Source organism: Xiphophorus couchianus, chromosome 22 (assembly GCF_001444195.1).
Source record: "Xiphophorus couchianus chromosome 22, X_couchianus-1.0, whole genome shotgun sequence".
NCBI classification, from domain to species: domain Eukaryota; kingdom Metazoa; phylum Chordata; class Actinopteri; order Cyprinodontiformes; family Poeciliidae; genus Xiphophorus; species Xiphophorus couchianus.
This window is the reverse complement of record NC_040249.1, coordinates 24,650,211-24,765,168: the sequence shown is the minus strand read 5'-3', so window position 1 is coordinate 24,765,168 and position 114,958 is coordinate 24,650,211. Positions and strand designations below refer to the sequence as shown.

At 42.7% G+C, this 114,958-nt stretch overlaps 3 protein-coding genes and 1 long non-coding RNA gene across 27 annotated transcripts; 2 read left to right on the top strand and 2 right to left on the bottom strand.

Annotated features, from left to right (window-relative positions):
• Nucleotides 1–26,088: 26,088 nt before the first annotated feature.
• Nucleotides 26,089–66,961, bottom strand: hectd2 (HECT domain containing 2). 2 transcript variants are annotated; one of them, XM_028007038.1, is made up of 23 exons: nucleotides 66,919–66,961; nucleotides 65,948–66,000; nucleotides 59,309–59,450; nucleotides 56,238–56,379; nucleotides 56,056–56,158; nucleotides 55,892–55,981; nucleotides 55,323–55,387; nucleotides 55,148–55,193; nucleotides 52,915–53,024; nucleotides 51,920–52,068; nucleotides 51,722–51,845; nucleotides 49,908–50,004; nucleotides 49,721–49,828; nucleotides 47,930–48,062; nucleotides 45,924–46,012; nucleotides 42,829–42,893; nucleotides 42,649–42,742; nucleotides 40,019–40,093; nucleotides 37,773–37,860; nucleotides 35,355–35,461; nucleotides 32,506–32,621; nucleotides 32,106–32,249; nucleotides 26,089–29,257 (listed from the first exon to the last, which is right to left on the bottom strand). In XM_028007038.1, exons 1-23 carry the CDS (start codon nucleotides 66,944–66,946, stop codon nucleotides 29,137–29,139), a joined length of 2,289 nt encoding a protein of 762 aa, XP_027862839.1. In that variant the 5' UTR covers nucleotides 66,947–66,961; the 3' UTR covers nucleotides 26,089–29,136. The 2 variants fall into 2 exon arrangements, with proteins under 2 accessions (XP_027862839.1, XP_027862840.1); XM_028007039.1 differs by lacking the exon at nucleotides 66,919–66,961 and having other exon boundaries at nucleotides 65,948–66,591.
• An 8,242-nt stretch (nucleotides 66,962–75,203) lies between these two features.
• Nucleotides 75,204–103,894, top strand: LOC114138023 (protein NLRC3-like). Of its 21 annotated transcripts, none has more exons than XM_028007021.1 (10): nucleotides 75,204–75,289; nucleotides 75,537–75,571; nucleotides 75,828–76,109; nucleotides 78,184–79,933; nucleotides 82,319–82,498; nucleotides 82,804–82,806; nucleotides 83,487–83,657; nucleotides 84,831–85,004; nucleotides 90,650–90,651; nucleotides 94,704–94,886. In XM_028007021.1, the coding sequence occupies exons 2-10, from the start codon at nucleotides 75,544–75,546 to the stop codon at nucleotides 94,724–94,726; spliced, it is 2,613 nt and encodes an 870-aa protein (XP_027862822.1). In that variant the 5' UTR covers nucleotides 75,204–75,289; nucleotides 75,537–75,543; the 3' UTR covers nucleotides 94,727–94,886. The 21 variants fall into 21 exon arrangements, with proteins under 21 accessions (XP_027862822.1, XP_027862819.1, XP_027862816.1 ...); XM_028007018.1 differs by lacking the exons at nucleotides 90,650–90,651; nucleotides 94,704–94,886 and adding exons at nucleotides 88,932–89,075; nucleotides 89,540–89,978; XM_028007015.1 differs by lacking the exons at nucleotides 90,650–90,651; nucleotides 94,704–94,886 and adding exons at nucleotides 88,923–89,075; nucleotides 89,540–89,978.
• On the top strand, nucleotides 91,730–93,463 carry LOC114138089 (uncharacterized). The gene is made up of 3 exons (XR_003594157.1): nucleotides 91,730–91,818; nucleotides 92,739–92,825; nucleotides 92,915–93,463. It is a non-coding gene; the product is annotated as an uncharacterized LOC114138089 (long non-coding RNA).
• Nucleotides 96,606–105,972, bottom strand: pcgf5a (polycomb group ring finger 5a). 3 transcript variants are annotated; one of them, XM_028007090.1, is made up of 10 exons: nucleotides 105,610–105,972; nucleotides 103,467–103,507; nucleotides 102,089–102,614; nucleotides 101,540–101,636; nucleotides 101,400–101,455; nucleotides 100,848–100,907; nucleotides 100,617–100,774; nucleotides 100,439–100,537; nucleotides 99,673–99,762; nucleotides 96,606–96,932 (listed from the first exon to the last, which is right to left on the bottom strand). In XM_028007090.1, the coding sequence occupies exons 3-10, from the start codon at nucleotides 102,201–102,203 to the stop codon at nucleotides 96,885–96,887; spliced, it is 723 nt and encodes a 240-aa protein (XP_027862891.1). In that variant the 5' UTR covers nucleotides 102,204–102,614; nucleotides 103,467–103,507; nucleotides 105,610–105,972; the 3' UTR covers nucleotides 96,606–96,884. The 3 variants fall into 3 exon arrangements, with proteins under 3 accessions (XP_027862891.1, XP_027862890.1, XP_027862892.1); XM_028007089.1 differs by lacking the exon at nucleotides 103,467–103,507; XM_028007091.1 differs by lacking the exons at nucleotides 103,467–103,507; nucleotides 105,610–105,972 and adding an exon at nucleotides 104,794–105,591.
• Between the last annotated feature and the right edge of the window lie 8,986 nt (nucleotides 105,973–114,958).

Below are 114,958 nucleotides of genomic sequence, written 5' to 3'. Positions count from 1 at the left end.
TAAATAAGTTGTTATTGTGTCTTGTCTCTATGCTGTAACTGCGAAGTAATTTCCCTGCTGGGATGAATAAAGTACTTCTATTCTATTCTATTCTATTCTATAATAAGGTTTTAATGCAAAGGAAACAGAAATATGATAAATGTATTCATATTCTGATGTATTTACACATTATGATGTGTATATTTAGCTGTTGGGATGGACTCTCTCAGTGAGACTTGTATTGGCAAGTGGAGGGGTCAAAGGTCATCAGATAAAGCAGCTCCCTGATGGGAACATGATGGGATAAGTGGGGGCCGTGCGGTGTTGGCCGCTGGGCGTCAGGCATCGACCCAGTGGGTCGGGGTGTTAACTTATTGGACTTTCCATCAGCTGCTGCTGCTGATTTTAACACATTGATGTTTCAGGAAATTCACTCTGTAAAACTAGACAACAGACAACATGAATTTATTACGATTCTCTCATGTTTAGGATGTTTTTATCTTTACATTTAGATGGTTAATTTCCATGCTGTCCTTGTTCATCTCTCCTCTCTGATGGACAGACGGTTTTCTGCTCCTCTGCCATCAGCAGCGACCCGACAGGAGGAAACCACAGAACTCGTTTGGTGCTGAACGAGTTCAGACTGATTCTGCTCCAGTTTTATCAGAGCAGTTTGACCCAGAGAGTCTGAACTGACAACCTGCCGTCCCGCACATGTTCACGTGTGAAACTGTACATCTGGAGGCTCCAGAACCACAGGACCCGCTGTCCCCATGGCAACGGACACAACGCCGTACTAACACCTACAGCAAAGCCGCTCAGTCATGTTTACAGCTAAGATTTAATACAATCTGTGTTTAAATATGATCGTCACAGGGCAGCTGGGAGTCCAAAGAAACAATATTTCTGTCATATTATGACAGAAATATTATGACAGAAACAGAACAGTTTACATTTCTTTGTGTAAGTGTGACATAAATCTGACTGTCATCAGCGTAACAGATGATAAGCACCAGGATTCCTCAATATGGGGTCAAAGGAAGCAAATTTAAGGCAAATGAAGGGGCTAAATCTGCACCCTGTGGTACCCCACTGAGGGGTGACGGTTTATTAGGATGGAGCCAGTCTGATCTGTTCAGTTTGGTCATCTAAACGCCTGATGGGTGTAACAGAAGGTAAGTTGTTAATTAAAGAGACCTCCATTCAGTTTATGGATATGAATAATTTTAATTAAAAACTTAAAGTTCATTAACTTGGGGCTGCACAGTGGCACAGTTGGTAGCACTGTTGCATTGTAGCAAGAAGGTCCTGGGTTCGATTCCCGGCTCGGTATCTTTCTGCAAGGAGTTTGCATGTTCTCCCTGTGCATGGTGGGTTCTCTCCGGGTTCTCCGGCTTCCTCCCACAGTCCAAAAACATGACTGTTAGGTTAACTGGTCTTCTCTCTAGGTGTGGTTGGTTGTTTGTCCTGTCTGTCTCCCTGTTGCCCTGCGACAGTCTGGCGACCAGGGTGACCCCGCCTCTCACCCGAAACGTTAGCTGGAGAGGCACCAGCACCTCCCGACCCCACCAGGGACAAGGGTGTTAGAAAATGGATGGATGGATGGAAGTTCATTAACTTCCTCTCAGTAACAACTCCTCAGTTCTTTCCATACCAGTCAGACTCTGGCTGCAGCCCTTCAGAAGCAACACTTTCATCAGAGTGAAGCGTCCGTCGCTGCTGTAAACCGTCCCAGAGCTGCAGACGCTGCAGTCAGGAGGAAAAGTTAATGATGACAGAGGATTCCACGTCTCCATCCATTCCAATCACCTGATGGATCATCTAAAGCTTCCACATCGTCTGAGAAGATAATCCCTTCAGACTGAGATTATGACCTCCTGGGTGACCTTGGAGCCTTCACCCACTTCACTTTAATCCCACTTCTACTAGCTAACCTCATGTCAGTACAGCATGAAGCAGCTGAAACTCTCCATCAATATGAGGATGAACATACTGATGACTTTGGGACAAAGAATCCACTTCTGTCCAAGAAGACCACCAAGGACAGACCACAACTGTGCAGGAAGAACCACAAAGGGACAGAGGAAGACTGAATCCTCCATTGTTGTAGATGTTGAAGACCAGAACTCTTAAATTTTGGACCTTTGGTCAGAAAACCAGACCTGAACCCCAGAGATCAGTAATGAATAAACAGAAGAAATGAAACATCACCTTCAGCCTGGATCTGATCCACCAGTCCATGTTCACCATGATGGACAGAATTACAGACGTTAAGAAGAAGATCCAGACTGGACACACCAACTGGTCCCATCAGTTACTATGGAAACAGATAACACCCCATTACTCTCTGTCCAAATGGGTGGATTCAGTCATTAAGGTGGAACTACGCCCCTTTTAAAAGCATAACTCCACCCAGGTGGGCGGAGCTAAGAGACACAGAGGGGCGTGGCCAAGTGTGAGGATGAGTGGAGGGTAAAGTGGACTGTGGTCAGGAGGAGGGAGCACTGTTCCCAAATTAGCATCTATCTTGCTATATTTAGTGTCTTTTCAAATCCTGTAGAGACTTTTATTAAAAAATGTGACTAGCAACAAATCTAGTGAGGTTTGTTTTATTTTTCTGTGTTATTGAAGATTTTTATGGTAACATGTGAAACCAGCCGTTTCTGAACCACTGCGTTTGTGGTTCAGAAACGCCAACGCTGGGCGGCTGTGTGATGTAAAGCTAAACCATTGGAACCAATAGGAAAATTCAACTGCAGTAGCCACAGTTCAACCTAAAGAGGGCAGCACTGAGACGGTTTCAGGTAAAATATTGCAGATTTTAAAAAAATTACACAGAAATGTCAGGCAGAACCTTAGATAACCTATTTAGATTGTTTATCAGCAAAAAAGTTGCTTTTAGGTTTTACTACTCTTTATGGATGTAACAGGGCCAAAAATCTCCAATAAAACGCAAAATGAAGGAGAGCTTCATGCATTTTCAGGTTTAGCTAACTGTGAAGAGAAAACAGGAACAAAGACCTGGTTGTTTCTGTTCTCTGGCTGCAGCAGCCTGCAGGAGAGTTCTGGTGTTCTGGAGTGATTATACACACCATGGGCCCGATGTCTTCCGGGACCAGGCTATAAAACCTCTCTGGTATGAAACCTTTAAAGTTCTGTGGAAGTGTGAGGCAGGATCCAGAGACGAAGCTATGAGAGGCTTGTCCTGTGGTCCATTTCACCAAATATGGAAACGGAGAGATTTCCAGGTCTGCAGCTGTTTGACTGTCAGAACTGAGCCGGTCCAATGCTGCCTTTACAGGAACCAGAGCAGAACTTATTCCATGCTGTTGTTTCCTTCTGGAGAAACTGAAACCACAGAATCTCCTTCATGACAGAAACGATTCTCCACCGTCTCAGGATTCAGTCTGAGCTTTCTATCAGAGTTCAGCCGGCCTGCAGCTCAAACAGCAGCTCAGACCACACAGACCACACAGTTACATAATGCGGTAAAAAAGAATGTGTCATGGCGTCTTGTGTTTAATAAATGTCCTCGCTTCCATGCACCAACGTCAGCAGCTGTTTTCAGAGCCAATAAGCTCACAGAAGCAGTTTGGGAACGCTGGAAGCAGGAAGTAAGCCGGAGTCTCCAGAGAGGAGAAACTCTCAGTTATCACTGTTCACATGCTGGGCAGCAGCAGCAGCTAGCTTTGCTGAGCAACAGCTAGCTTTGCTGAGCAACAGCTAGCTTTGCTGAGCAACAGCTAGCTTCAATGAGCAACAGCTAGCTTCAATGAGCAACAGCTAGCTTCAATGAGCAACAGCTAGTTTCATTTTCAGAAATCTGGAAATTAGGTCGTATTCACACCAGCCCTGCTCAGTCCGCTTTAATCAAACTCTAATTTGTTTTCCTAGAAAGTCTGGTTTGTTTGGGGAAATGTGAATCAAACCAACTGAAAAGGTAACAAATGTTGGCATTTTGGTCCCAATCAAACCGAGTCTACTGGACTGTCAGGTGAGAAAACGTCCTTAGACTCAGCATAAACCCGACTGGTGCAGCTCTACCAAAACAGGAAAGGTTCAGTCTGATTTAATGCCTCCATCTCATCCAGCCTGCTCCAGGAAACATCCCAACACCACCAGCATGAACTCCAAGGTCAGACTGAACAGCAGCAGGTGCTAGCCAGCTGCTAGGAACCAGCAACATGCTGACAGTCACACACAGCAGTCTGCTGGGGGTCAAAGGTCCTGGCTGGGATCACCCAACCAGGCTGACACTTTCAGGTCCTCAGGTTTAGGTGATAAGAGCGAACACATCAGTCGGGATCAATGATCCTCGCTCTGCTATCGGCGGCCATCGATGCGGCAGCGCGGCGCAGTCAGAGGGTTTCTCCACAGCGCCTCCATCAGGTCGATAGGAGCTGCAGGCCTTTTTGATGATAAACACTGTTGGAGCTGCTCAGCATGCATCCCTGTAAACAGTGTTGCCAAAGACACAAGTGTTGCTGTTTGGGTTTTAGTTACGTCAGTTTGGGAATCCATCCTCCAGAGTCGCTTCAAAGGTCAGAGGCAAAATCACAAAAAGAGCAGCTTCTAGTTGGAGTCTGACTTGTCTCCATATGGAAACTAAATCATTCACACTCTGTTGCATAAACTTTATGCTGACTGACTTCATAAAGCTCCAGAAAGAAACTGAAAATTTGGTTCCTTTGTAGGTTTTGCTGTTTCAACCTGAACAGCAAAAGAAAAAATGAAGACATCTTTTTTTAGGACCAACAGAGTCACTGTTGGTGCTCAGTTTGAATAAATGTCCTATATTTTGCTTGTAATGTACTGTAAAAGAGAATTGTTGTCATATAAATATTTAAGTCAGAAGGTTTTTGAGAAGTGTTTTGGTTTGATCTGCAGAATTTCACAGGAGTCAACAGGTTCAGTGGAGTTCAGAATCAGAAATATGGAGATTTACAAGATAAAGTACAATTCAGCTAAATTACATCTGAGATTCTTGTGACTGTAATTGATGAAAACAACATAACCACAAAAAAAAAAACATCGAAAGGTCAAAGTTCAAGAGCAGAAACCTAGGATGGGATGTCAGACAGCCTGGGGGTCAGGAAAAGATAAAGAAGAGAGAACCAACAAGAAAACAAAACTCAGCTGATCATTGGGTCTCTGGCTCATTCTTCTTCTTCTTCTTTGTGTGACCTTTGACCTCTTTGATGAGAAGTTTCCAATCGAAACAAAGAAATCCCAGTTCTTTATGTAAGATTCAAACCAGTTAAGCACTGGACCGGAGAGTCCGACCCAACTCTCCAGTCGATTCCGTAAAATGACATGATCGACAGTGAGGTCCAACAGAACCAGAACCAGAACCAGAACCAGAACCAGCACTGTTGTTCTTCTACAGTCTTTACTTATATGGATTTCATTAACACTTTGACTAGGCCAGTCTCAGTTCTGTGGTAACCATGGAAACCAGACTGGAAGTAGTCAATGCGGTTGGTTATCGTTAGGAATTTATTTAACTGTCTAAACAGTTTTTTCAATAACTTTGCTGATGAACAGGAGGTCAGAGGTCAGAGGTCGGCCTGTAATTCTGCAGTAGTGATTTTAGCAGTGGTTCGATTACTGATGTTTTTAAAGCCTGGGGGAAAACGCCTGCCGAGAGCCATGAGTTACTATTTGGATCAGATCAGCAGCAACGACAGGCAGGACTTTGGTAAAGAAATGTTCTAGAGTTATAGATCTAGAACATCTACACAGCAGGAACTGGAGCTTCACTGACTTATTATTTCTTCTAGGGTTTTATAGCTAAGTAGTTGGAATTGGGTCATTTTTCCTGTATTTGTTTTGTTTGGGCTCAGCATTGGTTCTGACTTTATAGTGGATGTACAGATTAATCCTCTGATTTTATTAATTTTCTCTGAAAAGAAGCTGGAAAACTGGTTGCAGGCGGCAAAACATTGGAATTCAGGCGGTAACATCATAGGAGGGTTTGTGATTCTGTTAACTGTTGCAAATAAAGCTGGAGCATTGTTAATGTTTTTGTTTATGACATCTGCAAAGAAAGCCTCTCTTGCATGTTTTAGTGTTAAATGATAGTTACGTAGACTTTCTTTATAGATGTCACAATGAACGTGGAGTTGAGTTTTACGCCATTTTCGTTCTGCCCTACGGCAGAGTTGTCTTGCAGATCTAACTGTTTGTGTATTTCTCCATGGAGATTTCTTCCTGCCAGACACAACCTTCATTTTATTGGAATCAATAATATCTGAGACTTTAGACTGAAAATCTTTTACCAACTTATCTACATCATTACAGCTTAAGGGTGAGGAAGAAGAGTAGATTTGACGAACGATGACAAAATTCTGCGATAAAATGGGAGAGGATGACTGAAAAAGAGATAAGGTATCAGCAGCAGAGGATAACCTCAATCTGAAGCATTTCTAGAAGTTTGTGTTGTGGTTTTATCTACATGTGAACCATTTCAGAGGAGCAGGGGTCATAATGCAGCCAGCGCCTTAAATCTCATCCAGGAGGGATTTCTGTGACCTTTTAAAGAGAAATGTTCAGTGACGTTTGTTGACTTGATGGAATCACAAACCCAAACCAGTCAGGACCTTGTTGCAACTCCTCTGGATTTTATGATGGCTTCAACTCTTTAAGAAACATCTTTATTGTCTGTAAACCAATTCAAACATGTCATTTTTTCTAGTTTCCACAAAAGATTTCCAGCTGGACTGAGATCCAGCAACCTGCTGGTGGATGCAGGTGGATATTTAAAACATGCAGGCCAGTGTGCCTTGAGGACCAGGGTTAGGAAACACTGGATTAACCTGCATGAGTTTGATTGGAAGCAGATGAGTCAGCAGCTCTGCAGGTTTGTTCCTGATGCATTCTTTCATCAACCTCCATCTTTCTGTTGTGGTTTTGATGGTTCCTGATGTTCTGGTAGAAATTGCTCGACATTTCTCCCCATTCAGCTTCTTGAAGGAGCTTTAGGCTGTTTTTCCACCTGATGATCCGGTAGACTGTTTGATTTAGGACCACAGTTGAACATTTGTTCCATCTCCAGTTGCTGCTGCTCTCTTTCACAGAGCTGTGAGTCAAACCAACCGAACCCTCTGAGCGACCCGTTCCCCTCCTCACACCGAACACAACTTCCTTCTTCACAAAATCTAAATAAACATGGAGTGGCGTCAGAGTTTAGTGGCTGTAGGATTTCTCTTTTGTCTTCGATAAAACATCATGAGCCATTTCTCCTGCTAGCTCTAGAAACTTGTATTTGTTTTAATTTTATTTACCCATAATGCCCTGTGTTATAGTCCACTTCCTGTCTGTGGAGCAGTCTTCAGTCCACTTGGTTTTCAGAGTTTGTGTTTTGGTTCACATCTCCCCAAACAAACCGGATTTCTAGACAAACGAACTGGAGTTGGATTAAAACAGACAAACATGGCTGCTGCCAAGGCATCCTTGGTCCTGTCCCTAGTTAAAGCTAACAGCTATTACATCTGTTTAAAAGGTGGATGTTGAAGGTGTAATCTTTTTTTCTCTGCCTGTTCTGATAACAGAGACGTGTCAGTAGAGACACCATCATTTACTTTGTGTTTTTACCAGAGCCGTGATCATCTCTGGCTCTCAGTCAGTCCAGCTGCTGGTCTCTGAATCTCCTCATCAACTAATGAACCTCCACAACAACTTTCCTCCCTGCGTCTCTTCTGCTGTTTCATGTTACCTAATAGATATAAACCATGAGGCGATCATTCTCCGCTGTAATAAACTGTAATCAACACCAGCTGCTGCCTCTACATATTTTGGCGACACCATGGAGCGATTCTTGGAGCGGTTCTTGGAGCGGTTCTTGGCTCTGCCCTCACACCTCGCCATGCAGCGCTGCTGTTCCCGTCATTCCCGTCTTCCTGTGGCTGCAGCCAGGATCCTGAAATGTGATGCGGCCTGATCCGTCACGCCCGGTCCACGCCGTGGCAGCGTGATCAGCTGGAGAGCCTGGACGGCTGCCAGCAGAGCGGCTTAAGGCGGGCCGCTACATATTCACAGCTCTGACCTCAGGCCGACCTTGGTCCATCCAGCCGTGGATTCCAGCTGCTTTGCTTCAGACTCACAGTTTATTTTTACCACTGACCTGTTTAAACTGGAGCTGAACAATCACTCAGAGCTTTTGTTCTCTGCCTCTGGTTAAATCCGTCATGAGTTACAAAACGATATGAATCGTAACAGATGGAAGAGACGTAGATTAAAAATGACATTGAATTGATTCCAGGAGATTACGTAACATCCAAACGCAGCAGCCATGCAGACTGATGACCTGCAGTCTGATCATCAGAAATATACAGGAACAACTAAAAGATGAAAACCTTTAAAGGGAAACTTGTTTGTTTCAGTAAAACAACAAACTGGTCATAGAAGCAATTAGTTTGATGGTTTTCTGACTGACTGGTTTCAGTTCTACTGGGATTCCATCATGACCCTGCCACCGATTATCGGCTTGTTAGCAGGTTTCTGTGGCTCTGAGCAGGAACTGCTGATGAGCTGAATGTCTGACGGTCACCTGAACCCAGGCCGACCCCGGGGGTCAGCCGACCCTGGGGTCACATTTCTGATGTCAACATGGATAAAAGCAGCAGCAGCAACTAAAATGAAACTGGAGCTGCAGAATCAGAGGCTGCAGTGAAAGCCTCAAACTTAAAGATCAAATTAAACATACATTTTTATTTATTCACAGTTATTATAAAATGTTCCATTTTTTATCTAATACTATTTTATGTTATTATTTATGTATTATCTTTCTCATCTATATGTGTTTATCATATTTTTGTTACTGATATATCAGGTATTGTTTATTTGAAGTGTGGTTGTGATATTTTTTATTCAGCTATTATTAATGGATAATTTATGTATATATTTATTTTTCCTTCATTCATTGTAATTTCTGTTGTTTATTAGTTTACTTTTTTAAAGTGTTTAATTGGTTGAGGTTATTTTAATTAGTAATTTGTTGTTATTTTCATCTTTAGCTTTTTTACACTTTATCTCAGTTTCAAATTCTTGCATCTTATTTTTTGGTGTTAAACAGCAACGCTAAACAATGCTGCATTGATAAATACCTTACTGTTAGTTGTGTATTGTATTTTTGAATATTTCAGACGTTTCTTTAGCCTCCAGTGTTTTTGCTTCAGAAGCAGAACCTCTGATGGAGTAAAACATGAAAAGCTCCCAGACTGCAGAGCCTCTGATTCATACGCATGCCTGAGCTTCTTGTTGCTTCTGTTTGTTTCTGGGAGGAAACATAAATGACTCTTTGTTTGGTGGCTAACAGACTGGAACCGATCCATGTGAGTCGGGCCGACAGAGAGTCTTTCTGAAGAGACGGAGACAGAAAAGACTCATCAAATTAACACAATTTAAAAATCACCCCAAACAGCCACATATTATTTATTCTATTTTCATATCTTTTGAAGTAAACAAAGTCCTTCTTGTTTCCCTTTAGACACAGAAACGATTCGTTCCAGGGAACATTCTCCAGGACAGAATGAAGTTCCTGCAGCCGCAGTTCAACACGTTCACCTGGAACCGCTGAGGTGCGTTCACTGCTCTGCAGCTTTTACACTCACACTGGATGATTGAGCTGAAAAACGTCCCTGAGGTGAACAAAGGACCCAGGGATTCCTGGGTAGTTTATGTGTCTGCAGGCTTCCTGTTGATCTGAGGGTTTGTGAAATCCTTCGGTCCAGATTGGAAATAAAAATTTACACCTGATATCTAATAGGAGTGAATGAGAGTCTGGGTGTGTCTCTCTGCATCTGAGCTGATTTAACAGAAAACGGTACGTCCTACAGAGGAAGAGCAGAAATACCTGCAATAGATGTAAAAAATGTACAGAACCGAAGGGATGAAAGGAGTTTAAACACAAAAGTTCCTGAATATTTAACAGGGTTAGAATCCAGGGTGTGGCTTTAACACCGTCTGAGTTAAACTTTTTATCCAATCAAATTTAAACTTTTATTATATAACAAGGAGGAGCATCATTCACACCAGCCCAGTCCAGTCCGCTTCGATCCAACTCCAGTCCACGTTAATCCAACTCCAGTCCGTTTGTGTAGAAAGTCCGGTTCGTTTTGTGAGTGAAAGCTAATTGAATTCTGATGAAGACCAAAAAGGGGAAAACTGTGTCGCCTGCCTAAGTTTCAGTTGAAGTGAACTCTGATGTTTGAATGCATATGTGAACGCCAAGCGGACCAGAGACTGCTCCAGAGACCACAGGAAGTGGACTACAGCGAAGGGCATTCTGGGTAAATACGCGAAAAACAAAATAAAAATCCTCCAACTGCTAAAATCTGTTTCCATTTGGTAAAGAAGGAAGTTGCGCTGAGTTTCTTCTTCAGAAGTTTTTTTGTCATTTCCTTCAGAGGTTCTTGGTGCAGCGCCCCCACAGGCCAGGAGGGGAACAGGTTGGTTTGACTCAAAGCAGAGAGAAAGAGAACCACAGCAGCTGGAGGTGGAACAAGTCATCAATCAAACCGAGTCTCCTGCACATCAGGTGAAAACATCCTACAACAGTTCAGTTTTCAGTCTCCAGGGAAACGCTTCCCCATATTTTTGAATCTGGCACGCTGGATGATGATGTTATTTTTTGCAGCAAGGACAGAAAGACATAATTAAAGCAAACTCGCTTGATGATGAAATCTGAGGACACTGAACCTAAAATCTCCCAGATTCGTCTCCAGACATTGAACTGCAGTTTGTCATCCCGGTTCCAGATTCTCTGTTTTGCCCTGGTTGGGTAATTTAGGCATGTTTCACCCCAGCCTTCACTGTCCTGCTATGTTTAGCTCGTTCTCTGTCCTACATACATGTCCCTTCGCTGAGTCCCACATGAGCTGATTTTCCTTTTCTATTCTCAGTGCTGCTGCTTTGTTCAGTTTGTGTGTTTTCTGCAGGAGCTGATCACCACAGCTGGGTCAGCTACCTGCAGTTATGTAAGCTTGTGCTTAGACTAGGCCAGCCTGGACACAGGACAGCAGCGTCCAACATTGTGTTCTCCTACTGTGAGATAAACGGATCCAAACGCCTCGCGTTGTTCTGGGAGGAAAGCTGCAGGGCGTTTCTTCTGTTCTGAGGACGAAATGTTTGAAAAACTAAACGTCTCTGTAAACACCAGGAAACTCGTCTGACATGTCAGCGACTGAGATCATCAGGTATAGAAACGACATTTTAAGTCATTTATGACATACGTATGTTCACTGAGTATGGAGACAACAGAACAGGAGTGATGCCCAAGTCATTTCCTCAATCAGTTTCAGTCAATCTTTTATTTGTTGCTGTGAAAATGTAATTTGTTGTGTTGTTTTTATTTCTCTGGCTCCAAGGAAGGAAAAACATTTTATGAAAATAACCTATAAATCTTTATGTGGTGTGAATCTGGTTGTAGCTGCAGGTTTTAAAGTGTCAGATGAAACAAAGCAGCAGCTGCGTTGTGGTTCTGATTCTGCAGGCCCGACTGCACGGCGCTGAAAGTCACACAACACGGCGATGACATACAAGTCCTGGACAGAATGTCACAGGAAGCCGAACGAGGCAGAGCCGTCATGGAAACTAAATCCCAGAGGAACAGAGAACCAATCAGTTTAATGAGGCTCAACCAATAAAAATAATCCAGCTGATGTAGAGATGACTGTTGTGATTCTGCAGCATCCTGCAGGGCGTCCTCAGGCCTTCTTACATAATGCTCTGAAACATTTGTGCAGCAGAAATATGCTGGCCGTTGCTGGGGGAGGTGATCGGTTTGACAGCCGCTCAGTTCGCTCTGACAGCTGCTCGCACGTGAGAGCGGCGTGGAAAAGGTCAGCTGCTGGATTTAGAGGAGCTGATGGGAAAACGGAGGTGAAAGAGCAGAGAGGGGGGCTGGAAGCCGTTAGCAGTGAATATATTCAAAATACCAAGTGGAAATTAAATTAGAAAGACAATCAAGTAGAGCAGGAACTTCACTTTAAAATATAAGAAACATTTATTACATTAAAATGCCATATAATCCTGATTCAAACCTCCAGATTTTACTTTTAAGAAGCACGGATGGATGAATGGAAAGTTCCTGTTTCTGCAGGAAGGTTATAATGTTTCCACAGTAACACAGAGTCTAAATCTGTGGATTTTTATTTTAACAAAATCCTTCAGGACTCACAGGATCACAAAATAAAAACTGCAGCAGCAGCAGAGACTCCAGGCCTGACTGTCTGCAGGCAGCTCTCCTTCCTATAAAACATTTGTTCACATGTGAAGTGCCAAACTCTGACAGCCAGTAAAATCGGTTCTGATTGATGGACCGCATTCTGACACGCTCAGAGAACGCCTGCAGGCCAGCAGGTCCGGGTTTCCTCAGGTGACAGCCACCCGTCCTGCTGATCAACAACCAATCAGCTGGAGAAAAGAAGACCTGATCACAACCAACCAGCAGCATCCACTGTGAGGTGATGATGATGATGAGAGGAAGATCAATGTTTGGAAACATCCTGGTTCCCTCTGAGTGGAAGAGGAAACTTTCTCCTTCTGCTGAGGAAAACCTGCAGTGGATAAAGAGTTGATCAAAATGGAGCAACTTCACCCAACGGGGAACTGCTGGCTGATGATCCAGCAAGATGGACGACGGGGTCAAAAGGTCACCAGCTAACAACCTGTGAGAATCTAGAAGACCAGAATGTGTCACCGTCAGTTTCAGTATGAAGGTTCAAGATGGAAACCGATCATTCTCTGTTGGGTCTGATGCAAAAAACCTGGTTCTCACCATGGGTCAAAGGTCGCTTGTAAAGTTACACTGTCAAAAATTAACAGCTTCTATGTAGTTCAAACTAAATATTTAACTTAACTAAATAAACTAAACGGTAGCTAAATATTTAATTAATGTCTCTGATGAGTCCCTCAGAGAATCTTTCTCACTTCTCATCACTTCAATTAGAAAAATTTTCCCTAATTTAAAAAAGGTTATTAGTATCGTTTAAAACATCGACGACCAAAATCAGATTATGACTGGATTTTTTTTACACACAGTCAGATTACCGCCTCGCTGAGTCTCTGGATGTAACCTCCTCCACCTTCATCACTGACAGAATCAAACTGATACATCCGACTGTGTGTGAAACATGGAGGTCAGCCAGGTCAGTTGCTCAACACTCAGATCACCTGACTGATGGGAACCAGGAGGCGAATCCGGTTTACTCACCTTAACCAACCTCTGATGCAACACCGTGAAACCCAGCAGGAGGCAGAGAGTCTGTTCTCAGCCAGAACTCGTCCAGGTGAAGCTGAAATCCTTCAATCAGAACAAATTATAGATTATATGACTGAAACATCAAACATCTGTGGCTTTAGGATCTATGCAAAATGTCCCTCACCACATAGTTTTAATTATTATGCTTTAAAAAGTATCTAATTATGAGTTTTCTAGGTTCAAATGTTTCTGGGATCCTATTGATGTTAATGTTCACTTCCTTTTAAATTTCCTGTTTCTAGTTTTTAGGTTTAATTTTCTTTCAGAGCCTCAGATTAAACGTCTTTCAGTTGGATATTAAAACTAAAATGGTTTTAGATTCTTAAGATATAAATTGCAAACTCCTGTAGAAAACATTGCACTACTTTGAATCATATCTCACAACATATGAAGAGTTTTATTTTGGATCTAAAAGGTGTCCCTCAAGGCTCTGCTCTTCACTGCTTCACATTTAGATTAAATGTTCAATTAAGTGTTTGATTTGAAAAGTCAGACTGCAAACACAAAAAATGCATTAATGTGGTTTATCATCGATTGACAATAATTTAAAGATCAACTGTCTTGAAATTAAAACATCTTTGTCTCGGATTCTAATGAAACATGTGAAACTAATGCAACATAAATATCTACAGAAAAAAATGGCACAAAGAAAAGACACAAATATAAAAAAGATTAGGCAAATTCAGACAAGTCAGACAAATTAAATGGAGAGTAAATTATCACACAATAAACAAGAGCAAAGGTGGCTAAAGTAAGCCTAGCTTAAGCTAATGTCAGCTAACCAAGCTAACATGCACCTAATGAAGCTAAAGGAAATTATATGAAGAGATGAGGTTTACTAATCTATGAGTTATTAAAGGATAAAACAGGACAAGGGGAAATAAACTCAGATCAGAGTTAAAATCATAAAACAAACTGGTTTTACTAAACTCAATGTGAACTAAACTACAGCAGAAAAACTAGATTCAGTTTGCAAACATTAAACAGAGTTAAACTCATGTTGGCTAAACTCAACATTTTGCAGATGTTTGGTTTTTTTCCTGCATTTCAGAAACAAAGCTTGTATTTTAATATTATTGACAGAAGGAAACAATTTTCAAACTCATCAGGCTTTAAAAATGATTTTGTTGGAGCTAAAATCCTGTTTTCTGTTGGTATTCTAGATTTTCTTTTGGTGTCTTTGGTTTTTTAAATTTAATCCTGGATACAAAATTATTATCAAAATGATTTGAGTTTAGGAACATTTTTATGACTTGAACAATTATTAATAAGTCAGTTATACGTAGTTTAATCTTTGCTCTGAAAATAGTGGAAACAGAGAAAACTCAGCCGGTTTTAGTACCGGTATTTACATACAGTAAATCTGTATTTGATGCTATAAAATTATTAATTTTCTTCTTCCACTAAGGTTTCTAAAAATGAGTTTAATTAATTATTTTTAAAAACTATTAGGTGTTAAAATGATGACATAAAAACAACTGATGAAGCAATTAGTGCGACTTTTTTAGCACAAATATTTTTTCACTTGTTGCAAGTCTGCAGATTAACATCATAAATGACATTCATTCATTCATTCATTAGCAGTTTGTGACTAGCTGTTTAAGCTCTACCAGCTGTGCTGTGTCTCTGCACGGTGCCAAACATTTGACTCCAGTTCATGGAGCAGGTTGTTTATCTTTGCAATAATAAGTCAGAGTTTCACAAAGCTGCGTGTTGCAACGCTGAGCTGGCAGTGAGAAAAGGACGGAGACCTCAGATGTGTGTGTGCATCTGAGCAGACCCACACACACACTGTGCATTCACATGGACTTTAAAATCACAGAGTGTGAACAGCTGCTGGTACAAACAAGCACAAGGGGAAACAAGGTAACCCCGAAAGGAAGGGATGTAAGTTAGGACAAAACAGATAAAGAGACACGGCCCAGTTTCAGGATTTCACCCATAAAAGTTTTATTATACGGAAGAATTATATGTTACACAAAGATGTTAAATAATCGGTTGCCATGTCTCATTTGGACACGTTCTTTAAATGGCCAGTTTTTACTTTTTTATTGGCTCTTTAGGAATAATTCAGAGTAAAAGCTTCCAGCAGAAACACAGGTAGAAATGCAAACCAGAATTACATCAAAGACCTGAGAGGTTAAAGCTTTCAGTTCATGTTTTAAATAAAAATCTATTAAAACGTGATCGTGATGGTCGAACTCTGAGCTGATTCCACTCAAAACGTTCTGCAGCCCAAACCGGCTGTAACGTCACGCAAACAAAACCAGAACCCAGAAACACATTCCAACAAGTTGACCAGCAAAATGAACTAAAACTTTCATTTCTTACACAAGTAGCTTCAAAGTTGCTGAAAATACATTTAATAAACCCGAAAAACCCCAAACAATTTATCATCTTAATGAGTCAAGAAGCTGAACATGATCTGAATCTGAACTTTTCTGAGTTTTATAACCTCATATCTTTTTAAAATGATATTCTCAAGTCAAACCATAAATTATCCGTATTTAGATGCAAAGCTATTGTGTCATTTATGTATTTATTTACATTGGGAAACAAACTGTCCTGTTCTGCCACACGACCAACATGGTCAACAATAAACACGTGTTTCTAAATGCATCGGAGTTATTTCAGTTTAAAAGGTCGTCTAAAAACGTTTGGGGTCAAAAGGTTCGGTTCTCTTCAGAGGAAAAACGAACCCGAAGCGGACCGGACAATCCAGACAGTCTATCTGCTGGTCGGATGGGTCCAGAGTGGGAGAACCACAGGAAGAATGGAGAAATTAATCAGTTTGTTTCTGGGATTTATCATGATTGAAATGATCTGAAATAAACCAAATAATGAGGAGAAGTTTCAGACGTTTTTCCGATGCAGACCCGGCTGCAGGAAGACGTTTTGGGTCGAACTCAGATTCAGTCCACAGATAAAAGCTCCAGAGTTCATTTGAAACTGTGCTGATTCAGTCGGTCTTAATCTGGTTGATTTGGTTCAGATGGCGGAGCGACTCCTACATTCACATCTACAGAAATAAACCAGACCAAACATCAAAAACAAGCCAGAGTTCATCTGAGCCGGCTGAGGTGTGAAAACATCTGACGCTCTCAGGAAACTGCGACATGATTGTGACACTTCTAAGGAAATGAAGACTCATAATGTTTTCTCTGAATTTACACAATCTGAAGAAAATGATGTAACTTTGAAATGATCTAACACATAATGTCATCATTAGAGAAAGACCTCTCAGGTTTGGCAGGTAAAGGAGAATAAATTTCACAACATTAACAAATAAAATGTCAGAAAAGGGTGAAGAGGCGGAGGTTGACGTTAAAAAGGAAATTAAAGTCTGAGGAGGAAATCCAGAGTAATAAGTAATATTTCTGAGCTGCAGGTTGATGACTGGAAACTGGGCAGGTGAGTTCAGGAGCCGACGGGTTAAATCTGGATTATGAGCTTCTGTCTCTCAGGCTGCAGAAACTCCTTCAGTCAGAAGCCAAACATGAACGCTGCTACACTGACAGTTCTCCCAGAAATTTGCTTTGTTTCCCTGCAGGAAATAAACCTCAGCATTTCTCTGCAGAACCAGGACACAGAGTGAAAGATGTTACTGAAAAACTAAAGTTTGATCTCCATGAAATTAACACAAAGTGGGAAAAATGTAGCAAAGTTTGGAGCTCTGAAGATCAAATGTCTGACCAGAATTATTCCATTTCTGGACCAAATGGAATAATTACACAAGTCAGAGTGAAGGGAAGCGATCAGATTCTAGATCAGTCTGATGAAAACCTGCCACTTCCTGCCTCTGATGGCCGACATTTCCCACAGGTGGAAACATTTGGGATGCATGGGGCCTTCAGCAGAGTGGTCAGCTCTGCAGGCTGGCAGTGAAACGGGTCAGACTGTCCTGCTGCTGGGAGTGACACTAGAATTATTTATATCAACCATAAATAAATCATCTGTGATTATATAATGAAGGTAAATTCACCTACAGATTTCTATGAAACAGTAAATATTTCAGAATATGAAACTTGTATGATGGTTTGGGACCAGTCAAGTCTCAAGTCTTTCACCACAAGTCCTAGTCAAATCTCAGGCCTCTACAGGTTGACATAAACATTTTCTCATCATATCCTCATCATGTAGGTGTCCTCTGACTCCACATCACTGAAAGTCAGAAATCCTCACCTACATCAACAGTTAATTTTAATTTTGTAATGGTTATTAAAACATAATGGTCGACGCACATAGATTATTATTGAGCTTCAGAATGAACTGAACAGGAAGTGCTTTTATTTTGATATTTCAATCAGAAGTGACCCTCCAGTGGAGCAGCTAGCTTAGCCTTCTGGTTTCCTGCTGGAGGTTTTGAGACACAACGAGCCTCTGATGATGGCCTCATTGTGTGAACTCTGACCTCTGGTTGGAAAACGTTGTCTAACTCTGAAGGTAATCAGAAAGTCGCCAAAACGTTGCGCTAAAAGGGAAGAATGCCTCTGTTGTTGATGAACTTTGACCTTAACTTCCTGTTGGGGACAGTTTGTGTTTCAGAGGAGGAGGATAAACCCAGCGCAGGCGGTCCAGTGTTTACAGAGGAACACTGAGCATCAGGAAAACAACCTGAATATCAGAACGGCTGCATGAAACGGCCTCCACTGATCTGGAACGGAGCCTGAGATCTGCAGATGGACAGACGTCTCTGTGATCCAGGCTCTGGCTGACCCTGGTGGGTTTTAAGGTTTGTTTTATCAAGTCCCAACATCTCTGTTACATAAACGGCTTAAAGATTTATGACATGCATCAGATTATGAAGCGTTTTCCTGCAGGCTTGTCTGTTCTGACTGCAAATTAATGCACATTAAGGTATATCTTAATCCCAAGTATTTGCAGATTTTAGTCATTTTCAGGCGGCTGTTGTCTCTAACGAATACCAGGATCCACTTTAAAGCTCTGAAAACGGCAAGTTTACTTCTTAGTTTCTCTAGTTTTGAAAATAAAAATGCTTGTGGAAAAGTTCTGGAAAGTTCTGAAGCAATGCTGGAATGCAAATGGAAGCAAGTGTTGCATCATGTCTGGATGGTTCAATGATTTACTGACGTGAGACAAGCAGCCGCTTTAAAAAGACACTGGAACCTGAGAACGGCCAACTGCCCGTCCGCTGAAACTCAGCCTGGACCCACAACTCACTCCTTCCTCCAGGATCAGACTGAGAGACCATCACCCACTGAGACCCACTGAGATCCACTGAGACCCACTGAGATACACTGAGACCCACTGAGACCCACTGAGATCCACTGAGATCCACTGAGATACACTGAGACCCACTGAGACCCACTGAGATCCACTGAGATACACTGAGACCCACTGAGATCCACTGAGATACACTGAGACCCACTGAGACCCACTGAGACCCACTGAGACACACTGAGACCCACTGAGACCCACTGAGATCCACTGAGATACACTGAGACCCACTGAGACCCACTGAGATCCACTGAGATACACTGAGACCCACTGAGACCCACTGAGACCCACTGAGACCCCCCCACCACCGTTCTGTGCTGAATAAAACCACCTGACCTGCTACATGTCATGTGAACAAATTCATCATCAAGTTACAAACATACAGAAGTAAACAGACATTTGGATGCGTGACTCTTTGCCAGGCTCCTCCCCGTTTCTAGCTTTAGGCTCCTCCCCGTTTTTAGCTTTAGGCTCCGCCCCGTTTCTAGCTTTAGGCCCCGCCCCGTTTCTAACTTCAGGCCCCGCCCATTTCTTGCTTCAGCAGATTCTATATTTCATCATTTTCAGTTTAAACCTGCTGCTGCAGATTTTCTTCCTTTCAATAAAAAAAAACTAACATCCTGTCATTATCTGCATTTCCACTGAGTGAATGATTTTACAATTTGACATTTAGAAAATACATTTCCTTTATGGAAACTATTTAGAAAAAAAACTAAAAACCTTTGGCACTAGAATGCGGTGCTTCTTGGCCAAATTGAAATAGTTTGTTTTTTTTTGTTTTTTTTACAAAAGTGCAACGAAAACAGTTTTTCTGCATTACATGATCAACAAACAGAAGTTGCCACTGGTGTAAATCATGAAGAAGAAAATTAGAAATGCATCAAGTTATGAATATTATCTTCTGAGCAGGACAGAAACTGAGCAGATTCTGTTTCTTTTATTATTTTTATTCTGTTTCTGTTTGGAGGTTCTGGAAATGTAAATGCATAATGAAACATCCTTGGCTTCATTAAAAAGCGGCTTTCTCATTGTCCACACAATTCACAGATTGATCAAATATCAGCAATAAAGACAGAGGAGCAACTGTTGTTCCCCATCAATCTGGGAAGGGTTAAAGGCCAAATATGAAGCTGTTAAAAACTGTTGTTTTTAAGAGAAAAATGTCAATAAAAACCTTAAAGACAGCTGACAGCCTGTAAGGCACGGCGGTGGAGGGCTGATGATCTGGGCTGGATCTGCATCCACAGGACTCTCTGTTAACTTACTGCAGGTTTTTAAAGTTATTAAATTGCGTTTATTTTTTGGAAGGCAAACGATGAGGTGAGAGAAGTTTGCAGAGTTTACATGAACCTGAGCAGCTTTTGAACAAACCAAAGACACTCCAGACTTCACGACTGTTCCTGCAGGAACCAGTCCCAACCTGCTTCTGATCTGTTGACATAAACACAGAGACATCAGGCAGGTTTCAGTATCGTCTTGGTTTTTCTCCTCTGCTGCTCGACTTTCCCCTCAGTGAGGAAGAAGTCGTGATGAAGCTGAAATAGCTGCTTCTGTAACAGCAGCTTCCCGCTGCCAGCTTCTGTTTTTTGCTTGCTAACGTCTATAAATCTGTTGAGTCAAACCCTGATCCGCTCCAGCCTGCAGAGAGGTTCTGCTGAGCACAAAGAGCTTTTTCACAACTGGACCGAACAGCAGCGAGGGGCTCTCTGGCCAAACAAAACTTTATGAATTTCTCTTTTTAAACGTGAATGTGTGTTTTTGCAGCGCAGCAGATGAAGTGAGTGTGAGACAGAGGCTGTGTATGCTGGTGGACGTGACTGGAGTTATTTTGGCTCTCGCAGCTGTTTGTGAAGCCAGCAGCGAGGCGAACGTCGCCTCAGAGTTCGGCTGAGGACGGCTGCAGAGGGCGGGGCTCCAAAATCTGATCCAAAATTATTTCAGTTTCAAACCAACAGTCATCTCTGGAAGCCACAGATGGATCCGCCTCCCCAGCGCAGATAGGATCAGATTCATTTAAATATTGTTTCCAGAGGACAATGCTGCATGTTTACACCCAACATGGAAAAGGGATTAAAACCGACCAGAACCCAACCAGAACCCGACCTCATGTCTGGCGGGATTCATGTCACATAAAGACATAATTACAGATACCAACACTGAAGAATTTAATTAAACTTTTATGTTCATTTGAGTTTTTGGTTTGCTTCCTTTTCTACTGCAGTAAAAAACCAACATCTGATCAGATGCTTGGTGTTTGGTAGTGACTGGTATGTTAAAATGACAAAACAATGCAAGACTTTAACTCCTTGCGATCACATCGGATCCCCATTAACTCATGTTTCATGTTTCTGAATTTTTTTGTGCAACATAACTTCAGTTTACTTACAGAAAATTCATCATTTGTGAATTTTTCTGTAGATGTTTGAAGGAAAATCAGCTTTGGAAGCTGAAACACTAAAGCTCAATGCTACTAGAGACGCTATTGGCTGGAGTTTGTGAATAGCCAATTCTGGAGCACCTTACATCTTTCTTCATGCTGATTGGCTGAACCCAAAGAGAGCGGTTAGCTTCTGTGGTAGTGCTAAGATGGCTTTCTGTTAGTATTAATTTGGTGTTTGGATGATTAAAACACCAAATTTACCCTAAATTTAGAGAATTTAGGGTAAATTTACTCAAATTTCAAACCTACTTGAGAGGAAGTCTCAAGTATTCATGGTTTTTAACTGTTTACTGGTAGCTCTGGTGTGTAACCAGTAGGTCTGGTGTGTAACCACCAGGAAACAGCGGCTAAAGGAGCAAACCCAGTTCTGTTTGGAGCTTCACAGCTCAGTCAGACTTTACAGCAGAAACAAGTTAAAAAATCTCATGGAAAGTACCGACTGGTTTTGTTTTAAAGCTTTCAGAGTTTAATGTGGTGCCACTTCATGTAATAATGGTATATTCTGTGATTTAAACTTCACTTTGTTTTAACTGTTTGTCAGAACTTTACTGTGAATGTTGGTCATAACCACCGTTCACAGTTAGCTGTTAGCTTGGTAGGACAAAAACCAAAAAAAGAAGAAATCTCTAAAATCTCTTTTGTCATTCTGTCTTCTGATGTTGTTTAATTGGTTTTCCGAATAGAATACATAAAATTCAAATTAAAATGAACTATATTTAAGTTGGACTCATTTTATTTTGCTCTGCTGTGATTTCACTGTGATTTGGTTTGAGACGGATCCTCGGGTCCATCGTGACTAAAGAAGTCGGTCGGGTCAGAGCCGATGAATCTGACGCCTCATGATGCAGATGATGAAACTCTGAATGTTTGCAGGATGATGGCGGTCTGCCTGGCACGAGTCATGCTACATTGGGAAATGATGTGTGGTTGTTTTCACCTGGCGGAGCTGCAGGTGTGATGAAGGGCGTGTCTGGGGCAGAACAATGGAGGCCATTCAGCTGCAGCAGGAAGAGACGCAGGACTGGCGCCGAACGGTGATTCTGCCCCGAATCTGAAACGTAAAAATAATTAGAGACGAGTCAATAGTGAAGATAATCTCATTATATCATGTTTTTTTAATGCAAACATGCATTTATTGGTGTTAAAACCATAAATAGAGCCCATCTGCTGATCTGAAACATGTTACATAACTGAGTCAACTCTGTTGGACAAACACCAAAATCAGCGATCCATGAACCCTTTAATGATCTGTGTTTAATCTCTGTTCAAACAAAAGGAAATCCTGTAATCTGACCCTGAAAACATGAAGTGTTGCAGGTTTGAGTTAAATATTGTGATAAGTTGGCAGTAAAATGCATTTCTCTGGGTTTTTTGGTGTAAAGTGATCATTGCATACCAGGCTCTTCCCTCTGTGAGGCTCTGGCTCCACTGCTGGATAAAATGCTTTCTTCATGGGAAACACTGTTTCTCTGCACAGCTGCTGATCTGCTGTATAACGCATACGTGTTTCCAGAAAAGCATTAAAAGCACATTGATTCTCTTAAAAATATGAATTTTGCTGTTTGGAGCTTTCACAGAAATGAACCTTTAATCTGCTGTTTGCAGTTTAATCTGCTGTGAAGGAGAGGAACCCCTTCAGGGTTCCACCCGGCTCATGTTCGGACCTGAACTCCTCAGACCTGCAGACGTGACGGGACTGGAAGCTCCGCCCCCATAACTCACCTGATGAGAGGCTCCACTCTGGTTTTCACTTCAGGATGATGAAAGTTAGACTTTAACAGTCACATACCAGAAAACCAGCTCATGGAGAACACGAGTAAATTCTGTGACAAACATTTTAATCTGTGTTCATTTACATCCCTCCATTCTGTTCTGCTTATTTTTGGTCATTTTTCACATAAATTAGATCCATAACACAGAAACTAACCATCATCTGGACTCTTTGGGTCGGTTATGTAACTTTTGACTTTTCTCCTTGACCAACGCTGAGTTGCTGCTACCAGGAACAAACATCTGGTATCAGTAGAAGAGAAAACAAAGAGTGACTGAACTCCGGATTGGGTCAATGGCCAACAGAAGACAACAACACGTTGTGTTTTTAAAATATAAAAGTTCCCCTGGTTTCACCTTTCTTCAGGCCAACCTGCAGCTTGTTTGTCTCCAAATGACTGGGTTTGAAAAGGTTGGGCCCGGTTGGTCGGCTCCACTTTGGCCCTTCGATCAACTTTTGTTGATCATATCTGAGCAAAGTTGAAATGATGTGGAGGTAAAAGGTGATGGAAGAATATGAGAGGCTGGATTCAGATGAAAGGTGAAGAACTACGTGTTATTTTCTGTTGTTTCCATCCTGAATTATCTGGTTTTCATCTGAGATGCTCTGCAGCTTCAGCTTCAACCAGAACAGGAAACAGTTTTAGATAAAACTGAAAATGTTGGAGTTGCATTAACAGGCAGATGGACTGTTAAAGCAAAGACTAAACTGGATCTGGAACAAACCAAAAGCTGTTTTTAAAAGTTCTTATTGTGTTGTTTCTGGTGACTTTTATGACTTAATTTAATCTTTTATAATTTACCATCATGTTTCTAATAATTGCAAAACTTTTGAAAGTTTTCATTTAGGGTAAGAACTGGACTCCAATTAGTGGTGGAGTTCCTCAGGGCTTCATGTTAATCCCCATTTTAATTTCTGATCTATTGGAGCTGAAATTCATGGTTCTGTTGATGACATAGAGCTGTATCTCTGTCTATCCCAGCTAAAGGTCGTGTTTCTGTCCATACTGGATGGATCGTTCCCTAACTGAACCAAAACCAAATAGAAGGACTTTATGGTACCAGCACAGGAGCACCGTTCCCATCACCAGGTCCAGTTTTACGTTTTCCTTTAGTACACAACCCTAAAACATCACTAAAGAAATACAAAACAAAAATCATCCAAATCTGAAGTAATCTGTGAGTAAGTCAGTGATGAACAGGTTTCTAGTAAAGCGCTAACAGGGAAACTAACTTTTTGTTCATCACTTTTGCTAATTTTGAAAATGTTTAGCACATTCAGCATTCACTCAGTTAATTTATCTAATTGTTTTATAAACTTTCTGTGGAATAAAGTGGGAGAATGACTACATCTATTGTATATATTATCTCCAGCTGCAGATATTCCCAGAAACAGCAGAACGTCAAGTTTATCTGCAGTGAATGTGTTTAACCTTAAGAATGAGGTTCAATGATTAACCGAACTTCCAACTCTGACCCTGACCCCAACTCTGACCCTGACCGACTCTGACCCCAACTGTGACCCAGACTCTGACCCCAACTCTGACTTTGACCCCAACTGTGACTCTGACCCCGACTGTGACACAGACCCCAAATCTGACCCCAACACTGACCCAGACTCTGACTTTGACCCCGTTTCTGACCCCGACTGACTCTGGCATTACAGATTCAGCAGGTCTGTTTCTGTTCTGTTTCTGTTGTTTCTGTGTTTCTAGGTGAAATAAAGAGGAATAAATCAGAGGAACGATTTGGTCTGACTGGGAGAAACGAGAAGAAAATCAAACCACTCTGGAAATTTCCACAAATAGGTCAGAAAAAGTTATTTTTGAGAGAAGGCCGTTCAATATGACGGCTGGATAAAAGAATGAAAGGCCTGTGGCTGAATGAAAGGCCTCTGTGTCGCTCAGCAGAGCCAGCCGGAGGCCTCTGGCTCAACACCCAGCAACTATTGTGTGATTATTTTAGAAAATGAATGGTCTGAAATCTGCCAAGTCAGCCTGTCTGCGCGCTGATTGAAGGCATAATGGTGGCCTGTTGGTGGGTTAATGACTGACAAAGGGCTGCTGGCTGTGGCCTACATCTTTGGTTTGTTTAACCGGAGATAAGACCTGACCTGAACCGGACACCTACAGAGGATGTGGGGAGAAAAAGGAGAGCCTGAACACAAAACTTCAAGAACAAGAAGATTTCAGCAGAGACGTCCAACATACCAACATACTTCGACTTCCTTTGGTTAAACTCCGCAGGAATATGGAACCTCCTTAAAAATGTAGGAGGAAAAGCTCTAGATGAAACCTGATGTGACTCAGAGACATTTCTTAAAGATGTGAATGAATTGGACTAGGAGAAATGTGCCGAGCAGCAGAACCACACTGACTGGCACCTCAAGCTTTAAATTTACAATAAGATGTGATGCTTTAAAGTTTATATGTATTAAAATCAGTATATTAGTCGTTCTTTAGCTTATCATTGGGACCAACCGACGTTTACTTCCATCTTGTTGCCCTTTGTGTTTCTGGATGGGGGATGACCTTGGGCTTTTTGGTTGTCTCTGATTGTGAAGCTGAGAATCGACTCCTGCCCTCGACCCGCCTCTCCGGCTGATTCTGTCTGCCTTTGGGAAACCAAACTTTCCCTGGACTGGATTTGTCTGTTTAATGGCTGTTCTCTGTCCTGAACCTGGCGATGCGGACCAGGAATCCCCTCGTTCCCTGTGACCCAGAGCGTCCACCATCTTGATACGATGAGGCCGGCCCCTCCATCCCACCGAGTTTCTGATGACATGAAATATGAACGCAGAGTCTGTCTAACAAGCTACAGAACTGGGGTTATAGGTGGTAAATAAAACATTGTAGCACATTTCAAGATAGAGATATAAAATACTTCAGTAACCAAAATAAACACAAAATGAATTTAAGCAAAAGCAGATTTAAAAAGACATGTTTAATGGAAGCCACTGATTCCGCTGACCTGAGAGTCGGAGGAAAAGGTTCCATCACTTCAACATCAGGGCCCTGATGGGGCCCGCATGAGGCCCCGGGGGGGTGAAGGGAGGTAAAACTGCTGAGATGTAAAGTGGACAATATGTTTGCTGCAAAGGAACAGAGCTACCAACCGGGTCACTGTTCAGAACCAGCAATACACAACAAGAAAGACTTTAAAAAATAAAAGCAGCATTTATTAAAAATCTTGTGCCACCGTCCCTTTAATTAGTGTCCACTACTTTACTAAAGTTTAAAAAATGCATCTGTAGGATGTAAATTAATTTCACCATTCAACCTTATAATCGATTTTCTTATCAGCCTCAATGAGACTTTCAGAATAAAACGTCTGACTCGGTCTCTTTCCAGTATCTGACGTTTCACCACCGGCTCAAACAAATGAAGACACGTTCAGCAGCCGCTTTTATCAGGAGGCGTGAGCCTTCGTTTGGGTTTATTGCAAATATCTGTGGAGTCACATCATTGTACTTTACACAGCAACAAAAGCCACAGCGGGTTTACAAACCGGGTCATGCACGGGTCAGCTGCTCCTCCTCCGATCCGTCCTCGTTTAATTTAAACGCCTGACCAGAGAAAATAATTACATCTCAACAAACCCGAGAACCAGTTTGAACTATTTTCAAACGGATCTTCTACCGGGTCTTCACTCCTCCACTGTATAGCCTGACACAGTTTGGTCCATTTGACATGCAACAGAACCGAGACAAAGTCAAACACATTTCTGAAACCAGCCTTTAACCAGCGGCCCGGTTCTGGGGTTCTGGCCCGGTCCGTCTCTAAGCAGAGCAGCTCCAGCCCCATCATTACATAACATAAAGGATCCATTGTTGGCTGAGTGAATGAGTGACCCAGATTACTGCCATGTAAATTTGGACGGTGCAGCCAGAGAAGTTTCTCCACCGTTGCCTGGATACGTCAGTTTGCTATTTGGGACTTTGGACCAGACAGTACCGTAGATCTAGAACCAACACTAAAAAAGACGGGTTTGGTGGTAGAATCAGCTGAACGTTCTGGGCTGCAGACGTGTGGAGAAGCATCTGAAGTCAGGAGAAGCTGCTTCTGGGGCTCTGAAGTGAAAACTGAATGTTGAGCGAGGATCTTTTCCAGACCACAGCCTGTCAGGGAGCCGCTGAACCAGAGACCCAGATTAGAGCCGGGCCAGTGGCAGGAACAGATCCACCACCGCTGGTCACTGGAGTTCATCCTGCCGGACTCGACGCTTTCAGCCACCAGTGATAACCAACTGGATTTAACTAACTGCTAGTCATTAACTAATCATAATTCTATAAAATGAGATCAGTGGTGTGTGTTTGATGTTCTGATGTTTCACATCTAAACTTTAACACAGAAAGTAAACGTGTAGATGTAGTTTGGGATTTTAGATCCAGTCGTTCAGTTACTGGACTAGAAGACGGTAAACTGGGAATCTTGTGTTGATCATTTCAATCAATCAGAGAATTTATTGAGTTTTATTAGAATAATTTCTGGATTATTGGTTAATATCGGACTCTGGTGTTATTGTGACTGATTTGAAGGCTGTCCAATATTTAGATGTGTCATCAAAGCTCAGGATTTTTTCAAGTTATGCATCCAATGTTGCATTTCAACTCCCAACTTTAATGTTTCCCATCAGAAACCAACGTCTACATCCAACATGGCCGCTTCACAGAGATAAACATAGTTTTAACTGGTTTTCTTTTTAATTCAATCTAATAAAATAATTAACATCCCTGATTTTCCAACCTGAAACTGGAAGACGAATCATTTCTAGATCCAAGGTTTTGATCTCCGAGGTAAACCGAACCCAACCAGGTGAAGCTTTAGAGAAATGGGTCAGTAGGTTGGGTTGTCGGTAGAACTGGTCTGAGCATCAAGCAGAGCGATCAATAAGTGGAAGGTGTTACTGGGAAAGGTGTGGATAAAGTGACATCGATCTGGAGGCGGTGCAGTTGGACCCGAACTGGACGTCCTGTAGTAATAATTTAAAAGCACCAAACACACAAACACAGCAGCCAGTCTGGAAGACGATTCCTCTACCAGCCGGTCTGCAGGCTCCTGAACGTCACACCGACAAAACACTGCAAAGCAACACTTCTGCTGCAGCCTCTGTTCAATCAAACTGGCCGCAATGTCACAGGAAACAAGGCACAAGCTACGTCTCATAATATACAAAAGCATTCTTCAGAGTAAAGCGTTCAGTCGTAACAGTGTGCTGCAAACAAAGCAAATAAAAAACATTTCTGGAAATCATAAAGTGTCAGACGTTAACACCGTTATGTCCAACAAGCTAGCTTACGTACATGAGCTTTACCTTCAGTTAAACCTCAACAGCTCGATTCTCCTGATTAATCCGTTTATAACCAACAGTGTGCGAATAAACAGGAGCAGAAAAAAATATCCTTGATTCAAATCAATACCTGAGAAACAATAAAATGGAGCCTCTGCTGTTAATGTTGCAGCAGAAATGGGAGCTTTTTGCAAAAAGCAAAACATGTTGCATGATAACTCCAACTGGAAAACACGGTGACTCTAACATAAATAATAATTAGCCTTCCTGGATGGCGGCCATATTTAAATATATGGGATCAGGTGTGCAGATCATAAAATGAAAGTTTAGGAGTTTATTCAGATGATTTAGTTTAAGTTCATCATCTGGAACTGGAGGCATTTATACTTTATGCCAAAAAGATTCTCAACTGTCTTTGTTTCTGTTCTGAAAAACTGATCACGGTTTGTAAATCAATAGATTTAGAATCAAAATAGTTGATTTCATGTTCAAATCCAGACTGGCAGCCATTACAGGAGGATGTTGTTCAGTTTAGTCTTCAGGCGTTTCTGTTTGCTTCCTGCAAAATCAACCTGCCTGATGCTGGAGGCTCCACCGTTTTCACCCACTGATGATTGGACTTTTCTGACTTCAACAAGAACTCAGTGTGTTACAACATTAAAAAGGAAATTTTTAACGTTATTTTCACTGATCAGAGACTAGTCAGACTTATATTCCAGATAACATCAACAATACTGTGCAAAAGTTTTATCAATAAAACAAAACTTTAAAGCTGCAAAAGGTTTTACCATCGGTCTAAAACAGGAACGGATAGTAAACGGCATCAGGTTTGTTCTCTTGTTCACTTGGCAGGCAGAGTTTCCCAGACTGAAGAGTCTGTTCAGCTCTGCAGTGAGGAAATAAACATTTAAACTGCGTAAAGCTTTTGCACAGTGCTGCAGATCAATTGGTTTGTGTTTATCGGGTTGTTAAAGCAGAACCAACAGAGCTGATGTGGAAATGAAGCGGTTTGTTGAGCCGTTGTTCAGCTGTTGGGTTAAAGCTCCGGTCTGATCTGCCTATCAGGAGACAATGGGACCTGCTCAGTTCCTGATCCACAGAGATCCACAGAGATCCACGCAGTGTGACAGTCTCTGTTGGTGATCTGTCTGCAGGCCCTTCACTCCAGGCCGAAGCCTTCGGCGTTGGAGATGGCGATGGTGAGTTTGTGTTTGAGCTCCTTCCGCGTTCGATACGTAGGCAAACAGATCTGGTTGAAGCAGGTGTGAGAGATGGGCAGCCTGAGGAGACAGAGAGGAAGTCCAACGTTAGCAAACAGCCTGACATCAACGAGTTAGAGAGCTGCTCCTCTTTCAGCAGAATAAACTTTAACTCTTCTGCCTTCAGAACCACCAGGAACTTTTGCTTTTTCTACAAAGTCGATAGAAACCAGATTCCAAATTCAGATTAAACCATGTCTGAGGAAGAGGAGGGTACGGCTCTTAGCATTAGCATTAATTCTGCTAATGCTAACACACTATATCAACAAGGTATATAGTGGAAGCTAATGCTAAACCACTAAATCCAACCATGTATCATGACAACATGATACATGGTGTAAGCGTTGTCCCCCAGCACACACTCCATCCTCCATGTTGGGGTTCCTGCTCCCTCCTGACCTGGGAACGCCTCTGGGTCAGTTCCCTCTGAACCCGGCCCAGAACAAGCAGAACCTTAACCCGAGCTACTTTCACTCAGAGGTTTTTACGGGCCAGATAATCCAGAGGATCCAGAGGAACCTTAAGATGCAGATTAGGAGCTTAAGAGGAAAAACAGGAAAATCCAGCAAGACATGAAGGAGGCATTTTAATTAAGCTCAGCGGATTCATGGCAGCATATTCTGGCTACTGGGCTCACTCTGATTTTCTATAGCTCTGACACAAAGACCGGCAGTCTGTAAACACGACCCACACACACACACACACACACACACACACCCCGGTTTAAGTGCTGTGGGAGCCGGTGAGAGCTAAGCTGGTAAATGTGTTGAGTTCATGAGAGTGCATGTATGGATTTCACATTTGCCAGAGAAACGGAGCGTTCAGGTAGAAGAAGCAACTGCTGCTGCTCAGCAACCTGGGAAGGGTTATAACCAGGACCGGGACTTTAACGCTTTCATTTCCATTACTTATCCAGATAAATTTTATCACACTGAAATTATTTATTGTATTTTTTTAAATTCCATATTATTCCCACATTACTGTTACACCAGAACCAGAATCACAAACTAAAACGGGGAAATTTTCATGACCAGTAAATTAAACATACTGATAAAAAGCAAGATGAAGAAGAAGAAAGAAGAATTTCTGCTTCAGGAACAAATAGGATTAAAAATAATAAATTTGTTTGTTGCTGAGCTCGTCTGTCTGTTTATTCAGTGATTTAGCAGCAAAAATGTTTTTGCATTGAAAATGATTTTTATCGATAGTTTCATATGAAAACCTGATTAATTCATTACAGATCCTGCAGTCAACTCCACTAGACATTTTAATGTTTGACTATAATAAACCAGGTTAGGAGAAAACCAAAAGCCTTTGGCCAACTGTTCAGTATGGCGGTGGACGGATGGTGATGTGGGCTCAGGTTGGAGCTACAGGACCTGAAAATGATCCACCTGATCAGGCAGAAGCATCTTTTTGACGTGTTTGTGATTAAAAAAATTCAGATGTCAACAAGTTGAAGAGTTTCTGAAGATGAGGAAGGATGAAGAGAAAAACAGGAAGAGGCTGAACTTTCCTCCAAAACAGCAACAGCAGCAGCAACAGCAGCAGCAGCAACAGCAGCAACAGCAGCAACAGCAACAGCAGCAGCAGCAACAGCAGCAACAGCAGCAACAGCAGCAGCAGCAACAGCAACAGCAACGGCAACAGCAACAGCAGCAACAGCAACAGCAGCAACAGCAACAGCAGCAACAGCAGCAGCAGCAACAGCAGCAACAGCAACAGCAGCAACAGCAGCAGCAGCAACAGCAGCAGCAGCAGCAGCAACAGCAGCAACAGCAACAGCGGCAGCAACGGCAACAGCAGCAGTGGCAACAGCAGCAGCAACAGCAACAGCAGCAACAGCAACGGCAGCAGCAGCAGCAACAGCAACAGCGGCAGCAACGGCAACAGCAGCAGTGGCAACAGCAGCAGCAACAGCAACAGCAGCAACAGCAACGGCAACAGCAGCAGTGGCAACAGCAGCAGCAACAGCAACAGCAGCAACAGCAACGGCAGCAGCAGCAGCAGCAGCAGCAGTGGCAACAGCAGCAGCAACAGCAACAGCAGCAACAGCAACGGCAGCAGCAGCAGCAGCAGCAGCAGCAGCAGCAGCATGAGGGTGAGCGAGTTCACGACTTGAACTCGGTGAACGTAGTTTTCTTTAGATCTGACACAATGGCCTCCATTCTGGGGTCACGTTATCTGGGAGCCCCTTGAGGGCTCGACCCATATGGGTGTGTGTGTGTGTGTGTGTGTGTAAGAGGATTCCTCCAGCAGCGTTATCTGTATATGTGCAGCTATAGGAACATGACCTGGGCCTGTTGTTTGACCATATAGAGGCCCAGCTGCTCATGTGTGTGTGAAAGGAGGGCTATTTGCCAGAGCAGCGTGGTTTCTCCCACACACACACACACACACACACACACACACACACACACACACAGGGTGTTTCAGAGTCTAAGACACAGCTGAGATTAAAGCTGCTGGGCCCCAGACCATTCACTGAGCTTCAATGCTGTGGAAAGTTTGTCCATGGGAAAACATGCAGCCCAGCTGCCACATGACACCTCATAGTAAACAACCAGCTAAGCTACGAAGCTAAAAGCTATGAAGCTAAGACATGAAGAGAAGCTAACAGGTCACAATTTTAATAAACTAAAAGATGAGCTGAAGACGTTTGAGGTTGTTTTGTGTCTGAAGGGTTTAGTTTTTATTATCTTGTGCCGAAAGGTTTACATTCGTTATGGAGGAGCATGAAGGTTCTCTGGTTTTTGAAGTTTTATCCCATGGATTGATGAAGGGACACATTGATGGACATGTGGACACATTGATGGACATGTGGACACATTGATGGACAGATGGACGGTTGGACGTCCCATGAACCCACCAGTCTGTCGGAACGTCGATCTTACAGATCTTGAAGTTGAGGTCGGCCATTCCTCCAACGGGAACGCGGTCGCTGCCGGTGGCGAAGTGCAGCAGTTTCTTCTGCAGCTCCGGAGGGAACGCCAGAACCACGTCCCAGAAGAACCTGGAGGAAAACCAGCACACCTTGCTTACTGGGAGCACTGGGAACCAGGTTCTGGTCCTCAAAGTGCTGACTAAGCTCAGAGTCAGACAGGCTGCTCGGCGTTCTGACCCGTTTCAGCTCGTTTTCCTGTCTGAAACGAAGCGGGTCAGATTCTGGACCGCCCCACGTCTTACAGCGAGCCGAACAACTGAAACCAACAAATCATTTCAAAGGGAAAGGCCAGAGTCCGGTGGGTTCTGGTCCGGTCCAGGTTTACCTCACAGTGGCGTCCATCTTGCTGTAGCCTTCGTACTGAGCTGCTTTCTGCAGAGCGCTCATGTCCAGCTCCGGGCTGCCGCACACCAGCATCTCCACCTCCTCCGGCCGCAGCAGCTGGAGCAACAAACAGCACATATGAAAACATGAAGACATGAAAACATGAAAATGTTTCATCTGGGAAAGTTCCTCTAGTGGAGACAAAAACACCGACCATGTTCAGACATTTACACTCTTCCTGTAGAGACGAAGCTGCAGGTTTTAGGGCTGAAACGAAGGATTACTTTATTATTCTGATCATTAAATGATCAAATCTGATTTAAAGTATCTCACATTTTAACCTTCTTATTCAATATTATAAATACACTAAAAGATACTAAACAATTTAATTCCTTTTTAAGTTATGGAATAATATTTACTGCCTAAAAGTCAACAACATTTCTATAGTGAACGTTTCAAGGATTCATCTGCAGCTAAAAAATATTTCTGCTGATTGTTTTGGATTAACTGGCTGATAACTGGATGTAAAAGCTGCTCAGTAGGAAAAGTTTTACAGAATCTGAACCAGGTGGAGATAAAACTGCCACTAGAGGGATTCTGGGTAAAACAGATTTTACATCTTAAATATCTTTTTATTATCTTAAATACAAATATGTTTATATATTGTTTACACCTTTGGTTTAATTGCTGCTCTGAGAATGTTGAATGGCCTTTTTTGATTAATTGATTAATTTTTGATTAAGAATTGCTTCGTCAACAGGATTTGAACTTGCAACTCCACAGTGACAACAAGCTGCAACATTCGCCGCTGCGCTAAAATTCCCAGAAAGATCAAACTCAGTTCAGGTGTAGCAACCGCTTAGCAACGAGGAACAGGAAGTACGGCATCATCAGAGTCGCTCAACAGGAAGGGAGTGAAAACAACCGAGTCGTCAAACTGAAACTTCCTGTCATAAAGGCAGAATGATGAGAGAAAATGAGTCAGATGTGGATCAGAACCACCAGATTACAGAGAATCAGGAAGAGGAAGATGCTGCTGATGATGAGTTAATGAGTAAAGGCTGAAAACTCCGACACGCCCACCGACCTGCCTCATCACATCCTGGAGCCGCAGGACGTGACCGACAGCACGGAGGAGAAAAACTGAGCCGGAACCGGCAGAATCTGGGTCAGAGTACGGCAGAACTTTGGATAAAACTCATTTTTATTATTTTACATCAGATATGAGATTTTATGGTTCTTTAGTTTCAGATTTCTGCCTTGAAGTGTCTCTTTCTGAACATTTAATCTTAGTGTGGAAGAAGTTTGTCCTTGTCCGCTGCAGCCAAGGTCATGGGAAGTAGGTCTGGTTCCTCGGCGCCCCCCTATGGCCGCCAGAGGAAGTGCACATATAATAACTTAGCTGCTCTTGGATTCAATTTTCATTTGGAAAACTGGAGTCAGATCCTGGTTTTCAGTTGGCTGATACCTGAGAGCTTTACGTTAGAATAATTCCTACATAAAACTGAATAAAAATAATAAATATTACAGCCAAACATCACCAACTCCATTCAGCTTTAGCTACTGTGCTAAATTATTTCTATGCCCCTAAATCAGCGCTTCTCAATTCCAGTCCTCAGGCCCCCCTGCTCTGCATGTTTTAGATGAGCCTCTATTCCAGAACAGCTGATTCAAATGATTGCATGACCATCAAGTGCTGCAGAAACCTGTTGATTCAATCCAGGTGTGTAGCAGAAGGGAAACACCTAAAACATGCAGGGCAGGGGGGCCTGAGGACCGGAATTGAGAAACGCTGCTCTAAACCAATCAGTATTTTCTCCTAATTAGTTAGAATAAACACAAATGTTAGTCAAACTTTCAGTTAAAGCAAAAGATTATCAAGAACTAATCATTAACACAATCTATAATCTATAACGTATATCCACACACTAAGAAAAGAATGAAAAGATCTCCAGCTGCCCTGCTGAAACTTTCTGTCTCTGAGTTTTTCTGACCCACATTCTGCCTCTCACTGTGTCCACTGCAGAGAAGCAGAAATATGGTGATGCTGGTGACCTTTAACCCTGAACTACAAACAGAGTCGGACAACAAACTCTAATCATCAGCAGTTCAGTTGACCAATAAAATAATTTATTTCCTGTGTTGCTGCACAGGAAGTGATCAGCTCTGACAGGAAGAAGACAGTTCTTCAGTTTAAAGGTGAAACGATGAGAAACAGACTAATGTCACCAGGATGAGACTGAGGTCATTAAATTAGACGTTTGACTCACTTCCTGTTCTTTACCGTTAAGGTTACTATATTTAAGGTCTGAGACAATCATTAGAAAACATCTTTACATCAGATAAAATAATTTGGAAAACCACCAGAAAGCTTCTAATTGCTACTGCGATTCCCACAATCCTCTGCTGCATCACTGTCACATGACCAACCTGCTTCGATACCAACGTTACTGCTGCTGTTTACATACACTGAATAAAAAGACACAACACTGAGTGAAGTTAAATCAAACTTTTCTTGTTTACACTTATTAGAATTACCAAAATTATTTCTATTTGTTAAATGCCAGAAAACTTGGCGAGAAATTTTTTGTAATTCAAGAAATGACGATTCAGCAGATTAATTACAAAAAAAAGGATATTCAGGCCTCAATTAGCATATAAAGACTGTTGGAAATAATTATGATAATAATTTAATATTTAATAGTCATGATGTAACCTGAACAGCCTTAATTAGAATTAGAAAGTGTCAGAAAAGATTTGTGCGCCCAGCTGTTTCATTGGCCTTCAGTGTATGTGTACACACACACACACACACACACACCTACACACACACACGCCCTCTGAACTCACCATGAGAGCGTCGGAGGCGCACACGCTGTGGAAGCCGTGGTAGAAGGCAGCAAACTGTTTGTAAATGGATTTATTCAGCAGGAAGTCGATGTAGAGCTGGACGTACTCTGTGGAAAGAGAGCGGAGGGATTTTCATTATTCCATTACCAGGTTCCACCTTCAACCCTGCAGCAGCCGCTTCTCTGGGCGACGCTGGCAGAAAGTTACATCTGAGCACTAACAAGAGCCGCTGGATGGAAAATGAGTTCATGGTTCTGAACAATAGAGGCTTTGACAGCAGCCAGGTCCGTGTTTCTGCCAGTGAGAAGAAACGGAGAGCTGGACGTAAAACATGAAGATGTAACTCATATTTCTAACTCAGTTTAAACCAGAGAACCTTTCTTTATTACTGTGTGTAAAAAAAAGAAATATCTCAGCAATATTTAACAAATCGCCAGGTTTGAAGCTGCAGACCTGGTGGACCTTTGAGAAGGTTCTGGTCTCTGTTGAGTAAAATCATCAAACCCTAGAGACAGACTGCATGTCATCAGAAAGATATGCTAACAGCTACATTATTGTGTTATATGCAGAAAGATGAGGCTTTCCTTCTAACATAAAGTGTCCTGATCACTCAGGTGACTGGAGGAATGGGAGAGCTTAAGTTGGCACTGGAGTAACAGTACCGGTCAGAACCAGACCAGAAACTGCAAATCTAAGAATCTGCCAGAACCTTTGTGCTTTGATTTACAGTTTGTGTCACTAGAGCTCATTCCCAATTCAGTGAATTACAGACAGACTGGCCTCGCCACGTTGTAGTTTTAAATCACTATGTAGGGTGTTGGTTTGATAGGTCTCTAGACAATTACCACTTCCTGCTCCTCGTTGGATAAATCAATAACTTATGCACTTTAAATTTCTCATTTTAAGATCCTAAGTTTAAATTTGGAGCACCAGTTTTTAGGATCTGAAGTTTCTGGAAACAGACTGAAGCATGGCTGCGGTCCAGTGATCCAGGGCTTCCCTGAGTGTGTTTTCATCTTAATCCTCTGTAGGCGGTTTGCCATCCTTGTTGTCGCCATGGTGATAAGCTGCAGTGGCGTGTTGTGCGCTCTCTTCTTCACCCCTCATGCGCTTGTTGTTTTGGATGATTGACTCCGCCTCCACACACATGCATTCTGCATTTCCGTCTCTTATTCTCAGGAATTAATATTTACAGAATGCCAGAAATAAAACTTCGGACGGGGACGGCACAAAATGGATTTTTCGCTTGAAAACAAAAAGTGTCTAACATTTCAACATTCCTGAAAGTCCCAAACACTGGAAATAGTCACCAGTCCTCATGAAATGCTAATGCTAACTTTGCTAGCATTAGCAAAGTTAGCATTCTGTATTAAGGCAGAAATTTAAATATGTGCTCATTTACCAAATGGTAGCAATAGCATTAGAATGGTAAAAATAATCTGAAAAGTCTGGTGAGTAACTGGTAGCATTTTTCATACCAATCTAGAATATGTAACTCTAGGTCTAGTTGTTAGCATGACAACATTCATGTGTTAGCAGTTTGATGTTAGCATCCTCCTTTTAGCAGTTACAGTAGACATTTTCCCAGTGAAGTGATCTCTGAAATCCTTGAGGACAAACCCACCTTCAGTAGGTAGAATGTTTGAACTTGGGCATTATCTGAAAATCCCAAACGTTAGCTGACAACATCAGCACTAGCTTGCTAACATTAGCATTAATGTTGTAATGATAAATCTGGTATTGAGCTAACAGGGACCAACATAACACTCCATATTTAATAAATCACTGAAATCATTGTGTTAAGCATTTTTAATGAGCCTGAAATTCCCAATCATTAGCTGCGGACAATAGCATGCTAACCTCACCAGTATTGGTTAACATTTTCCCAATGACCTCACAAATACAGCTCAGATTAAACCAATGGGTAGCTTACAATGTGAGAAATGTTGGAAGTTAGTTTGTTTTCTTTAATTTTCATTACGTTTTGAGGCTCAAAGTTTAGATTAAGATCTTAGCATTAGCATTGTAATTTTAGTGCTACTATAACCAGTTGGTTCAGACTGCAGGACATAGTAGTTTATTTTAGCTCATGTGGTAAGCTAACTCTGTAAGCTACTTTAACCTTACCAACCAATGGCTATTAAAACTCATATTTAGAAGTTCGAACACATATACATTTCTGACCCATTACTTGGAAACGGTGAACAAATACATCATAAACTCCTCAAACAAGGTAGAGGATTCTGGAAGCTGAATTCATAGACTAATCTAATTAGAAACCATATTTACATTCAGTTTAAATAAATGCATCTTCAGTGGAATTAGTTTATTAAAGGTTAAATACTCTGTTGGATCCAGAGGTAAACTGGTGGTTTGTGTTATTTACAGCAGAACTGTTCTGGTTTTGCTCAGACTCACCCTTCCTGTTCTGCTTGGTGACGGAGATTTTATCTCCTCCGGGTTTCAGGTTGTAGGATTTGACAACGCCCATCTCCTCTTGGAACACCTGCAAGCAATAAAAACTGTTCAGTTTGACCAAATAACTGAATCCATATCGATTTAATCAGCTTGATCAACTTCGTTTAACTTAATTTATGATGGCAGCGTTCAGACCGTTTAGAGATGACCTTGTAACCCTTCCCAGATTGATGGGCATTGCTGAGGTTTTTTCATTTTGATGTTCTTCTAACACAGACTAAAAAATCTAAATCTAAGATCTTAATGTTATATAACCAGAATATTATATAGTGAAGTAAGGTAAAGATTTCCATCAGAGCAACAGAAGCGTTGGCTCACACTCTCCTGTCTGGTTTCCTGAGCTCTTTGTGCAGGTGAGTTTCTGACTGAAGAGGATTTAACACCATGTTGACCTCACATGTCGACAAGTATCCAGGAGGTCATCAAGGTTCATCCGGGTTACAGAAACATACAGCAATTTTCATTATGTTTACTTAAGAATCTGAAAAGCTCTGAGGCACATCGGACCATTTCCTGAGTTTTTATTCTTTTTAACTTTGGCTGAAGTTTTATTCTGATCTGAGTCCAGCTCTGGCAGAACTTGGATTACAAAATGTTTCAAATTTGAAACGGTACAACTTTTCCACGGTTCCACATTTATGTCACTAAATTGGAAAATGAATAAGCTTTATTTGCGTTCTGTGGATCAGGATTGTGTTTTTGCTGTGGGATCTGGATTTAAAAAGTTAGCTTAGGTTATTAAGTTTTGAGAAGAAGTGAAATGAGTTTAAACACTGACATAAATGGAAAAGGCAGACCCACGTCAGACTCTGAGTTCTGCAGGTCGGTGGAAACAGCGGTGCAACTGTTAGTAGCCGTCCATCACACTGGGGGCTAAAATAACACCTCAGCTCAGGGCTTCACATATTCTGTCTTCCCACATGTGCTCCATATTTATCCCCACTGCAGCATCAGTGACTCCATTATATGTGACGCTGCTCAGTAGCAGGTCTTGTTCTTAATGTGTGCTGCTCTCGTGATTTAGAGGAGCTCTGCAGTGCGGCTGCGACCCAGTGGGATTCAGACACAGACTTGAAACCGTGCGGCGGGAAACCAAACAAAACCTGGCTGAGGTCAGGTGTATTTCAGTGATTTTACCTGCACAGGTAGGGATGGATGTGGTTGGACCCTGGGGGGGGGGGGTCACTGCAGATCAGGAGGTAAAAGGATCATACTGTCCCAGTTTAGACCCGGTAGAACCAAAATCTAAACCTTTGTCAAACTAAATTAAATCATTGTGTAGAGGAAATATTGATCGGGGGGGTTGATTTTTCTGGATGAGTTGCTGATGCCACTGTGAAATTTATAAAATGCTTCACATCAGTAAGGCTGTTTCTCCTCCTGATAGTCCGTTAGACCCGGTCCAATTGGGGCCAGAACTTCAACATCTGCTCCACCTCCAGCTGCTGTGGTTCTCTGAGTCAAACCAACCTGTTCCCCTCCTGGCCTGTGGGGGCGCTGCACCAAGAACCACTGAAGGAAATGACACAAAAACCTCTGAAGACGCTGAGAGCAACTTCCTTCTTCACCACATGGAAACAAGATGGAGGCGTCAGATTTTAGTGGTTGGAGGATTTCTCTTTATCTTTGGCTAAAGACCAGGAGACATTTCTGCTGCTAACGCTAGGCTAACACATTTGTTTTGGTTGCATTTACCCAGAATGCCCTGTGCGATAGTCCACTTCCTGCTTTTTGGAGCAGTCTCTGGTCCGATTGTCGTTCACATATGCATTCAAACCAAACCAGAGCTCTGTCTAAATTTGACCGTCCTCCAGAGATCCCCTACCAGATTAAAGTCTGGACTCAGTCTGGTAAAACGACTTTATCACATCCAGTCAGGCGAAACATGCTGGTCAAATTAAAAGATTACTTTGAATCTAAATCTGCCAGCTGTATGAATAGTCTTGGGCTTTAACTGTAACACAACTTTCCATTGATAATTTGTTATTCATACTTGTGACATGAGCGAGTTTCTAGTATCACAGCTTTTAAAAGTTGGTTTAATCTTTGCATTACTGAGAAGTTGAGTCATATTTAGTAATCCTTTCCAGTTTTACTAAAAACAGAAGTGATTCAGTTTAAGTCAAGCCTTTGTCATTTTGGGTGTTTTTTCCAGCTCGATATTAGAAGCTTTAATGGCTGTTCACCTGGAAGGTGAGGTAGAAATCCTCCTCCACGTTTCCCTCGTAGCTCAGCAGCTCCGCCAACCCGTGAGCCAAATCCTGCAGACACACGGATGGAAACTCCTCATTTCGCGAGTCAAGTTTCACACTTTTTCATGCATTAGTGGGGAAACCACACATTCCCACCTTTACTTTTCAGGTATGCAAACAACAACATTCTTTAAGTGACAAAGAGCCTGAGGTACTGCGCGGCTGCCTCAGCTTCAGGCTGAGCTTATGTCACAGTTAGAGTCAGAGCGCCCTAAAGCAAGACAGCAAACTTTTCAAATTGTAACAATCTGTTGTTACTCTTTATCTTACAAATGTAAGACTTTTTGAGAAAAAATAGCTAAATCTCATTTTGCTGAAGGACGTCTGGGTTAGTCTTCAGTAGAGGACCGGAAACCTTTGGTACTGAAAGGTGAAAACTGATATCCTCCAGTTATTTAACTACTTGGTCTATTACAGCCTCCACAGTGTGTGGGTGTGTGTGTGGGGTGTGTGTGTGGGGGGTGTGTGTGGGAGTGTGTGTGTGTGTGTGTGTGTGTGTGTGTGTGTGTGTGTGTGTGGGGTGTGTGTGGGTGTGTGTGGGAGTGTGTGTGTGTGTGTGTGTGTGTGTGTGTGTGTGTGTGTGTGTGTGTGGGTGGGCGTGGTGACTGGCAGAGTTTTGACCTTCCCAGTCAGGAAGGTTTTGGATGCGTTGCAGCCTGTGGATCAGGTATCTGTGAGCGACTGTTTGGAGACACTTCACCATCTTTCTCTCACTGAATTCTTACATCAGTCGGATTGTGTTCGGTTCGGTTTGGTCCGGTCCGGTCCGTCAGGACTCCCAATCTCTGCTGCAGAACATGGGAAGCAGCTGCTTATAGGCAGCTCATTAAGGACTAGAAATATTTAAATGTTCAGGCCTGGGTCCAATAAATGTCAACACAAAGTGTCAAAAATTCAACATGAAAGGTTAATTCAGAATGCTATCTCCCTTTTAAACAGATAATGGTTTTGGTCAAATATCTTCGAATTGATGCATGACTCTACTTTTTAAACGCGGTCAGCCAGATTGAGGTCAGGCGACTGGCCACTAAATAATTGGCTGATGACCAAAACCAGACGCTTTCCTGCCTGACTGACGATAACTTGGAGAGCTGCTAATGGGACCGCAGCTAAACAATCAGCTCACTCTGGCTACAAGCTAGCTATGAACAAGACTCAAAGTTAGCTATTTATAATATCAGAGAAGCATTTCACAATGCAGTAAGAGGGAACAAAAAGGATTTAGGAGGTTCCTAAAATGGACACTGAGTTATCTACGCAGGTATGCCTTATATTTAGACAGGCTAACGCTGTAACAGGTCAAACTGAAAGGCCAATTTACTTTAGGAGAAAGACAGGCCTCACGGGAGAACAGACATTTTAATTTGTATCTGTCATGGAACGTCTTTGATTTGGAAGTTATATCAGCCTGATAGCTTAGCAAAGTGGGCTCCAGTTTGTATGTTGGTAACAGAGCTAACTGTGCTGACAGGATGCGCAGTGTTAGCCATCCTAACAGAGCTAACTATGATGAAAAGGCTGATTTGCTTAACCATTTGAAGTCATGCTAGCAAAGCAACATGTGCTAACACCGTTAACCATCCTGACAGAGCTAATGAGTTGCAAGGGAAAGCTGGAAAACAAGTCAACAGTGATGACAAAATGAATTATTATAATAAAGAAAAAGGTTTTAACCACTAACCATCCTTACAGAGCTAACTGTACTAACAGAGCTAACTGTACTAACAGAGCTAACTGTACTAACAGAGCTAACTGTACTAACCACACAAGCAGAACAAAACGTGCTAAAAGACATAGATGTGCCAGAGCTAACTGGGCTAACAGTTAATTATGGTAACAAATAAAATATTAACATGTGGAAATCTAATAAAGTTAAGCAAGTTTACAAAGCTAATATGAACTAATTTAGGTAACCAAGCTAACAGAATGTGTTGGTGTGTGTGTGTTTAGTCAGTTTTTCATTTTTCCTCTTTTAACCCATATCATATCAAAGCACAGATCGTATCATAATAGACGGCCAAACAAACCCAAAATAGTTGTGGTGACCCAGGTTGTGTTATTCACAGGCATGTTTGTTTGGTCATTTTCTAACTCAAATGTTTTCCATTTCACTTTGACACTTAAAACTATACATAATCTACGTTTCTTTAAGTTCAATAAGAGACTGATCATTCTAAAGTTGTGAAAAATGACACAAGTTTCAAAATTAAAAACAAAAACAATAAGGAATTAGTTTAAAAAGTTATTTAAGCTAGATATGAGTATTTTTAAGCTGTGCACCATTTTATATGCATGTGCAAAGAGACATGTGGAGAAACAGAAGAATAAATGCTGATCTGCACTTTTGTTTAATCAGCAACACATTAAGCAGAACTGAGTCCAAGTGAAGATAATCTGAACTGGATGGATTCAAAAGTCTGACTCTGTCTCCCTCTGGTGGCCAACTAAAAAATTTTTACTTTTTCTTATCTAAATGTTAGATATTAAGAAACAAAACTCAAATTTATTTATTTTAATCTGAATACTTTGGTGACAAATAAGTTTATCAGTTTATTGATCCTTACAGGCATGACCTGCTGCAGGTCATCCAAGGTGGCCGTTGCCGTGCCAACAAAAGCATTAGGATCAGATGGTACAGTGGGCGGAGTGAGCAGCTTCCTGCAGGAAAGCAGAGGAGTATTATTCAATCTGGCAGTCGGTGCAGTAAACAAGGTGAACTTGAGAAAAGAGGGAAGTGTTGTTACCTGTAGCAGTAGAGAGGGAAGTGGATGTCGAGAGCAATGCTGTTGTAAACCGCTAAGCCCATCAGCTGATAACACAGCGTTAAAGACGGAAACACACTGCATGTGCAAACATGAGATAAATAGGTCTGCTGCATGTAGACGACTCAAAATATACACCTAGAAGGTTTAGAAGCTGCTGGACTAAAACCAGAAATGATATTTAACTTTCTGTTGAGTTCAGAAACTATTTTCTATCATAACAAGGTGCTAGAAAGGCCTTTATGGACTAAACACTGTCATTACTCAGCAAACAGCTAAAGCCAAATGGAGAAGCTGGAGAGGCACCTGCCCTACCCTGCAAGGATAAACAGGTAGACATGATGAACGGGCGGATGGTATTCTTCTTCTAACTGCATTTCACGCAGACAGACATGAAGTGGACTGGAGTATCTCAGTGCTTCTCTGTGGGAGTAGCTGAGGCTCTTTCTGTGGTCCACAGTGTGAGAACCAGCCCTGTATACCAATGATTCGTCCACCTGCAGATTTTCCTCTCCTGCTTCAGTCTGAAGGGCGGCGGCCCAAAACATACACTCTCAAACCGCTCCCAGCTGCCACATGTGGTCACCATGTGTGCTGAGGTTCTGTGAGTAGGCTCAGGTTCTGTGTGTTTGAACTGAGTGGCGCTGATTGCAAGAAGGTGACACACACACTCACACACACAGAGGTAGCAAAGGAAAGATAAACACACACTGTAGATTTACCACAACCATTATGGTCATTATAGCCAGAATGATGTGGGTCAGACGGGCTGACTGAAGGCTTAGCTGCTCATACATCTTCCTGAAAGAACCTCTGGTCATACATCTTCCACAACGCTTAGTGAAAAGTCTTCTACAACGTCTGTTCAATCGTCTTCTACAACGTCTGGCCAGTCGTCTTCTACAACCTCTGGCCAATCGTCTTTTACAACCTCTGGCCAATCGTCTTCTACAACGTCTGGCCAATCATCTTCTACAACCTCTGGCCAATCGTCTTCTACAACCTCTGGCCAATCATCTTCTACAACTTCTGGCCAATCGTCTTCTACAACGTCTGGCCAGTCGTCTTCTACAACCTCTGGCCAATCATCTTCTACAACCTCTGGCCAATCATCTTCTACAACATCTGGTCAGTCGTCTTCTACAACCTCTGGCCAATCATCTTCTACAACCTCTGGCCAATCATCTTCTACAACATCTGGTCAGTCGTCTTCTACAACCTCTGGCCAATCGTCTTCTACAACGTCTGGCCAGTCGTCTTCTACAACCTCTGGCCAATCGTCTTCTACAACCTCTGGCCAATCGTCTTCTACAACCTCTGGCCAATCGTCTTCTACAACATCTGGCCAATCGTCTTCTACAACCTCTGGCCAATCATCTTCTACAACGTCTGTTCAATCGTCTTCTACAATCTCTACTCTGACTTTATAGAACAAGAATAAAACTGCAGTCTCTCTCTCTCCCTCCTTTTCTTTCTGTTCCTCTTCCTGTCAGCGCTCTCTCTGTGTTTCACATCACCTCTCTGGTTTTATGCCTTCGTCCTTCTTTTTACCAGACAGGTTCTTTTTTACTGGACCAAAATCAAGACAAGCCTGTTAAAAAGCTTCATCAAGTCACAGACTGCAGGTACTTAAACACATTTAGGGTTACTACAGTTAAAGTCAGTACCATCCGTTCCAGTCATGCACTTTCTCGTGGGCCTGCTGGTAACTGGATAGATGGAAAAATCAATGGGCCACAAAAACAGAAATCATTAATATTTCAATAAATGAAAAAAAAAATATTTTTGCTCTAGATGTTTGTTGAAAAAACTGCAACTGAAGGATAACTTTAGGCAGCAGACTGAAGACAGATGGAAATGTAGAACTGTGTCCAGTCCAAGGTTCTGATTGGACTTCAAGAATTCATCGGAGGTGACCAACAGTTTCCACAAAAGTTTTTATTCAAGGCTTAAATTCTTCTCTCCGTTTCTGGATGATGAAAAGAGTCATGCTGTGGGCTCCAACTGCACTCCAGAAAAGTTGTTCATTTCCATGGCAACCATTGATGCAACTTTTTTGAATCTGTCACAGGTGTTTTGACCTTCATAGCGTAACTTTCTGTTTGAGGCTAAAACTCCTGGATGGGTTTAAACTTTCCAAGCAAAGTTCGCAGTTCTTTTTCAGAATAGATTGGATTAAACCTGACAGAAGTTAGGAGGCATTTCAGCATCTAAACAGATTTTCTTTTCAGTTTGTCAGCTCTTTATTTTAGCTGTCATCGGGATCAGAAACAATCTGCAGCTCATTTGAACTTTCTGTTTTTTCTCCTCGACATATTTGATCCATCTATTCCACCTCACACTACACCATCACATCACTTTCTGTCTCCTCCAGAGTTTGTTTCAGGAGACACTGCCTCTTGTCTCGGCTCCGCCAGGCTCGGCCCTCCAGAGCCTTTCTAATGACTGAACAGAAACAAAACGTGATAAATTAGCCTTTAGAACAAACACACATGCGGAACATGCAGGAACACCCAGAAGCAAACAGCCCCTCCTCTTCCTCCTGCCAGACTCAAACCAAACACCCGTCTGGTCCGGGTCCCTCTCACCCCTGCTGCTTCACACTAAACCCAAACCAAAACCCTCCAGGTTTCAGCCTTCCATGCAATGAGGGTCTAATACCAGAGCGATGAAGGTGTTAACAGGTTTATGTGTGCGACCACGAGTGATTTAACTGCTCACAGAGAGCTGGGCAGGAACAGGCAGCTATTAGGTTATATAACCTTTTGACAGCTCCCAGCTGGCCTTTCACCGCGCCTGAAGAGCTGGATCGCTCTGGTTTCCTACACACACGAAGGTAACACCACCACAACGCAACATGCACACATGCATGTTCTCCATTATTCAGATGTGAAGGAGATGTTCCAAACCGAACTCCGTCCCGGTTCTGAACATTCGTCAGTCATTACGTCAGTCTGGGCTGCCATGTTATTTGTTGCTAGCAGAGTGCGACACCTCCAGGATGGATGGAGTCAATAAAGAAGACAAAATAACAACACAAACATAAAAACCCAGATTTCTCTGTTATAGAAGGATACAGTCCCGACCATCTGGAACTCAGAGTAGTTGTCGCTCTTCCAACTGCTGAACCAGTGGCAGCGCGAGTCCTTCATGAAGGAAAACATCCCTGGAGCAGAAAGAATTCCCGTTAGAGCTGGACGGAATAAGACGGAATAAAACATCACAATTAAAATAACCTCCTGTTGCAGCAGATTCATTCATTAGCTTCTGATTGGCTGACTAACGTCCAAACTAATCTGCCTCTGACTGGTCGGGACGACGCCGGTCTGAGCCAAGAGGAGGGAAACATCTGGACCAGAGCTTCACATCTCTGAACCCCAGAAACTGAAGCTGCTCCATGCATAGAGGAGCCTGTGTGTGTTTTCATTCACCTGTCTGTGCAGCTGTGTGTGTGTGTGTGTGTGTGTGTGTGTGTGTGGGTGTGTGTGTGTGTGTGTGTGTGTGTGTGTGTGTGTGAGGCAGAGTCGGGGCTTCCTCTGCTCGGCTAATGAGGGGAACACAGCTCTCATTGACTGTCTTTGCTCTGGGCTGACGTCTCTCTGGCAGCAGAAACACAGACGACCGCAGAGACGCAGCGATGATGGAAAGAACAACTTGACCAGCGGAGTGTGAGAGAGAAAGAGAAAAAGAGAGAGAGACAGGAATAACACCAGGAAGGATGAAAGGCGCAGATGCTCTGACTAACGTTTGTTTGGTTTAACTGAAAAGATTCACAAGCAAGAAAAGAAACATCTGGCTGGAAATCCAGAGAACTTAAATCATCTTCTCAGATTTATAAAATCTGTTGCTCTACAGCAAACCTTCAAGTTCAGATGAAGCTATTCTTTCAGGAAGAAAGATTTTAAATGAGACATCAACTAGGGCCTCTGCATTATCTACATCAGGGGTCTCAAACTCCAGTCCTCGAGGGCCACAGTCCTGCAGTTTTTAGATGTGCCACAGGTACAAAACACTGGGATGAAATGACTTAATGACCTCCTCCTGGTGTAGATCAGTTCTCCCAGCCTTGCTAATGACCTAATTATTCTGTTCAGGTGTGGTGCAGCAGAGGCACATCTAAAAGTTGCAGGACTGCGGCCCTCGAGGACTGGAGTTTGAGACCACTGATCTACATGGTCCAGAGTCCTGGTCCTTCAACTCTATAGCGCCACCCACAGGAAGAAGAAATTGGAACGAAGGAATGAGAAACAAAGTCTCTGACATCTATTCATCTGGCCGAGATGTTCACAAGTCCTTTATTCCAAGTCCAAATCAACTCTCAAGTCTTGTAACCTGTGTTGATACCACTCCATGTAGCTGGCCCTTTAAGAGCTTAATTATTCTAAACCGAGTTCTGAGGTCGGGTTCTGATCCAGAATCATCTCTGGGTGTGAATGACAGAACAGGAAGACGAGAGGAACAAAGAAGGAGAGGAGAAAACCTGATCTGTAGGATCTGAAGGAGTTTGAGTTTAGAGATCAATGTCCAAGTTTCCAGAACCAACACTGTCTGCTTTCTTCAGCGTTCTGACACTTATTCCTCTGACCCAAAAACTCTCAGCTCAAATCCACCGAGGCCGCCGGCTAATAAAAGTGTTCTTTCCATTTTTAGCCAATAAAAATGTTATTTTTTTCCACTTGCTTTCAGTAAGGAGCAGTTTCTCTTTCCGTTGACTTTGCATCAGCGAGGATTTACCTTCCAGATTCCCAGCTGCTCCCTGGAAACCAGCGTTTTCTTCAGAGAAGGTTGGATCTTGTGGACCCAACCTTCACTGATGACCCACTCTGGTCTTCTTGAGATTTGTTGTCTTCTGTTTCTCCAGCTGCCTTTTTAAAGCTTTAGATGTGGGGAGTTTGTTTAGACCTTAAAGACTCTTTATGATCTCTATATCTTTACGACACAAAGTTTTATCGTTCTGGAAGATCCACCGATCATCACCATTTCCTGGACTGATGGAAGAGAATGTTTTTGGACTCTACTGATACAAGGTTAGCTGTAGCTTAAAGCTGACCTTCAGAAATGTGCTTTCTGTATGGAATCTCACCATAGTCGGTGTGGAAGATCTGACGAACCAGCAGCAGGAACCACTCCTTCGTCAGACCGCCCATGTCAAGCCCCGCCTCCCCGACAAACGTCACCCGCAGCTTCTTCTTCAGGTCGCACCGTTTCCTCATCAACTGCACAGAGACACAAACAAAGTTTAAAACTAATGTTTTCCATGCTGCTTCGGTGTGATATTTTATCACAGAGCTGTCTGGGAAGAACAGAGCCATGTGTGCCGAACATGACGGATTACGTTTGGTGTGAACCTCACACCGAGGAGGAAAGACTTCAGATTTACGATCAGGATAGGCTGAAGGGAGAGCTGCAGACATTCCTGCTAATCTTCAGGCTCTTTATATTCACAGACCTCTCCCATCCACTGTTCCCACAACACTAATTATCCTTTTCCCCTCACTGGAGCATAACGAAAACAGGCTTTTCTGCTGGTCTTCTCACCCTCACACATCCTGAAACTCCAGCTAACGTCACCTGCTTCAGGGTGATCCTCATCCTCCTTATAGGCCTTTTCTACTAGAACCTGCTCACTTTGACCTTTCCATTACAACTGAGTACCTTAATGTGTGTGGGTCCATTGTAGCATAGCATGGCTCATTGCCTGCAAGTTGGTGCCTGTAAATAGCACCATTTGGTCAAACCACTTCCAGTTTTTAGGTTTAAACCACTCTGGCTGTTGTGGTCCTTGATGGTAATCACTTTACAATGTTTTAAGCTGCTCATAACATTGTTTTGGTGTTTCCATAAGCAGCCATCAACAGAGTTGCTCTCGTGATCCAGCTTTTAGCCAATCAGGGACAGACAGTCTTCTGATGTTATGTTTTCACCCTGACTTGGCTCCATTAGAACCTCAATGTACTAGGTACCAAAAAAAGAGGCTAACCGATACAAATGGAAGAACCTGGCAATCAAGTTTAGTCGAGACGTAGTCAGGCCTCTTCTCCTTAGGCCGCCACAGTTCTCTCCTGTTTTCTGAAACCTCCTTCTGCATGGATCATCCTGCCTGGTATTGTGTGTAATCGATCTGATTGGCACCAGGAAACATTCACTGATTGGTCATTTACGTGATTTACGTCAACAACAACTCAAGCACCATTTACCAGCCAAATCAAACCCTGAGGTCCAAACCTACAGCGCCGGAGGAGCGGATACAGCGTTGACTGGATGGGCAACCCGCAAAGAACAAACATAAGAGACTTTGGAGAACCGGCTGCCTAAGGTTACATGAGCAAAGTGACATCATCAGTGGGTCGACCACATGCACGCTCACAGCCTGCCATGGTTCCCGCCCCCCTCCACCCTCCACGTTCCTGCCCATATTCACACACACATCATGAGGAACACACTGCCAATGGAGACACGCCCGACTTGGCCAGGACCAAACCAAACATTAACCAGCTAGACTGGAGATTGGGCTTTACTACGTCATAGAGAAGAGGATCATAAGAATTCTCTACAGGTGAAGCTCATTTCAGCTTCTAGTATACAAAATCTACTTCCTTCAGTCATGAACATAGACAGAGTGATAAAATCTAGAGTAAAGGTTCTTGTTTCAGATATTTCTTCACCATGACAGACTAAAGCAGCACAGCAGACAAAGCTCCAATCCAAATGTCCATAAGTCATGAATCCAGATCTGTCCTTCAGACAGACGTGGAGTAAGACCTGCAGTGTAACTGAAGAGTTATTCTTCAATAAAAACCAACCCTGACACACCTGAACTCTCCCACAATCAGGACAACAGCCAAGAATGTCAGCGCTGAGTTTGTGTTCTGACCTCATCCAGCGAGTCGCTCAGGAGTTGTGCTCGTCGAACTTTAATGTTGAGAAACAGCAGGTTCATGTCCACCCTCTGCCTGCGGGACACTTTGCTCACCAGGCTTAGCTGTGAAGCAGACAGACATGTCTTTATCTGTGTAGACCCTCAGCAGCTGATTCTTCACAGCATGGTTTTAAATCCTCACCCTGGCCTGGCTGATCATCTGCTGCTCCGAGTCCTTCTGAATGATGGCTTTCTTCACCACAGTCGACAGGATGAAGGGGAACTGACAAAAAGAAAACCTGATAGAGAGAAGAAGAAACAAAATGAGTGGATCATTTTCCTCACAGAAACATTTCATTCCTGACCGCCCTCTGATGTCTGATCCAAGCTAAGCCATCCTTCATGACCTGGATCCCCCGACACGCCAGCCAGGGAGTTCTTTCCGTCTGAAGCCGTTCGAACTGCCGGCTCTGGATCAGTTTCCATCGTCAGGCTCTAACGAGACGCGACGCAGCGTGAAATAAACTTCATGGCTTCTGAGGGACTTTCCACAGTTCTGAACAAACTGCAGCTGTGGGAACATTTCCTCATCTTCGCTCCATCGGACTTTCAGGAACCCTGAGACGGAGGTGACCCCGGCCGCGGTTCCTGGAGGGAAACTGGACCTCATCCCAGCCTGATCTGAGGAGTGTGACTTCTCTGAGGGGTCTCAGGATTTTAACTAACAAACTGCAGAACATGTAGTCACAGAAAAAAGAAAGTATTTTGTTCTAAACATCTGGAGAACTGAGTCCAGCTGTGACCGGGCAGCTTGTAGCGGCTCCTCTCTGGCAGCACCATGGAGGTGTTCAGGTCCACTCTTCTCTCTGACGTAGCTTCAGTTCATTAACATTTCTGCTAAACTCTCTGGAGGTTCCATCACAGCTTCAGGTTGACGTCTGGACTTTGACTAGATCATTTCTGTGCACTGATTCTTTCCTTTTTCAGCCGTTCTGTGGTAGATTTTGTGATCGTTGTCTTGTTGATGACCCAGTTTGGATCTTTGTTGTCAGACAGATGGACTCACATGTGACTCTTTGGTATTCTGAGGAGACCACAGTCCAATCAATAACGCAAGGTTTCCAAGTTATGTTGCTGCTAAAGAAGCCCATATCATCACACCTCCACCACTGTGCTTGACAGCTGGTCTAAGGTCTTAGTGCTGATCTGCTCTGTCTGGTTTTTCTAATCATGGTTCTGTCCATTCTAGCCAAACATTTCTACTTTGGTCTCCTCTGTCCAAAGGACAACGTCTCAGAAGTTCAGATTAGAAACGAGCAATTTGATCTTAAAAACGTTATTTCAGTTTATTTATTGAAGTAACAATGAAAGGCAGCGGTAGACACACTTATTGCTAACCTGATAATAGCGGAACTGGTTTTCTGTTGACGACTTTGCGTTTTTGAAAACTTTTCTCATATTTTTCCTGAATATTTTTGCATAACAACCATCCTAAAACAGCTACTGCTCACATTCTCCATCCGTGATGCAGTGAGGCAAATTATGGTTATTCTGTACCCAGAATGCATTGCTGTAGTTCTACAGATGCTTCCTGAAGCCCAAACCATACAAGTAGGTAAGTAATGACTAAGTTGACCCTGTTGGGGGCGCTATACTGTATTGTGTCATTGATACACTGTGGGCATTTATATGGTTGGCTGTAGAGTTTTAGCATTAGCTTCCACCAAGCGCCATTGGTGTAGCCCTTTACCATTAGCAGAACTAGCGTTTATGATTAGCGCTTCAGAGTTAGCGATGCTAAGTGTTTAGCTAGAAAAATCAGCCTCAAACAAACTTATTGCTAAAAAACTTAAAATAATAAAAGTTTGATTCATAAGTGCTGCAGAGCAGAACATAACTGCATTCAGTCTTAATTACTAAGACTGTTTTATGTACTTTATACACAAATAATTTACAATAATTATAAAAAAGATATCAAAATAGGTAAAATCTTCAGTTTGATAGTCTGAATCTGACCTGTTTGAGTTGCCGTAGTTCTGCCAGGTCCTGTAGTCCTCCATGAAGTCTATGTGCTCCAGAGTGATGTTGTAGAAGTCGGTGAAGGGCATGATGGGAGGAGAGGAGACGCTGTTGGCTGCATCTGACAGGAAGACAGTAAAACGTGTGGAAGCGATCTGCAGGGTAAACCGGCGGCGTGGCGTTTGTGAGACTCACTGAACAGGCTGAGCACTTTGGTGGCCGAGGGAATCCACCAGGAACACTTGGCTGAAGGAGGAAGCTCGTCTGCTTCTGCAGAAAACAGGCGCGTGGAGATGAACTGCAGGAGGCGCTCCACCAGCTGCCGGAAGCGCCTGGCTGACAGCCTGACGGACCAAACCAGACCGATGTCACCAAGGAGTTAAAGGCGAACACACAGGAGGACGAAAATAGAGACTTCACAGAAAAAACAGAGAGGGAGAAGAAAAGCAGCGTCGGCTGGAAAAAGGTGGCTTTCTGGATCTGAGCAGAACTAAACAGAACCTCTAATTTGAAGCAGCTTGCTCTTAAATCAAACCCCACAAAGAACATGTTTTGAAATGCTCCTGACTCATGCTGAGGGAGAGCAATACAGAAGCTGGCTAACGTTGGTCCTCTCAGGTTCTGAGTCAACCCGAGAAGCCGTCTGCGCCAGCTCACAATTTAACAAAGAGACATTTTAAAAGCAGAAATTTTAAACAGATTTACTCTCTGCCACTGAGAGTTGGTTCAGATCAGATTACATGGACTTCTTAGATGCGGTCAATGTGAATGAAAGTATTAGTGGAGCCACAGAGTAAAAAGTTTAGTCCTAAATAATTTGTTCTCTTCAGTTTTCTATGAAAACACATCAAACCGTTTGGAACTGTTTAATCCGACAGAACCGCCATAAAAAAACGCAGATAAAAAAAACAACACGCTGGCTGATAATTACCGTATTTCCCGCACTATAAGGCACACCACATTATAAGGCGCACTCTCGGCTTTTGAGAAAATTGAAGGTTTTTAGCTGCGCCTTATAGTGCGGAAAATACGGTAAGCCTGAAAAAGTCTTTAGATTTATGTTCTCTTCTACTCACTGAGACAAAAACATCAGCTCAAATGTTTTCTTCAGAGAATTGAATTTAGCTGCATTTTGTTTCATAAACTCTGCAGTTTGATAGTTTGGTTAAAAATAAGATGAACAGACTGACCTCTTGAGCCAGTGAACCAGGAAGTGGTGGTCGGCCTCGGACAACGCTGCGATCTGCCGCAGCAGGTGAGCGAAGATCACGTAGGTGCTGGTGCTGGAATACTGGGGGTTCTGGACACAACAGGGTCATGACCTTTGACACGGTTCATCCTAACATGCTGACACTGAGAAACCGAGGTTAGAATGTCTGAAGCTAACAGGAGACTTTGGTTCAAGTCTTATTTGGGAATATTTTATGTCAGTTAGCAAAAATAAGCAGACAGAACAGAATCAGAGGAGGGTTTCCTCACTAAGGCTGTCACCGCATCATTACTGTACAGATGAATACGTAACTTTATAATTTATTGATTTTATTTTATATCACATCATGACTCAGCCCTTTGGGTTTTCATCATGCCTGGATGATGAAGCTCAACTTTCACTAAAACTCCAACTCCACTGCTGATTAAAGGAAATATTTTGTCTGGTAAATTTTAACATTTGTCAAAACTTGACTTAAAGATGTTTTAAACTTTTGATTCATTTGTTTCTATGGAGGTTTTGTCTGTTTTTTATTTTATTTTTACCTCTTTAGTTTAAACACAGCAGTAATCAGATGAAGCACAGAGGATTCTGGCTCTATGATCCACATTAACTCCGACACCAAACACAAAGTAAAGATGCTTCAGTCCAAAGGCTTTTGAACTTTGAGTTTACTGTTTTTGTCATTTATTATTTCTCAACAGGTCTTGCCATATTGAGTTTATTAGTATTGCTGTAAAGGTCTTTCCATATATGTTCATTCATCTGTAATTAGTAGATTTATTCTTACGTTTTGCTCCTTGTGTTTCTAGATTTTCTTCACTTTGCTTAGTGTTTTTTTTCCATATTTCAGACTCCGAGTTTACCTCAGTGTCATCTGAGTTGTATAATCCCAAATGATGGGTAAAAACAAGAAGTAGAGGCTGAATCTGAAGCCAGCTCATTAGCTCAATTGATGAGGATGGAAATGCTGCAGAGCAAAATAAAAACCAGACACCAGAAAAACGTTCAAGTCTCTGGTTATTAGGCTGATTTGCATCTTTTCCTGAGAGTCGAACAGAAAGACGAAGAAAAAATTGTTTAATTTGTGAATGTGCACGAAACTGAGGACAGAAAGTTTTCAACTAGTTCACTGGGTCAGAATCCAGAGTTTAAATGGAGTCAAAGTTTCTGTGAGCTGTTTCAGCTTTAATGCTGTTTCTGCTGGAAAGTTGGGCTGAACAGAACCGAGCAGAACTCCAATAAAGCTGCTGAATAGTTTCTGATGCGTTATGACCAAAAGCCGATTTAAATTATTCTTTGAATCTGCAGCAATAAAAAGAAGAAAGATGCTGAACAGCTTGAGTACTTTTAGATTGGCACCCTTAAATAGAGTTTCCTGTTTCACGCCCATATATGGCAGCAGGAATGGAGGGAGGCTAAAAAGGACAAAAGTGGATGAAAACCAGAGACAGAAAGAGATTTGTAGCTGTAGTTTACTCCAGCACAGACCTGTGATGAACCACAGCTGGAGATGAGCTGCAGCCTGAATTTTAATAGCACTTATCAACAGGCACCATTAAGTTTCAGGGTTTTGTTCCTATAAAGAGCAGATGAGCCCTCAGATCTGCTGTCGGCCAACTGGAAGGTCAGAGAGCTGCAGAACGCACAAAGCATCCGCTGAAGAAAGAAAAGGCCTGACGGGAAAACCTGAGCTGCAGGCGGCTCTCAGAGTGATGCACGCAGTCACAGAACTGCACACTTCCATGAATCGTCAAAGATTTTAACGCGAAAAGCTCAGCCAGACCTTCCAGCAGAAACAACATTTAAAGCTTAAAGTGGGACTTTACCCGATTTTGAACAGTCACGGTTTGAATTTGTGATATTTTTGTAATGTTTTGCCTCATATTATGCAGCTCTGACTGTGATAATGACTCTGAACCAATGAACTCCGATGTTTAAGTTAAGTTTCTGTCATGGTCACAGTTTCATTGCTACGGCTGCATCTGTATTTCTGTCGACTTTCAGACACTCGACTTGTTTGCATTACAAATGTTTGCAAACTTTCTACATATTCTGCCTAAAATGCACAGCTCCCAAGAAAAGGAGGGAATCACCATAGCAACTCGTGTGTCTCTGGTTCCTCATGACTCAGCAGCTTCTCTCTGAAACGGCTCCGTCATGCTGGACGTTTAACCTGCCTGTCAGACAGGCTGATGTGTTTTCAGTCTCACCTGGATCAGAATGAAATACGCCCGCAGGTCGTCTTTTGTCCGAGGCCTAAAAACAGAAACACAGAAGAAGAACCAGCAAGAGGATGAAACAGAAAATGTCTTTCATTTGATCTCACTCTGTCTAGAAATATTAATAACGATGAAGCGATAAACCAGCAGCGGCTGCAGCTCTCACCCTTTCCACTCTCTCAGCAGGCTGTTGATGATTCCTTTCAAGACCGACTTCTGGATGTCCTGAGGCTGAACACAAAACACACGACCGTTCAGACAGACAGACAGACAGACAGACAGACAGACAGAATTCTGCTCTCTGTGTTCGTCCAGCTTTAAACCTCAACATTAAACTGAAACCCAAACAGAAGCAAAGCTGAACTTTTTTTGTAAAAGTTTTAAAAGTCCAGCTGGGTGAGCTGAAGGTTTGACCTCATCAGTCGGTCCAACTCAGTTACAGATGATTAGGAATATTTATACTACTAAAAACAAAATAAACATTAAAATTAATTAAATACTAACTGTATTTATTAGCTTAAATTCCTTGTGCAGTGGATCTGAGACAAAGCTCACGCGGCACAGCGCCCTCCAGTGGTAGCTTCTGTCACATGGAGTCCCTCAAGGTTCGATCCTGGGAACCCTCCTATTTAATATTTACTGATACTGCTAGCTCGAATTATAATATTAGTTGCCATGACAACTCATGGCTCTACAGCCTGGGCTCATCAGAACCGGGTTTTGGGTCGTACTTACTGTGCTGAGCAGCGAGTCGTAAACCGCGCTGACGAACTTGCCGTTGACCCCTGAGTCCTCGATAGTGTTGAACAATCCGTTCGCCTCTCGCTGCGGGACATTCAGACACGGTGAGGAAACGGAAGCAGAGCCAGGCAGCAGCGGCGGAGATGGATCTGTCTTACCTTGAAGGCGGCGTTGATTTCTACGAAGGAGTCGAAGGTCGTCAGGTAAAACTCTCTGACTTCCCTCCAGTCACCTGATTGGGCGGCTCGCTCCACGTCCTCCCTGTTGGAAACGGCAGATGGAGTAAAGCGGAGTGGTGAAGAGTATTCTGGGATGTTTCAGCGACAGAGACGAGACTCACTGGAACTCCTTGGTGGATTTGGTCCGGATGGGGATGACGGGGTCGCAGGGGAACGGAGCTTTGACTTCCTGAGGCAGCGTGTCGATGGAGAGCCGCTGTTTCTGCCGGACGTCGCTGCAGATGGGAGGCAGCTCTCTCACCGCTGCGGCGGGAAAACAGGAGGTCATGAGGAGCCGCTTGAAACGTTACACAGTAAAACATAACAGCATCTGGGTTTATTCAGCCTGGCGGGGAAACAATCAGGGTGTTCATTTTGAAAAGCGGCATTTTTCACAATCTTATTCAGATATTTAATGTTCCAAACTAAATATTTAACTCAGAAGCTAAATATTCAATTTACAAAGTAAATATTTAGCTTGCAAATTAAACTAGGAACCTAAATACTTAGCTCTAAACTAAATGTTTAATTCTAATGTAAATATTTAATGTGCAAACTAAATAAATGGTTCAAAATTAAATATTGTTTGTTACATAAATATTTAGTTTCAATGTATTTTTCCCCAAACTAAATATTTAATTTTCAAACAAAATATTTATTTTCCAAATTAAATATTTAGCGTCCTAACTAAATATTTAGGATGCTAGCAAAGTATCTAGCTAGCATCCTAACTAGCTAGCTAAATATTAGCTACCTAAATACTTAGTTAGGAAGCTAAATATTTAGATCCGCTCTAAATATTTAATTTGGAAAATAAATATGTAGTTAATGCAAATTATGGAAATTACCTTGCGGATAAGTGGAAGTAGACTATCAAAATAAGAGCTGGGTTTTGTGGACCCCTATATAAACTTAACAGAATCTCTTCAGTCATCAGTATAGTTTTTATTTTCATGCATCATCAGTTGTTTTGCTCCTGACATGTCTGGTGAAAACCGGACGCTCCGTTTCAACAGATAAACACGTTTACTCAGATCTAGAAATGAGAAATGATTTAATTTTTCTGCTTTCACATCTAAAAGTGACGCCTGCTGATCCAACATGGAGGCCAGTCCTCCACCAGGTGGAAACACACATGTCCTCCCACACACCCACCCATCCTTTCTCTTCATAACTGGCCCCTCATTGTCTCCGTCTCCACGGTAACTCCCTTCAGCTGCATTGTGGGTGTTCGTCCTGCGGGTCAAATTTTTCAAGCAGGAGGAAAAAGGAGCGGAGAGGCGGACTGAGAGCAGCAGATCGCTCAGAGGAGGTCGTCAGGTTTGAAACAGATTTCTTCTTGAATTTAAAACCAACTCTAGTTTTTATCCAGGTGGAATGAAGACTTAAATAACTCAATAAGTTCCAAACATGAAAACCATAGGAATCTAAATTAAACTGCAGAAAATAGAGGATTTTCCAAACAACTGGTAAAGTTCTTTGTTTAGAACCGTAACAGAAACAACAGTTCTACCATCAGACCTGATATGTTGGTGATTTTTCTCCTCTGAGGGTTTTTTCGTGCAGCGCTGATGGAAAAGCGTCCTGATGGGAGCGATAATGGCGTTTTATCCTTCCAGGCCTCTGGCTCTGAAAGCAAGGCGTCAGTGTTTTCTGATTCTGACTCGAAGCTCCAGATGAACCTCTGATTAGCTCGGCCTCAGAACACAAAACCATACTTGAGGAAAATGAAAAAGGAAACAGAAACCTCCTGAATCTGTGATTATCCAGCAGACTTGACGACTGTAACCGGGCAGAGGAATGCTGCAGCATCCTGTGTACGCGTGAGTGTGTGTGTGTCCACTGTTTTCCTTTCATATGGTTTTCATTTGGGGTGGAGGTTCGCATAATTATTCTGGCATCAGTCGCCGTGGTGACAAAGCTGGCTGATGAGCGCTCCGCTGGGTCTCCGTTCTCATGGCAGTCAGAAATAACCTCGCCTTTTACGAGAACCAACATCCTCCTCCGTGTAAAAACACTCGCTGTGACTCAGAACCGACGAGACGTTCGCTGCTTCACCAGAACCTCGGCTGCACATTTCAGCCCAGAAACCAGAGAGGTTTGTACCGCATCAGCAGAAATCTGAGTTACAGGTCCGATCCTGGCTTTGGATCCGCGGCCACACAACACTCCTCCTCCTGCCATGCAGGCTGCATTCTGACTGAATACATGATGTAATGTAAACAGAGGAAGTAACACATCATTACATCTCAGACGGGACCCACATCAGATCGACTCAGAGAACAGAACCGGGTCAGGCTGTAGGTGAGGAACATCTGCTGCAAACCTTCTGGAGGAAAATCACAGCAGGTCAAAGTGTTGCTTGTTTCACTGCTGGAGAGGAGAGCCAGTTTTCTTCACAATCAGCCCATCACTGCAAAGCTTCAGCACTTCAAACATTAATAAATAGATTTAAATCAGGTTAAATTAGTTAAATGTAACAGAAAGCAGAAGGTTTCTGTTTCCACACGTCATAGTCCGGTGGACTCGGTTCGATTGGGGACCAAAGTTGGATCATCTGCTCCACCTAAAGCTGCTGTGGTTCTGAGTCAAACCAACCTGTTCCCCCCCTGGCCTGTGGGGGCGCTGCACCAAGAACCACTGAAGGAAACGACACAAAAACCTCTGAAGACGCTGAAAGCAACTTCCTGTTTCACCAAATGGAAACTAAAACAGAGGTGCCTGATTTTAGCGGTTGGAGGATTTCTCTTTAGTCTTTGGCTAAAGACCAGGAGTCATTTCTGCTGCTAGTGCTAAATTAGTGTATTATTTTGATTCTATTTACCCAGAATGCCCTGCGCTGTAGTTCACTTTCTGGTTTGGGAGCGGTCTACTGTCTGCTTGGCTTACCCTAACCCTAACTGAACCCAAACCGAGGTCCAATTCATCTCATCCTGCCTCTCTAAGTTTGTCGCTCATTTGTTCAAAGAAAGTTTCTGATCAGCAGCAGATCTGATCTAACCTCTCTGGATCCCTTCCTTCCGACTGCTTCACAGGTGAAAGGCAGCCATTTTATCAGCCTGAGAGTCTAGATTCTTCCTTCGGTCTCCTAGCAACCAACACAGCTAAGCCTAGGTGCAATTTGGAGGTGTCAGCATGGCCTTTTAGCAGCAGTTCTCAGGATGAACATCATATCTCAGCTGATGTAACTCACTGTGCCTGATCCCCAGCGGGCCGGTCAGCGGGCCCCCGATGCCGATGGCGAAGCCCCGCCCTCCCGCGTCTCTCCTCTGGCTTAGCGTGGAGATGAAGGTTCCCAGAGACGGAAACGGCTGCTTGGGTCCTCGTCCCAAAACCTGCCATGAAGAAAACATCTGTTTAATATTCTGTAACAATAGGACGTTGTCTGCAGTACAATAAAAACAAGTCAAATATATCTGAAGATTTTCACTGGTGATCACACTTTTGCTAATGCGCTAACAGCGGAGCTTCTTCTTCATTTAGCACCTTGTCCTAACTTTGAAAATGTTTAGCACTCTTAAATCATTTTTCCAGACAAATTCTGAACTAATTTTTGTTTAGTAAAGTTGCAGTTGAATAAAGTTTTTGATTAAAAATTCTTCATGTAGTTAGATGTTTATGTCCATGCTTTTATTTTGAAGTGGACAGACTGTTTACGCAGCAGGTCTATTTCCTCTCATGTCCCATGATGTAATGCTGCAAATGTTGCTTATTCTGTTCCCAGAATGCATTGCTGCAGAGCAGCAAACAGTTTGAAATCTACTAATGTCCTTCTGACCAAATCAGCAACAGAGTTAGCAAAACATAATAACTAAAACAGAAACACGAGTTAAAGGTTTGATCCAAACAATCAGCAACATGTGGAATAACTAATTTGACCTTATTGAGGATGATTTATTATATCACAATAAAATCGACACGGTAGAATTTAGCACATTAGCATTAGCTGATCTGATTAGTGCTTTAGGGTTAGCGCAGCTAGCCTTTAGCTAGCTGCCCACCACTGGCTTCCATGATATAAAAATGAGATCAAGGAAAATCATTTAATAACTTCTTAAACATAAAGATATAAAAACAGTAAATTGTTCACATCTTTATCTTGAAACATTTCATGTTTTCTGGTGAAGTTGTTCGGTTGTGGATTTTAATGCTCTGACTTTCCATCTTTACATCCACTTTGCTCATGACTCCACAGCATGATGCTGCCACCACCATGTTTTACAATTGGCCAGGTGTTCAGGACACTGTAGCATATTTTCCCAGAGGTCTGTTGTAGCTCTGCTCTTTATTCCAGAGATGGAAAATCCAGGAGATGAATTTGTCGTGTGGATTATGAGCAGAGCTGGTTGGAATCTTCTACGGCTCCTTCAGCGTTGCTTTACGACCCATCAGCGGCTTTAATAACTCTACAACTGGAGCTGATGTCCAGTAGTCATCACAGGACACACACACACAGACCGAACAGTCACGCTTCTGGACTGATGGAGGAAGCTGGAGTACCCAGAGAGAACCCCAGTATGAAACGGAGAGCATGCAGAGAGACCCCAGGCTGGGATCCAAACCCAGGACCTTTGTTGCTCGGAGGCAGCGGTGCTTCCATCTGCAGCTGCTGTACGTCTCATAAATGAGACGCTGGTTTATAACCAGCTTATTCTGGAAAAAATACGTAATTGCAGATTTATTTTATGGGCTCTCCTGACAAACGTTCCAGCTAATGACTGAGTAGCCATCGTCTCGCAGCTCTTTAGTCGACCAATAAAGTCGGCTAAGTGACTCTCTGCATTCTCACATGTTGAGGTTTCTCAGCAGAACTTCCTAAGCTGGTCCAGACTCCGGGCTGCATGATCAGACAATGAGAACATAACCAAAACTAAACACATGAGCCCAGCGTTTACCGACTGTTCTCCGTGATTAATCACACGCTGCGCCGGCCTCGCTATCAGACGCTTCACAGCAGCAGAGCCACGAGAGCAGCGAGGCGAGAGCAAGATGGAAATTACAGGATAAAAAAGAAGGAACCAAGGAAGAAAAGTGAGATGGACAGAAGACGAGGAGGATAAAGGACAGGAACAGTGAAAATAAGAGGACAGGAAGAGAGGGATATGAGAGAGAGAGAGTAATTCAGGAAGTGGGGGAATAAATGGAAATTAAAGAAAATAGGATGAGGATGAAGAGTTGCAGAGCTGAACAGATGCAGAGCAGCCCCTGCCTAAAGCTGCAGCTCCACATGTGCACAAAGACAGAAACCTGTGGTGTGTTCAGGGACTGCAGGAAAAGACAGATTCAAAATCAATAAAGTTTATGACCAACAATAAAATAATCAGCAGAAAAGATGCAGACAGCGCGAACATCATCATGACGTAGAGTTACTGAAGTAAAAACTTCAGAGCAAATCCTGCTATTATCATTTGAACATTAAAGATGATTTTTTTTTAAACTTGTTGATTCAGGTTTTTTCTAAGCATTTTAAAAATCCTGCAGGATGTTTAACAGGAAGGAATTTAAATATCAACATTTATCATGTTAAAGTCATTTATTTATTCTAAACCTTTATAAGATTTTAACTTCAGCTAAATATAAGTGCATCAGGATGTAAATTATTGGTGTTGATGTGTTTAAAGATGAAGAATTCCCACTGAAAAAAGTTGATCAGGAAAATTGATTGGTGCATTTCTGATAAACAAGTTGTGACGTTTATACGTTTTAAAGACATAATGAGATCTAAGTGCAGATATCTTTGTCCTTATATGCTTTTTAATGTTTTGTAAACTTTAGAAGTTTCCATTAAAGGCCATTAAACCAGATTTATGGAGTCATGTTGCAGAATTTCCTGTCCAGGTCTGATCCTCCGTCAGACGGTGAGAAGTTAAAGCTGCTGGATGAATGATGTGGTTATAACGGCTTGTTATCTGAGAGCAGCCTCTCACAACCTCACAGCTCCGCCCTCCGCTGCTGAGGAAAACCCAAAACATCCAGAGAAACGTCCCAGAATGCACCTCTGCCTGGAGCCGGGTCTGAATCATCACATCAGAGGAGAGACTGACGGCGTTCTGCCTCAGGGTGGATTCATCTCCTGGCGGCCGATGCAGCAGCTCATAAACATGTCCATCATGTCCACAGTGTCCATAATGTCCACAGTGTCCATCATGTCCACCATGTCCACCACGTCCACAGTGTCCATCATGTCCACCATGTCCATCATGTCCACAGTGTCCATCATGTCCACCGTGTCCATCATGTCCATCATGTCCACCACGTCCACAGTGTCCACCATGTCCACAGTGTCCATCATGTCCACAGTGTCCACCATGTCCACAGTGTCCATCATGTCCACAGTGTCCACCATGTCCACAGTGTCCACCATGTCCACAGTGTCCATCATGTCCATCACGTCCACAGTGTCCACCATGTCCACAGTGTCCATCATGTCCATCATGTCCACAGTGTCCACCATGTCCACAGTGTCCATCATGTCCACAGTGTCCACCATGTCCATCATGTCCACCGTGTCCACCATGTCCACAGTGTCCATCATGTCCACAGTGCCCATCGTGTCCACCATGTCCATCATGTCCACAGTATCCATCATGTCCATCATGTCCACAGTGTCCACCATGTCCACAGTGTCCATCATGTCCACAGTGTCCATCGTGTCCACAGTGTCCACCATGTCCATCATGTCCACCGTGTCCATCATGTCCACAGTGTCCATCATGTCCACAGTGCCCAACGTGTCCACCGTGTCCATCATGTCCACAGTGTCCACCATGTCCACAGTGTCCATCATGTCCACAGTGCCCATCGTGTCCACCATGTCCATCATGTCCACAGTATCCATCATGTCCATCATGTCCACAGTGTCCACCATGTCCACAGTGTCCATCATGTCCACAGTGTCCATCGTGTCCACAGTGTCCACCATGTCCACAGTGTCCACCATGTCCACAGTGTCCATCATGTCCACCGTGTCCATCATGTCCACAGTGTCCATCATGTCCACAGTGTCCATCGTGTCCACAGTGTCCACCATGTCCATCATGTCCACCGTGTCCATCATGTCCACAGTGTCCATCATGTCCACAGTGCCCATCGTGTCCACCGTGTCCATCATGTCCACAGTGTCCACCATGTCCACAGTGTCCATCATGTCCACAGTGCCCATCGTGTCCACCATGTCCATCATGTCCACAGTATCCATCATGTCCATCATGTCCACCGTGTCCATCGTGTCGCCACGCCGCCGCCTCCAGCAGGCTGTTGGCGGCCATGTTTTGTTTTGGCGGTTCTGGCGGCAGAGCAGCAGGTGTGGGTCAACTTGGGAAACGGTCTGGCTCTGCCTGTACTGGTCCGGTTCCAGCAGACAGACTGGGTCAGAAATCTTAGTGGGTTTCTGGTGATTTACTCACCACAAGTCTGGAACGGCTCTGGTACCGGTTCTGACAGAATCAGGCCAGCACTGGTCCGTCTCAGAGGAGTCACTGACACAACACAGACTGGCTGTAATGAAGCTGCTGACGGAACCGGACCGGATCGGGCCGGGCTGGACTGGACCGGTTGGGAGGTGATGCACCTGGTCGCCTGGGTGACGGTTTGTCTTCAGGACTTACTGGGACAAACTGATCAGTTTAGTCAAAGTGATCAATCGGTGTGTCTCAGAAACCTGATCAGTTCATGATTTATTCCTAAGATAATAAAAACATTTCATCCATCAGCCAAATTTACTAAAGTCCTTCACTCATGTTTATTTTTCCTCTACATAAAAAATTATATTAAGCCAACCATAATTATTATTAAAACTTCAACGTTAATATTCCCACATATTATTTGATCAATCACATCGGTTTTTACTTATATAGTGTATATAGTATATTATTTAATGCTCCTGTCAAATTCATAGGAGGCTGTAATATTTGTACAGTTTATTCATAATTTATCAGCACATTCTGCCATTCCAGGATATTTATGATTTTGAAATTTATTTATTATTTATGAGATGAAAATCAGTTTGACGTCCCTGATGTATATCATCAAGATTTAAACAGTTACAGTCTCTAAACGGCTAAAATGATAAGTTCTGTTTTCTGTGACTGCAGGCTGGCTACCACAGCAGATAGCCTCACTAATGAACAGGATCAGTTTGTTAGACTTCCAGCGTTAATCTATAACTCAGAAAGAAGCTCAGCCTCTGAAAACGATGAGCAGCTCGGCCGTAAAGCAGCAGACTGCAGGCTGGCTACACAGCAGACACAACAAGAAGCTCAATTAAAACCTTCAGCGCTTTATTATAAACTGATAAAGGCAAAAAGATTCTTCAATATTTTCTCTTAAAAAATAACTCCATCCTGTAAAACGACCCTCTGAGCTGAGACCGATTCAGCTAGGATTTAATTTTCTTTGTAGAAATAAAAACCACCATGAATGTGAGGAGTGTGACGACATGCAGCTGCAGCTGAGACGAGTTTGGGTTCAACTCAGAACAGCAAAACTCTGAAAAACTTTCTCTTGTTTTCTGAAACAGTGAAAGTTTTCAGCTCGACTCGTCCATATAACGAAGTTTAGGTTTAATTCTAAGCTGGTTTTAATCATGAAATCGTCAAACAGAATGAAGGTTTCTTGAATCAATCTGATTTTAGATCAAAGTGGTTCTGATGTGGTTCTGATCGGACCCGATCTGAACCCAGCAGGAAGGATCATCATTAAAATCTGCAAACGATGTTGATGTGAACCAGACAGAAATGAATCAGTGATGATGGGAGTCATATCCTGGATTTCTGGTTTTTAACCTTCAGCAGGTCAAATGTTCTGGTTCTGGTCGGAGATCAGCCTCTGCTGCAAGCAGTGGAGAAGAAGTTTGTTCAGCAGTGATGTAACATGGATGAAGTGGATTTTAATCTGGATTAAACAGGTGATGAACCTAATTTATGGTTAAACGGTCATGAGATCTGAATCATGACCATCAGAGAAAAATCCTGGATCCAGACAGCAGAACAAAGTCCAAACTCAGCCTGAGATCCAGACCAGTCAGAATATTAGGCTGGTCAGAACTAGTTCATGTTCATAGTTCACCACCCAATTTGAAGGGGTTGTCAGATCCGTCAGATTAGGATTTCTAATGGAGATCAAGACTCCTGGTTTGGACCGGTTACTTCTACACCAACAACTAAAACATCCGACAGGAACCGATCACTACGCCATGGAGGTAAGAAGATGTTCGGCCCAGATGAATCCGTTTAAATAAATAAATCCATCCATCCATCGTTTCAGATCTCCCGCAGCCTGATCAGAACCAGAGAACAGATCCAGATGGATCCATTCGGTTCTTCCAGGCCTGATCAGAACCAGGCTGAGCACTGACCGGCTGTTCTCGGGTCAGAACCACCTGAAGGTGGAGATGCCTTCTGCCTAATGACGTCACGGACGTTACGTAAAACAGAGACTTGTTCAGGAAGCGGCTGAGCAGCAGATCAAACCCGGAGTGATGCTCCAGGATCAAATGGAGGGAATTTGTCCCAAAAACCAGACGCTAAGTGTGATCCGCTGCGGAGGACTGAGCTGCCATGTTGCATAACTGTTTGTGTTTCGCCTCTAATGGATGATTCTGCAGAGAAGAGATGCTTTTAAATAAAACCAGAGGGAATTACTGAAGAGCAATTAGAGAAGATGTCCTGACAAAACAAACAAGAACTTCTGCAAACTTTCAAAAACTCTCAGGTAAAAGATTCTTCTCATCCTCACCCACATCAGGATCTACTAACTGAAACATCTGGCCAGAAAAACCCGAAACATTTCTGACATCTGTGCTCAGACGGAGAGAAAAGGAGGGTTAGCTTACAGGAGGAGAGCTGGTGAAGATGGGTGGAAGCCTCTCTCTTTCCCTCTCAACTCCTGAATGTTCTCCATCCATCCTGAAGAGTGGAAAACTTCTTTTTCCTCCGTGGAAAGTCTCAGTCCTCAGCTGCGCCTGCGGTGCTGCTCCTCACAGGGCTGCGCATGTTTTCCCCGCAGATGTCCGCCTCTGCGCTCCGCAACCAGGGGAAATCAGGGAGATTCACATCCTACAACAAGCGGAGTGAAATCTACCTTCGTCGGTCAGGTGAGATCCGCGTTACGCACACACCCTGACGCGCAAACGTCTCCAAACAAGCAGGCTGCGCGTAAAAGTCTGCCGTGGATCTCTCCAAACAGCGGGAGAAAGTTAAAAACAAATTCTAAAAACGTTAAAGGAAAGTTTCTACCCGCTGCTTTTGCGCTTCTTTCTCTGCTTTTCTGCGTCGTCGGTCGGGGAGGCAGCCCAGCAGCGAGCCGGCGCCATGTTTGGAGGAGGAGGAGGAGGATGAAGAGGAGGAGGCGCCCGGAGACACAGCGTCACCAGCAGAGAGAGGGGAGAACAGGATTCAAAATAAAAGAGCAAAACTGCTGCAAGGAAGAGAAAACCTCATCAAATCTGTTAAACCATCTGAAGGGGAATAAAAAATAACTGAGGGAAATGAAAACTTACCAAAACAAAAAACAATACACTAAAAAAACAACTAATATGAATAAAAGTGGTGGAATTTATCTGAATACATTTTAATCATTTATTTAATATTAGCAAATAAAATAAAGTTCATATTGGAACAGATGTTTTAAATTTCCACAGAACCAGTTTGTGATTAAAATTAAAATGAACTGAATTGTTCAGTACCATGTGGGCTATCTCTGTCATGTTAGCTAACATTGACTCACTCCATTCAGTATGATGAACTTACTGTAGCTATTATATAAAAAAATAGCTCAAATTCTTTCTTATAGAATTTTACATTCCTGACAGAGCGGAATGTTCTCCATCCATCCTGAAGAAGTTTTCCACTTTCTTATAGGTTAATGTTAGCATGACAGCTACCACTAGCATATTGACTAGCATGTTGACGCTACCAGAATCACAGTCATCACCAGCATGTTGACCACTCCATTTTGCTTTTATTAGCTAAAATGTTAATGTTAGCTTAAATGCTATCATCAGTCTCTGTGCTATCATTAGCATGTTGACCTAATAGCATGTTGATGCTACCATTAGGGTGTGTTTCTCTCCAGTCTGGTTTTTCTTTGGTTTATTTAGCAGCATTTCTAGTTGCGTTTGAGTGAAAATAAAAAGCTGCAGCTTTTATTCTGACGGCTCTGATGGTGGTTCTGTAGACTCTGCGTCACAGTTACAATTTAACTCCTGGACCCGTAATTAGTGAGAAACAGAATCCGGGCTTTGGGCCAACTCCTTCTGAACATAAAGAAACCCTCTGTGTGTGTGTGTGTGTGTGTGTGTGTGTGTGTGTGTGTGTTTCCCTGTAACGTTGAGATCATCATCCGTCTGGTTTCCCAAAAGCAGCTCCAGTGTTTCTGCAGGAAGCTGCTATAAAATCTGATTTTTGACGTTTGTTTCCAAACCAGCATCAAGTTGACTAAACCCGCTCCGATCCAATAAAACCAGGATGGACTTGGACCTGAGTTTGGATTAGTTCCTCCGGTCAGAAATCAAAGCAGCTGTAACAGAACCTGAATCAGACGGGCCTTCCTCTTCCTCCTCTTCTTCAGTCTGGTAGCTGATTTCTACCGTCTGGGGGAAAATGGCTGCAGCGTGTCTTCATCCATAATCCAGGTTCTGAGCTTGATGGTCCATCCAGACGGTTCTGAGCTCAGAGAACCGGACGCCACCTCTGGACCAGGTCAGCATCGTGTCTTCTCTGCACAACGTTTGCATTTGAGTAACTTTGCAATGCACAAAAATGTCTCCTTTGTTGAAATGGTAAAATTCTGGGTCTTGAATGAATTATATAAAAGCTTAAAAACGTCTGATGAAATTTGCATATCATACAGAACTGCCTGGTCTGCCATGAACTCATTATTTATGAACTCATTATTTATGAACTCATTATTTATGAACTCATTATTTATGAACTCATTATTTATGAACTCATTAGTTATGAACTCATTATTTATGAACTCATTAGTTATGAACTCATTATTTATGAACTATGCACAAGTTTTGTTTAATGGATCCTAAAGACTTTAGCTAAGTAGCTTCACTTGTTTTATGAATTTTTATGAGGCTGATTTTGATGGATTCTCCTCATTGAAAGCTGTTACACACTGAAGAGGTCAAAGGTTAAATTCTGAACTTTCTGCTTCCTCTCTGATCCTGAAACGTTGTGGGCAGAAGAACCAGATTCTGCACAGAATCAAAACTGAGCTTCAAAATCTTTACCATAATATCTGAAATTTTTATTTTCTCTGTTTGAGATGTTCAGTTCTGGCTGCTCGGCCCGGCCCGGTTCGGTCCAGTCCTGTCCGATCCGGTTGCCCTGAGCTGCGATTGTTTTCGGAGCGGAGGCCCGGTTCAGCAGCAGACACGTGGTGTTGGTCCAAACCCAGATGTGCTTTTTGCATCAGTCCAGAGATTTTTATGGCTTCTGGGGCTGAAACTCCAAACTCACACACACACACACACTCTCTCTCTCTCTCTCCTGCGGTTGTGTTCTCCCAGTGAATAACATACACCCTGCTGGGAGCCTTGGTGTTTCGGACCCAGCAGAACAGAACCCAGCGGGTCGTCGGGCCGCATTACTGCAGGTTAAACTGGATCTAAACCTGCTGCTTTCTGCTGGCGGAGTGAAGCAGTGTTGCATTGTGGGTCGTTATGTAAGAGTTAAAGGCCGTGGGCTTCCTCTGCTGATGAAATGAAGAAAACCTGATGTCATCGAACGCGGCTCAGTTGGGGAAGAACAAAAGATTTCTTTGAGCCCAAACTTTGGATATTTCACAATCCGCCTGGTTTCTGCTGTTTGTTACGGAGAAAAACTGAGCAGAAAATCTGCAGATTTAAACCTTCTGACCATCCAGCAGAGGAATTACAGGACTGAACTTTAACTTACTTATAGTAAAACTTCAGTGTTTTACTGCTGGTTATTTTCACAAATTGGTAGCTGTGCTGATTTAATGGAAATAAACAAATTATAAGTGACCTCAGTTACAACATAAACATGTTCAGTCATGATGCTCTTTTCTGTTTATGATCATATTAAAATATATCAAGGACAGCAGCTGATTCAGGAACTAAACTGTCATAAAATACTTTATTTAACAAACATCAGTTTGATTTTCTTCTGTTCTAACAAGAGAGATAATTTGTATTAATTATTCATAAGGAATATTTATAAGCTTTATTCCAGACAATTTATATAATGTAAATGAGAACTCGTTCAAGTTAAATGGTGAACTATGAACATGAACTAGTTCTGAACAAATATGAAACATATGTAGACCACTCATTGGAAAAATGAAAAAGTGAATCTGTTATTTTTTTATTTAATGTTCTGTAATGGCCACAGTTTCATCTCCACCCAAACATTTTAGTTATTGAAGGTATTTCTGCTGCTTTCACCTGGTGAGTTTCCTTCTGCTGTGAGGCAAACCGTTTTCTGTCCAGTCAGGTCAGAGTTCAGACTCGTTCAGTTTTCAGCTCTGATTATTCGCTCTTCAGATTTCTGATAAACACATTAAACTCATAAAACTGGATCTGTTTCCACAACAACCGTCTCCCTCTCCGCTTCCCAAAACGTCTCAGTACAGATTTCACTTTCCTGACAGACTGTTTGTCCGAGGCCTAAAAGCTCGCCCTCAAAATGAGGTCACCATGGCAACCAGTGACTCAGCGAGAATAAATGTAGTGGTGCTTTCTTTGTATTTCTCCTTAAATTTGTGTCTTTCAGGCAGATTGTAGAGTTAGTTTGATTGTCTTTTAGAAAACCTCCTGATATTTCAGTGGAAAGTGTCTGATTGATTGGATGCATCTGATCCGGGCGGCTGGAGCGAGGCAGCTTCCCAAAGCCTCACCTCTTTATTTTTAGACCAAAACCAGAAAAAAGAGACAGAAAAACAATGAAAACATGAAGATTAAAGGCTGAACTGACTCTGCATGCTGTAGGTTTATCCTGATCTCTACGGATTTTATCCACTAGAAAGAAATGTCTATGCAATAAATTACTAAGTTAACAGACAACAAAAAAGCCGCAAGAGTATTTTAAGATCTAAAAAACATGTGATACTGTTGATCACAACTTTATTAACTAAACTTGAAGTGGATCAAAAGTTCCTTAAAGGACCAGAAACAGATTTCAGAACTTTCTTTATCTGGTTTGGGTTTGATCCCTGAGCTGCCTCATCCTGCCGTCTGAGGAAGAGGAGGAAGAGGAGGGAGAGGAGGAAGAGGAGGGAGGGGCAGCGGTTGTCAAGAGGAATATTTGGGTTGATTCATAGCAACCACTCCAATCTGCTGGAGAGAGAAAGAAAGCAGGACCAACATCTGGAGAGGCAGGTCCTCTTATTCAGACCGTTTTACAGCAACACACACACACACACACACACACACAGGCCTTCCCTCAGAACAGTGTGGAGCAGGAGAGAGGTTACTGTAGTTCAACTGGGAGGAGGAAGAGGCTGGACCCATTTCCAGTACATGATGGTGATCATCTGGACCAGAACCAGAACCAGGAAGTCGGAGCTGATGGAATCACAGCTGGAGTTCATCTGAAATATTTCCCTTCATTTCTTCAGATTATAGACGTACAACAGATTCATCTAAACGTGATTTGACCTCTGACCTTCCTGCAGTTCATTAACTCTCCTGTCACCCCACTAACTGTAATCACAAGAAATTCAACTCTATAGAAAGACACTAGCTTGAAGCTATTAGCATGCAGAGGCGCTAGTATAGCTCGGTAGCACAGCTTACTCACTTAGATCGCTAGCTTGTGATGATAGTTGCACAATTAAATCGATTAGCATTAATAATGATAACGTGGGAATAAATAGCTAAATACATTAGAAACACTGCAAGAAAAGTGTTGATTTTGAGCCTGTATACTGAGGCGAGCGACAGCTACCAGTTAGCAGGACAGCGAGCTGTCTGCTGGCGGGAGATGCTAACGACTCTACTTAGCATACGAATAGCTTAGCATATGAATAGCTTAGCATATGCAAAGGCGCTTCAGCAGACCAACTCAGTCATTAGATGAAAAACAATGACATCACAATTCATCACTGACATGTGATTGGTTGGTTGATGTGTCCCCATTGGAGAGCACACGTCTTTATAAATAAGCCCCAATAATTAATATTTTTAATGCTGTATTTAAAAAATCTATATAAAAATACATGCTGCATTAAAATATATTCATATGATATTGCTTATATGCAACATGTTCATATATATGAGGAACATTAATGAGGCACAGAACTTTTTTTTAAAATTTCATTTTATTTTTTCAATGTTTCCACACAAAATAAGACATAAATGCTTGTTCACTTCTGGACCATCTGGCGGTGTTTGTTTGTCCAAACATTATCCAACATTACGCTGCTTTCAGGAAAGGCCCAACGTCTCTCCTGTAGACCTGAGGTCACTGGGCTCCTGGCTGGGGAAACTTGGGGTCTCCAGCTCACCACAGTCCATCCTGACACCCCCTCAGGTGCCACCATCCCAGAATGCCACCTCCTCTGCTGCCAGTACCCTCTGCCTTCCTCCATCAGCTGTGAACACAGAACAGACAATCATTATGAGCTGCAGGCATCTTTGTTGTCATTATGAAACTACAGTGAAATTTTGTGGCAACTCCCAGCTTAATTAGTGGGACCAACTCTAAAAAAACATCCTATTGCTGTTACAAAGCAATAGGATGTTGCTTTGACAACAAATAAAGTTGTTTTATTTTTGCAGAAAATAAAACAACTTTAAAGAAAAAATACAGAAAACACTCAGGAAAATTGGAAGAAAAAAAATTACAAGCACTTAGTATTGTAAAAAATCCTTAGAAGAAAAATACTGTATGTAGACAGAATGTATCATATGATGTATAGTTTGTGCCACAGCAGGTTATGAAATGGACAGATAACATGACATATCCGGAGTGATTTCATTCATTGATGTCCAAGTTATTATTATTTCCAAGGGACCAATAAGCATTATTAAAATGAATGATTAAAAAATGTGCGATGCAAAGAGTACGACAACCTTTTTCCTCAGCAGTATAAATGGCCACCTGGACCTGTTTGTCCACTTCCTTCATGGTCTCACTGTGGAGTCCAACCAGAGCCTCTTAGAAGACCTGCTGGGTCAGACAGAGAACAGTCCAGAAACCATCCAGAGAATCATCACCAACCTGAAGGAGATGAACACTGATAGAATCTCTCCTGCCAGAAGCATCAACATCTTCTACTGTCTGGTGGAGATGAACGACGTCTCATTTTATCAGGAGATCCAACGGCTGCTGGATTCAGGGAAGGAGCTCTCAGAGACTCACCTTCATGCTGCAGATGTCAGAGGTTCTGGATGAGTTGGGCTGTTAGCTGTCCTCCATAAAGACCTGGAAGACATGAGCTTCAACACTTTAGACATCCCAGACCCTTCTAGTTACTGGGAGAACTTTCACTGCTTACAACATTAATGTAAGCTGATTTTATTTGACCTGATAAAAGTCAAAATGAGAACAAATAAACGTAAATCATTTGGATAAGCAATTAAAATGAAGAATATCTGTAGTTACGATATTTCGCCACCAGAGGGCAGTGAGCGCTCATAATCCACCATCAGTTTGTTCTGCTGGTTCATGAAAAAAGCTGCTCAGCTTCAGATCTGCTCCACTAACAGCAAAACAGAAATACTGAAGGTTTTCCATCTTCATTCTATTTTTCTTTAAGTCTGTTAAATCCAACTGAACTGTTCATATTTATTCGTATGACTCAAACTGTGATCCTAGAAGAAAACACAAGTTACGTGACATCCTGTAGAAATAGGAACTGAGACTAACGTTGTTCTCCTTTTTGAGATCAGCCTCCAATTGAGCGGAGGATGGAAATAACGTGTTGACTCGTTAATACAGGTAAGAGTTGCCGCTCCGGGTCCCTCCGTGTCTCTCTCGGCTCTCTGGAGCCTTCCTAACCAATGAAACCACCGAGGCCCCCCGGGGTTCGGCCACCGAGGCCTGGGTCACTCGGCTTTCATGGGGTGAGGTCCCTGCAGCAGCGCTCTGTTTACTTTATTGAAGGCCTGACAAGGACAAAAATATTGAACAAAACATAAACACACATCTTAGTTACTATGCAGTTAACCCGATGAACGATCAACTCTATGAAATAACTTTTTAAAGCTTGTTTCAAAACAAGTTTTTTTCTTTTTAGCTTTTAACCCAGAGTGAGTTAACATCTCTGTCTTAATGCTGCAGTCCTGTGATGTTCTGATTTATATTTTTCTATTTTATTTTTTGTTTTCATTTTTGTGCAACACTTTGGTCAGATGCTATATTGTATTTTAAGTGCTTTAGAAATGAAGTGGTACATTATGGCAGCAGCATCTAGAGCTGATCTGTTTGTGTGGAGCAATAATGACCTTCTCAGATTTAACCTAAATAAACAGAGAACTTAATCTAACTTTTACAGTCCGTCAGTTCTTGCTGCAGCGACTCTCTGGTGTTTTAACCTAAAAACCAGAACAAAAACATTGTAAACGAGTTTCCCTGCTTGTTGAAATCATCAGAAAGTGAAACACATCACTCCGTCCCTCATCAGTCTGGGGTTCATCAGAAACTGATGTTTCTCTTGTCTGTGGATCAGAACCGGCTTTTAGCCGTCCACAGATTTCCTCTCCTCCTCCTCACTGAGTTCCATCTTTTTCCAGGTTTTCCTCTGGTTGCTCCTTGAAGCAGGAAGAAACTCTTGGTCTCTCAAAAAATGCTGGAAAAATGCATCCAGAACCAGATTGACCCTGATCCAAAACTCAGTGATTTTCTTGCTTCATTTAGCAACATTTCAGACAAAAGATTTGCTATTGGCCAAAATCAGAATCAGCAGGTCAAAAAAAAAGATAAAAGATTTTAAGTCTGACTTTAAATCCAAAGCCATAAAAAAGTATTTACACCCTTTAAACATCATCATATTTTCATTTCCCATTTAATATGGTATTTTTAAGACCAAAACAAAGTATTATATTAATTATATTATATCAGTATTATTTAAACTGTTGCATAATTGTGACATGGAAGGAAACTGATAAAAAGTTTTCGGATTTTCAACCAAATCATTCATCAATCTTCATGTCAGTCCAGGCTGCAGGTGGTTCAGTTGAAAGCTGATCAAACTGTAAAGAAGCAACAGCGCCCTCTGGAGGAACAACAATCTAATGACATCAGAACATGTTAGATCAAAGCATCAGAAATTCACTTCCTGTGGTTCTTGATTTCTCATATGCAGCTTGTTGATCTTGAGATAAAAAATTTGGAAACAGGATCTCAGGTTCAGGCTAAGTTAACTCAGAGTTTATAGAAGCAGAGTTTGTTGAACCTTCTTTAAGAACAGTGATTGTTCTGGGCACGAACATGAGAATAATTGACTTTGAATGTTTAGGTTTTAAGATAAATCAGCCCTGAGAGGTGATGTCTGCTGTAATCAGCTCTGAAGATGAACTAATTATCAGGAATCTCAATCTGTCCCATCACCCAGTGGAACCAAAGAACCACAGATTACACACTCCTGATGGTGTTTGTTGAAGAAGATTGATTTTATTGAGTCATATTACAATCAGCTGTTATCTCCTTACAGCAGGTAGAGATGTTTAAAGGAAGAAACATTTGGAGCTCATATATTAATCCTCTCATTATTGTCAGACTTCGGAGACAGTTAGTTTTCTGTTTTCATGAAGGTCTTATTGTTCCACTGAGGAGTGGAGGAATATTTCAGGCATCCGCAGGTTTCAGCGTCTCACAGATTAATCCCCGATCCATCTGTGATTCTCCAGTGTGAGAAACTGAAAACAGTGATTTATCTGCATGTCTGATTTAGTCTCAGGATTCAGATGTACAGAGCTTCAGTTCATGCTCTTTTTTTCTAGCCCTCAGTCAGATCCGAGTACAGTTGGTTCTTCTAAAGGAAAGAGTTCTGGTCTACAGCTCTGTTCGAGGGGAAAAAACAACCTAAAGCCTTTTTCCCTTCTGTTAAAGTCAGTCTGTTTGACTCTGAGATACTTTTATTGGCGAGACATCAAACTTTGAGGTCTGGACCCAAAAATTCAACATTTTCAGCCTAAAGGAAATCTGATCCTAGAATGACTGGCAGTAAGATTCAACCCTTAACAAGAACACAGAAAAATTTGGTAAGTTAGTCTTTATTTCAGGTTTTCTGTAAGGATCAAGGATCAAGTTTTCATAAAGGTATATTTTAGTTTGAAGAATTAAAGAAATATTTTTTTGGTGGTGTGTTGATGATTGTCATGTGATTTAAATGAGTATTTTCCATCTCTAATCCAGTATTTTTAGATTCTTTTCAGTCTTCCAAAAAGACCAAAATAAATTATTTATGAAATAAAGTCTGAAACATAATGAATCCTTCATGTTTTCCAGATAAAAGATGGCGCAGCTGCAGGAAGTGAATTTTGGTAAGTGATCAGAAACAGAAATTAACCATCATAAAGAAACAAACTGACCAATCACAGCCTGTGTTGCTACCATGTGATGAACAACAGCCAGAGTATGTATTTATTGTTTTCATGCTTCTTGTTCAGTGAAGCTCTGGTGGAAACATTGTGAGTTTCTGTGAAACCTGAATGTAAAAACTGAAGATGAATAGTTGATCTTCATCATGTTTTTCTGACGTCGGTTTGAATTCATCCTGTTTCAAATTTCTCTCTGCAGAGGAAAAACTTTTCCAAGTTCGCATTGAGTTTGTGGAGAGAGTTTCTGAGGAGATCCTGGATCAGATTCTCGATGGCCTTGAGGCAGATGGCATCTTTAAACGTTTGGAGAAAGAGGAAATACTTCAGAAGAACCAAACCAGAGCAAACAAGGCCCGCCACACCATCGATGCTGTGAGGATGAAAGGACAGAGAGCCTGCAGATTGATGATCAAACGTCTTCACTTTATAGATCCTGCCATGTCCAATCAGCTGAGTTTGTTGTCCAGCTCCTCTGATTTAGGTTAGTCCCTTCACCAATCATGACTGAGTGGAAGTGACTTCATCCAACAGTGACTAACTACAGTTATAGCAAAAAATAAATAAATGGAGCACTATGGTTGGACACCTCCTGCTGAGCTGCAGGTCAAAGATTATGGAAAAGTTTTCCTGCAGATTGGCAGGAGGCGACTCCTAGTGTGAAAACACTTCGAATGTTCAGCATGATGTTTGTAGTCAGTCAAATTATCAACAAGCAAAGCTACACAGTTACTGCTCTATAACTCGTTTTCTTCATAATTTGAATGTTTCAAGTTTCTGCAAGGATTTGTTTTTTTCTCTGTGTTAAGTTAGATTTTTGTGTCGTTTTCAGTTAATTGAGTCTCCTGTCTACTCCGTGATTGTTCCCCGCTGTATCTCGTTCCCTGATTACCCTCTGTGTATTTAATGCCACCTGTGTTCCATGTTCTTTGTCTGCCTTATCCAATTACTCCTTTTTGGTTGTTTCCATATGCGAATGTTGATCTAGAGGTTTATAAAGAAATTCAGGTTAATAAAGATAATAACTGGGTAAGTTTTGTAAATGACAGAATTAAGAATATGTATAAATCCTTTATAATTATATATGCAGCTGATTCAAAAGATTTAGTTTCAAATACAACAGGATTTGCTTATGCTATTCCTGAACTAGATATATTTATGATACAAAGAACATCTAACCATTTTTCTGTTTATACAGTGGAAATGTTAGCGATACTGATGGCCTTACAGTGGGTAGAGCCAAATAAAACTGAAAAAGTTCTTATATGTTCAGATTTATTATCATCACTAATGTATTTTTTAAATATCTCATTTGAAAGTCGTATGGAGTTGGTATATAAATTTATGAAGTTATATTTAGAATGACACAAACTCAAATAAAGATTAAGTTTATGTGGATAGCAGCTCATAAAGATATAGAAGGGATGAAATGGCAGATCATTTAGCTAAGATGTCTTTAAAACAAAGTAGAATTATGGAAATAGCGTATTGTAAATCTGAAATAAAATCAATTATTAAGAGCAAAATTAAATCTGAATGGCAACAATTGTGGGAGGAAGGAACTAAAGGTCGTCATTTATTTCATATACAAAAGAAAGTAGGGAATATAGAAATAATAGGAGAAAATCGAAAAGAACAAGTAGTAATGACAAGATTGCGGCTCGGACACTGGATTAAATAGGAAATATGATGTAGAGACATTAAAACTTATTAAGATATTAATTAAACGTAAAATAAATAAAGCAGTTATTACATTTTTGAAGGAAACAGGATTATATATAAGAATTTAGATTAAAGGAAGATACTCTGGTCCACACACCAGCATAGTAGATGGCGATAATACATCTTAATGTTAGATGTCACCCGCCAGTAAAAATCAGAAAGAAGAAGAAGAAGATGTTCTTTGTCGGGTCCTTGTGGTATCTGTCTTGTCAAGCTGTCTGGTTACGTCTGTTACTACTATCTTGAGTTGAGTTTCCAGTTGCTACCAGTTTTTTTAGCCTTCCGCTCTTTATCTGTGCTGCCTGGACTTTGGATTGTTGCTTTTTCTGACTTAGACTTAGACTTAGACTTGTACTTTATTGATCCTTTGGGAAGACTCCCTCAGGAAATTGAAGTTACCAGCAGCTCCCAGGCAAAAAACAAAAATAACACACAGTAAGCAAAAGTGCAAAAGAATACAAAATACAAATTAAATACTAAGGTAAACACCAAATGTGAGTAACCCAGACCTTAAATTATGCAAGAAACAAGGAATAAGAATATAGAATATAAGAATATAAGTAAATGTATATACAACACAAAAAAAATATAAGTATTCATCAAATATCTGTATTCATCATTAAATCATTGTTTCTTCATTTTCTTCCTGGGTCCTCAGCGTCTGCCTCACATCGCGCATCATGACAGTTTCTTCCAAATGAAATCCTCGTCATGGTCTATAATTGGAATGAGCTCTTTGTTTAAACATCCTGATATAGAAACAATCAAATTAAATTTCAATGAATTGAATCTTAATTTGTTCAAGTGTTTCATCCTGTGTCTTTATCTCTGTTCAGATTTTGATGATCGATGTCAACATGACCTCAAAGATTCTCTAAAGAATACCTTCGAATCTATCTATGAAGGCATTGCAATACGTGGAGAGAAAACATTTCTGAATGATATTTTCACAGAGCTCTACATCTTAGAAGGAGGAACTGGAGGGGTCAACCAGGAACATGAGGTCAGACAGATTGAAACAGCATCCAGTAATCAAGGAGCAAAAATAAAACGGGAAAACATCTTTGAACCCAACCCTGCTAGAAAGCAACGGATCAGAACAGTGATGGCCATGGGAGTGGCTGGCATTGGGAAAACACTGTTAACACAGAAGTTCACTCTGGACTGGGCTGAAGGCAAAACCAACCAGAACATCGACTTCATATTTCCATTCACTTTCAGAGAGCTGAATAACTTGAAAGAAGACGTTTTCAGCTTAGTGGAACTGATTCATCACTTCTTTGACAATATTAAAGATGCAGGAATCTGCAACTTTAAAAAGTTCCATGTTCTCTTCATCTTCGATGGTCTGGATGAGAGTCGACTTTGTCTGGACTTTAAGAAGAATCCAGTTCTGACTGATGTTAAAAAGTCCACTTCACTGGATGTTCTGCTGACAAACCTCTTCATGGGGAAACTGCTTCCTTCTGCTGTCCTCTGGGTAACCACACGACCTGCTGCAGCTAGTTTGATCCCAGATAATTCTATTGACAGGGTCATAGAGGTCAGAGGGTTCACTGACCCCCAGAAGGAGGAATACTTCAGGAAGAGATTCAGAGATGATGAAGAGAAGGGCGACAGGATAATCTCCCACATCAAGAAATCAAAAAGTCTCCACATCATGTGTCACATCCCAGTCTTCTGCTGGATCACTGGTAATGTTCTGGAGGATGTGATGAAGATCAGAGAGGGAGGAGAGCTGCCCAAGACCGTGACTGAGATGTACATAGAGTTCCTGCTGATTCAGCTCACCATCAAGGAGGACAAGTATGAAGAAATAGCTGAAGAAGATCCAGAGAACAGGAAGCTGATTGAGTCTCTAGGAAGACTGGCTTTTGATCAGCTGCTGAAGGGAAACCTGATCTTCTACCACAAAGACCTCAAACAGTGCAGCATCAACATCAAAGATGCTGCGTTGTTCTCAGGAGTGTTCACTCAGATGTTTAAAAAGGTGAGAGGGATGCGCAACGTCTCACTCTACTGCTTTGTTCATCTGAGCATCCAGGAGTTTCTGGCTGCAGTCTACATGCTCCACTGCTTCACCAGCAGGAACTCAGACGTGATCAAGACGTTCCTGGGAGAAGAATACAGAGAAACATCTCTAGATCAGTTCATGAAGAAAGTCATGGAGAAATCCCTCCGCAGTATAAATGGCCACCTGGACCTGTTTGTCCGCTTCCTTCATGGTCTCACTGTGGAGTCCAACCAGAGCCTCTTAGAAGACCTGCTGGGTCAGACAGAGAACAGTCCAGAAACCATCCAGAGAATCATCACCAACCTGAAAGAGATGAACACTGATAGAATCTCTCCTGCCAGAAGCATCAACATCTTCTACTGTCTGGTGGAGATGAACGACGTCTCATTTTATCAGGAGATCCAACGGCTGCTGGATTCAGGGAAGGAGCTCTCAGAGACTGACTGTTCAGCTCTGGCCTTTATGCTGCAGGTATCAGAGGTTCTGGATGAGTTGGACCTGGAGAAGTACAACACATCAGAATCAGGACAAAAGAGACTGCTTCCAGCTGTGAGAAACTGCAGAAAGGCTCGGTGAGTCCAGATATTTTCATTGTGTGAATGCTGATTCAGCTCTATTGTCCTCCTGTTTCTTCTTCTTTCTTCAAGTTGCTTCTGGAAGTTTTTGGCCTTTAACTATTTCCTTCATCCTTTGGACTATTTCAGCCATGCAAACATGTAAACATTCAGCTCATCCAGGACAGCTGCAGCTTTTTTTGAAGCTGTTAGCTGTCCTCCATAAGGACTTGGAAGACATGAGCTACAACACTTTAGACATCCCAGCTTCTTCTAGTTACTGGGAGAAATTTCACTGCTTCACCATGAAAAATGCTGCTGGACCCTGTTAAGTTGCACAAAATTCGAGACCAAACTTCAGCTTTAAAAGAGAACAAACTTCAGCTTTAATTAACATTTGCAAATGGAGAAAACATACAAAGCTCACATCTCAGTGAGAATCGGATGAGTTCTGACTTGGGGCTGAACGTCCCCTCATTTACATAGGTTACATCACACATTACTTAGTCACACCCCCTGGCTCAAGTGTCAGGTAAAAATCTATACGTTACTTATCTGTAAGTTTCAGTTGAGCAGAGTTGCATACACATTCACAGCTCAACGTTAGGCGTTTCTCCAAAAAGGCCTCTCTGCTGATGGCTAAACAGATACTAGAAACTGAATTTCTACAATCTAGGCTCATCACCTTAGCCATGTCTCACATTTCTAACTGCTGAACACCCTGTTCTTCACTTATTTGAGGAGGGTCAGAAGAGCATATATCCTGTTGAGCTGCAACGGAGTGCAAACCTTTAATAAAAACATCATAAAGTGTACATTCAATTTTATTTTAACTTTGCTACTAAATTTTTCCTTCACAACCCAAACTCTCTGTCTCCTCCAGGGGTTTTGGTCTTCAGCTCTTTAGGAGTTTAGCAACAATTTCTTCTGAGATGCAAACCTTTGTTCCTCTGAGACAATGGACAGACCACTGCAGAGACATGTGTCCCTCTTCCAACCAGTTTGTCCCAGTTCCTCTCAGATCATCAGTCTGAGAGGACGTGTGAAGGAAAAATTTAGTAACAATGTTTAAATAAATTTGAATGTACACTTTATGATGTTTTTATTAAAGGTTTGCACTCAGTTGCAGCTCAACAGGACATATGCTCTTCTGACCCTCCTCAGATAAATGAAGAACAGGGTGTTCAGCAGTTAGAAATGTGAAGACATGGCTAAGGTCTCACATTTGTAGAAGTTCAGTTACTAGTATCTGTTTAGCCATCAGCAGAGAGGCCTTTTTGGAGAAACGCCTAAAGCTGAGCTGTGAATGTGTATGCAACCCTGCTCGACTGAAACTTACAGATAAGTAATGTATAGATTTTTACCTGACACTTGAGCCATGGGGTGTGACTACGTAATGTGTGATGTATCTAATGTAAATGAAGGGACGTTCAGCCCCAAGTCAGAACTCATCCGATTCTCACTGAGATGTGAGCTTTGTATGTTTTCTCCATTTGCAAATGTTAATTAAAGCTGAAGTTTGTTCTCTTTTAAAGCTGAAGTTTGGTCTCGAATTTTGTGCAACTTAACAGACGGTTCAGACCTGAAGGAGCAGCAGGACCGGTTCTCCTGCTGCTCCGCAGGACGACCAGAACAATCTGAATCTTTTAGCTGCAGCAGGTTGATGACTGTCCACTTTCTACTTTGTTAAAGCATCAAATCTAGCAGATGAACGGAGACAGAACTGGGAGCATCATGATACTGGTCTGCTCCCAGTTTTCTCTGTGGCAGCATTTAATAACCTGCTGCTGGGAACTATGGTTCTATAGAATATACTACTATTATTAATGATGATGATGATTCTAGATGCTGCAGCAGATATTAGCTAAACAAACCCACAGATGCCAGAGGTCCACAGCAGGCTGGACTTCCTGCTCTGCTCACTTCATTTCTAACTCACTTCCTGCTTGGTGGAAGATCTCAAGGATCTTCAAGCCAAACGGTCTAGTCCAAGTCCGAGCTGTGAGCAGTTCCTCCTCCTCTCCATCATCTCCAGTAGTTTACTTCATTCAGGAGTTTCCTGAATGAAGTAGTTTCCTTCATTCTGCAGCATCAGAGCCTTTGAGGCTCTGATGCTGCAGCTCCATCTGATGCTGCAGAGAAAACTGAACTTTCCTTCACAGATGATAGAAGATCTTCAACATCTGACTGCAGCTGAAGGTCTGAGGACATGAAGCCTGGACCAGAACCAGAACCAGAACCTGGACTTTAACCAGGAACTGCACAGATTCTCTGTGGGGTCAAACTCAGTAAATTGAAGATCAGATGTTGATCAGATGATGACATCACTGTTATCATAGTTTAGTCTGTTTATGATCCAGATTGATTTCATTAGAACTGAATTTATTTCTTCTCTAATCACAGACTTGGTGGCTGTAGGCTCCAACTGGCTGAATGTGAAGTTTTGGCCTCGGCTCTGAAGTCCAACCCAGATCTGACTGAACTGGAAATAAGTCGGATCCACATAGATGAAGGTGGAGACTCTGATCTGAAGCCTCTGCTTGAGATCCTGGAGAGTTCAGTCAGTAAAGTGAAGAATCTGAGGTTTGTTTTCTCTATTTATCCAATAAAATCATTCATTTATATTTTAATATTTAGATTAATTAATAATTTCATTCTAATATATTTTCTTTTAAAACAACCTGTTTAAATGTCAGAATGAAATCTCTAAAAGATTTTATCTTATATATTATTTTTTTTCTTATTTCAGACTTTGAGATTATTGAACTTTGTTTTTCAGTTTTTGTCACTTTAAAATGTTTTTGACTGTTGAACAAAAATTAGTAAAATAATTCAAATGATGTAAATTAATGATGGAGATGTTTCAGTTTGGTTTGGTAAAGATTCAGATTGTTTTATTTCTGATTCTCATCTTTACATCCAGAATGAAATGTTGTTCCTCCAGAGTCGAGCCACAAACACTGACAAGTTCAAATCATCATTAATGACCAAATCTAAGAAATGACTGATTGTAGAAAAGCAAATCTAGATGAAATGAATGAAAGTGAGGTTTGCAGCAGCAGCAGGTTCCTCAGCTTTGTCCTGAAGCTGTGGTTCTGTTGGGCCGGGTCAGAGAGGAACCGTCCTCTTCAGTCTGACAGCTGTCAGTCGGTTGGAGCCTCGTCTCTGTGATGATGCTTCATCAGGTCACGTCTCCTTAGGAAATAATGGCCTCCATTGGCTTTCAGCAGCTTTATAAGAACCCAAGGCCATTAATGAACAAACTGAGTGGTTCTGATCCAGTTACCAAGTTGGGTCTCCAGCTGGTTATCAGGAACCAGCAGAAATATCTTCACCTCATCCAGGCTGCAGCTCATAGAAAACCTGAGTTTCTGTTTGGATCAAATGTTCTGGTTCTGCTGGTTTGGACTCTTTAAACCAGTTTGACTGGATCAGATGTTAGAATCAGTTCATCATGTTTCTTTTACATTCAGGGAAATTAATTTTCTACATTTTATTATTTATTTGTTCATATTTCAGTTTTAACCTGCATCCTGTTGGCTTCAGCTCACAGCTTTTATTCTTTATTCAGATGGGGCTGCAGTTTGTCAGAGACCAGCTGGACGTCTCTGTTCTCAGCTCTGAAGTCCAAACTGACCCACCTGACAGAACTGGACCTGAGCAAAACCAACCTGGAAGGTTCTGGACTGAAGGAGCTCTGTGGTTTTCTACAGACTGAAGGCTGCAGACTGGAGACATTGAGGTATTTTAATGATATAATTATTGATATTTCTGTGAATAATTAGATATAATTGATCATAAATCAAATTAATTTCTTCTGTTCTAATAAATATTTTCTGAGTTTGTTCCTGGACTTGGATCCAGAGTTTAATTTAGTCCCTCTGTGTAACTGAGTTGGACCTGCTGATCTGAGGTCAGAACAGGACAGCATTCGGACCCCCAGTGTGTAGAAATCCCCCTCATGTGAAGCAGGTCAAAGGTCAAGGTGCAAAAAGAGAGAGAATGAAATCTCCCTTTATTGAAGTTCCACAAATCACACACTAGATAATTAATTAACAGTCCTGCAGTAAATACTGACTTTGTGAAGGTTATGGTGTTAAAGTCATTTTGTTCAAACATCTTGATTCAGCTCTTATTTTGTAGGACAGGAAGTGAGGTCTTACCTTTGTAATGCTTTGTATGCAACAAGCTTCAGCAGTTCACTGAAATCATTCTCATGTGGTTTACCTGGAAAATAGATTTAAAATGATTCATCTTCACAATCTGGTTTTTCCTTTATGATAATGTTCCCATTTCTGCAGCCGTCTCTGATGAAATATTCAGAACTTGAACTAAATGACCCTCATCAATCTGACAGAGAAAAGGCTAAATATTTTCTAGTTGATAGTTCTGTAACTGAATCAGCACAAAATGAGAAAATGATCAACTTTCAGAATGTGAGCTGTAATGGATATTGTAAAACGCTGAATTAGACGGATTGAAATTAATCCGTTTACATCTGTTATACTTAGCAATGAGCTGCAGTTAAAATACAACCAGCAAGAAAACATCATTAATAGATTAATGAACAAAAACTGGAGACATAAAATATCTCAGTAGATAAATGATGGTACAGAGCAGTCGGCTAATACAGAGCCTGGAAGGAAACATGGAGAGAGAAAAAACATCGACTGAGTTTAAGATCCTGAGAAACTTTTAGAAAAACTTTGAGTTTCTTTGCTGATCAAATGTTCTGGTTCTGCTGGTTTGGACTCTTTAAACCAGTTTGACTGGATCAGATGTTAGAATCAGTTCATCATGTTTCTTTTACATTCAGGGAAATTAATTTTCTACATTTTTATTATTTATTTGTTCATATTTCAGTTTTAACCTGCATCCTGTTGGCTTCAGCTCACATCTTTTATTCTTTATTCAGAGTGCGGAGCTGCAGTTTGTCAGAGACCAGCTGGACTTCTCTGTTCTCAGCTCTGAAGTCCAAACTGACCCATCTGACAGAACTGGACCTGAGCGGAACCAACCTGGAAGGTTCTGGACTGAAGGAGCTCTGTGGTTTTCTACAGACTGAAGGCTGCAGACTGGAGACATTGGGGTATTTTAATTCTATAATTATTGATATTTCTGTGAATAATTAGATATAATTGATCATAAATCAAATTAATTTCTTCTGTTCTAATAAATATTTTCTGAGTTTGTTCCTGGACTTGGATCCAGAGTTTAATTTAGTCCCTCTGTGTAACTGAGTTGGACCTGCTGATCTGAGGTCAGAACAGGACAGCATTCGGACCCCCAGTGTGTAGAAATCCCCCTCATGTGAAGCAGGTCAAAGGTCATTCAACCCAGTCTAGAAAAGTGAATTCCAGCTCCTGGAATCTGACAGGAACAAATCTATAATCAATGATTGATGCTTCAACACTTTGATCAGAATCTGGATGATTTTACTGACTAAAATCCTCCAACACAACATGACCCAGTACCAGGTTCTGGTTCTGGTTCTGGTTCTGAAGTCAGCAGGTCTTTATTGAAGCAGCAGCTTGTTGGTATTAATATTGATGAGAATCTTTAACTGGCCTCTCCTTGGGCTGCCACCTTATCGTGGTGGAGGGGTTTGAGTGCCCCAATGATCCTAGGAGCTATGCTGTCTGGGGCTTCATGCCCCTGGTAGGGTCACCCAAGGCAGACAGGTCCTAGGTGAGGGACCAGACAAAGCGCAGCCCGAAGACCCCAATGATGGATAAAAACATTGGACTTCGTGTTCCCTCGCCCGGACGCAGGTCACCGGGGCCCCACTCTGGAGCCAGGCCTGGAGGGGGGGCACGATGGCGAGCGTCTGGTGGCCGGGCTTTAACCCATGGAGCCCGGCAGGGCTCAGCCCGAAGAGGAAACATGGGTCCCCCCTCCCATGGGCCCACCACCTGTGAGAGGGGCCAAAGGGGTCGGGTGCAGTGTGGGATGGGTGGCGGCAGAGGGAGGGGACCCTGGCGATCCGATCCTCGGTTGCAGAAGCTGGCTCTTGGGACGTGGAATGTCACCTCTCTGGTGGGGAAGGAGCCGGAGCTAGTGTGTGAGGTCGAGAGGTTCCGGCTAGAAATAGTCGGTCTCACCTCGACGCACGGCTCTGGTTCTGGAACCAGCCTCCTTGAGAGGGGCTGGACATACGTCCACTCTGGAGTTGCCCAAGGTGAGAGGCGTCGGGCAGGAGTGGGCCTACTTGTTGCTCCCCATCTCGGCGCCTGTACGTTGGGGTTTACTCCGGTGAACGAGAGGGTAGCCTCCCTCCGCCTATGGGTGGGGGGACGGGTCCTGACTGTAGTTTGTGCTTATGGGCCGAACGACAGTTCAGATTACCCACCCTTTTTGGAGTCCTTAGAGGGGGTACTGGAGAGTGCTCCTCCTGGGGACTCCCTTGTTCTGCTGGGGGACTTCAACGCTCACGTGGGCAATGACAGTGAGACCTGGAGGGGCGTGGTTGGGAGGAACGGCCCACCCGATCTGAACTCGAATGGTGTTCTGTTGTTGGACTTCTGTGCTTGTCATGGATTGTCCATATCGAACACCATGTTCAAGCATAAAGGTGTTCATATGTGCACTTGGCACCAGGACACCCTAGGCGGCAGTTCGATGATCGACTTTGTCATCGTTTCATCGGATCTGCGGCCGTATGTCTTGGACACTCGGGTGAAGAGAGGTGCGGAGCTGTCCACTGACCACTACCTGGTGGTGAGTTGGCTCCGGTGGTGGGGGAGAAAGCCGGTCAGACCTGGCAGGCCCAAACGTGTTGTGAGGGTCTGCTGGGAACGTCTGGCGGAATCCCCTGTGAGACGGAGCTTTAACTCCCATCTCCGGCAAAACTTCGAACACGTCCCGGGGGAGGTGGGGGACATGGAGTCTGAGTGGACTGTGTTCCGTGCCTCCATTGTCGAGGCGGCCGATCGGAGCTGTGGCCGCAAGGTTGTCGGTGCCTGTCGCGGCGGCAACCCTCGTACCCGTTGGTGGACACCTTCGGTGAGGGATGCCGTCAGGCTGAAGAAAGAGTCCTACCGGGCCTTTCTGGCCTGTGGGACTCCGGAAGCAGCTGATGGGTACCGGCAGGCGAAGCGGCATGCGGCTCGGGTGGTTGCTGAGGCAAAAACTCGGGCGTGGGAGGAGTTTGGAGAGGCCATGGAGAAAGACTTCCATACGGCTTCGAAGCGATTCTGGTCCACCATCCGGCGTCTCAGGGGGGGGGAGCAGTACGGCACCAACACTGTTTATAGTGGGGATGGTGTGCTGCTGACTTCTACTCGGGACGTTGTGGGCCGGTGGGCAGAGTACTTCGAAGACCTCCTCAATCCCACCAACATGCCTTCTATTGAAGAAGCTGAGCCTGGGGACTCTGGGTTGGGCTCTCCAATCTCTGGGGACGAGGTCGCCGAGGTGGTTGAGAAGCTCCTCGGTGGCAAGGCTCCGGGGGTGGATGAGATCCGCCCGGAGTTCCATAAGGCTCTGGATGTTGTAGGGTTGTGTTGGCTGACGCGACTCTGCAATATCGCATTGACATCGGGGGCAGTTCCCCTGGACTGGCAGACCGGGGTGGTGGTCCCCCTGTTCAAAAAGGGGGACCGGAGGGTGTGCTCCAATTATAGAGGGGTCACACTCTTAAGCCTCCCTGGCAAGGTCTATTCAGGGGTCCTGGAGAGGAGGGTCCGTCGGATAGTCGAACCTCGGATCCAGGAAGAGCAGTGTGGTTCTGGTTCTGGTCGTGGAACACTGGACCAGCTCTACACCCTCAGCAGGGTCCTGGAGGGTTCTGGGAGTTCACCCAACTGGTCTACATGTGTTTTGTGGACTTGGAGAAGGCGTTCGACCGTGTCCCTCGGGGAGCCCTGTGGGGGGTTCTCCGGGAGTATGGGGTACCGGGCCCTTTGATACGGGCTGTCAGGTCCCTGTATGACCGATGTCAGAGTCTGGTCCGCATTGCCGGCAGTAAGTCGGGCTCGTTTCCGGTGAGAGTTGGACTCCGCCAGGGCTGCCCTTTGTCACCGATTCTGTTCATTACTTTCATGGACAGAATTTCTAGGCGCAGCCAAGGTGTTGAGGGGATCCGATTTGGTGGCCTTAGGATCTCATCTCTGCTTTTCGCAGACGATGTGGTCCTTTTGGCTTCATCAGATCGTGATCTGCAGCTCTCGCTGGAGCGGTTCGCAGCCGAGTGTGAAGCGGCCGGGATGGGGATCAGTGCCTCCAAATCCGAGGCCATGGTCTTGAGCCGGAAAAGGGTAGAGTGCCTTCTCCGGGTCAGGGGGGGTGTCCTGCCCCAGGTGGAGGAGTTCAAGTATCTCGGGATCTTGTTCACGAATGAGGGAAGAAGGGAGCGGGAGATCGACAGGCGGATTGGCGCAGCGTCTGCTGTCAAGCGGGCGCTGTACCGGTCCGTCGTGGTGAAGAGAGAGCTGAGCCAAAAAGCAAAGCTCTCGATATACCGGTCGATCTACGTTCCCACCCTCATCTATGGTCATGAGCTTTGGGTCATGACCGAAAGAACGAGATCGCGGATACAAGCGGCCGAAATGGGTTTTCTCCGTAGGGTGGCTGGGCTCTCCCTTAGAGATAGGGTGAGAAGCTCGGTCATCCGGGAGGGACTCAGAGTAGAGCCGCTGCTTCTTCACATCGAGAGGAGCCAGTTGAGGTGGCTCGGGCATCTGGTCAGGATGCCTCCTGGATGCCTCCCTGGTGAGGTGTTCCGGGCACGTCCCACCGGGAGGAGGCCCCGGGGAAGACCCAGGCCAGCTGAGAGACATAGTCTCTCAGCTGGCCTGGGAACGCCTCGGGATTCCCCCGGAGGAGCTGGAAGAAGTGGCTGGGGAGAGGGAAGTCTGGGCCTCCCTTCTGAAGCTGCTACCCCCGCGACCCGACCTCGGATAAGCGGAAGAAGATGGATGGATGGATGGATGGATCTTTAACTGGTTCTGTTGGACTGGTTAACCTGCATCCTGTTGGCTTCGGCTCACATCTTTTATTCTTTGTTCAGATTGATCAGCTGCAGTTTGTCAGAGACCAGCTGTGATTATTTGACCTCAACTCTGAAGTCCAGCCCGACCCGTCTGACAGGACTGAACCTGATGTACAACGACCTGAAGGAGTCAGGTGTTCAGCAGCTGAAGGATCTTGTAGATGATCTAGGGTAAGTAAATGTTTGTAGTGAGTCCAGCTGCTCTCAGCATATTGAACTAAACCAGTTCCTATCAAAGCAAAGATCCAGTGTTCCCAGTAAAACTGCAGCTTCTCAGTGGGAGGAGAATGGTTCAGGCTTCCTGATTGGACACAGAGACAGCAATCAGCCAATCAGAGGAGCAGCAGCTTGCTGTGTTCCTGTGTTTTTGTTAGTGTGAAGATGAGTGTTGTTGCTGTGTCCATGTCTCCAGGAAGTCCAGCTGGACTCCAGCGTTCAGCCGTCCAACATGTCTAGAGACAGTGGTCCTCATTCAACAGGAAACAACTGATCAGCTTCATCTTGGTCACAGCTCTGAGATCAGTCTGACTGCAGCCTGGAAACCATCTAGTGGATGTGCTGCGTCACTGACTGCTGCTGGAGAGAGGCTGGAAACACTCACTGATCTGCTCTCTCCTTCCTTCTTCTCTCTGCAGGTTTGGATCTCTGTAAAGTAGAAAATGGTCTCTGTGTCCTGCTGATCCTCAGAGGTTGAAGCTGCAGCAGTTTGAGTGTAAAGAGACTGACTGGATCATGATGATGACCTCTGACCTCCAAGATTTCCCTCCTGTCTATTTTCTCATGTTTGTCATTTAGTGTCTGATATTGTTTGTCTCTTTGGATCAATAAAGATCCAATTCAAACTGGGATCCATTTAGAGGCTTCATGGAGTTTGGATCTGAACTGGATTCAACTGGAAAGTTGATCTTTTTTCTCTCTGATTCATTTTCATCCTGGAACCAGAAATGGTCTGAGAATGGAAACATGGGAATCATTTTCAGTTCAGCTTTGAAGCCATGAAAGACACTTCAAACCTCTTTTCTCTGCTGCTTCTTCCTTCTGCTGACATGAAAATGTTCCTCAAAGCTCCACAGATAAAAAGATGCTTTACTGGAAACTGCAGAGAAACTTCAGTTTCCATCAGAGAAACCAGTTGAACCAGTTTAGAACTGGATGTCCCACAGAAACTCTGATCTTAGAGCAGTTTTCAGGAACATCCAGAAAATATGTAAAAAAGATTTTACATATTTTCATATTTCTATGTTAATTCTAAAATCTAAATAATGAAGTTTTGCATCATAGTCATTGATTCTCAGCTTTAATTTCTCAGTTTGTTTTGGTTTTTACTTTTTTAACTCCATATTTCATGTTTTGAGTTTTCTAGAGAACTTTAGGACTCGATGTGTCACATCAGGCTCTTTACTGGGATTTTACTGATTTATTCAAACCTCAGAGAATCACTGGGATAATGTGCTGATTGGTTCATGTTTGATTTTCATAATTCTTCTAATGTAATGTGGGTTGCTGGATGTTTAACGACCAAATAAAGTTTTTAAAAAATCTCTGTGTTTTTTCTATGCAGCTGACTGTGTACACATATTATAACTAAACCTTAATTTTAATCCTCCCTGCCATTTTTCTTTTTTTTAAGTTTTCACATTTAGTTTCAAAGCTTAAATTAGTAAAAGCAGAAACATTTCAAGTTCATTTCAGCTTTAAGCTACTAATTTAGCCAGCAGTTTATTTTTGCAGTATTCAGACTGAAGATGTTTTGAAAAAACAGATGAGAACTATTTTTTTCAATCAAAATTCGATTAATTAAATCAACTATTGAATTAGATTAATAACTTGTATAAAACTTTGATTTCTGTCTGGTTAATGGTGCAGCAGATTCTGCAGGGGGCGCTCTGGGGCCTCAGTGTTCAGGTCAGTTACAGTCTCAACTCCCAGAATCTTCTGGTTCCTTCCTGAAACGATTTCCTGCAATAAAATGTTGGCTGGAAATGAGCAGAAAACTGAGAAAAAAACCTGAAAAGGTTCAAATCTGACCTCAGAGTTTCACAGCTCAGATCACCATGGAAACAAAGAGAGGAAAACATGGAAGGAAAGGAGTTTAATGTCACCTGGAAGGGGGCGGAGCCTCAGGGGAGTCTGGGGGCGGAGCCTCAGGGGAGTCAGCTCTAGTCAGGTTTGGATCAGAACCGGGTCAGACTCCATGTAGCAGCAGAGCAGAGTCTGGATCAGGTGAGTGCTTTGGTTCTGGTCGGGTTCTGGTTTCCTGCTGATCAGAACCAACAAACTGACAGCAGATTTCTACAAACTCTCTTAAAGCTGCAGTTTCCAGTTGCTGAGCTGAACTGGTTCCAGTATCTTTACTGGTTCTGCTGCTGTTCCTCCTGATGTCAGAAACCTCTGACCTCAGAGACTCACATCTGGTTTTAGAGGAAGAATTGAGCTGAATCAGGAAAAACTGGTTTCCAGGATGAAACTGCAGATTCTGGTTCAGCTGCTGAAGAAAAGCTGAAAACTGAAATTCCAACTTTATTCCCAGTTGATCTGATTCTTTGCAGCAGCAGCCGGATCTTTCTGGAGAATCTCTTTAGACACTTTGTCTCCTGCAGAGCAACAACCAGCCTCTGATGACATCACCAGAGGCAACCAACCAACTAAAATCAACTAACTCTTAGTCTGAAGGTGTGACTACCTGCAGCATCACACCTGAACTGGCTGCTTTAATTAGATCCTCTGCAAGCAAACAGCTTCTTCAGGTGTTTACTAATAATTAATCAAAAATCGACTTTAGATTTCTGATAGTCTTAAAAGAGACAAATTCTGCTCCTCTGCAGTTTGGTTGGTTCAGTCAGTAAAGTGCTGAACTTTGAATCTGGTGGTTGTTGGTTCAAACTCTGGTCAGGAAAATGTGTAAAGATGCCAGGTGAGTATCTTATCTCAACAAGCCTAGAAATAAACTCAAAAGCTTCTTCAAGCTCTTTTTACCTTCAGGTAAAGAAAACATTTAATCTTTATACTGAGGTAAAAAATACAGTTTTTAAGCATTAAAGTGACTCCTGGTGGATTTCATGTTGAGCCCAACATGTGAAAGTTACTGAAGTTGAGCTGATTGAACCTCAACAGGTGATTTTGATGAAGCTGCAGCTTAATGAAGCTGAAGAACAAGTGGAGTGAATCAGTGGAGAGACTTTCTGTCTGCAGCTCTGTAAAACTGAATTTATGTTAAAATGTCTTGCCATACGTCTATGGCTTCCAGAAGCCAGGCTGAGGTCTAAACTGTCGGGGTATGGCAAGCCGTTTTAACATAAATTCGGTTTTACCGCCATTACATTCCAGATATCTCAAATTGTTTTATGACTAGACGGTTTAGAGATTTAAGATATCTCTAATTACATTCTGACTAGTTAAAATGACGTCAGATTTACCTTTGAGTTGTATGGAGACTTCAGTTCAAATATCTACAATGAATTACTGACTATCTGAAATACACATGTCAGATATCTAAAATTAAATTATGACTAGTCAGGAAGTAAATTCAAGATATCTAGATTTTAGTTTTGACTAGTCACAATTCTAATTAAAGATATCTCAAATGACACCATAATTCAAGATATCTTAAATGTATTTTTGGATAGGAGATATGTATTTTTGACTAGTGAAAACTAAATTATAGATATCTTAAAAGCAAATAATGACTAGACAAAACTAAATTAAAGATATCCTTATTATTGTGGATCTTGTCCTGTGCATTTGTGAATTATGGGACAGTTTTAGCTCCATAGAAAGCTGGAGCAGACATAAGCGTCAGCGCTCAGTTTCTCTGGGAATGATGATAATTCACAGCCATGGAGACATGAAGGGAGCGGCTGCTGATCCTGATCATCTGAGACAGCCCGGCCTGTAAACCGACCCGATAAGCTTCTGATGGAGGTGAAGGAACTTTGATATTTATTCTGATTACAGCAAAAACATTTCACAAATGTAAAAGTTTTATCTTTGATTTGATGTTTTCTGTCCAGTTTGAGTCGGAACGCAGAGAAACTTGGACCAGATCTTCACGACTCCTTCAGTTACTGAAACATCATCCTCATCATGTGATGTCATTAAAAGTCCATCACAGCAGAACCTGGTTGCATGTCTCATCCCTACACACACACACACACACACCCACACACACACACCTACTCAAGATTAAGTTATTCATGTGTCAAAGCTTCTGCATATTTTACATATGTTCTACATGGTGTCACACACACACCTGCTGCCATGAAATACCCACAGTCTCTCTCTCTCACACACCTAGACACACACACCCTCACACACACACAGTATGTCTTTCTATTTTCACTGGCACTTTGCATTGACCTCTATTAATTTCTACTGTCTGACCTTCACACTGTAAAAACTAAATCTCATTACAGTATTAAGTATTTTTGTTCTAGTTTCTAGTCTGAATATCTTCGTACATTTGAATTGAGACAAAACTTACTTACAATAACAGAAGTTCATTTTAAGTTAATTATTTTTCATTTAATTTATACATTTTCACATAATTATGAAAAAGTTGCAGTTTCACTGGCAGATTATTTTACTTATGATAAGACATTTCTCCAAATTTTTTATCAACATTAAAGCTGCAGTATGTAATTTTTATAATACTTTTTTACATAAGTTGAAAATGTCTCTATGTCAAATGCGCCTTTATTTTGCTGGAAAGTTACTGATAAGTTAGTTTTGTCTTAATTCGGGTGTATTAAGATTTTTGCACTAGAAACTGGACAAAACTACCTGGTAATTTTTGTGTTTTTGCAGTGTACCTTTAACCGAACCATTACCAGTACAATCCTGACCCCAACCCAACCTAAACTCAAATCACCTGACCATTCCCAACAGTTTTTTCTTTAATTTAACTTTACCTAAAACTTAATTCACACCCTGTTGTCATGACGATGAAGCACCACTAACCCTGAACCTCTCATTTTCACATGCCTAACCCTGAAAATGGGTGTGCTGACATTCTGGACCACATCGGCCGTCCAGACAGACCGACTGTCTGCTGCCAGGCTGATGATGAACATGTGGCCTGTAAATGCTGGACATATTGATGATGTCAGCAGACAGTCATGGTTATAGAGGTTAAGATGAAAATATGACAGCAAATTCCTGTTTTAACAACCACAGATAAAAATAGATAAAAATATCTATTTTTAAGTAAATGTGTTTCTTAAAAGTGACGGATTAAAGTCACAGTGAGCGCCTGTTACCCCGGACAAGCCCCCAGTAAGTCAGAATGACCTCTGACCCGCAGCCTGTCTGCAGTCGCACCGTAACAGCGTCGGTGTATTTATGAGTCACCAGCTTCAAGTGCAGTTGTTGACTCAGAACCTGAACCTGACGTTGCCTGAAACGGGCCACCAGCGTAGAACCCGCAGCTGATCGGAACCAGCAGCTGACTGGACTGTGCTGGACGCTACTGATGGATCTACAAAGCAGAAAACCCAGAAACAGACAACAGAGATGTTTAACCCGACGTTAGAGCTAATAAAATGATCCAAAAGAACCAACTGCAGAACCTCAAAAACAAGAAAATTCTCCTAGAATCTACTTATTAATTTAAATACATACAGTAAAATACAAATGAAAGAGTTGAAATAAAATAAAATAAAACAAAAATAATTACATAAAACAAATAAAACCATCTGGGGATGTAGAGCAGAACCAGAACCAGAAGACCTGAGAGGTCTGGAAGATTGAGACGACAGCAGATTTTAATCTGTGATTTATAAACTAATGAGCTTATTGTCTCAGTGAAGGACTGTAGAATTGGGTGATGTAGAACTGGGTGGTGTCTCTATCCTCCTGGTTCTAGTCAGAACTCCAGCAGCAGAGTTCTGGACGGTTGGGTTGTCAATCATACCTGTGAAGACGCTGCTGCAGGAATCAAAGCTTCTAAAGAGAAACGCCTGGATGAGTTTCTCTGATCTGAGACTTTAGTCCTCTGGTCCTGGAAATGTTCTGCAGCTGCTAGAAGGCCCACTTTGTAACTTTATGTGGCTCTGAAGGTTCAGGTCAGAGGTCAGAGGTCATCCTGATCTCTAGTTTCCAGCTGTAATAACTGAAGCTGTGTGTTGACTCTACGTCGTTCCTCTTTAGGTCCAAGGATAACAATAACTGAACTTGCTTTACTTGCTCTCTGTCTGTTTCTTGCGTCTTCAGTGAAACAGCTACTGGTCGTCAGATCAGCAGCAGAACAACCGAATCTTCTGCAGGGTAAAAATAACCGAGCGGCTCAGACTGTAAATAACACAAACATCATCAGGATCAGAGAGACGCTCCTCTCCTTCCCTGCTCTCCTGGAGCAGCAGACGGATATTTAGGTCTCATTAACGTCACAACGTGAACATCCAGGCAGGAGCAGCAGAAATAAACCAGGAGCAGATAAAGATGTTTACATCCTGGATCGGCCTCATCAGCGAGGCGTTCAAGGACCGTCTGCTGTTTGAGTTGGCATCAGGGTGGCACACAGAGAGGTGGCGAGAGGCGGGACGGGGTCAGGTCAGGAAGCTTCACGTTTCAGAGGAACATCTGCAGACGGAGACGCTGGAGCAGGTTCACCTCAACAAGGACTCATCCTGCAGACACACACAGTTATTCATGTTTGAACAGTTTAGTTTTCAACTACAGGGACTCAAACTGCCTTTTTAAGGGCTGGGGGCCCGTAGCATGTAGATGTTTCTCTGCTTCAGCACATCTGGCTCCAGCATGAACTCGTTAGCAGAGCTCTGTGTGCAATGAAGCATTGATGAAATTGATCAAATGTTTCCATTTGAGTTCAGTCACAATGTCTGACAGTTTTAAGCCGACAGTTTCCTGATTGAAGGACGGAGTCGGCAACCAGAGGGTGAACTGGGAGGACAGGCAGGAGAGAAACACGTCCCTGTCCCTCCTGTCCTTGTTGTCCCTCCTGTCCTTGTTGTCCCTCTTGTCCTTCCTGTCCCTCCTGTCCTTGTTGTCCCTCTTGTCCCCGTGTCCTTTCAGAGTCACAGTCGTCCCTGCACTGAGAGCCTCTGTGTCCGGCGTCCTGGACGGCGTCCAGCGCTGCAGGGTGAATTCAGCTCTTTCTGGACCCAGAGAGGAATCCTTCAGTCTGGATCCGTTCAGATTCAGAGGCAGAATCAGAGATCTACTGGATCTACTTTACTGCAACAAAATTCATAAAATAAAAATAAATAATAATAAATCAGGTGTATGAAAGAAGTCCAAATACAGACATTTACATTTTCTGGAATAATTTGTTTCAGGCTAAAGTTTTATTTTGATGTATTAGAGATGTATTTATGCTTCATCATTTTTATGTTTACTACCTCTGTGACGGAGCTCCTCTGCTTCCTGCTCAGATCAGAACCACGCCCTCTGTTCCTCACAGAGCTCGGATCCGTCTGCAGAAACTTTCCCTTCTGAATTCTCCCAATGATGGCTGAAGGTTTGAGCTGCAGGTTCAGATATTTTTTCTCAGCCTTTAATGTTTTGTGTTCCTCTGAAGGGCATCAGATCGGTCAGAGTCAGACAGACCCAGCAGGACGTTTGTCCTGAATAAGTCCAACCGGGACAGAAACAGCTGGCAGGGAGAGCTTCCTTTGGAGCTTCACAGCACAAACTTTGTTTCACTGATTATTTCAGGAAGAATAAAACCAATAAATGGAGACGAAGCAGTAGAAAATCAACATTTAATCTACAGTTAGTTAGACAGGCAAACTGGAGATATGATCGTTCCAAACAGGATTTTAGGCACAGGGACGTACATTTAAAAATAGCATATATTATAGCATATATTATTCTATGTAGCATAAAGGCTTTTCAACGCAACAACAGAAGCACTTCATCATTGGCTGTACAAAAATACATCTAAATCTCTCTTTATCTGCACTTTTAGGCGTTTATGTGTCGGTGTGGAGACGTTGTATGGATGCGTGTTTGTGGTCCTCCTGCTCAGCCGAAGTCGATCCGCGGCCGGTACTCCAGAACCATCGGATACGTCTGAGAGGACCCACAGGAGAGAGGGAGAAAATGTTGGAGGAATAAAATCAATATTTAAGTTGAAAAAAAAACATCATTAGAAAACCACTGCTGTAGCTTGTGGTCAGGATGTCATTTATTAATAACGTTTACTAAAAAAGGAAACATTTAAAATGATTAATACTCGTATTCAGAGCCGTAGCATCATGGAATTGACCTTTTATTGTCCCTCAGTGGGGAAACTCAGATGTAACTTCCGCTAAGCACGATGTTAGCATAGCGTTGTAGCATTAGCTTCCGCTAAGTAACATGTTCGCATAGTGCATTAGCATTAGCTTCAGCTAAATGCCACGTTAGCCTAGCGCAGACGATGAGGATCTGCCACCATGTTTCAGTGCAGTCTCTGCTGAGGATGTCACACAGCTGCTCCACCGTCCTTCTGCCTCATTCCTCCCAGGAAACAGAACCGAGTCTGATCCGGGTCTGATCCGGGTCTCACCGAGCCTCTGGGTCTCTGACTCTCGTTCTCCATAAACCTCAGAGTCCAGAGACTTCAGAACTGAGACACAAACAGAACTGAAACTGAACGACTTCATGACAGAGAAAAACCCGGAGATCAGAGCTAAATCTGTTGGATCAGAACTGGATCTGTTGGATCAGAACTAAATCTGTTGGATATTAGATAACTGTGTCGCCGTCTCAGACCTGGAGAACCTTAAGGCTGGTTTTAAAAAGTCCAGAATTGGGACAAAAGAAGGCTGAACGCTGGACCACAGTCTGGTTCTGGTTCTGGTTTTAGTTTAAGGGAGTGAAAAGTTATCCAAGCAGATATTTTAACTTTGTTCTCTTTTCTCGTGTTTTTCTTCCATTTGCTTTGTTTCCCAGTTGTGCGGTCCAGGTTTATTTATTCTGGTCTCTCATAGTCTCATGGTCTCGTCATTCCTTTTCCTTGACACTGATTGGCTGAACCTCTAACAGTGGAGAAAAGGAAAATGGTAGATGGTTTCTACAGAGGACATTAATGCATGTTAAGATATATTTGGTGTTTGATCTATATTAATAATGTTTCTAGAGCTTTTTAGAGCACATAGAAACAGTGGTAGTGGTTTTCTTCTGTCGCCCCCTGCTGGTCCAGGAGGACTGGATGCTGCAATTCAATAACTCAATACTCTTTTAAACTAATTTGAATAATTAACTGAACTTAATGTTTGTTTTATAACCAGGATGAATGTCTGATTGGAATTTAAATGACTTTTTTGGTGAAGTTCTTCCAGACGACATTTGTTGTAAATTTGAACTGAATATAATTTTAAATATCCACTGTTGTCTCTGATCCCTGTGAAAACTGTCGTTTCTGACATTTTTTCAGTTTTCACATGGTTACACACATCACACACTCCCAGCATTTTAACCTGACTGGGTTCCATTACTGAGGTCCAGTCAGGTCGGTGTGAGGAGTCCAAACTGGATCATCCTGGAACCGGTCGACTGAATAATCAGGTGGAACATTTTTTTCTGGATCTGAGGAAGGGATCCATTAGTGGGAGTTACGTAACATCCATGAGGTCACAGCTGGAGCTGACGGGCCCTGGCCCGGGATCTGCTGCCCCCTGCAGGCACAGCTGTCTGCACAGCGTAGTTACCCTCAACCAGCAGCCCACACCTCTAACAGGCTTCATTCGTAACGCAGACCTGTGCAAAAGTTTTAAACCATCTCCATCCAGGCATGAAGCTTTTGTCTAACTGTCTAACTTGGACCTGATCCAGAGTTGAGTCAGCTTCATTTTGTAGCTCTTAAGGCCCTGTAGCTGACAGATACTTTGATTTAAGCGTAATATGGACGGTCCTGCTGACCTGTTGTTATTCTCAGAGGGAGGAGTACCCAAAAATTATACTCAAATTAGAGTAAAACAACTTCAACTGATTTTTCTCAAGTAAAAAGTAACCATCCAAAATACATAACTGATCAAATGATCAATTATTTAATATTTAAAAATGATACAATCAAAATACAAAGTTAGGTGGAAATTTTGGTATTTTAAGCACCAAAATTATAATAATTCATACAAGTAACAAAAAATAACAAAATCAGGCAAAAGAACATTTTTCCAAATCAGTTTCTTCCAACATAAAACTTATGAAACTTTTAGAAAACTGCAGGTGTGTGTCTATATCTGGCAAGGTTTTAGTTAAAACATGTTTGTTTGTTTTTAATTCAGTGGGTACATGAGTAAAATAATCTCCATAATGATAATATTTTGTTTTCAAACAAGTTACTTCAGTAAATGTAACTGAGTAAATGCAACTACCATACAGAGTCTGGTAGTTGCTGGTTATTCTGATGCGTTGCTCCTGTGAGAAAACTAAAACTACTCGTTTATGAGTAATGTTCTACAGGTTCCAGTTTCTGCTGCAGGATCTGGACTTTCTAGCAGCAGCTGTAATATCTGTAGTATGACTGAATTTACAGTCAGAAGCAAACTGTAGTTCCTGCTAAAACAGAGAAGTCAGTCAGACAGCAACTGTTCCTCTTCCACTCAAACCCAGACCCACAACCATCCGGTAACTTCCGCCTGCATCCCCACAAACCTTCACTTAACGCCTCGAATTCAGACCAAGTAAAGAGGAAAGTGAACTCAGATCAAACTCCTGCAGCCTCTAGCTCCACAGTGCACAGATAAACGCCTTCCTGATAATTAATGCGTTTGCACGTGCATGCAGACGCGGTCGGCTGAACAGGAAGTGAAGGAGTCTGGCTTACGTTCTCTCCGTGCAGCCGCCACCGGGTCATGTAGATGAACTCCAGGGTGTGATCTCTGCCCATGATTTCTCCGTTGCAGAGCACATCCAGCTGGAAGAACAGAGATCAGTGAGAGTCTGAGTCAAAAAAGGCTGGCTGGAGGGTTAATCACGACAAAGATGAGGAGAGGGGAAGTTTGTTGAGGTGACGAGTGGGAGGCTGCTCTGAATATGCTAACGAGTGAGGGTGTCTGGTTTCTGATCAGTCAGCAGGAAGGAGCCGTTTTATCCTGGCTGACAGGAATCAGTGACTTAAATTTAAATATTACTTTTAGTTTCCAGGGTTTCCAGGTTATTTCTAGGAGCTCAAAGCGTTCTTAAACACTTACAGGTTACCATCAGGCACTGAGCTGTAACATGATGTAACCTGTTACTTTTCTAGACCTTAAAGTTTTACCTCTAAGTTAATGTAACCCGTGAAACCCAGAAAGTTACTCTGTAAGTTTCAGGAAAGTAAACCTGGAGGCTCCAGAAAGTAACCAAGACGATTCACCAGCAAGGTCCCTGAATGCACCATGGAAGTTCCAGAAAACTGGCCTGAACCTGATCAGTTGCTCTTAAACTGTTTTAAACTCGTTTGAAACAACAAACTTACAGATGTTTTTGTTACAGACGCCCAAAACTTTCTGCACTATGATTTCCACATTTCAGATTCTTAATCTTTCTTTTCCTTTTAGATGATTTAAGGAAGTTTAAACGAGGTGCAGAAGAAGAAAACTGGAGCTGACCTCATAAGAGCTCGGCAGCTTGAGTTTAAGACTGAGGAACTTCTTGATGGTTCCCACGGTAACCCTGCTGGAGCAGCGGATGAACCTCTTCATCAGGTCCTGGTTGACAGGAACAGAGCGGTGAGTTAAAGGGCCGTCAGGTTAAAGGTCAGACGTTCCAGCGTGAGGAGCCGCTCACCGTCACGCTGCTCTCCCCGGACTGCCCCGCATTGTGCAGGCAGTCCAGGCAGATGGCGATCTGAGGGTCGCTCCTGTGGTAGTCTCCATCGTCACCGCCCTCACCATCGTCATCAGCGCAGCCAGAGGCGCCGCCGTCAGGAAGACACCGCAGCCTCTCTGGACACAAAGACGGGTCAGGGGTGAGGATGAAGAGGAGTTCTGTTTCGCCAGGGAAACGGACCCGGCCTACCTTGGCCGTTCTCCTTCGGCTGGTTCTTCTTCCAGAAGTCCAGTTCCTGCTGTTCCTCTTCTGGCTCACAGCAATGAAACAAACATTTACAGGAAAACATCAGACAAAACGCTTCGAAGGGATAAAAATAAGGAAAGCATCTGTCAGAAATAACAAAATAAAAAAAACTTTCAGATCTTTTTATAGCTTTGGCAATTTCAGTTTCAGTTCAACCAACAGTAGAAGAAGAGTTCCTCATAAAGGTCGACATGTTGCCTTGAACTATCCTGTCAGAAACATGAACCTTAGAGAAAAAACTTTTGCTCCGTTTATCTCAGAAGGATTATGTCTGAATTTCTACAGAGGACGATGGATGAAGGACTTCAGGGACGATGTCCTCCAGACATGAGACAGTGGATGGACTTCGTCTCTGGTTTGTGTTTCCTACCTCAGATCAGAACTGATATTGTAATAGTTCATGAAACTGACAATGTGAATCTCTCTAACTTCCTCATCTGGTCCTGTTATCCCAAACAATCTGCAGAGGCAGGTGGAAACATCTGACAGACTCACTTTCTCTGAGTCCGGGCACCAGCTTGAAGATGATCTCCTCCAGGGTGTTGTCCAGCCTGAGACCAGAGAGAGGGACAAATGTTACAGAACCAGGTCCGGCAGAAAGAACAGATAAATACCGGATCAGAGGAGAATCCCACCTCAGCATCTCCAGTGGGTTGGTCTCATGGACCTGGATGCCACATTTAGGACAGTCATTGCTCTCCTCAAAGTGCTGCACGATGCAGCTCTTACAGACTGCAAGACACAGCGGTTCAGGAAAATCAGCAGCAGGTGAGATCAGCTTAGATACGACATCCAATCACATGATGCCACGTCTCTGACATACTGGACAAACCCGGAGCTGTGAGGTCTGCTGACAAAAAGGCAGCTTTAACAACCCACCACCTTTAAAAGGTCCTAGTCAAAGACCAGTCATTACACTTCCAACTTGTAAATACTTCCTCAAACCTCTAATGAAGAAATGGTGAAGGATCACAAGTTACTAAATTTCATGTGATCCAGACTTTCCTAAAGAATCTCAAACTTCAGAAATATTATGGTTTAGATAAATCTATGCAAAATTTTAAGGAACTATTCTCCTCCCTACTTCAGCTGCCAGATGAGTTCTGACTTTATGAACCATAAACATGTGACCTGAGGGAACAGGAAGCTGAAGCTGAGGGAACAGGAAGTTGACGTTTACTCACAGGTGTGCAGGCACTCAGTGACTGTGGTCGGTTTGATCAGGTAACCTCGGCACAGGTAGCAGGTGATGAAATGGTTGAAATCTTTTACCAAGTGCTTCCGTCCCGTGGCGGCCATATTTGTAGTTTTCTGTGTGTCTGGAGTCTCCTCCTAACGTTAGGAGACTCGGAGGTCCATTCACAGCAGCAGAGTCAGAAATGAAAGCGCAGTGAGCGTAACGAGCAGCAGAGCGGGTCAAAGGTCCTACTGTATGAAGTCCTGCTCCATAATGAGCCTGAAGTTCAGCAAATGGCACAATCCACTCAGACGTTATTCCATCGTCACCAAACCACCGAGAAAATTCCTCTGGAGTCTCTGTCCTTCACACAGACACATTCCACAGATCCTCAGCGGGGAAAACGACGACTCGGCGAGCTTCACCTCCCAGCCAGGAGGCCATTTTTAATCCGTCAGGGGTCAAAGGTGAGCTAATGAGGAGCCAGCGGGACGAGGTGGTGATGCTGACCTTTAACCTCTCACTGACCTCACCTGAGGAGACGAAAACAAGCATTTAGAAAACAGATTGACCCGTTTCCCATCTGATGAGTCACCAGCTGCAAATTCTGATTCATTTCACATCTTTAAATATTTAAATCATGTCTATAAAGACAAATAAACATCAATCCAATATTAAGAAAAGGAATCAAAAAATGATGTTATTTCATTACTGCAAATAATTATTTTACTAGTTTATTTTTCTATTGATTATTCTGATGATTAATCGATTAATCGGATAAAAATGCAAATTTATCTTTACAGAATTTGTACAGGATTGTTTTTAACCTTAAATGCAAAATATGTTGCATTAAAGTATTGTTTTTGTTTTGACCTTATTACTTACTGTGCTGTTCTTTTTAGTCTGTATACTCAAGTTAACGATTAATTAATTACTCAATTAGTTGACAATAATTGATTCATCCAATTAATCGTTTCAATCCTAATGTATTTGAGTTAGAAATAAAAATATACAGACAACAAAATTATGTTTGTTATATTCAAAGTTCTCCACTTTATAAAAAGAAACATTAATTTATGGAAGTAGCAGGAGAACTGTGTGACTCGATCCCAGTTCATTCCCACTTTGATCAGTTAGAGGAAATTTGGGATTTTTAAAACCATTCTGGATTCTGCTGAGTGTCCCAGTTGCACACACACACACACACACACACACACACACACACACACACACCCCCACACACACACACACACACACACCTTAAACCGGATCGTGACCCATTCCTCTGGACTGGATGGTTCTATTGCACCTAATTGCCAGTAAATGTGTCCGAGCAGAACGTCATAACGAAACAGCTCAGAAACGTCTCTGCTGACTTTATTTACCTCGTCCTGGTGAATCATCTCCATTTCTGCTCTGATCTTTGCTGTAAATTAAAGTGAAGAGCAATTAATGTCAGAGACCGAACGAGTTCTACCACAGACTGATTTATTTCACGAGTCCAGCCGGAGTCTAAATCATAGGAAGAGACAAGAAGAAGATCCAGAGCCAGGAGGGAAGTGAAGCTGCAGACAGAACAAGTCTGGCTGGGAATCTGCTGGAAAAACTCAAATATAAAGGATAAATCTTCAGTCATGCTGTGTTGACAAATTTACAAAATTCTCCAGGTGGATAAAGACTGGATTTCAGTGACAGGAAGAGGAAACGCAGCTCGGCTGACTGCAGAACAGAAACAGGGGTCAAAGTTCAAATGGCTCACAGGAAGCTGGACTTTGTGAAATATGCAGAAACCTTTTGATTTTATCTCCATATGAATACTTTATGTATCCAAACGTTGGTGTGTTTGCAGTTTTTGTTTAAATCAGGCCAGAGAGCAGAGATACACCCAGACTCCCATCACTCCCAGTCTGTTCCACCCAGAATGATTCAGATCTCCAACAGGACGCACAGCAGACACATTCAGGTTTGATTTGGTTCTCACTCATCCTCCAACAAGGTTTTAATATGTTTGATCATTTTTACACACCAGCTGCTTGTTTAGCTAAATTCTGGTCTGTTTTTGTTTTTTAGAGTGGGATTAAGACAGCAGTGCTGCGGGCTATAAAAGAACTGAGCCTTTTCTGCTTCTTACATCACTCAGCAGAGAATCCATCATGGCTGCCACTAAAGAAACTTTAAATGATAATCTGATATCTGCAGAATGAAGTAGGTTTTGGTGACAATATTTTGCAGTATTATTGTCGTAACAGTGAATGTGACAATAAAAACTATTTATTTCATCTTTTTTTAGGCAGCTGCGTGACTGTAACTGGAAGGTGAAATGCATTGTGGGCCTTTTAGGTTCCTTCCGGTAAACTCCTAGAAGCACCATGGCAACACGCTCTTATTTCTGAAATGTTTTAGTTTGGTTCTGTTGAGTGGAAACTGGTGAAATATGACCAAAACCAGAACTGTTGGTTAAATGAACCTGCTCCTTCGTGCATGCACGCACGCGGAGTGGAACTGCTTATCTCATCGTTCAGGCGCGTCACGCTGTACGTCATCTGTGTCAAAACAACATCAGACCTGATGGATGGATAAATGAATTTAATTATTTAAAAAATCCTCACAGTTTCATGAATTTGCTAATAAGAGAATCTAATTGGTTTATTGATAACTACAGCAACGTAAAAGCCCAAACTTTCGGAACCGAACCGCTCAGAAAGTTTTCACCTGTTCATTGATGACGTCAGCCTGTGTCATGGTGAAGCTGTCCTATCAGGAGCGCTCTGGGTCAGAGTCCCTCAGCCTATCTGAGCCTCCTGTACTGTCAGGTCAGATTGAAGCCGAGTCCTACTTTCCTGTCAGGTGCCGCTGCTGTGCGCGCGCGGCCGCTGCGTGTCGCTCAGGTGTTTGCGTGCGCGCGCGGCGCTGCTCCTCCCGCAGAGCCGGATCCAGCCAGTTTGACTCTGCTGCTACCAGAAACTACCCCGAATCCTTTCTCCAGCCCAGAATCCTCCTCGGTGTCCGTCACAAATAACCAGCGACGCGCGCGTGCGCCTGCCTGCTCCTTCGTGCATGCATGCACGCGGAGTGGAACTGCTTATCTCATTGTTCAGGCGCGTCACGCTGTACGTCATCTGTGTCAAAACAACATCAGCAGGCGCCGCGCTGCGCCGTGACACACATGCGACACGTGCACGCGCCGCGCTGATCCTTTGCTGGATCCGCCGCCGTACACGCGCGCAGATTCGCGCGCGCCGCTCGAATGAGGACGGTAAAAGTTACGGAGGATGACGTCACAGGCTTTAAACGGAACCAAGCAGCTCGATTTGCGTGAACGCATCGCGATCCCGCATGTGCGCGTGCGCGGCAACGCACTTTGCGTTTCGGTGGGCATGGTGGGGGGGGCGGCAGAGGAAGACGAGGAGGAGGAGGAAGAGGAGGAGGTCCAGCCTGCCAGGCAACGTCAAAGTTTGTCCAGAACGCGGCGACGTCAGAGGATGAATAAGATGAGAAATAATCAGGAAATAAAAACACGCGGCTCACCTCCACCGGGACGTCCACCATGACGCCGCCTGCGCGTCCCGCTCACTTCAGCCCGGCCCGTGTGCGCCGTGGGAGGACAGAACACGGAACTGGTCGGCTCGGTTCTGCCCCAGTCCGCCCAGCAGTCAGTCAGTCAGGCAGGCAGGCAGAGAGCAGCGGTGGGCGGGGAGCCACTAGGCAGGCAGGCAGGGCGAGGAAACTGAAAGCGATTGTGTAACAGTGACTATCGGCCACAACACACACACACACACACACCACGTACACGCCCGCACACACACATACACACACACACACACACACACACATAAAGCTGTATCTGCCGTGAGGAGATGAAGCACAGCTCATCTTCTTCTGGGTCAGGTTGGTGATGCAGTTTGTTTTATTCTGATGTTGAATTTATCCAAATCGAAGATTTTCTAATAAACAGAAAACCATTAAAGATCTGGTATTATTCTTTATTCTAACTTCTTTATAATTATTCCTAAGACAGTTACAAAGTCGGCCTTCTATCACCTGAAGAACATTTCCAGGATTAAAGGACTAATGTCTCAGCCAGATCTATAGAAACTCATCCATGCCTTCATCTTCAGTCGTATTGATTATTGCAACAGCGTCTTCACAGGTCTGTCCAACAAATCAATCAAACAGCTGCAGCTGATCCAGATGCTGCTGCTGGCGTTCTGACTAAAACCAGGAAGATAGAGCACATAACACCAGTTTTAAAGACCCTCCACTGGCTCCCTGTAGCTCAAAGAATAGACTTTAAAATACTGTTGTTAGTTTATAAATCACTGAACGGCTTAGCACCACAATACATTAAAGATCTGCTGTTGTTGTATCAACCTTCCAGACCTCTCAGGTTCTGGTTCTGGTTCTGCTCTGCATCCCCAGAACCAGAACCAAACGAGGAGAAGCAGCTTTCAGCATCTATGCACCACAAATTTGGAACAAACTTCCAGAAAACTGTAAAACAGCTGAAACACTGACTTCTTTTATATCTCGACTACAAAACCCACCTGTTTAAGATTGTATTTGAAATGTAATCAATTACAAATTTATTGATGGAACTTGACTTAATGCTGTGTTTTGATTATTGATTCTATGTTGCTTTGTGTTTCTGTGTTTGATATGATGTAAAGCTCTTTGAAATGCCTTGCTGCTGAAATGTGCTATACAAATCAAATTTGATTGATTGATTGATTGATTGATTGATTCCTCCCATTTCCGTCTAACTCAGGGTGTTAAACTCCAGGCCTCCAGTCGCTGTCCTGCAGGTTTTAGATGAGCCTCAGGTACAAAACACTGGAATGAAATTTCTTCATTACCTCCTTGTGTAGATCAGTTCTCCAGAACCTTAATGACCTAATTATTCTGTTCAGGTTCTGCAGCAGAGGCTCATCTAAATGTTGCAGGGCAGCGGTCCTCCAGGCCTGGAGTTTGACATCTCATACCAAACTGGAACCTGATCAAGAATCCTGTGGAATGGATTTCAGCACCAGGTTCATGAAGTTCTCCACATGGAGCATTAAATCAGAAAAAGGAGTGACCGTGGGTCTATTTGGTTCTTCATGTACTGTGGAACCACCACTCATGTTAACGGGTCAAACAAAGCAAAACTTTTACAGAATTAATCTTCTCTCTGCAGCTCCTCCAGAGTCACCATGGGCCTCTTGTCTGCGCTCCTTGTTGATGGTTTTGGTTAGCGGCCATGTTTTGTGCTCTGGGTTAGTTTGTCCAGATCAGCCCTCCAGGACTTCCTCGTCTCTGTTGGACCCACTGAGTCGTCATCCAGATCCTCTTCTGCCTCCACATCTTTCCCAGCATCCTAGTTGCTCTCTGGGGCCTCAGCACCATGATTCCTTATTGAATCCCATTCCCTCAGATCTGCGCCCCTGTTCCCTTTGACCTCCATGTGACCTGAGGTTTTTCAGTTCGGTCTTCCCTCCCACCTGAGCTTACCTTGATCATTGCGACTGTGTGGACAGGTTCTTGTGCCTGTGAGTCGTCAATGAAAGGTTTTAAAACTTCCTGTAAATAATGAGACGTCTGATTAAAATGAAAGCAGCTTCAGTATTAGAATGAGTTCAGGGTTGCATCTTGCCTGAAATGTCTCTATAGTAAAACAGTTTTCATTCTGGTGTCCGTCAGAATAAAGCCTCCACTCAGACCAGCCTGTATTTGCTGCCCTCTTGGCCAGAACAGACTCTTTAAGAGGACCAACTGGAGGGAAAACACAGTCTTCAGTGACATCACTCTGTGGGATATGACCCCTTGTTATGGGGAAGTGGAATGTGTCACCATGGTAACCACTGTCCCACTGTGGGAACTGTAAAATATCCATGATGTTTCGTTTGATTCTTTGATGTCTCTAGATGTGAAACGATGAATGATCAACTATCAGCAACTGAAAGGATAACTGTTGATCTTCATGTGAGTCTGAATGAGGAGAAAAGCTTGAAGTTTGAATTCAGACCGGATGTCAGGCGTGACGGGACACATGGACAGGAAGACATGGACAGCAGAGAGGACACATCCAGCTGTGGGACGAGGACAGCAGCCGTCTCTTCTCTCTGTATTTTTATCAGTTTATTTCAATCCCACAGCAACACATGCTGGATCTATTGTGTAATGCTCTACATAGATCTGCTCTACATGGAGACATAAGTTATATTTACTGAAGCTCAGGCCTGGACTGTGTCATTTATATAATCGGTGCTGGAGAAAGTATTTGCCCCCTTACAGATTTCACACTCTCACAAATACATTTTTCAGACCATCAGACAAATATTAAGATTATGAAAACATGATGAACTTTATTACGGCTTCTTCTTGATAACTGTTTCTCCCACCAGTGTTTGTTACTGCCAATAAAGCTTTTACTGATATGGAGGAATGTAAACAGACGTTTTGATTTCATTCCACAGTATCTCAGTCTGATATACTGTAAGTCCATACTTTGACTAGGCCTCACCAAAATCATGATTTAATGAATTTTTGACACTGCTTAGAGGTTTTCTAATCTGGTGCAAATCCCAAGCATGCCAAAGTCACATTAAACAGAAAAGTTTAACTGCCAGAAAATCCTGAAAGAGAAAGTTGAATTGTACTGAACCGTTTCACTACCAGAACCTGGAAACAGGAGGAGCAACATCTGATTAAAACGAGAAACGCTCTCAACTTAACTTTCTGCTTCAGGATTTCCAGGCAGAGAGCAGAAGTACTGGTTCCACTGGTTACAGCAAGCTGGCCAGTAGTCCCAGATCATCATACTGCCACCACCAGCAGTATGAAGTTCTGGTTGTGAAATGCTGTGTTTGTTTTACACCAGATGTAACAGAACCAACACCTTCCAGGAAGTACCTCTGGTTCATCATCAATCAGAATATTTTCCCAGCAGTGTTGGATCATCAGGATGGTTTTGGGGAATGTGAGACGGGTCTTTGTGTTCTATTGGGTCAGCATTGGTTCTGGTTTTAGAACTCTACCCTGGTGGCCATTTTTCCAGTGTTTGCTGATATTCTGCATTAAAAGAGAAGGTCTCTGATTTCCTCCAGCAGCCTGTCCTCCATTCTCCTTTCTCTGCTCATTGTTCTGTATTCTCACTCTGCAGGAATGTGGATCAACTTTTGAACCCCACAATTACTGACCACTGCTTCTTGAATTCCCCTCCTCAAGCCCTCATCTCTTCCCTGCACATCTGATCCGCTGCAGTCTCTCTCTGCTCTTTAAACTCGCCCGTCTCTTCCTCTCATCCTTCTTTCCGTCTCCTTCGTCTTCCATTTTGAACCTTTCCACAGTCCTCCTCTCTTCCTTGCTTCATAATTTCTGGTTGCCAGTCTTCCGTCCGCCTGACTCATCCTCAGTTGTACTTTCATTTCAGATGACTCATTGTTATCTGTGCTTGAGTTTCACTGTTCTTCCTGAGTGAAGCTGTTTCACTGTAGTGAGGGTTTCTTACCCGTTTTGCACCGTTTTGTTCCCTCCTCCTCATCAGAACGGGCCCAGAGCTCAGGAGGAAGGTTGGCCCCTGAGAACGAAGCGAGCAGCAGCTGAGCTGCAGCACATACCAAACTGGGATCGTTTTCAGGGTGTGATCAGATCAGAAACTCATTCATCACTGCAGTAGTTTGGACCAAAGATGTGTTCATGGTGAAAACATGCAGGCAGCTTTAAGATCCACTGGATCAGCACAAAACAAACAGATTCCTCCACTTCTGTCATCATTTTCAGCTTTCTACTCATCCAACATCACTGAAAACACCTTCAGCTCAGGCAATACGTTAATACTTTGACATTTAGTAAACATGAATCATACACGGTTGTGGTCCAGCAAACTTGGACATAATAATATGATTTTGGCTAAAACAGCAGAAAAGAGTTTATTTCTGCAGCAGAGGTTTGTTAAAACTGTCATCACATTGTGACAGTTTGTTATGAGACAGATTATCTGTGAAAAGATCGACCTCCTCTCTAAGCTGGTCAAAAGCAACCAATCAGAGTCAGGAGGCGGGTCTTAGTGCTGTCAATAAATAACAGTACTCTCTGCTAAACGTGTTAATGGTGGAAAAATAACTGCTATACAATTTAAGACAGATAATCTATGAAAAATTGAGCTCCTAACTGCAGAAATACAACTCTGTCAGAAACCGCCAATCAGAGCCAGGAGGAGGGTTTTAGTGCTGTCAATCACTCTGGTGCTCCTCCCCCTCACTTTTGCTACAAAGTTACACATCCTGCTACACCTAATTCACCACAACATAGCCTGCCATGAACGCAGATAAATGGTTTTCCAGACTGAATGAAACTTTTAGAAATGTATTTGGTTCAAACTAATTTTCCTGGCATCAGTTTGTTTCTCCAAACGATGAGTAGAGGAGCCTGAACGAACACTGCAGCCCAACACCTCACTGCCTGCGTTTAGTTCATTCACTTTATCTAGTTGCTGTAATTCTGTCACATGAGCTGATCTCTGCTGTTTTGTTAAAAACAAACTGCAGAGCCTGCTGCTGGTCCGTCTTCCTCGTGCATCAGTAACGCAGAACCATGTCTGTTCCTGAGAACGGGTCGGCCAGTGGCCGTTATCGGCCTGCAGCTGGACAAACAGCTGACCGTTCTCTGCATTGTCTGCTGGTGTCACATGAGAAGCTTTTCCGCCTCCACCATCCCTCTGTGGTCGCCGTAGCGACCAGCTGTCGTCTCCTGTCTTTAAACTTGAACCCGGGGATCGACGGCGACCTGAGCTGGTTCTGCCGTTGAGGAGAACTCCTCTCCACCCGGATCAACCAGCTCCACCTGTTTAACCAGCAGCTGAGGAGGATCACAGAACCCACATGAGAGCATTTGAGTCTGGATCTCAGTTCAGCCTGGTTCACAGCAGGACGGACGGTGTGTGTGTGTGTGTGTGTGTGTGTGTGTGTGTGTGTTTACAGCAGGTGTTGTCTCTGCTCTTGACCTTTGCCACTGTGAGGATGATGGCATGTGAACATGTGATCTTCATCAGACACGCCCAGTCTCTCTGACATTGAACAGACTGACTCTTAGATGAATGCTTTCGTCTCGTTCTGTCACTGCATGTACAAACTCATCGGCTCCCTGATGATGATGATGGACAGATCATCATCACCAAATTCAGACAGTTTGAGTTTAAAATCAATAAAAGCAGAACGACTGATCACACCAGTTCTGTTTTAGTTGGCTTTAATCCAACCTGAGCTTGTTTGCCCAGAAAGTCTGGTTTATTCAATCAAACTGTGATTCACTGAAGCTTATAGACTGGGTTCGATTGAGGACCATGCCTATATCCACCTCCAGCTGCTGTGGTTCTCTGAGTCAAACCAAACTGTTCCCCTCCTGGCCTGTGGGGGCGCTGCACCAAGAACCACTGAAGGAAACAACACAAAAACCTCTGAAGACACTGAGAGCAACTTCCTTCTTCACCAAATGGAAACATGAATGAAGTGGCGTCAGATTTTAGCAGTTGGAGGATTTCTCTTTAGTCTTAAAAAAAAAAAAGCACAAGCTTTTCTCCCTGCAATGCTAGGCTAGCACATTTGTCTTGGTTGCTTTTACCCAGAATGCCTTGTGTTGCAATCCACTTCTTGCTTTTGGAGCGGCCTCTGGTCCACTTGGTGTTCACAGTTCAACCGAATCCAGACTGAGGTTTGTAGTTTGCTTTTTAAGGTGCATTTCCAGCAGCTTTGTTCAGTCTGCTATAATCCAACTCCAGTCCATTTGTCTAGGAAGTCTGGTTAATTCAGGCGGGAATTCATCATTTAAATCAAAAAGTGATTTCTTCCACACTTTCCAGGCCTTGATTCAACCATGAACTCTTTTTTATTCTATTGTTGAGTTAAACATCAGGAACATGAAGCAGCAGATCTGCAACAGAAAGAAAGCGACTTTATTCCAGCTGTTGATGTAAAGTTTGTTATTTTTCTGTGTTAAATCAGAAGCTGTTGAAGGTAAAGTGAAGATGTGAATCTTCCTCGCTGTCAGAGCTCCTTCAGACATGTGATGGAGGCTTTTTGATGCTGTGAGTTACGATCGGACGGTGTCTCTTAATGAAGGATTATCTTCACCCTCATAAACAGCTCAGAGACCCTCCATCCAATCCCGCGTGGAGCTCCTTCCTCTTCTGCCAAACGGGGATTCTGGGTGATTGGAGGATTTATGCTGCTAATAATAGAGTAAACTAGATTTATTTCCAGGGAGCGATTCTGCAGGGGCCTATTTATAATTACAGAATCCAATGATACATCCCTCAGGGTTTATCGCCTGACCCGGCTACCGGGACGCAGCTGACCGAGCAGCTCTGACAAACAGACAATGTGTGAAGACGCTTCTGGGCTGATGGCAGACATCCCAGGAGGATATGAGGAAGGAAGCTGGTTTCTGGTTTGTCTTCTTTATCTGAAATGGTGATAAAAGCTGATGAAGCTGTGGCGCTGTCAGCAGAACATCACACACTTCATCTCACACAGAAATAACTTGTTGTTGATTCTCATGGCTGTTTGCAGGGAGAGGATCTGCTCAGATCAGACTGCACTAAAGGAGATGCATGACGCAAAACTCACATTTATTCAGGGTTTTCTGCTTCCATTTGGGTCTGAACTGCTTCTTTAATAAAACAAAACAAAATACCCAGACAGTTTTTTAGTTCATGTTTTTTGGTGTCTGGAAAATGAGTCATTTCAAAAACCTTCCAATAATTGTGAAACCAATAACCAATAATAGGTGGTGCATAGAAGCTGAAAGCTGCTTCTCCATGTTTGGTTCTGGTTCTGGATGCAGAGCAGAACCAGAACCAAACCTGAGGGGTCTGGAAGGTTGATACAACAGCAGATCTTTAAGATATTCAGTGATTTATAAAATGCCAACAGTATCTTATTCTCTCAGTGAAGGACTGAGAGTGATCTGCTCCATCTTACTGGTTTTAGTCAGAACGCCAGCAGCAGCTTCTCGATCAGCAGCATTCTGGAGGACTGATGTTTTTTAGTCAGACCCGTGAAGATACTGTTGCAGTAATCAATGCAACTAAAGATAAACTCATGGATGAGTTTCTCTGATGCTGAGACATTAGTCCTCTGATCCTGGAGATGTTCTTCAGGTGACAGAAGGTCGACTCTGTGACTGTCTTAATGTGGCTCTGAAGGTTCAGGTCAGAGGTCAGCCTGATCTCTAGTTTCCAGCTGTGTGTTGACTCTAGATCTATAGCTCTACATCTTTCCTCTTTCGGTCCAAAGATAAGTTCAGTCTTGTTTCTGTTCAGAAAGTTTTGGCACATCCACACATGTATCTGTTCCCAGCTTCGGGTCAGTGGTGGGCGGTTCAGAGTCACCTGGTGACATCGTCATGTAGAGCTGTGCATCATCTGCGTAGTTATGGTAGCTAATCATAATTCCTGATATAATCTGAGTCAGTGGAGCATATTTAAATGTTCCTTCAGATCCAGTGGTTCTATAATCCATATAATCCATCCATATAAGCAGTGACAGTTTCCTAATAAAATCTTCCCATTTTTGACGATCAACACGATTCAGAGGTTTAATCTTAGCTTGTCGTGTCTCTGGTCAATCTTTAACTGACTGGTTTTAAACCATTAAGTGATCATCAGTAACTGGACCTCCCATCATTCCTGACATTGATCTGCCTCTGGGCTGTGATTGGTGAGCGATGAGCTCAGCCACAGGTCCTCATGCGTTCCTGTTTGATGTGAAACGTGAAGTTTGACCACACTGACCAGCTGGCCAGGAAGGTGACCGTCCCGCTGACGGACGGCCTGATGACACCCAGGAGCCACCGGCTCTCAGGAGACGTTTGGAAGAAACGCTATTTATTCCTCCAGCATCATCGACCTGCCTCCTCACGGTGACATCACTGCATTTTCCCTGCATGCTCAGCATGGTGGGATTAATGACGGGAAAACGGATCGCTCTGTTTCACATTTGATTTAAAAACATGAGCCTCCTCTAAACATGGCTGCACGTCTGTTTACAACCACATTAAAAAGATAGTTTGACTTTCATTTTCAGGCTATAGATTTTATTAAGTGATGTTGTCATAGTTTTAATTAGCAGCTTGTTTAGAAGCAAATGTTTTGCATTTCCTGATCCAATTTTCCTCATTTAAAATCGGTTTTCTGTTCTTCTTCTTCTGTTTTAATACACACATAAATACACATTTTTATTCATATAACTTTGTTTAGATCATTTTTTTTTACATGGATACAACAAAATGGATTTCTATTAATAGTGACTCACATCACAGGTGATGGACAGAATTATACTGTACCAACAGAGATGGAAAGTAAACAAGAGGGCACACTCTGATTAAAATTCCCACATTAAATTAATTTTAATGTACATTTAATTCTAGTTAGATATAAACAGCTGAAACTCTGAGTTTGCTTCAGGAAACAAGGATAGAAATCCACTTGCTGATAATCACTGGAACATTAATCAATAAAGATGACTTGACAAAATTATTTTGATTTTAATATTTGACAAAAAATAATGTTTATTGCATGTTTCATAACTGCTGACTGTATCTTGTTTTTATGATGTAAAATAATCTGAACTATCTAGTTGCTGAAATGTGCGATACAAATAAACTTAATTTGACTCGCCAGAGTTACACAGGATTTGTGCTTAATAGTGAATAAAAATATAATAATTTACTCTTGAATCTCAACTTCAAGCAAAAATATAATAATGTGGTGAAAAAGAAATACTTCTACTACAACTAATAGAAAATTATATACATTTCTTACAAAACATTTTTACAAGAAATGTATAAGTTACTTTTCTTGTAACAATTAAAATTTAAATGGTGTATTAAAATAAAATCAAAT

What these genes read in the sequence shown, in the direction of transcription:
- pcgf5a (XM_028007090.1), bottom strand. Translation starts at nt 102,203, where the DNA reads ATGGCCGCCACGGGACGGAAGCACTTGGTAAAAGATTTCAACCATTTC. An exon ending in CACTGAGTGCCTGCACACCT is followed by an intron (nt 101,637 to 102,088) that starts GTGAGTAAACGT and finishes TGTGTCTTGCAG; the next exon opens with TCTGTAAGAGCTGCATCGTG. An exon ending in GGCGGCTGCACGGAGAGAAC is followed by an intron (nt 96,933 to 99,672) that starts GTAAGCCAGACT and finishes GGGTCCTCTCAG; the next exon opens with ACGTATCCGATGGTTCTGGA.
- hectd2 (XM_028007038.1), bottom strand. Translation starts at nt 66,946, where the DNA reads ATGGATGGAGAACATTCCGCTCTGTCAG. An exon ending in AGTTCCAGATGGTCGGGACT is followed by an intron (nt 42,894 to 45,923) that starts GTATCCTTCTAT and finishes CTGTGTTATCAG; the next exon opens with CTGATGGGCTTAGCGGTTTA. An exon ending in TTCCCTCTCTACTGCTACAG is followed by an intron (nt 42,743 to 42,828) that starts GTAACAACACTT and finishes GCTTTCCTGCAG; the next exon opens with GAAGCTGCTCACTCCGCCCA.
- LOC114138023 (XM_028007015.1), top strand. Translation starts at nt 75,544, where the DNA reads ATGGCGCAGCTGCAGGAAGTGAATTTTG. An exon ending in GCTGCAGGAAGTGAATTTTG is followed by an intron (nt 75,572 to 75,827) that starts GTAAGTGATCAG and finishes TTCTCTCTGCAG; the next exon opens with AGGAAAAACTTTTCCAAGTT. An exon ending in AGAAACTGCAGAAAGGCTCG is followed by an intron (nt 79,934 to 82,318) that starts GTGAGTCCAGAT and finishes CTCTAATCACAG; the next exon opens with ACTTGGTGGCTGTAGGCTCC.